General features: G+C 41.5%; 4 protein-coding genes across 7 annotated transcripts in view; 2 read left to right on the top strand and 2 right to left on the bottom strand.

The window, feature by feature from the left end:
- Window positions 1–42,093: 42,093 nt before the first annotated feature.
- On the top strand, window positions 42,094–89,755 carry CDC20B (cell division cycle 20B). Of its 2 annotated transcripts, none has more exons than XM_043547201.1 (12): window positions 42,094–42,395; window positions 42,753–42,824; window positions 63,662–63,887; window positions 65,637–65,767; window positions 69,530–69,629; window positions 75,618–75,737; window positions 77,543–77,643; window positions 78,647–78,741; window positions 81,318–81,546; window positions 83,689–83,814; window positions 84,602–84,719; window positions 88,596–89,755. In XM_043547201.1, exons 1-12 carry the CDS (start codon window positions 42,333–42,335, stop codon window positions 88,694–88,696), a joined length of 1,482 nt encoding a protein of 493 aa, XP_043403136.1. In that variant the 5' UTR covers window positions 42,094–42,332; the 3' UTR covers window positions 88,697–89,755. The 2 variants fall into 2 exon arrangements, with proteins under 2 accessions (XP_043403136.1, XP_037758725.1); XM_037902797.2 differs by having other exon boundaries at window positions 77,543–77,739.
- GPX8 (glutathione peroxidase 8 (putative)) lies at window positions 50,434–56,004 on the bottom strand. Of its 2 annotated transcripts, XM_007053864.4 has the most exons (3): window positions 55,735–55,988; window positions 54,819–55,080; window positions 50,434–50,913 (listed from the first exon to the last, which is right to left on the bottom strand). In XM_007053864.4, exons 1-3 carry the CDS (start codon window positions 55,936–55,938, stop codon window positions 50,750–50,752), a joined length of 630 nt encoding a protein of 209 aa, XP_007053926.1. In that variant the 5' UTR covers window positions 55,939–55,988; the 3' UTR covers window positions 50,434–50,749. The 2 variants fall into 2 exon arrangements, with proteins under 2 accessions (XP_007053926.1, XP_027684151.1); XM_027828350.3 differs by lacking the exon at window positions 54,819–55,080 and having other exon boundaries at window positions 55,735–56,004.
- A 5,270-nt stretch (window positions 89,756–95,025) lies between the features above and the next one.
- GZMA (granzyme A) lies at window positions 95,026–107,380 on the bottom strand. Its single transcript, XM_007053863.4, has 5 exons — window positions 107,218–107,380; window positions 106,275–106,413; window positions 103,248–103,386; window positions 98,363–98,635; window positions 95,026–96,007 (listed from the first exon to the last, which is right to left on the bottom strand). Exons 1-5 carry the CDS (start codon window positions 107,276–107,278, stop codon window positions 95,846–95,848), a joined length of 774 nt encoding a protein of 257 aa, XP_007053925.2. The 5' UTR covers window positions 107,279–107,380; the 3' UTR covers window positions 95,026–95,845.
- Window positions 107,381–137,755: 30,375 nt separating this feature from the next.
- The window catches only part of ESM1 (endothelial cell specific molecule 1), a 10,934-nt gene continuing 4,510 nt past the window's right edge, over window positions 137,756–144,179 (top strand). The window contains exons 1-2 of one of the 2 annotated variants that reach the window (XM_043547200.1): window positions 137,756–138,268; window positions 138,357–138,933. In XM_043547200.1, the coding sequence (XP_043403135.1) occupies window positions 138,723–138,933 (211 nt within the window). In that variant the 5' untranslated portion in view covers window positions 137,756–138,268; window positions 138,357–138,722. Of the gene's footprint in view, window positions 138,269–138,356; window positions 139,024–144,179 lie in introns of both variants that reach the window. The other variant, XM_007053861.4, reaches the window with a different exon arrangement.

Below are 144,179 nucleotides of genomic sequence, written 5' to 3'. Positions count from 1 at the left end.
TCCAGCATCATCACCAGTGCCACTCGTTATGGGGACAAATGGTTATGAAAACCAGTACTGCAGTAAAAGAAAAAAGGTTCTCCTGATTCCAAAGGACCAAGCCCCAGATCCAGGTCAATATACAAGTCAGATCTTACCCACAAATCATGCTGATACCAATCCTTTAGAATCTAAAATCTAAAGGTTTATTCATAAAAGAAAGAAATATAGATGAGAGTTGAAATTGGTTAAATGGAATCAATTACATACTGTAATGGCAAAGTTCTTGGTTCAGGCTTGTAGCAGTGATGGAATAATAACCTCTCACTCAGGGGATATTTTCTAAGACACAAAGGGCAGTTAGGTGCCTAACACACACTGAAAGTCATTGGGAGTTGGCTGCCAAATTCCCATTTGTGCCTTTGAAAAATCATCTTCTCTCCCATGTCTAGTATGTTCTTTATTCTCTTTATCTGCCTAGAGAGTGATACAATTCTGCATGAGGGTGACATTGTCTTGAGAAGGAAACGCAGTGCCATAAACTGTGACAGCAGCTGCTTCTGGCCCAAGTCCCATGATGGGCTAGTCAGCGTCCCAGTTAATGTTTCTACAGAGTTTTGTAAGTCACTTGTAAATGTACCTGTGAAATTAGCATGGATTTTAACACCAAATTATAAGGATTATTTTACAGTATCTCTGTATCATGTGTCAAAAGTGATTTTAACCCAAGGCAGCCTTTATGACTATTATCCGTCCCATCAGCTGTTCCTAGGACAGTTTGGCTAAAATAGTATATAATTTAGTAAAATGGATATTTAAAGGTGTGGTCAATTGACAGTATTTAGTTACATAAATACCGAAGGATTCATACATACTAGTCTATATTTACTGACATTTAACAGCTATGGACCAAATCATGTGTCTAATCTGTTACTTCAGTGAATATATTTGTATTCATATATTATGACTTTTAGTAATAAATATTTTGTCCTCACATACCAGTTTTCATGGAAGGATCTCAAAAAGAGCCATACCAACAGTAAGGCCTGATTGTCCCCTCCCATGGGAAATGGTGCAGAAGAGGAGAAGACAAGCAAATTTCCCTGGAGAGATTTCTTCCGAATTGTTTTGCTGGGGTCAGTGGATCAGGGGGTCAGTCAGTGGATTTGTGGAACAGGCTGCAGAACAGGTGCCTTAACCTGGAAGATCTTTACAGAAGCTCTGTCTTTGTATGAGCTCTGTGCCCCTTACACCCCTTGATTCTTTTGGAGCAGCACTTTGGGGTAGAGAAGGAATTTTTCTCCAGGGCAGATTGGAAGAGGCCCTAGAGGTTTTTCGCCTTCCTCTGTAGCATGGGGCACGGGTCACTTCCTGGAGGATTCTCTGCTCCTTGAAGGCTTTAACCATGATTTGAGGACTTCAATAGCTCAGACATAGGTGAGAGGTTTATTGCAGGAGTGGGTGGGTGAGATTCTGTGGCCTGCGTTGTGCAGGAGGTCAGACTAGATGATCATAATGGTCCCTTCTGACCTTAGTGAGGTCTATGAATAAACTGCAGGTTCAAATCAAGTCTTTGGAGTACATTCACAGCTTGGATGGGTCATTCAGAGGTAAGAAGCAGGATTGAAGACAAGATGGAGGGGTTTCCAGTGCCTTTTATATTCTCTGCCATGTGGAAGGACACCCCTCTGTTCTTACTGTGGAAAATCACAGCAGCAGGGTGGAGTCTGCAGTCACATGGGCAAGTCACATGTCCATGCATGACTCAGTTCTTCTACAGGGAGAGCAGCCATTGTTCACATGCTACCTTGAATGTTCCCAGGAAGACTTCTCATGTGGATTGGAGTCTCCCAAGGTCCATTGTCAGTTAAGTGTTTCTTGACTGGGCACTTAATCTGCAAATTCCTTTCTCAAGAAACTGACCAAATGCTTCACTAATGCTACTTAGAATCAAACACATTGAGATCCAAGTACATAGCCAATATTCATAACTTCAATATACTATCTGTATGTGTGTATCATTTTTGAAATCATAACCTTTTTATAGATACCTCACACGACAACCTTTGTACAGTATTTGCTGCAAATATATAACAATGGTTGCCACAATGATCTATGTGGTCACAGTTTGTGTCAATAATGTCACAGCAAAAAATATCCACCTCCCTTTATGTTTCATATAAGGAGTCTTGAAGTTTAAATCTCCTCAGTGTGATAGATATGCTTGCTTTGATCTGCTTAGCTCTTGGAAGTCCCCAAGACTCTGGGCTGCTGGTCCAATGCTGTCCAGGGCCCCTGTGGACAGCTGTCCACCACTAGGGATTTTTTTCCCCTGAGAACCCCCTGTAACATTTGTGAACCCCCAGGAGTTCACGAACCCCAGTTTGGGAACCACTGGTCTAGGTGAAATTACTATAAGGTGGGTGCACAACTGGTTGAAAGAGTGTATTCAAAGAGTGTTATCAAAGGTTTCCTGTGAAATTGGGAGGATGTATCTAGTGAGGTCCTGCAGGGCTCTGTCCTGGGTCTGGTACTAGTCAATACTTTCATTAATGCCTTGAATAAAAGGGTGGAGAATATGTTTATAAAACTTGCCGATGACCCCAAGCTGGGAAGGGTTGCTAGCACTTTGGAGGACAGGATTAGAATTCAGAATGATCTTGATAAATTGGAGAATTGGTCTGATATCAACAAGATGAAATTCACTAAAGACAAATGCAAAGTCCTGCACTTAGGAAGGAAAAATCAACAGCACAAATACAAAATGGGGCATAATTATGACCACTCAGAATGATGGTAGTGGGATTGAAGACAGAGCCTCCTGGATCCCTCCCACTTGAGCCAGAGGGCTGAAATATGGAGAGTGAAGCAGTATGGCAGAGAAAGATCTGGGGGTTATAATGGATCATAAATTGAATAGGAGCAATCACTGATGCTGTTAAAAAACCCAAATGTAATTCTGGGATGAATTAACAGTAGTGTTGTATGTAAGATGTGAGAGGTAATTGTTCACCCTACTTGGCACTAGGGAAGGCTCAGCTGGAGTACAGTGTCCAACTTTGGGCATCACAATAAGAAAGATGTGGACTGTAATGGGGTATACAAACCCTACACTGGGTTGGAAGGGGTTAAAGGCCTGTACTGGGCCCTGATAGACTCATCCCTCCAGCACTGCAGAACATGTTCCAACTGGAGTCAGGGTTGAAAAGGGAGCAATCCACCTCAGAAGGAAGAAGGCTGGGGAGGAAAACAGACCTACACAGAAGGCTCCTGACAAAGGCATCAGACAAGTCTCCCTGCGGGAATAGGACTATATGCTGAGCCTGGCTGGGACTGATTGTTTGGTTCTCTTTTGTTTTTCCTTTGTACCTTATCCGGGACTGGAAGCTGAGGGAGGAAAGCAGCGGTAGGAAGTGACCCAAGGTGTGTAGCTCAGGGGACCAAATGCTGTTGACCCTTCTAAGGCCTTGGGTCAGAGTGGGTGGGCCTGGGCTCCCCCACTACTGGGTGCATGCTAACCACTAGATCATCCAGCCTGCCAAGGACCCTATTACATTCATGAATTAGCGAGTCTACAGGAGACCCCCCCAAAAATGATAAAACATTTAGAAAACCTGTGAGGAAAGGTTGAAAGAACTGGGCATGTTTAGCTTAGAGACAACAAGGCTGAGGGGCAGACATTATAACAGTCCTCAACCATGTAAAAGGTTTATAAAGAAGGCAGTGATCAATGGTTCTCTGTGTCCACTGAAGATAGGACAATATGTAATTGGCTAGTCTGTACCAAGGGCGATTTAGGGTTAGATGTTATGAAAATCTTTCTAACTATAAGGATAGTTAAGCACTGAAACAGGTTACTCAGGGAGGTTGTGGAATCCCTGCCACTGGAAGTTTTTAAGAACAGACTAGAGATAAAGACCTGTCATGGATGGTCTAAGTATACTTAACCCTGCCTAAGCAGTGCGGGGAGAGAGAGATGACCTAGATTATCTCTTGGGGTCCTTTCCAGTCTTACATTTCAATGATTTTATGTGGAGAGCAATTAGGCAAATGTCTATAATTTTAAGGAGAAAGAAAAGGAGCACTTGTGGCACCTTAGAGACTAACAAATTTATTTGAGCAGAAGCTTTTGTGAACTACAGCTCGCTTCATCAGATACTTATACGTATTCATTTAAAAAGTACTCTGAAATATTGTAAGCTCTGTGTGTACTACTTCCCTCTACTAGATGAAACAAGCATTACACAACTATGAGTCATCGGCCCTGTACTGTTAACAGCTAAACTGTTGCTTCTACTTAAGTGTCTATTTTAAAACTTGTTTACTACGCATTAGCAGATACTTTCCATGGTTCCTTAGTGTTATTCCCTCTAGCTCAGGTGGGAGGGACGCAGGACGCTCTGTCTTTAGTCCCCACTACCATCAGATCATTCTGAATGGTCATAGTGTACAGAAGAGTGATAATTGTAAAGTCCTAGGCAGTCATGGATTTGCCAAGATATTCTATTCATGATCACTTTAAAGTTATGTAAATCATAAACCTTAATTACAATGGTAGGTAAGGCATGCTTAAATTAAGCTTAATCAAAAATATTCCTTACAATTTATTGAACATTATATAGCTGTTTATTTAAAGCAATAAAAATCAGGGTAGAGCCTTAAACTCTTTCTATATAAAAGAGAAATTCAGACAAGATTAACCTGTTTACTGTACCAGAGAACCACCTAGAGTAGATTGTTACACTGTTTTCAGTCAACAATTACAACATAAGTCCTGAAAGCTTATGAATGCATTTGAATGACGTTTCAACAATAGATGTATGTTTAATCAAAGTGCTGAAGCTTAAATTGCAGGTTCTGGAATGCATGAAGTTATTAAATAAAGTTCATGTCTTTTGTATTTACTTTTCTTCCTGGATATAATATAAATACCTATAAAAGTTCAAAGGAAGACTAAATTCAAATAGCAGAATTGCTCTATATTTTTGTTTGACACCATTGTCACAGTTCAGGGCAACTTCCCCTGTATTCTCTGTCTGTGGTCCAGCAAAGGTTTCCGAGGCTCCGGGCTCTTCAACCATCACTTTTTTTAGGTCGAGACCCCATGTCTCTCTCCTTCTTACTGGGATTTTTCCAGGCTGCACAGTTCCTTGTGAATTCTGTAAATTCTGTAAATTCTCAAGCAAGTCAGACTTCCTAAGCAAGCCTGTTTTGTTTTCTCCTCAGAGGCTATAAACAGTATAATTGCTCACAGTTAAGTTACCACACAGCCCTTCCTAAGCAAGCAGTTTTATTTTTAAAGTGAAAGCATTAGAAAAATAAAAATAATAACCCTCACCCCTGACATTATAATAAGCTTACCAGAGATCACCCCCAACTCCAACAAGGGCTCTGGTAGGAGTCAGTCCTTCAGAAGGGTTTTCTGTGGGCACATAACCACTTTTGCTCAGAACAAGAAGCCTTGTGACTCTGTGAGTCACCCCCTTTATACAATTTGTGACTTTGATCTTAGGACCAGGTAAACAGCAGACAAAGGTCCACTTCTCAGGGCAAAGTGTCAAAAGGCTGAGTTCTTGCATAATTGGAGGGGGCACTTTTGCATACACCTCCCCTACAGATTTCTCGAGAAACCCACCTAACATTGTTTGTCCCATAAATTCATTCTTGTCTGGAACATTTTTTCAGATAGTCCTTTGAAGCTCAGAACACTTCCCAGTGTTTATATTGGTCATGTCTCCCCCTATGGAAATTCCATACAATTCCACAGTAATACCATAAACTTTGCATTTTTAATACAATTGACTCCAATGCTATTTAAAATTAATTCAGTAAGGTTTTATGAGGCTATTGCAAGAGATTGCCATATCTGTCACAATAATCAAATAGCTAGCCAAATTTAAAGCAAGGAGATCTTAAAAAGATCAGCTTCATCACTGACATAAGAACATAAGAATGGCCAGACTGGGTCAGACCAAAGGTCCATCCAGCCCAGTATCCTGTCTACCGACAGTGGCCAATGCCAGGTGCCCCAGAGGGAGTGAACCTAACAGGTAATGATCAAGTGATCTCTCTCCTGCCATCCATCTCCACCCTCTGACAAACAGAGGCTAGGGACACCATTCCTTACCCATCCTGGCTAATAGCCATTAATGGACTTAACCTCCATGAATTTATCCAGTTCTCTTTTAAACCCTGTTATAGTCCTAGCCTTCACAACCTCCTCAGGCAAGGAGTTCCACAGGTTGACTGTGTGCTGAGTGAAGAAGAACTTCCTTTCACTTGTTTTAAACCTGCTGCCCATTAATTTCATTTGGTGGCCCCTAGTTCTTATATTATGGGAACAAGTAAATAACTTTTCCTTATTCACTTTCTCCACACCACTCATGTACCTCTATCATATTCTCCCTTAGTCTCCTCTTTTCCAAGCTGAAAAGTCCTAGCCTCTTTAATCTCTCCTCATATGGGACCCGTTCCAAACCCCTAATCATTTTAGTTGCACTTTTCTGAATCTTTTCTAATGCCAATATATCTTTTTGGAGATGAGAGGACCACATCTGTATGAAGTATTCAAGATGTGGGTGTACCATGGATTTATATAAGGGCAATAAGATATTCTCCGTCTTATTCTGTATTCCTTTTTTAATGATTCCTAACATCCCATTTGATTTTTTGACTACCGCTGCACACTGCGTGGACTTCTTCAGAGAACTATCCATGATGACTCCAAGATCTTTCTCCTGCTTAGTTGTAGCTAAATTAGCCCCCATCATATTGTATGTATAATTGGGGTTATGTTTTCCAATGTGCATTACTTTACATTTATCCACATTAAATTTCATTTGCCATTTTGTTGCCCAATCACTTAGTTTTGTGAGATCTTTCTGAAGTTCTTCACAGTCTGCTTTGGTCTTAACTATCTTGAGCAGTTTAGTATCATCTGCAAACTTTGCCACCTTGCTGTTTATCCCTTTCTCCAGATCATTTATGAATAAGTTGAATAGGATTGGTCCTAGGACTGACCCCTGGGGAACACCACTAGTTACCCCTCTCCATTCTGAAAATTTACCATTTATTCCTACCTTTTGTTCCCTGTCTTTTAACCAGTTCTCAATCCATGAAAGGATCTTCCCTCTTATCCCATGACAACTTAATTTATTTAAGAGCCTTTGGTGAGGGACCTTGTCAAAGGCTTTCTGGAAATCTAAGTACACTATGTCCACTGGATCCCCTTTGTCCACATGTTTATTGACCCCTTCAAAGAACTCTAATACATTAGTAAGACATGATCTCCCTTTACAGAAACCATGCTGACTTTTGTGCAACAATTTATGTTCATCTATGTGTCTGACAATTTTATTCTTTACTATTGTTTCAGCTAATTTGCTCGGTACTGATGTTAGACTTACTGGTCTGTAATTGCCAAGATCACTTCTAGAGCCCTTCTTAAATATTCATGTTACATTAGCTATCTTCCAGTCATTGGGTACAGTAGATAATTTAAAGGTCCGGTTACAAACCATAGTTAATAGTTCTGCAATTTCACATTTGAGTTCTTTCAGAACTCTTGGGTGAATGCCATCTGGTCCAGGTGACTTGTTACTGTTAAGTTTCTCAATTAATTCCAAAATCTCCTCTAGTGACACTTCAATCTGTGACAATTCCTCAGATTTGTCACCTACAAAAGATGGCTCAGGTTTGGGAATCTCCCTAACATCCTCAGCCGTGAAGACTGAAGCAAAGAATTCATTTAGTTTCTCTGTGATGATTTTTTTACATGGTGCTGGTGGGAAGAGAGAATAACTCTCATCCTCCATAACCAGCTTCATCCATTGTCAGCATCTGCCATTAGATTGTTAAACTGGCCTGCAGCTTCATGGTCCTGCTAGACTTTATACTGCCCTTGAAAACCCAATAGGCATGGCGGCAAAAAAATCCACTTGAATCTGCAGCTAGTTAGGAGGTTATGCCCAGTCCCATCAAACTCAGATCTGGCCCAGTGTTTGTAACATCTGGGCTCAACTACTGCAGTTCCCTGAAAGCTCCAGCTTGTGCAGAACACAGCAGGTCACCTGGTCAATGGCACAGGGCTCCAGGAACAAATCTTATTAATTTAAGAACATAAAAACACAAGTGGCCATGAGTGGTTCATCTTGCCCAGTATCTTGTCTTCTGACAGTGGTCAGTGCCAGATGCTTCAGAGGGAATGAACAGAACATGGGAATTTCTCTCTGTGCAGGCTTCCCATTGAATGCAGAGTCCATTGCAAGGTCTGTGTCCTGATTTTCAAAGCCCTGCATTGAACTATTCTTACCTATCTGAGAGACTGTTCCTCTCTCTCTCCATGACTACGACCTCTCATGACCAGCTTCATTCCACTGGAACAAAGAACAGTCTACAATTGAGGAGGCTCATGACCTTTAGCAACAGAACCTTCATATGAGGCAAACCCAGACTATGGAATCAGTAGGCAAATGAGAATGATCACTCCCCTCATAGCATTCAGAATAAAATGCAAAACCCACCTCTTCGCCCAAGTTTCCCCGCAACAATACCCTCATAAGAGTTAAAACCCAACAAAAACCCTGCACTCACCTTTTCCATCAGGGAAGAAAGGGATATAATTATTGCCATTCTTACTCTTAGGCAGAGTTCAATTACCATGGTGAGATGTACCAATAAAAGAACTGAGTAATAGATCTTTACTTGCACAAATTGAATCAGGTAATCACAGTAACAGAATCTAAGAGCATAACAGAATATAATAAATTGACTAATTTTCATGCTGAAGAGTGAGACTTTTTAGTTTTAGTACTTTTTCTTGACAGTCATGCCCTGGATATAAGACAGGATGTTATGGCTGTCATGATACCCAACGTGGCTATATCTCACCATCCAATGCAAAGGTCAAAGTAATTATTAGTCTCTCTCTTCTTTAAGAAAGAATATGCAATGCCATCTGAAAGTGAACACATGAGTTATGAGGAGAGGCTGAGGGAACTAGGATTGTTTAGTCTACGGAAGAGAAGAATGAGGTGAGATTTGATAGCTGCTTTTAACTACCTGAAAGGTGGATCCAAAGAAGATGGATCTAGACTATTCTCAGTGATAGCAGATGACAGGACAAGGAGTAATGGTCTCAAATTGCAGTGGGGGAGGTTTAGGTTGGATATTAGGAAAAACTTTTTCACTAGGAGGGTGGTGAAACACTGGAATGCGTTACCTAGGGAGGTGGTGGAATCCCCTTCCTTAGAAGTTTTTAAGGTCAGGCTTGACAAAGCCCTGGCTGGGATGATTTAGTTGGGATTGGTCCTGTTCTGGGCAGGGGGTTGGACTAGATGGCCTCCAGAGGTCCCTTCCAACTCTGTTATTCTATGATTCTATGAAGTGGAGGTGATAGACCACCGGACCAGGGGGATGAGGTGGATGAGGCTTTCTTCCGGCAACTCGCAGAAGCTACTAGATCGCATGCCCTGGTTCTCACGGGTGACTTTAATTTTCCTGATATCTGCTGGGAGAGCAATACAGCGGTGCATAGACAATCCAGGAAGTTTTTGGAAAGCGTAGGGGACAATTTCCTGGTGCAAGTGCTAGAGGAGCCAACTGGGGGGGAGCTTTTCTTGACTTGCTGCTCACAAACCGGGAAGAATTAGTGGGGGAAGCAAAAGTGGATGGGAATCTGGGAGGCAGTGACCATGAGTTGGTTGAGTTCAGGATCCTGACACAGGGAAGTAAGGTAAGCAGCAGGATACGGACCCTGGACTTCAGGAAAGCAGACTTCGACTCCCTCAGGGAATGGATGGGTAGGATCCCCTGGGGGACTAACATGAAGGGGAAAGGAGTCCAGGAGAGCTGGCTGTATTTCAAGTTATCCCTGTTGAGGTTACAGGGACAAACCATCCCGATGAGTCGAAAGAATAGTAAATATGGCAGGCGACCAGCTTGGCTTAACGGTGAAATCCTAGTGGATCTTAAACATAAAAAAGAAGCTTACATGAAGTGGACGGTTGGACATATGACCAGGGAAGAGTATAAAAATATTGCTCGGGCATGTAGGAATGAAATCAGGAGGGCCAAATCGCACCTGGAGCTGCAGCTAGCAAGAGATGTCAAGAGTAACAAGAAGGGTTTCTTCAGGTATGTTGGCAACAAGAAGAAAGCCAAGGAAAGTGTGGGCGCCCCTTACTGAATGAGGGAGGCAACCTAGTGACAGAGGATGTGGAAAAAGCTAATGTACTCAATGCTTTTTTTGCCTCTGTCTTCACGAACAAGGTCAGCTCCCAGACTGCTGCGCTGGGCATCACAGCATGGGGAGTAGATGGCCAGCTCTCTGTGGAGAAAGAGGTGGTTAGGGACTATTTAGAAAAGCTGGATGTGCACAAGTCCATGGGGCCGGACGAGTTGCATCCGAGAGTGCTAAAGGAATTGGCGGCTGTGATTGCAGAGCCATTGGCCATTATCTTTGAAAACTTGTGGCGAACGGGGGAAGTCCCAGATGACTGGAAAAAGGCTAATGTAGTGCCAATCTTTAAAAAAGGGAAGGAGGAGGATTCTGGGAACTAAAGGCCAGTCAGCCTCACCTCAGTCCCTGGAAAAATCATGGAGCAGGTCCTCAAAGAATCAATCCTGAAGCACTTACATGAGAGGAAAGTGGTCAGGAACAGTCAACATGGATTCACCAAGGGAAGGTCATGCCTGACTAATCTAATCGCCTTCTATGATGAGATTACTGGTTCTGTGGATGAAGGGAAAGCAGTGGATGTATTGTTTCTTGACGTTAGCAAAGCTTTTGACACGGTCTCCCACAGTATTCTTGTCAGCAAGTTAAAGAAGTATGGGCTGGATGAATGCACTATAAGGTGGGTAGAAAGTTGGCTAGATTGTCGGGCTCAACGGGTAGTGATCAATGGCTCCATGTCTAGTTGGCAGCCGGTGTCAAGTGGAGTGCCCCAGGGGTCGGTCCTGGGGCCGGTTTTGTTCAATATCTTCATAAATGATCTGGAGGATGGTGTGGATTGCACTCTCAGCAAATTTGCGGATGATACTAAACTAGGAGGAGTGGTAGATACGCTGGAGGGCAGGGATAGGATACAGAGGGACCTAGACAAATTGGAGGATTGGGCCAAAAGAAATCTGATGAGGATTTCTACTCTAGTGCACAAATCTCAATAAGGATAAGTGCAGGGTCCTGCAATTAGAACGGAGGAATCCAATGCACCGCTACAGACTAGGGACCAAATGGCTAGGCAGCAGTTCTGCGGAAAAGGACCCATGGGTGACAGTGGACGAGAAGCTGGATATGAGTCAGCAGTGTGCCCTTGTTGCCAAGAAGGCCAATGGCATTTTAGGATGTATAAGTAGGGGCATAGCGAGCAGATCGAGGGACGTGATCGTTCCCCTCTATTTGACATTGGTGAGGCCTCATCTGGAGTACTGTGTCCAGTTTTGGGCCCCACACTACAAGAAGGATGTGGATAAATTGGAGAGAGTCCAGCGAAGGGCAACAAAAATGATTAGGGGTCTGGGACACATGACTTATGAGGAGAGGCTGAGGGAACTGGGATTGTTTAGTCTGCAGAAGAGAAGAATGAGGGGGGATTTGATAGCTGCTTTCAACTACCTGAGAGGTGGTTCCAGAGAGGATGGTTCTAGACTATTCTCAGTGGTAGAAGAGGACAGGACAAGGAGTAATGGTCTCAAGTTGCAGTGGGGGAGGTTTAGGTTGGATATTAGGAAAAACTTTTTCACTAGGAGGGTGGTGAAACACTGGAATGCGTTACCTAGGGAGGTGGTAGAATCTCCTTCCTTAGAAGTTTTTAAGGTCAGGCTTGACAAAGCCCTGGCTGGGATGATTTAATTGGGGATTGGTCCTGCTTTGAGCAGGGGGTTGGACTAGATGACCTCCTGAGGTCCCTTCCAACCCTGATATTCTATGATTCTATGATTGTCATGGAAATCATTCCACACCCCGCTCCCATTCAGTATGGGGAGTGAATTTTAACAGAGAGCTCCTTAGAGTTGTCTCCAACTCATCTTTGGAAAATATACTAACGACCTTTTACTGGCCTACTGTGAAACATTATCTATAATTCAGACTAAATAATGCTTTCCAAATAAATAAAGTACACTTTGCAATGTATTATTTTAAAAAAAGTCTGTTTGCCTACCAGCCAATTATTATGTTGGTTATGTTTCAAAAGTGCCCAGAGACACTAGTCAAATCTGAGTCCCATTGTACTCAGTGCTATAGATAGTTTAAGTCTGTGCCCTGAAGAGTTTACAATCTAATTTAAGCCAGTATGCAACATATGGATGTAACAATCAAATGACTAGTGAGGAAATTTGGAGAGTTTAACACATTTCAGTGGTTCTCCCAATTATTTGTGCAAATTAGCAAGTTCTACTCTAGTGCACAAATTTTTAACAAACTCCTGTTAGTCAAGAGTGAGAATTATGAAATATTGAATATAACAGTGACTACTGAGGAAATCAAACAATTAGAACATTAATAACTTGGAAATCTTCTGGTGATGGGTTCCTGTCTAAGTTCTATAATATTCTTTTTGCTTTGCTCATATTGGGCTCAGTCTAATGCCCATTTAGCTCAATAGAAAGACTCTCATTGACTACAGTGAGCTGTAGATCAGGTTGTGGGGAGAAGGCAGGGCTCCCTAGATTCTCCAGGTCCCACTGACCATCGTTACCCTCTCTTCTCCCCCAGTTGGCAACCACAAGCAGGGGGCTGACTCCTTTTCTTCTTTTCCCCTTGCAAGAAAAAGGATCTGGCTGGAAGAAAGACCAACCTCTCAGGCAGTCTCTAGTGAGTCAACTCTAAGGGCTCAGTCTCTCAGAGTTTATTGCCCCTTCATGGGGTTTACTTTCTACCTCTCTTCCCGTGCTGTATTGCTTTACTGTCAGTCAGGGTGGCTTCAAGAGCAGTGTGTCTCACAGCTGTCTTCTGAGATGGAAGACCTCTGTTACCAACCATCTCTGGGTGGAGCAGCCTTCTTCCTGTTCATCCCTTTTAAGCTCCTTCCCCTCCTACCCGAATAAGCCTTGCAGGTGCATCTCATTAGCATGGAACAGGCCCAGAGGAGCTAGTTAGCCTCCTCTAAACCAGGGTGAGGGCATGTCCCTTCACACAGGCCCACTGCCAGCTGCTGGGTTAAACTCTCAATGGCTGGTGGCAGAACATCCTCATTGGGGGCCTGGGCTTCTGGTACTCTGACAGGTTTTTCGTGGTATATTGATAAAACAAGTTCCTTACGTTGCTGGAGACAGCTATATTTAATTCTGATCTCACTGTCACAGATATAAATCAGGAGTAATTCCACCTAAGTCCACTGAGTTACACTGATATTAATGAGATCAGAATTAGGCCCACTAGGGCAGATTCTCCACTCTTCCTGAGCGCCACTTGTGTGAAGTGTTTCAAGCAGTTAGTGCAGCTCTCTGAGCCTCAGCCACCTAGCCTTAGTACAAGCTAGAGCTGCACAGGAGCCATTCTAATTTATAGAAGAAAATTGGGTGTAACAAAGCTAAGCTCTTCCATGCCTCCTCTGCTCCCTATTCCACCCACCCCACTCCCATAACATGCACCCCTCCTGCCCTTTCACCCATGCGAGGGGGATAGCTATACAGGAGAAAGCAGAGCCACCTCCGGCAGCGAGTTCTCCACTGGCCATGTCTGGTTGCTTTAAAGCCACTTTATGCCACTTACATGGAGCAAAGTAGCCTGAGTGGACTGGAGAATCTGGCCCAATGTGTTTAATTTATAGTGACATTGCCTACTGGCCAAGTTAGTGCAATCATAAGGCAATGCCAGAAAATGATTGTTGTGTGAGTGAGCTGAACACTGGCAGGGGGCTGTGATAAGAAAAGAAAAGTACCTAAGTATCCAGTGAATTTTTCAGCAGGGAGATGCAAACATGCAGAATGACTGACATAGTTACCTTCAGTGCCATGAGAGCCAGCCTAAAAATAAGATGAATGTGTCATTTCAATACTATTGCACTTATAGATGAGCCTGTTAAAGGACAGCTACTCTGAACCACCTGAAGGTTGGGAAATTTGGATCTGATTCAGCAAATCTCTACTATTGTTTAACATCATTAGCCTGCCTTTCTCGTCCATTCTGTACCAGTGCATGTGCAAGCATGCACACACATGCAGAGGACACACCCACATTCTCTGGCTCTTCAGGATTATTTTAATAACGCAAGCAAAAGCAAATATATGTATATTAGATCTGAGATGTTGTCGCCAACTAGAAGGATTAGCTAAAGAGAGGCTTAGAACTGTTATTAAGTCTTGTAGACTCTTTATACTCTCTGATCATCAGCCCAAGTCTCCACTATTTTGGAGAGTGATAGTCTCCCCTCCCATTTGCTACCACATTAGGAGTCTGATTGTCCTCTTGCTTGTGTCGATTTTACAAGTCTGAAACTCCATTGACTTTGACGAACTCAGGCCCGTCGACAGCAATTCCGGGCGCTAGGGCAGAACAGTCAATGCCCAAGCTGCTTCCGGCTGTACTGCTGGTGCCCAGTGAGCTGCTGGCTGCGCGGCTGGGCGCGCTCTTCCGGCATGGCCAGGGCTTCCACATGCCCGCCCGGCTGCCTTCACCGCCACTGGTACCACCCCGCGGTCACCTAGGAGCCCTGCGGCCCGCCCAAGGTATTTAAAAGGGCCCAGGACTCCCAGCAGCAGTGGCAGCAGCTGGGTGCCGCTGGGCCCTTTTAAATGGCCCAGGCCCCTGAGCAATTTCCCCCTTTGCCCCCGGCCCCCCTCCCTCCCCCCCCCCCCGCCACCCCGTTGGTGGGCCTGGACAGACTTACTCATTTTCTATGCCAACGTCAGTAAGAGGAGAATCAGGCCCTACATCTCACAATGTGCTGTTTCTCCCAGTCTTTCAGTATGGTGTGGCAGGAGTGAGTGAACTGACACAATCTTACAACAGCAAATGCTTTTCTAAATTAGTTCATAATCTAATAAAATCACCATGTTTAAATGAAACACGTCCAAGTCTGCTTTATCTAAAAGCAAACATACCTGTGTAAATAAGGGGCATTTTGCTAACATTCAGTACAGTACAAATTAGCAAGTGGGTCATAATTTCAACATAATGGATATTTGTCAATTATGTTTGCATTACAATAATACACAAGGGCTAGAATTAGGAGTGAATACAACAGCAAATAAAAGCTCTTAAGTAAAACCCAAGGACGGGAGACAAAGCAGCATGCAAAGAAAAATATTGAGGCATCACCACTGATTTTTTAAAAAAATGTGTTCAATTCTCTTCAAAGATAAAACCGTAAAATAAGACAAAGAAGAAACAGTGCAGGAGACAATACCCAGTAACCACAGAAGTATAGCAGGATTACTTGTCATCATGGCAAACCAAATGAAAGCAGAAAAAGTTAGAGACAAATGGGAGGTCCACCAGTATGTCAGGAGAAGAATGCACTTGTATGTATTATAAGAAAGAGAAAGCAATAATCTTTATCCAGGCTATAGGCTTGTTTAGAAGGATTATTGTGCACCACATGCCATTAAAGGGGCATGCCATGTTGCAAGGAGATTGTGGTTAGAAGCGTAAATCCCCTGACCACTTGTGCTGGAAACAGATTCCATGGAACTGTTGGCAAGAGTCGAGGGTTGGAAGGGTTTGATTTTGTTTTGCATTTCTGTAGTCCATTATTATATGAAATTCTAATGGCAAAAGGCATGATAAAAGGAACCATGCTGTAGATACCAAAACATCCACCCTTGCTGAAGGTCAACAGGTAATTTCGTTGCTTAAAGGTATTTGAATTACTATCTGGGATTGCTAACTTTAAATGAATCCTAGAATGTATACATACATGGGAGGATTGGTTTGCTTTTAGACAACATACTGCAACAAAAAATCTACTATGGTCTTGATCTGCAAAAATGTGTAGATGTCAATGGCATTATACCTGGGATTAGTGTGGCCCTATTTCTGTTCAATTCAGACTGGTTTTGGAAGGGATTTCTAGCGTCAAAGCAAGAAATTGATTGGATTAGAGAGAGTTTGTCTGCGAACATCTCTCTCTTAAAGCCAGTCCATATTGTTACATGTTCCTGGGGCAAACTGACTATAGTATGTGGCAACAGGGAAGCAAATTCAGAATTCACTAACTCACACAGGTGGCTTTTTTGAGGCTTGCCAGTTTTTCATGACCAGAATGTTCAAACTTGTAACTTTCCATCTGATTGGTGATGGTAGATCTGGACTGTTTCATTCTTCCCCATTGACAGTTCTGGCTGTAAGTGGAAGCTGCTCCAGTAATTTTTCTTATGGGTCATTTTCCTCCTTGTAGTTACAGTGAAGTTTAATTTTTCCCTCTTCTGGGCCTCTAACTCTTTTGTAGTCCCTCTCACCTGGCCTCTTCCAGTAAGTTTTTTAACTCCCCATCACAGTGGCTTTATCTCACACTTTTTCATTCCATTGCTGTGCCTCTTATGAATCAGACAAACAAAAGCTGTACCTGGTCTCACGTTTACATTGCTATGCGGGCTCACTGATGTCTTTTCCCTATCCAGAAGTTACTCCCTGCACACGCAATATTGTCATTTTCAGCAGAAGTAGAACATATTAACTGTGTAACTTCATTCATAGTTCACAATACTTTCAAAAGGAAGGACTTGGTTTTCATTTTTGCAAAGGTTAAATAAATGTGAAGGTTACTCAGGCCCATCCCTCCCACCCTCTGCACTCCTCTTGTAGAGACCTCGCTCATCACTTATTCCTCTTCTTTCTCCCCAGGCTTCCCCACACTCAGCCTTGATCTCCATTGCTTGTGTATATGGACTATGATTCAAGCCACTTAATTTGGAGCATTTACTCTTATAACCTGATATCTTTAGAACCTTCCAATCTTAAATGCAAATCTGTCTCGCTTTCAGTTTAGGGACAAAGGAGGGTTCACTCCTCTTCTAATTATTGAATTACATTAACCTGCCAGTTCTTTAGTTTTCTATATTTCTCCAGCATTCTCAAGCATGTATTTTTATATTTTGGAAGCAGCAAAGTTTATTCTGAGGACACAGATGGGACCAGTTCACTTTTAAAAGTGATTTTCTGAAATCTAGTTTATTCATATAGCCCATGACTTTCATAAATGGGCACGTTAGTCTAAAAAACAAACAACAAGCAAAAAGAAAAACCAAAAACTCACTACGTAAAATGCCCAAACTAAAGTATTGCTTTAAAATAACTCATTATAGATGGCACATATGGAGAGTGGTAGTGCTGTGTCATGGTTATAGCAGGAAACTAGAAGTCTGTTCACACCTCTGCCACTGACTCACTTTGTGACCGCAACCAAAGCACATGCAGCTACATATTCACGAGTGGCCCCTGATGTTGGGTGCCTCAACTTTCAGGTGCCCAACTTTAGATAAATTGGCCTGCTATTTTTGAAATATATGATATGGATCTAAGTTTTCTTTGTGTTTCTCATTCCTGTCCTTCACATTCTGTCCTTCCTCTGTTTCTGGTTCCTATAAAATCTGATCATAAGAGTAATTAACATAAAAAATGAGTGCTGTTAATTAATATCTAAAACTAAATCCAGCATGAAAAATGCCACTTATTTCACTATGGTGCCTGTTCGTCATGTTGTTATGATCTATAACAGTGGTTCTCAAACTGGAGGTACCGACCCAAAAGGGGGTCACGAGACTATTGTGGGGGCAGAGGTCATAAGAGTGGTGGCTGCTGGCTGGGGGCCCAGCTCTGAAGGCAGCACCGCCACCAGCAGCAGTGCAGAAGTATGGTATGGGGGTGGGGGGGTGTCATCACAGCCTGAAATATTTTCAAAGAGGGTCCCAGCAAAAAAAGTTTGAGAACCCCTGATCTATAAATTGGGAGGACATGACTTTCCCAAATTCACCCCTCCATCGAGAAGAGGAAGAAGAGGAGGAAGGAGCCTTGACTGTAGGATCATTTCTGCCTTTCTCTCACCAGGATTAAAGAAGGTGATAGCTGCTGTGATCGTAAAATATTTTCATAAAATTAACACAGCTACTGTCAGAAACAGACGTGGCGTAAGTGGGACCAGTTCCTTTGAAATCAATGTTCCAGAATCCTCAGTGCTCCATTTAAGCAATCTGTAAAGGCAAACATCCATGAAAATTGAAGTGGAAAGGCATTCATTTCTCACCATATATTCTGTCACATGTAGCAGGATAAGGTACAGCACACATTCCACAGGTAGGCAATCTGTAGGACGAGGGTGGGTGTGCACAAAAGAATAGAAAAGAAAACTCTGGCTGCAATTCAAAAATTGCAGTCCTGTGTACTGTTACTCTAAAACCAGCCCACCAATAGATTTTGGTGCTGAAAGAACCTCAGCAATGTTGCCTGGAGTTACACCAGGGCAGAATCTAGCCTTTATTTTATATTGACATTCCTGGGCCAAATTTTGCCCCCATTTCCTCTTTGTTGTTGTTGAACTTTTACTTCAGGAATAAAATGTAATGGAGAGAACAATCATGTACAATACGTATCATCATACTAGACAACTGCACCATCAGTAGAGCTGTGCAAATAATTTTTTGGCTTGCTGGCCAAACTGGAGAAAAAAAATTGGATTAACCTGAAACAAACATGTTTTGGTTTCCTCAGTGAAAAAAAGAGGGGAAAAGTAGGTTGGACAAAGTGTTACCTTTAGATTTCAGGCATTTTTAACCTTTTATTTTTACTAAAAGCAAAGAAAATTTGGAAAAGCCATTTACAAAACGGCCAGAGGAAGAGATGGTGGTTCATTGAACCTGAGAAATAAAGTGAGAATGACTCTGTAGCCTGGTGGTCTGGGAACACACCTAGGAGGTGAGATACTCACATTCTAATGTCTGCTCCAATGATTAGCTAATTATTTATCCAAAGTGGAATAGCTTCAACAGGAAAGACTGAGAGAGACCCACCCCCGATAACCCAATAACCCATTAGGGCACTTACCTGCAATATGGGAGACCCAGAACTTGTCTACATGGTGACTTCAGGTATGTCTATGCAGCAATTAGACACTCGTGGCTGGCTCATGGCAGATGACTTAGGCTTGTGGGGCTTAGGCCCACAGCTGTTTAACTGCAGTGCAGATGTTTTGGCTTGGGCTGCAGCCCAAGTTCTGGAACCCTCCCACCTTGCAGGGTCCTAGAGCCTGGGCTCCAGCCGGAATTCGGACATCTACACTGCAATTAAACAGCCCCTTACCCCAAGCCCTGTGAGCCTGAGTCACCTGTCAAGGGCCAGCTGTGGGTTTTTAATTGCAGCGTAGACATACGCATAGTGGGCAGCAAACCAGGGTGTAAAAGGACAGTGCACTAGCCTACTGTGCAGTAGATTGCTCTGTGGACCCTGCTACAACATACTAAAAGGTCCATAGTGAGTTTTGATGTATTGGCAAAAAGTGCACTGTACGTCAAAGTGCACTATGGAACTTTTATCATGCAGTAGCGTAGCAGGGTCCACACAGTAACTTAGTGTGCGGCAGGCTAGCGCACTGTCCATTCACACCCCGTCTTGCTGGATATTAAGTCACCATGGACACCAGCCCACCAGGTCAAATCCATGCACCAAATCAGAGTGGGGACTTGAACGAGACTCTCCCACATCCCAGGTGAGTGCTCTGACCACAGGGTGTAACGGGTCGGAGGCGGGAGGGAAGTGAAGACTCTTCCTCCTCCAGTAGTTTTGTGAATGGTTGCTAAGTCCCTTTATGACTCGAGCCTGCAAAAATATTTTTTGGCTGGAGTTACTTGGTGAATTCTCAAATAGTTTCAATCAACCTGAAATGGCATTTTTCAGCAAATAAACTATTTGTCCAAATTTTTTTGCCCAGGAGTTGATCCTGCAAAAGCCTGAGCACCCACTGGAATTTGAGGGTGGGTAGTACTGTATTGAATCAGACTCTAAGGGCCAGATTCCGGGCCCTATTACCATTGCTGCAATGGTGTGGATGTGAAAAGGGCAGTGAGCATGGATCTCCAGATGCTGGAATGATCCGAGAGGCCAGAATCAGCCATATGTTATATAGAGCAGCTCTGGGGCTGCTGTATATCATGCTGGGGACCAGCCTGGGGGACAACAGTTACACAGGGCAATTCACCCTCTCCCAACCTCTCCAGAAATGCATTTACTCTGGGCCATACCCTGCTATCCTAATGCCTTACTCGGGCAAAATACTCATTGATGGCATTGGCATAGCAGACAATGCACATTTTACTTATAGATAGAAATATGATAACCAGATTACCGTATCTGTATGACATAATCCATGGAACTGACCACTCCAAGTCTTTTCTTTTACAGTACAGTGAAAGAAGGAAGATTTCATCACAAATAAGTATGTGTCTATAAAAGTTTTTAAGGTACTGAATTAATTGTGACCTTCAAGAGAAAGCTCAACGTTTCTTGAAACAGCTAGAACCTTTGAATTTTTAAAATAGAAGTCAATGGGAGTTTTGCTTGCATATGTGCAGTGCTTACCTGGGAGAATCTCTTAGTTAACTAATGGGAGTTAGTTCTGTATGTCAAAGCACAAATCTTTTAAAACAGATTCGAGATTTCAAGGCCAGAAGGGACCATTATGATAACATAGTCTGACCACCTACATAAAACAGGCCATAGAAACTTAATCCAATAATTTTTGCATCAAATCATAACTTCTTGTTGAGCAACAGCATAGCTTCTAGAAAGACATCCAGCCCTGATTTAGAGACTTCAAGACTTTGTATCCCCCCTGGCAATTGTGACCTCACAAACCTCAGCATTAGGTCTTTTCATGAAGTCAGGATCAGATTACAAGGAAACAAATTGAAAGTGAAGTGAGGTGAGGAGCCATTAGTGGCCTCTCTCACCAGCTGCTCATGTGATGGATGGGACTGAACTGCAGTAAACCAGACACTACCATACATTCCCTCATGATGCAAAAAAGGGATTTCTAGTTAGGGAAATTCCTATTTTTCAGTAAAATATAGAATTTTTTTTTACTATGCCCATCCTAATACTTCTCCTAGTTCAAGGGATTTCAGTGAAGTTTTCCCCCCACTAATTTTCCTATCTATTTATATCTTTCTAGTATTGGTAGATATAAATGAACTATTTTACCAATGGAAGGTTTTTGGGGGGGCACTTATTGCTGTAAAGGCCCTGATCCTGCAACTGCATATGTGCGAGTGGACTCCATTCGAAGTCAGTGGGAGTTTTGCTTGCATAGATGCAGTGTCTATATGGGAGAACCCTTGGTTAATTAATGAGAGGGAAACATGCATTTGCAGGAGGAGGGCCTTAGAACTAATAACCTTTGGCTATTTGAAAGATATTTTTCTTTGTTAGAAGGAATTAGTTTTCACTGCTGAATATGGTGCTTTGAATATGCAAAGAACTATATGGGTCTCTCAACTGCTCTTGGGGCAGTCTCCCTGAGGTCTCAGATTTTTTCCTAACTGGCCTCCTTCTGTTCACCTCCAATTAGTCCATCAACTTGACCTAAAATGAGTCAATCAGCCCTTAAACGCCAAGGCTTACAGTTGTTCTTTATCTCCTTGCCAGTTTCTTAGGGTATGTCTACACTGCAATAAAACACTGCAATAAAATACCTGTGGCTGGCCCATGTCAGCTGACTTGGGCTAGCAGGGCTCAGGCTGCAGCGCTATAAAATTGCAACGTAGACATTCGAGCTCAGCTTTGGAGCCCAACAAGGGGGGAGAGTAGAACACAGAATGTTGCACATTCCAGATCAGTGTTTCTGGATCAGTTACATACTATTTTACATAGAGAACATAACTACCAACAGAACTGCCTTTTTTGGAAACAATTTCATACTCATAGATTTCTTTTCTGATTGTGTACTATACTAAAGTTTGTGAATTAATGGCAAATAGTTACAAATACAAATAGAAATTGGTGATAAAATGTTTCCTTATACAAATTTCAACCTGCCTTCCCACAGCTCTTTGTACCCTTAGGGCATTTTATATCATTTTGAATGGTGGGAGGTTAACACAGAGCTGTGATGAAAATCTCTAAACCGTGACACATCAGAGCTTGTCTTTTAAATACCCTGATGCAGTTCTTTCTACTTTGGGATACTCCTTCCTATCATTCACATTGCAATTAGTTGGCTTTCCAGGCATGACTGCATATCTGAGGGAGAATTATACTTGGTATATGTGCAATAGATTCTTCTAGAACATTTTAAGCAAAATGTTCAAATATGCACTCAGTTTAGATTATTATGGTCATGTGTTATGTGTACTCAAGTAATGTGCGCAATGCACTGTACAAACACACAGAGCAAGTCCCAGCTACAAAGAGTTTACAATCTAACGACTCTAGCAAAATGTGAAGGGGGAGGGAGACAATCAAAATATATAACGATTTTACATATGTTTTAATTGTACTAATCTCTCTGGCCGTTTGTATATTGCTTGTCTTCTTAGGTCCCGACCCCACAATCCACTTCATGCAGAGCCCCATTTACTTCAGTATGTCTCTGTGTGTGCAGAGATTCACTCATGCAGAGGACATTGCTGGTTTGGGGTCTCAGACTGTAAACTCTTCAGGGCAGAGACCAGGGGTGAAAGTAACATTAAGCACTTACTGGTACCGCGGGGCCTGGCTCCAGGCTCCTGGAAGGGGCAGGGCCTCGGGCGGAGGGGGTGCGGCTGTGGGTCAGCCCGGCGCTCTGGTGGCAATTTAAAGGGCCCAGGGCTTCAGCTGCTGCTGTGGTAGCAGGGGCGGCGGCTGGGAGTCCTGGGCCCTTTCAAATCGCCGGCCCCAAGGCAGCTGCCCCTTTTGCCTCCCCCGCTGCAGTAGTGCTTTAACGTCGGCTGCGTATGGGCCGGTACCGGCGGCCACTTCTTACCGGTCCATACTGGCCCATACCAGCCCACTTTCGCCCCTAGCAGGCATCAAAGGTGCTAATATTTTCCTGTGTGTGTGTAGAGTATTTAGCACATTGTGAGTGAATACAAATAATTTAATATAGTGCTGTGTATGGAATATTATGGAGGGATTATTAGAAGCACTAAAAACTGTAAAATAGAAGTATATCTATTCCATAGTTAAATTTGAGTTATGTGCTATAACTACGCTACTAACTAAATGTGACACCTGATATTTAAATGCTAATCTAATGTATTGTTTCCATTTATAAGATTCACCTGTCATTGACTTGTAAGTGTATTTACAATAAAACACCACCACAATACATCAGCTAACTGATGTTACTTAATGTCACCTAATACTAACCACATAACTCCTTTACCAAACCAAATCAAAAATCCCCACTCACGCCATGCTCCCCGCCAGAAAAATCTTGGGTTGTTAGACAGGCCTTGCAGTTCTGAAAGTCAATAAACTTCAGATTTGTTGGATCTGTGGCTAGCTGAATGCCAGGAATATGATTTATAGAAAATTAAATAAGTACCATTTGATTATTGAAGTTCTCAGACAAGGTTGAAGAATGGTGTATTTGAGATGAAAGCATTGTGCAGTTGTTTAACTTCAGTCTAGCTATTTTACAGGCACTATTTTTAAATTTGTCCCAAACTTTCATAATTAAACCATAGTTTCAGGCCTGATCTTGTAAGCCTCCTGTTTGCAAGACGATATGCAAGTTCTTAAAGTAAAACCCAGATTCACCAAAATCTAGTCCTGTGATTCCAGCTTGAGTGTGCAGGCCTGGTTAGAAAAATTTTACCTGTAAACAGAGCAAATCTGATATAGCGTCCCTGAAACAGTAAACCCTACCATGCAATATTTTTTTACATTGCTGTGGCAGTTAGACCCCTGAACTGGCCAGGGGAGAATTCCCTCTGGTAAAGATTTTGCATGTAACTCTTCCGCCAGACATTGTCAGTAGCAATAAGGCCTGGGTTCCAATGTTTAAGGGGTTACTCTGAAAATTAACAATCACCACTGGCTTGAACCCCAGCCTGGAAACCTATGAAAAAATGAATACCTTCTCTCGGTGTTCTTAACACAGTATTGCCCATTCTCAGGATTTTAGGGCTGGAGCCAGCCTTGTATGGCGTGCCAAGCTCTAGCCCCCTAGGGAATTTGAGCCATGCCTTGGGGAAGACCCCTCTGATTGGCTGCCTGCCTCATTTGCCTGCCTGCTGGAGAAGAGAAACCAGTGAGAGCTGCTACAGGAAGAAATCTCTCGTCATCCCCTTCCCCTCAGCCATTCTCACAGGAGGAGCCAACTAGGGGGGGAGCTTTTCTTGACCTGCTGCTCACAAACCGGGAAGAATTAGTGGGGGAAGCAAAAGTGGATGGGAATCTGGGGGGCAGTGACCATGAGTTGGTTGAGTTCAGGATCCTGATGCAGGGAAGAAAGGTAAGCAGCAGGATACGGACCCTGGACTTCAGGAAAGCAGACTTCGACTCCCTCAGGGAACGGATGGGTAGGATCCCCTGGGGGACTAACATGAAGGGGAAAGGAGTCCAGGAGAGCTGGCTGTATTTCAAGGAATCCCTGTTGAGGTTACAGGGACAAACCATCCCGATGAGTCGAAAGAATAGTAAATATGGCAGGCGACCAGCTTGGCTTAATGGTGAAATCCTAGTGGATCTTAAACATAAAAAAGAAGCTTACATGAAGTGGACGGTTGGACATATGACCAGGGAAGAGTATAAAAATATTGCTCGGGCATGTAGGAATGAAATCAGGAGGGCCAAATCGCACCTGGAGCTGCAGCTAGCAAGAGATGTCAAGAGTAACAAGAAGGGTTTCTTCAGGTGTGTTGGCAACAAGAAGAAAGCCAAGGAAAGTGTGGGCCCCTTACTGAATGAGGGAGGCAACCTAGTGACAGAGGATGTGGAAAAAGCTAATGTACTCAATGCTTTTTTTGCCTCTGTCTTCACGAACAAGGTCAGCTCCCAGACTGCTGCGCTGGGCATCACAGCATGGGGAGTAGATGGCCAGCCCTCAGTGGACAAAGAGGTGGTTAGGGACTATTTAGAAAAGCTGGAGGTGCACAAGTCCACGGGGCCGGACGAGTTGCATCCGAGAGTGCTAAAGAAATTGGCGGCTGTGATTGCAGAGCCATTGGCCATTATCTTTGAAAACTTGTGGCGAACGGGGGAAGTCCCAGATGACTGGAAAAAGGCTAATGTAGTGCCAATCTTTAAAAAAGGGAAGAAGGAGGACCCTGGGAACTACAGGCCAGTCAGCCTCACCTCAGTCCTCGGAAAAATCATGGAGCAGGTCCTCAAAGAATCAATCCTGAAGCACTTACATGAGAGGAAAGTGATCAGGAACAGTCAACATGGATTCACCAAGGGAAGGTCATGCCTGACTAATCTAATCGCCTTCTATGATGAGATTACTGGTTCTGTGGATGAAGGGAAAGCAGTGGATGTATTGTTTCTTGACTTTAGCAAAGCTTTTGACACGGTCTCCCACAGTATTCTTGTCAGCAAGCTAAAGAAGTATGGGCTGAATGAATGCACTATAAGGTGGGTAGAAAGTTGGCTAGATTGTCTGGCTCAACGGGTAGTGATCAATGGCTCCATGTCTAGTTGGCAGCTGGTGTCAAGTGGAGTGCCCCAGGGGTCGGTCCTGGGGCCGGTTTTGTTCAATATCTTCATAAATGATCTGGAGGATGGTGTGGATTGCACTCTCAGCAAATTTGCGGATGATACTAAACTAGGAGGAGTGGTAGATACGCTGGAGGGCAGGGATAGGATACAGAGGGACCTAGACAAATTGGAGGATTGGGCCAAAAGAAATCTGATGAGGTTCAATAAGGATAAGTGCAGGGTCCTGCACTTAGGACGGAAGAACCCAATGCACCGCTGCAGACTAGGGACGAATGGCTAGGCAGCAGTTCTGCGGAAAAGGACCTAGGGGTGACAGTGGACGAGAAGCTGGATATGAGTCAGCAGTGTGCCCTTGTTGCCAAGAAGGCCAATTGCATTTTGGGATGTATAAGTAGGGGCATAGCGAGCAGATCGAGGGACGTGATCGTTCCCCTCTATTTGACATTGGTGAGGCCTCATCTGGAGTACTGTGTCCAGTTTTGGGCCCCACACTACAAGAAGGATGTGGATAAATTGGAGAGAGTCCAGCGAAGGGCAACAAAAATGATTAGGGGTCTGGGACACATGACTTATTAGGAGAGGCTGAGAGAACTGGGATTGTTTAGTCTGCAGAAGACAAGAATGAGGGGGGATTTGATAGCTACTTTCAACTACCTGAGAGGTGGTTCCAGAGAGGATGGTTCTAGACTATTCTCAGTGGTAGAAGAGGACAGGACAAGGAGTAATGGTCTCAAGTTGCAGTGGGAGAGGTTTAGGTTGGATATTAGGAAAAACTTTTTCACCAAGAGGGTGGTGAAACACTGGAATGTGTTACCTAGGGAGGTGGTAGAATCTCCTTCCTTAGAAGTTTTTAAGGTCAGGCTTGACAAAGCCCTGGCTGGGATGATTTAATTGGGGATTGGTCCTGCTTTGAGCAGGGGGTTGGACTAGATGACCTCCTGAGGTCCCTTCCAACCCTGATATTCTATGATTCTATGATGGGAGGGAGAGGAGGTCAGGGATCAGGAAGAGCCCAGCATCTCAGGGCAGCTCTGTTTCTCCTCCTCTCCCCTCTCCTGCCCTTCTATAAGCAATGGGGTTGGTTCCTCTTCTCCTTCCCCTTTCTTTCCCTCCGTGCAGCATCTGGCCTAGGAAGGGGCAGAGAAGGGTGAAGAACCCCTAGAACTGCCCCCTCCCCCCAGCCTGGAAGTGGGAGAGGTGACACTGTTGCACCCTCTCCAGCCTGGAAAGGGTACAACAGTATAATCCTTTAAAAAAGTCTCCTGATTTTTGATGTCTTGAGGTTGGCAATACTGTTATCAGGCAATCCCTTCTAGCTCACAAGCACTGATTATTAAACAAGGAAAGATGTGTGTGAATGTGTGATAAACAAATGTCTCTGACACATCCCTCTTCACCCCATTACACCCCACTCATGGTTTGATGTCAGTGGGTAGTGTAGTCCCAGAGTCCAGGAGTGCACTTTTGAAGGCCTGTGTGATGGGCCTGTGTGTCCACTCTGCACAAGGCCTGAAGGGGTTAAGGTGTCTAGGTGGGCCAATTAACTGCCCAGGCTGCACCTGGAGGAGGAGCCAGGGATCAGGGATTAATTAGATGAGGCTCAACTGGAGAGGGACAGGCGGGGCCTGTATAAAGCCCAGGAGATGAGAACAGAAACAGGTGTAGGGAAGTAGTCTGCAGTCACTCCCTTGGAGAAGGGAGGTGCGTTTGGGGCTATAGAGAAAAGTAGCTTACAGTTACTCCCTGGGAGGAGGGGGTTGTAGTGGGCTGGCAAACCTGGGGGGCTGGGTGAGTCAGAAAGGTAGGAAAGGCTCAGGGGAGAAACAGCAAGGAATAGGATAGGATAGTGCTGACCTTGGCTGCTGAAGAGAGGGCCCCTGAGCTGGAACCTGGACTAGAGGGCAGGTCTGGGTTCCTCTACCAGCCATTGGGGAAGTGGCATGGAACAGGCAGTGGAGAGTAGACTGTCTGGACCATTTGCCCTGAAAGACTTTGATACTCTGGAAGGAGAGGACCATAGTGAACTGACTGGAGGGCCAAGTCATGAAGAGGAAGCTGCAGCTCCTGAAGCAACAGGAGCCACTGGGTGAGAGAGGATGCCAGAGGAGTGTGCAGCACCTGGAAAGAATTAATCTCCAGAGTGGCCAGGAGGAGGTGATGCTGATGGTGAATGCACCTTTGTGACGGCCTGTCTCCAGCCCTTTGGGGAAGTGCTGCCTGCTGTGGTCCTCAGACTCCACCATCTAACTCGGCTATAGTGATTCCAGCTTTATTGGTGCCTCTTTACCAGGACCCTTGCCAGAATTCATGTCTTTTGCTACTGGAAGTAGAAGGGTTTCACCACCAGCGTGTATCTGTTTGCAATTCACATGGCTGAAACATAAGATACTTCTGAGGCTTTTTGAGGAACAGTTGCTTCTTTAGACACAACTCTTTCCCGCCCCCCCCCCCCCCCCCGCTTTTGATTTTTCTAAAAGAAAATACCACAGCTCTTGTTTACAAATTCTGGGTGTTTGGTTTCTAAATGTTTCTCTTGCCTCATGCTTTCCTTTACTAGCACTTGAAAACAAATAACAAGTTGTGGCTGTGGATTTTCTCCAGTGATATGGGTACACAACAATCCAAGCCTAATGTAACTCATCATATTGTCTGCTTTTCTTCCTTTATTTAAATCAATCTTCTTCAACCAAACATTTGCTACTTGCTCAGCACTTGGTAAAAGTAGTCCCACTGTAAAGATAAGCCTTCTCCTGTCTCTCTCGCAGTCCTCGTCCCTTATCTGCTAGAACTGGTGTGGATTTCGTGGCTGGGGCAGAGGCTTCTATTTGCCCTTGGATCCTGGGCAGGGGGTGTGGGGGTAGGGGGGAAGCATTCACCGGGAAGTCTCTGCTCTGAAAGCCCCCCAAAACACTTATGGCTCCCCCCATGAATCCTTCATGGCTCCCCAGGAAGACACACCTCGTGTTTTGGGAATCGTTGCTCTGTAGCATCAGGCCATGCACAAGGCAGATTAGATTACCCTACAAGGTCCCTCTGCGAGTCCTGGCATAAGGGGGCATGTTGGGGGTGAGGCCTGGCATGGGAAAGGCACGTTGGGAGGGAGGCATAGGGCCACAGTACATGGTGTCAGGGCGCCCCTTAGGGTGTCAAACAGGGAGCATGAAGTCTAAAATATTTACTGAACATTTCCCAAAATTTTACCCTATAGAATCAGTGGCGGAGGGAGGAGATTGGGGTAGAAACCCCCAGGGGGCAGAAGGGTTTAGGGCCTGAAGTTTAGTGGGTCAAGGAGGGCAGGGGACAGGCCTTACCATGCCTGCACCACAAAGTTGAATTACTGGGTGGGGCTGGTGCTCTTCTGTACCTCTCCCTGACACTGCACTAGACCAGCTGGGCCCTTCACTCCAGCCAGATGCCTGGGACTCAGGCAGCCTAGCCCTGCCCTGCACTGGGCCCACCAGGGAGACAGTGGCAGAGTTTGGGCTCGTGGGTGGGGCCTGAGCAGGTTGCACCATAGAAAAGGCCTAGCAGTGGCAACACTGCAGGTCACCACTTTGATCTCCCCAGAACCAGCACCCCCAGAACCAGCTCTGAGTCCTTGGCACCCCTCCACCCACACGGGCAGCATGGGGGGAGCTCCGGAGAGGCAGCACTTCCCCAGTCAGCAGCAGTCACAGCTGAACTCTGCTGCTGCTGTGGGCCATGGGCGGTGGGAGGAGACCTGCCGGCTTGGGACCATGCTGCCTCTGAGGCCACAGCACCAGCACTACTGCAATTGTACTGAATGCATCAGCAGCAGGTGTGGAGGCCTTGGCTATTCTCCATCCCTTCCCTCCTTTTTGGCACCCCTTGCATAGTGCCATGATGCCACTCATTGCAGCCTGTCCCCAGCTGCCCATAATTTAGTTAGCAGCTCAGAACTGGGAAGGCTCAGAGATCGCTTAAAGCCATGTTAGGCCTGCCCACCCTCTGGGTTGTATGTTTTGTGGCCTCTAAGGAGCGCAATACAAAGTTGCATCCTAGATATGTGCTTTAAGCTCCCTCCCTTCAGAGGTGTGTAAAGGTATGTTCTGAGGAATAATAATGGCTCAGAGTTCAATTTTTTGGACAATTTATTTTATGGTGTGTAACAATGATGATAATGTTCTGTCCCAGGATGCTCCCCACATTAGAAAACACATCCAGTGAATGGTTGAAACTGCATTTCCTCGTTGCACCTTTTCTGTGGCCATAGTTTTTTACTGTCATAAAATACTGTACCAATGGGTCATACCTTATTTGAAATCACATGAGCGCACATGAACAATTTAGGATAACAAGTACACGCAGGAAAAAACACTCCCCTTCAAAAGTGAAGGATAAACATTAATGTTGTTAATCTGTAATAAGCCATTTTGACCTCTGACTTTCCACACTCCAACTTGACCTTCTTCTTGGCTCAGTCATGAGTGCAAAAGTGGCCATTAAACACCACTTTAGATATACAGATCTTTACTTGGAGTTGATTTTTGGTAGTGATTAAGTGATTTAATCCTATTTGATATGAGAGCTGAATATTAACTATAAACTGGATACTTTTTTTTTAGATTACCTTGCATTTTAAATTTGTACAGGGCCCAATACAATGTGGGCTCTGATCTCAATTAGGCGCCGTGGATGCTACTATAATACAAATAATAATAGGTTTCAGAGTAGTAGCCGTGTTAGTCTGTATTTGTAAAAAGAAAAGGAGTACTTGTGGCACCTTAGAGACTAACACATTTATTTGAGCATAAGCTTTCATCGGACCGATGAAGTGAGCTGTAGCTCATGAAAGCTTATGCTCAAATAAATGTGTTAGTCTCTAAGGTGCCACAAGTACTCCTTTTCTTTTTACAAATAATAATAATTATAATACAGACTACAAAGGGAAAATCCCTTGTACAATTCCCTTCCACTGACAAAAGCAGTCTGGTACCAGAAATCTGATTCACAAATTGATAATTTTTTTGCAGCTGTGGAGGAAGGGAGAGACCTAAAGGTGGAGCTTTATGTACCCACTCACCTCTCTCTCCCAATCAGCACCACCATGTTTGGCAGGAGCTCAGCATAATATTTGTTTGTTGTAACTCACATTCTAGAATGCCCATCCTCTGATGCTGATTATGTACCATAATCTAGTGTGTGCTATCAATAATAATTATTTGTTTAAAGAGAGAGTTTAGGAGTGCTGTACGGATTCCTGCACATGGAGTACATGCAGGCAGTGCTCTCTTAATGCACACAGTCTGATGCTCAGGAACAAATACCATAAGAGTAGTACTAGAATGTGTGGAATATCAGTCATTAACGGCTAAGTTTTCAAAAATTGGTGTCTGCTGCGTCTCCAATGGCTTCTGCATATTTGCAATCAGTGGATACTGATCAAAGCTGTGGACTGGGGTCAAACCTTGGTGGGTTTGAGGCCATGAGCTGGGAGGAATGTGATGCGTGGGCTGTGGGGAACCCCCTGTTTATGTGGGGCCCCATGGGCTGGACCCCCTGAGCTACGGGATGCGGAGGGGAGGAAATTAAACTGTGGAAGGTCCATATATAGTAGTAGGATTTTATGTTTGTATTTTGTATAATTTAGATTGAAGGATAAAGGATAATACTGTAGCATGTATTCAATGTATTGGTGTAAGATTTGATCATATCCTGCCAGCCCTTTTTGAATAGCAGAAAGGAATGGCCTAATGGGCCATTGGTAGAGATGCATCAGCCAGAATCTGTGTCTGAGCTGATTTTCAAGGGAGTAACAGACCTTTTTAGGGTCACCACTTTGTTGTAGGTTTAGCATTTTAAAATAAATAAAAGAATGCAATGATTGTTTTTCTTTTGCATTGCAACTTGATATTGCTGTTCAAATGTTCTGTGCAAATCAATTCTGTTTTGTGAGTGAATGAGGAATGTATGTGTTAGAAGACAAGTGTGAAGGCCATCACTGAACCAGATGTTCTAGTGATCACTCCATATCTGACCTCTTAGTCCTCATCCTCAAAGGAAACCTGCAAAATACCTTCAAAAAGATGAGCCTGAGAACTTGAATTCATAACTTTGCTGGACACTAAAAATCATGAACTTAATAAAGACACTGGATTTATAGCTTATTGCAACAATCTGTAACCCACTAACCCCTCTTTTTCTTCCTGTGACTGCAGAGGTGTTAACTGGCTACTTCATCTTGAATGGTCTCTGGGAATATGTGTTAACTACTTTTGCTAAACATTCTATTCCACCTTGCATTTAGCTTTGACACTCTGAGTACCTTTCCCAGATCTGAAGAAGAGCTTTGTGCAAGCTCAAAAGCTTGTCTCTTTCAGCTACAGAAGCTGATCCAGTAAAAGATATTACCTCACTCACCTGGTCTCCAATATCCTGGGACCAACAGGACTACATGGATGGATTTAGTTGGGGTTTGCCCTGCTCTGAGCAAGGGGTTAGACTAGATGATCTCCTGAGATCTCTTCTAATCCTAATCTTCTATGATTCTATGGCTACAACACTGCAGTGAACACATTAACATTTAAATGCCTTTTGTTGCTGTTGACCATAGCTTTACTTAGTGGTAAAGCTTGGTAAGTTTGAATGGCTCATCTATCTGTTTTATTTGGTATTGCATTAAAAACCGGAATTGGGAAGGGTTTAATAGGGTTTATTATCCAAACTCTGGCCAAAATTCTCCTTTCAGATTCATATGGTAGACTTCAAATTTGATTTTCTGCTTGATGTGTGTAAAAAGAGCAGTGTACCATAGCTAAGATTTGCCATTCTGAGCACAGCAAAACTAGCAACAGGGACCTAAATCCATCAAATCTGCAGATTTCAATTGTTTCTGGCTATATACATTGAGATGTAGGATGATTGGTCCAGAATTTGGCAGGCTGCCCCAAATTATCAATGTACAAGAGAAAGGAGTTTCTGCCTAGCATATGACACTGCAGTTTCAGGTTTATCCTCTCTTCTGTGAGGGTGACTCCTGAGTACCCTGATTTTGTGTGATGTGGGCTATTTAATTTGACTTGTTTTAGTAACTGATGGCAGGGATACTTAGAGCCCTGAATAGATACCCATTCTTAATCTTTGTATAAATCTAGATTATTAATATTAATATCCTGCCTATTGCTGAAGAGGCAATGGAGAGACAGTGTCATATTTTCATGTGTAGTGGTGGCTATTCATTAAGTCAGGAGGTCTGGATTTCAGTATGAAATATTATTGGACAAGGTAACCGGGATATCTCTGGCCATGAACCCAAAGATTTTGTTGTTGTGGTGGAGTCACCAGGTTAATTCCTTTAAACAGAGTGGAGGTCTTACATTGTATATAGTCCACAAAACTGACATATGATCATTTTGATTTTGAAACCTAGGCAAGATTAAGAAGGATTTTTTGATAAAACAACTAACGCTACTGGTTTTGAATAGCTGACTATCAATGTGCACAGGAAAAAAAAAAAAAGAGCAGACAATGAACAATGGGATTAATTGAAAAACCCAGGGAAGGATCATCCACTATTAGAATTTTTGTCATACAGACTGAAAGATCTATAGGGATCTCCCACCCCCCCCCCCCCCCGCACCCAACAGGGGGAAATCAGGCATTGGATCAGGAAACAGATCTTTCTCTTCTAGAAGAGTTTCTAACTCATTGCTGTCTTTGCATTTCTTTTCTGAATGCATCTGATGAAGTGAGCTGTAGCTCACGAAAGCTTATGCTCAAATAAATTTGTTAGTCTCTAAGGTGCCACAAGTACTCCTTTTCTTTGTAATGTGCTGTGTAAACAACTGTACTGTAAATTGCAACTTTTACCTTTCAATAAAGTGGTAAGTTAAAAACCCACTACAATTGTGAGCTAGCAGTGCAGTATATGTAACCTTGAAATCCTCAGACTGTTTGTTTACATACTAAATGATAATTCTCTGGGGCCACGGTTTTAAATAGAGTACTAATTTGTTTTGCTTTTTCATTGTTTAACATTTTACTGTTGTTTTAAACAAATAAGCCACCATTTATGAGCTACAGACTGACAGCTGACGCAAATCCTGTCGCATGCCAAAGTATTTCTTAGTCTACTTACACACACACCTGCGAACTATATTAGTCATTATTGCTAAATTTAACATGGAAAATAAAAGGAGATTGAGCAACGTTAAGGTGTGGTACAAACTGACAAAAGCCTGAAAAAGTTAAGGATGAAACGCCGTCTTTCATGTGCCAGTTTGTGCCTACATAATGTAGTACACATACTTGAGGTTAGCTATTTCCTGCAATGTCTGTAATACCTCCGCATAATGGAGCACATGCAGAACAGAGCTCCTGCTTCAGCTTTGTATTTCCTGGTTTGTATCCATTTGTGTAACAAACGTAATGTTGTTTAACCTCTCAACTGCTGCATGGACATAATGGGACAGTCACCTTCAGTTTTTGTTGCTACAAGAAGGATGCCTGGAATGAAAGGTTGTCCAGTGGATAGACTATTGTACTGGCAATTGAAAGACCTGGGTTTTGTAGCTTTACCAGTGATCTGCTGTATGACGTTAGGCAAGTCATTTTACCTTCCTGGACTCTTTCTTGTTTCCCTTCTGATACCTTATCTGTCTTGCCCATTTAGACTTCTCTTTGGGGTAGGGGTGGTCTTTTACAATGTGTTTGTATGGTACCTATCACTATCGGGCTCTGATAATGGTTGGGGCTTCTAGATAATAATAATAATGTTAGTTCCCAGGGAGAAATGGTAGAAATAAAGGGAAGGTATCCTCTTCTTCCATGGTCCTAAACCAGATACATCAAATTGCATCACATTCCACTCACTGGGAAAACAGAGCACTGTGTACTGTAGATGTGCCCTTTGTATTTATTTATATTACAGGAATCCCCAGAGACTCCAGTCATGATTAGAACTACTTTATTCTCAGCACTGTAGAAGCACAGTAAGAAACAGTATCTGCCCCAAAGAAAGACAGGATGTTAAAGACAGGATGTTAGCAGTGGGTGTAGCACACAACAAAGGGTGTTGTAGTAAGTGGAGGACCCAAACGGTGGTAGGAAAGTATGGCTACATAGAGTAGTTACGTGCGTAATTTGCAAGGTCACAATAGGGTATGGAGGGAGAGTCCCTAATCAATATTTTTATCTGTATGGAATTTAGCATCTTGACTGAATTTACATCACTGTCATCAGCTAATCAAACAAGATTCCTTGAAACCCTGCCACACTTTCTACTCTCTTGAGTAGATATAGGATATTTAGAGACCTGTCATACTTTCCAGAGCCAAAGTGTTTGGGAAGCAGTTGTGTCATATGAACTCCTTAAATTTAGCATATACATATCTATGGAAGAGGATTCTGGTATTCCTATAACAGGTTTCAGAGTAGCAGCCGTGTTTGTCTGTATTCGCAAAAAGAAAAGGAGGACTTGTGGCACCTTAGAGACTAACAAATTTATTTGAGCATAAGCTTTCGTGAGCTACAGCTCACTTCATCAGATGCAACCATTACAGTACAGTTCTTTGGACCATGAATGTTCTTCCATTGTTTTTATTCTCTATGCAGAATTTCACACAATTGCTTTACATGCATTCAAGAAAGCATAAAAGGGAGAATGCTCTAATTCATTCACTGTATGCAGTGTTGGTCCCAGGATATTAAAGAGACAAGGTGGGTGAAGTAATATCTTTTTCTGGACCAGCTTCTGTTGGTGAGAGAAACAAGCTTACCCAGAGCTTACTCAGAGCTTCTTCGGGTCTGGGAAGAAGGGCTCTGTGTAAGCTTGAAAGCTTGACTTTCTCACCAACAGTAGAGGTCCAGTAACCTCACCCACCTTGTCCCTCTAATCCACTCAGACATATCTGAACAGACAAGGGATGGGGGAAGAAATGAGGAGCTCTTCACTGAACTAAGAAATAATAGAGACAATACTGGAAGAAAAATTAGCATCCTTAGGTGTATGAGTCCACAAGAAAAGGTAGGTCAGAGTGGGCACTACATAAGTCTTCCTCCAAGTAACCAGGCAGCTGGGACCCCTTCAGATGGATCCGTTTCTCACAAGAAAAAGCCTCCAGCTAACAAAAGTGAAAGATCTGGGAGTAACATTGACAGATACCCTGTCACACATGTGATCCAAGACTCTGTTGTACATATTACCTCCCCTATGTCTGATAGAAAAATGATTCAGATGGTAAAGGAAGAACAAGGTGAAGTAATCCTGGTCACCCCAAGGTGGCCAAGAAACGTGCATACGACCTTCAGTGACAAGAACGAGGACCAGTCCTTCATCTACACTCCAAACCTCTACATTTTATAGCCTGGACACTAAAAATGAATAAATGGATGAAAATGCCTGGGTTTTTTTTTTTTTTTTTACAGTTACATAGACCTCATTTTCTTCAGGACATCTACTCAGCAAGCTTATCATAATACCTGGACCATATTTTCTTTTTGATGCAAGGGTAGAAACTTGAACTTCTAAAACTCAGACCTTCCAGCAAAACTTAATTGCTGAAAAACAGGAAGACAATTTTGGAAAACTATAGTCAATATATTTTCTTTCAATTTTTTTGTAGCAATTCAGAATCTGAGTGAAAGTTTCACTAAATTTTAAAAAATGCCCACGGTCTTCAGTTATAGTTAAAAGTTACCTGGTTATGTATGAAGTTTTAAAAGTTACTTATTACATTTTGGAAGCACTAATTTGGGCAGCAAGTGGATGGGCTATGGTTACGTGAACATTCTTACTGGGCAACAAGTCTTCAGCTGCCTCTAGTCCTGCAGAGGGGATACAACCTAGAAGTCAGGACTAGTAGTAATGTTACTCAGAGAAAACTTTCAATGTCTCTGTAATTAGATAACAAATTTTCTATTCCACGCACAATTCATGTGAAACTCTAGTGAAATGCTATAGGTCTGATTCTTATTTACGTTCAGGTCACTATTGCCAAAGCAATATAATCTGGCCTTAGTGTAAATAGAAATCGGGCCCAATGGGATTTTTGCTTGAATAAGGCCTGCAGGATTCGGTCCTAAGACTATAAAACTAATTGAGATGGGAAATAATTGCATTTTGTTATATGAAAAACTCTGATGTTTTCATGCTATTGTATCTTAATTATTTAAGTTAAATACAGAAATTAATTTTGCAGAAAAGGTAAGGATTTATGCTTATTTTGAATTAAAAAAGTCTTAAGATAATGGGTTAAAGTTGATTTTTCTCAGTATTTATGACACCTGCATCCTGAATGGATAGATCTTTTCTCTCTAGAATAATTTGACATCCTCGCATTAGACAATGTGGGTGAGATAATATATCAGCACCACCTAGAGCCAGTAGAGGCAAATTGCACTGTTTTCATTTATAAACCCTGTGTTTTAGGGGTTTAGTCTATGCTGCAAAAACTTACTGCACACTGAAAATTGGAAGACCATGTTTTTCGCATGTAGGTAAAATAATTTTTATTTTCCAAATCACTATTTTTTTGTTACATTGAGTCAATGTGATATTTAAGAGGCCTCCTAATTAAAATGGTTTTTATTTTTTCTGTTTAACTCTGAAGAAACTTCAGTTTAAAAATACCATGGATTGATTCCTCAGATGCTCTAAATAAGCACTGAGGACAACAGAAGTTGTCGGCATCTCCCTGATCTTTAGGCCAGTTTTCTGCTAGTTCCATCCCCAGAGAAATTTAAAGCAGCCTCAGGGCTGCTTAAAACTACACCAGCTTGTAGCAGGCCCCATGGGCCATTACAACAGGTGGTGATCATCGGCTCACAACATGAACCAAGAGTGATGCAAAGAGACCAACATGGGATCAAAGATTTGACTCTATCTGTGTAAAGTGAAGCCCACAATCCAACTGATTCTAAACTGCTTTATACGGTTGTTATAAGAGTTGTTCTTTTATTTAACTTTAATAAATCTGCTTTAGTGAGACCCAAAACAAAATGTGTATAATGTATGGCACAAAGGAAAATCTCCCACCTGCCTATTGATTTAGTAGGATTAATACTGAGGGGAGCATGGAACCAGGGAATGAATTAAATGGAAACTTGTCATTGAGACTGTTTACTCCTTGGCTCCATCTGTCACTCTGATATGGCTCCCATAAATACATGCAAAACCCCAACTGCACAGAGTTGTCACAGAGAAGCTGCTACAGGCTCTGGGGAATGTCTCTGTTACCCTCCCCTCTGCAAATTTAGGGTCCTTTCCACTCCTTTCTTACTGTTTCATTCCCCTTTGCACTTCACAACTCCTACTGACACACACAGAGCAGCGAGCAATTGGATGGGGCAGAGAGACAAAAATGCTCTGTGTATTTGTATATGCTGTTCTGCCCAGACGGTGGTTCCCATTCACTCCTAATGCTCTCTCTGGGCTTCTTCTCCTACACTCACAAGTACTTGACAGAATAATATGTAGCAAGTTTCTAACACTTTCCATCTGAAGGTCTCAAACCACTTTACAAAGGTGCACAAGCAGCCACATCCCTATTTTATAGATAAGGAACATGGGGCACAGAGAATTTAAGGTCAAAGGGCTCAAATTTAGGTGCCTAATGTTAGAAAGTTAAATCCAGATTTAGGGCATCTAAATAAATTGCCTACTTTTCAGACGTACTGAGCACTCACAGCTTTCACTGACTTCCAAAGAGAAGGGATGGGAAGGAGGGCGGAGGAAGGAGCAATGGAAATGAGAAAGGGATCTTTTTCTTGGTAAAGAGGCCTGACTGTTTAAGAGTGGTAATGCTGGTGATAGCTGTCAGCCTATCGGAACTTTCTATCTCTTGGGCAATCGGAAGAGGCCTGGAAGAGCTCACCTGACCCACCTGTAATTGTAGGGAAGGTGTGTATGTGGGACAAGCTTCTCTCAGATCCTCAGGCAAAAGGAAGTGCCCCATGGAAAATATGCTGAATAATGCAAAGAAAGGCAGCTTAGTGCCCAATGTCAGCAGGTGCTCAGCCCTTAACTGCTATTCTAAAAACAAAACACTTTTTGTTTCAAAATTCAGTTAAGGTTCCTAAGCGACAACATTGTACTTACCTACCACATTGTTTACAAACCCCCACACACTTAAAACAAGGAAATGAGTATTAAGGCACATAAGTCTTACTGTATTAATCAATAAACACTTTTTTTCTGACCAAGTACAAATAAATCCATATTTCACAACAACCCTAACTCTAAACTTTTTCTGTGTAGTAGGTGTTTTTTGTCTCTTGATTTCAGTATTTAAATATGCTTAAGATAAACTGGTAAATGGATAAATATTTTATCATGCTTTCTCCTTTGCTACCCAACGTGCAGAGGAGATTTACAAAAAGTTCCTCCAAAATCCACTACATTATCTTCCTTCAAATTTCTCCTTAAAAATCACTCCTGATGTCTACAAGTAACAATGACTAGAAAACTGGTATGCTGTGATCACTGCTTAGTATACAAATCATAATAGTTTCACAGTTATACTGTGCTTCCCCCCTCTGCTTTTGTATCCACCTCTTTTTTCTTGTCATATATTTAACTGTAAGCTCCTCTGGGCATATTTTCATTATATGGGTGTATAATGGCTAGCATTACGGGCCCTTGATTGGAGCCTATAGCCACTAGTGTAATACAAATAAATAAGGTTTCAGAGTAGCAGTCGTGTTAGTCTGTATCCGCAAAAAGAAAAGGAGGACTTGTGGCAACTTAGAGACTAACAAATTTATTTGAGCATAAGCTTTCATGTAGCTCACGAAAGCTTATGCTCAAATTTGTTAGTCTCTAAGGTGCCACAAGTCCTCCTTTTCTTTTTACAAATAAATAAGTTAAATTTGTCAACGACAATGGATTTTTGGCAATGTATTTATAATAGGGTTCTTGAGAATGAAGTTTTATATATACAGTAGTTTAATAGGAAGGTGCATAACTATATATCCTTGGGAAATTTTGCTACAACTGTGGACTTGCATTGAGGCAGATGAATGTATATCATTAATGTGTACATGTATGGTTTTTGTTTCTTCTTCTAAAGGGTTTTTATTGCATTTATATTTTGAGATGCTGTTGAATGAATACTATTTATTTTGGATTGGTCTTGATAGATCATAATTCAAATTGACAAACAAAGGCCAATAATATTATTTTTGGAATTTACTCTAAATCAAATTCACTGAAGAGCTCACAAAGGACCAGACTGTGAACCCTTTGCTCACACTGTTGAACACTTAAACATGATTAGTCCCATTACATTCATTTCAAGGCTACTCAGGTAAATAACTGCTCATCAGTGTGAACAAGAGGTTCATACTCTGGTCCAAAATGACAATTCCATATACATAACAGTTAATAATTCTTGCTTGGTTATTGCTTATTCATGGAGCATTCATCCACCATATTGGTGGTTTCACATGCTGTAATGCATGCCAGCATTTACTACTGTCCAATTATTCTGCACTGTAACATTATATGACAATGTTTACTGAAGAATATTATTTTAAGAGGAATTAATATTCAGTTAAACGACTATCTGAAGTGTTGCAAATACGACCGTGTGTGGGTGAAATGCTTACAAAACCTACTGTATTATTTATTTTTAAAGAAATCATTTAAAACAAGGTTAAGTGACTCAGACACTTTGCATTTCACGAATAAATTGTGGGATTATGAAATGACACTTTTGAAATAAATCAGACAGAAAGTATATTGTATTTGTATTGTGTGGTATTCATTTAAGTATTACTCAAAGCAAAAGTGCTAGCAAACTTTCTCCGTCATGACCTTGCTTCCCCAGTGCCTCATAAGAGTTGTGTGTACAGCCACACAGCTATAAAACTAAAGCTGGTTGTGAAACCGGGATTTTTTTCCTGCAAAATAATTTGAAGGAAAAATCCACTTTTAAAAATTTCTCCTCAGAATAGTCCAGTCTTTCCACAGGAAGTTTAGAAAATGTGGGAAAGTGTTTCTACCCCACTTTACCACCCTAGAGGAAGGTGGTAGCGGTTCATCTGCCATATTCAATGCATACTTTGGTCTTGTCCTTAAAACTGGTCACATAGGTGAGTAGTTTCACGCATGTGAATATTCGCAGAAGTTCAAATCAAATCTGTGAGATATTTTTATGTGGTGTGTTTAATGCTTTTGGCCAGCAGTGTTTCTAACACTGCTCTCCCCATACACTATACAAAACATGAATGACATATCCTTTTTTAAAAAAAAAAAATCCAGGAGCTTTTTATTACTGTTTTAGAGATATCACATATAGTGTAAAAAGAACTGGAGGACTTGTGGCACCTTAGAGACTAACATTTATTTGAGCATAAACTTTCGTGAGCTATAGCTCACTTCATCCGAGGCATGCAGTGGATTATGCTCAAATAAATTTGTTAGTCTCTAAGGTGCCACAAATACTCCTTTTCTTTTTGCGGATACAGACTAACTGGGCTGCTACTCTGAAACCTGTCACATATACCCTAGTTCTTGCAAAATGACATCACACTAATGACAACACAGATTATGCTAAAGACAGCACACAGATTTCCAAATAAATCAACATATCAAGGATTAATTAGATGAATAGGACCATTTGTTAGACAGAGAGGGGAGGACTTGTCGATGCCCATTATTTCTGGAGTAAAACAGACACATCCCCTGCCCCCGCCCCACTGCATCCATTTTAGAGACTAAGCAGGCCTGTGATGACGGTTTTGCATCCAACCGGGCCAAGACTCACACTTCCAAAGGGAAAACAGGCGTTTGCTAAAAGGTGGCATAAAATATTTCGCTGGCTCGTCATTTCATTTCATGCACTTCCCCCCCCCCCGTCCCGCCCCCGAAGTTTGGCATAAAGTGAAATGTGGGGAGGAGGGAAGGGAGGAAGAAAAGAGCCCAACGTAACATTTGATGAAAGCCAGCGAGTGGCTTTCGGCTCCTCAGCTCTGTAGCTGCGGGCTCGGGAGATTCAGCTTCCTAGCGCCTGCGGCCGGGATCGCTGCTGCTGCCGAGCGATCCTCTGCCCCGCAACTCCGCCCCAGCTAACGCGCCCCAGGCTGCGGTGGGGCGGCGAGCAGGCTGGGATGGGGGCAGGGCAGCTCCGCCAAGCCCGTTAGAGGGCCTGGCGAGCCAAGCCCCGCTTCTTTGCCCGCCATCGGTGGCAGCAGAGGGACCCCCGCGAGCCTTGGCGCTGCTGCCAGCAGCTCCGCCCCGCTGCAGACAATGAGGAGGCTCGAGCCGCCCAGCCACCGCGGGCCCGGGAGCAGGAGCCTCCAGGGAGGGAGCGGGCAGGCCCCGCCGTTTACCTGCGTTCCGCGCCCCAGCGTTCCCAAGAAGGGAATCCCCCTCAGTCACAGAGCCGGGCGGCCAATCAGCTGCCAGGGCAGGGAATTCCCGCTTTGCCTGCCGCGCGTGCGGTCTGTTTAAATGGCATGTCGGTCCCTCTGGGAGATCTCATCGGGGACAGGCAGGGGGAGAGTGGGGAGGAGGGGAGCGTAGCGGAGAGGAGCTGGGGAGGCAAGGGGTGGACAGGGGATAAGGGGGCTCCTAGAGGGCAGAGTGTAAGGCAGGCAGAAGGCGCAGGAGGGAGTTTAAATAAGAAGGGTGGCTGTTAAGGGCATCTAGTCCATCACTCTGTCCTTGAAGAGAGGCAAAAAGCCAGATTGGCTCAGGACCCTGGTGTCTCAAAAGTGAGTGATATTTATTCGCATGGGTGCACATAAGTTAATATAGCTACATTATAAATAAGTACTTTTTAAGGTAGATAATACTGGCAGGAGCTTATCTTCAGAGATGGAGTGGAAATTAGAAAGATCTGCTTCTAGGAAGGTCAAGACAGATGAAGACATGTTGTGGGTAAATGCCATTCATTTTTCTTTTTATTCTAACTCACCAGTGCTTTGCTGGAGTAGAGTAAAGTGATTATCTTCTCACTGTTACACAGTACAATAATTGTGGAATAAGTCATAAAGATCATACTTTTTCCTAACTCAGGCAGAACTCATGAAGTCAGCTGAGAGTTTTAGCTTAGCAGAGTGTGGAAAAGGGCCCACAGACTTCAATAATTTTGGTACAAGAGGGGAAGGACTGCAGGATTTGATCTTCCACAAACTTCTGGTTTCATGTGACCAGTGATTTAGACTGGGGATAAAAATAGTTGTTGCTCAGATGATACATTTAACAGCATTGTTTGTACTTCTGTATTTTTTTAAGGAGAAAGTAATGAAAACACTTGGGAAAGATCTTAAGCAGATGAGAAAACAAAGTTTACAGAAGTTCACTAAGGTAAGTACATATACAAAAAAAATCTGCTTTGTATATTTTTTAGGGGCAGGGAGGAAGGGACAGAAAAAGTAGAACATCTATATAATAATGAACACAAAAATAACGTTAAGAGATTTTTTCCCTGTGTTATTAGAGTCACTACAAATGAAGCTCATTTAAATGCATAATGTGAAACCATAGACAAATGTACATAAGCTACTTTAGTGGCAAAGTGGCAGTGATATAATGAAAACTTCAGAAGTAGATCCTGGGATTCTTTCTTCATAGGGTTATGGGGACCGATTACTGAATATAAGCTACTTGATCTGGTTGAAGTGGGTGCAGGCATGTCGGGAGATGCCTGTCCATGCAGCGTCACAAGCCAGCTGGCACATACTTGTGTGGTTGCATGGTAAGGAATAGAAGAAACAATGAAGAGTGAAAACATAGTGGATAGATCTAAACTTACAGTTTACCATGTGTTAATCACCAACAATGTGCTTGGCAATGTACAAGATGCAAAATACAGACAGCCCTTACCTCAAAAGCTTACAGTGTAAATCTGGTGAGTCACTTTAGTAGAATCCTAAGTGAGATTCAGATACACTTAGGGATGGAGGCAATGTAAAGGGAGACGCTTAGACTGGAAATTTTAGAGCAGATAAACAGGGTGCATTAAAGACAGAATATAGTACAGAAGTGTAGTAATCACTGACATGCAAGTATATTACTATACTGTTAAGTATCAAGGGATAGCCATGTTAGTCTGTATCCACAAAACCAACAAGGAGTCCGGACGCTCCTTAAAGACTAACAGATTTATTTGGGCATTTACTGTTAACATTCATACAAGCAATACTATTGGGAAGGCACAATGCTAGACTAAACATGTTGAACAATAGCTAAGCTATAGAAAGCTGTCTGTGGGACACAGAAAATGGCCAAGAAGCACTGATGGAGGACAAGGATGTGACAGTTTGGCAGTGCATTGCTAGCTGGCTGTTGAGAACTTGATATATGAACAGTTGCTAGCTGCACTCCACGTTGTTGCATTCAAAAGCATCATGGAAGTCATGGAAATGGCAACCTCTTGTGGACTGTGATGGGAATCAGATCCATATTAACCAACTCATTCATTTGGCTTCTGCCTAGCTGTGGCAACTGGACAAGTAATTGTTCATATAGGTGGTTTTTTTTTTTTGATAATTCAGGAGTATTGCAAGATAGAATTCCTTTTGAGTGGTATAAGAGCCCAGTTTTGAAAAGCAAAGAGAAAGGACCACAATCTGTCCTTATTTACATCCATACAACCTCTTTGGTTCTGCCTTCAGTAACATCCATACAGCTCACTACCCATACGAGTCCTAAGATCCAAATTTATAATAATTAAACACCGTGAAGGTGAATTTTTATCAGCAACATCAATTTTGCTCATTACGGGCCTGATACAAAGGCCCATTGAAGTCAATGGGACTACTCACATGCTTAAAGTTAGCCACATGTTTAATTGCCTTGCTGAATCAGGGCATGAGCTAGAATGATTACCAAAAAAAGGCAGAATTTAGCTTGATTCTGATTTAAATTACTCCAGTGTTAATACAGGGTGATTCCAGTTAAATCCAGCAAAACTGATGTGAATGAAAAGTGAATCTAGTCTAACGCTCTCTGAAGTTTTGGCTGACAGTTTAGGGCCTGATTCAGATCTCACTTTTCACTGCTTTACACTATTGTAACTCAACTGACTTCCTTGGAATTAGTCTGTATTACCAGTAATTTAACTAAGATCAGAATCATGCACTTGATATTTATTGCATGTAAGTATTTACATTTTGGGTTGAAATACATATTGAGTTAATTTTGAAAGAGGTTAGCAACATTGAAATTAGATGGAAAATGGAGTGATTGCTCAAATGGATCTTTAACTTTTCCATCACTCCACTTTGCAAAATTCCTGTTACGAATAAAATTCAGTCACACCATCTTTAAAAAGGAAATATGTTGCCTTGCTCAAACTCCCTGTGTCTGGTAGGCAGTGTACTGTTAGCTGGCTGCTTTGTGTGAATCTAGCAGTCTCTACTACACTGTCACCTGCTGCAGGGACAGCTTCCTGTTATTTTAATGAGATGGACTATGAAGACATCAGGATACCAACTTGTGAGAACATTGGTAGTAACTAAATGTGTGTGCTAGGAAGGCAGTGTATTGTTAGCTGGTTGAAAATCCGACACCAGCTAACTTACACCTGCTATCTTATTGCACATACTGTGATCATCGAACTGCAGCAAAACTTATTTTACATGACAGGTTTCAGAGTAGCAGCCGAGTTAGTCTGTATCCGCAAAAAGAACAGGAGGACTTGTGGCAACTTAGAGACTAACCAATTTATTTGAGCATAAGCTTTCGTGAGCTACAGCTCACTTCATCGGATGCATTCAGTGGAAAATACAGTGGGGAGATTTATATACACCCATTGTTTCACGTTCTCTGTGTATATAAATCTCCCCACTGTATTTTCCACTGAATGCATCCAATGAAGTGAGCTGTAGCTCACGAAAGCTTATGCTCAAATAAATTTGTTCATCTCTAAGGTGCCACAAGTCCTCCTTTTCTTTTTATTTTACATGGTGCATCTTGTAGGCCTTTTTTATTTTCTGCTGTAAAGGGTATAATCAAACAATAGTGAAACCTAATATTTACTGTTATCGCTGTTTCACACACTCCTGTTATCCAAAGTACAAAGAGAAAACTTTTGTTTAGCTCTTATAATGCTTTTAAATTTTGATCAGCACTTAGAGACCAATATGATAGGACGCCTTATAAATACTTAAGTCAGATAGACAGATAGTAGAATTCAAACCATATCAATCCATCACAAATTAACTGACAGCTTTCGTTTTAGCAAGACAAGCAATGACTTTCCTAAATTCTTTCCTTTGAAATGTTCTTGCTGTTTTATATAGAATATGTCAATACATTAATAAAACAACATTAGGCAAAATTTACATTTTTTTCAATGAGCAATTAAAAGCTGATAGAATTTAAAAATTGACAAACCCAAAGGTGTTCAATCAAATGTCCTACCAAATACCCCAAAATTATATTTTAGTGTCATCATGACATTTCCACTATTGTACTGGCGGGAGAGGAAAGGGGAACAGTGTCTTGAAAATGGTTCCCGTTTTCTCCAAGTGCCTTCAAATTTGTCAACATTTTTGTGGTTCTGAAGTACTAAAAATGTATGTAGTGTTTCTAGGGGTTCTCACCAGCTCCACTGAGAGAAGAACTCTAATCTGAATGTTATGATCCTGCATAATGAAGACCAAAGAGATCGACTTTTTTCATGTTGTTAACACACATATATATAATATGCTGGCTACAGTCACTGCATTACTGCTTTGCAGGAAATATCAGCCTCATACTGAATATTGTTTAATTTCTTTCCCTGTCCTTATGTTAACACACTTGATGGGTACAATTCCATTAGGTTCTGAAAACCACTCAATTCCCACTGACTTTCTTGGGTGTAGAAGGTGCTTAGAACTTTGTGGGACTGGTCCCTTTATGCTTGTGTATCATTTCTCTCTTCTCAGTGATTTTTGCAACATCTCCTTTTGTAGCATTACTTGTCAATATTATTAATGTTCTATTAACTCCTCTTCAGGATCACTAATTCAGATGTTCAGGAAAACTGGGGTTATTGTCTTCTGCAGCACACTTATTGGATGCCTCCCTCAGATCAATGCACTGTCATTTACCAGTCACATTGCTAGGCACTTTGTCAGTTTTCTGTTCAAGGGAAATGGTTCATAGCCAGCTAATTTAAATTAAATTAAATTAAATTAAATTAATTTAAATTATTTCAATATTAGCTTAAGGCATCTACAATCCTGGTGTCCAAGTGCTGGTATTCATTTGATGAAATCCATGCCTTGTATTTGTATCTAGGCAGTTCTTCTTTAAAAAAAAAACAGACTATTTCATTATATGAGCTCCCAGATAAGCCAAGTAACACATATACCCCATCATTCTTGCAAACTCTCCAAGTGAAGACCTCCCAGTGAAACAGCATGTGTGTATATGTGGAGGGCTTGCAGCATTAAGGCCCATAATAGAACTAGTTTTGTGTATGTGCTGATTAGGCAGTGTTTGTTAGTTAGCTGTTGTTCACATACCAGCAACTAAATACACTTCCACATTAGCACACAACCTTGCATCAATATTTAGACAAGCAGATTACAAGTGGTTATTGTGAGCCTCTCTCTGTAAAGATTGTGGGCCAGATGCTCAGCAGATCTGGCCCACAACTGTAAATGTGTGTTGGCATAGCTCCATTGACTTTAGTGGCCGCTAAGCCAAATTATACCAGCAGAGTATCTGACCTGTAGATATTGTGGTTTGTTCGACATCAGGAGTTAATATGTTTGGGTCTGATCCTACAAAATTTTACTTATATGAATAATCACATTGACTTCAAAGGGACTACTTGCACATGTGAGTATTGCTTTAAGGTTTAGGTCCCATATGAAAATGTGCATTTCGTACAATAGTATGTAATGTAACTTTATAAGCTGGAAACATTCAGAGAGGATATAAAAAGATTCCTAAGGGAACCAGAGACACAGTTTGGGAATTGTTTGGTTTTGCTTGACACTACTTCTGTTGGTCGTTTTGGGGTCAGAACATCCAACAGAGAGGAGGTGAGATACTCCAGCTCAAGTGAGGTTGGTTGAAATGTATTTGGAAAATTTATATTTCTGGTGGCTCTTTATGAAGGAAAGGAGTCCCAGGTTAAACCATTCCTGCTGTAGATTATGGGGAAGAAGTGAAGATCTGTGGAAATGGGTAATCATTTGATTTCCAAGATATACCCAGACACCAGCGCTTAATTTGTGCCAGGGCTTGCCAGGGCTGAGCCCCGGCACCTCTAGGCTTGGCAGTTCATAGCCCTGGTACCTCTGGGCTTGCTGCATCAATTATGAAAGTAAAAAAAAATTTTGAGCCCTGGCACCTAATTGCTTGAGCCCTGGCACCTCTTTCATTACCAAACACACTTAAAGGACTCAAGACACAAGTTTTCCTTCAGGTTTCCCACTGGAGAGCTCCTTGCTCTCCCCTGGATCTCTTCCTCAGCCAGCTCAGTACAAAGGCCTCTGGCCCTCAGGAAGAAACCATCAGTCTACACTCCTCCCCAGTCACCCTCATACACTGCTGGCTTTTCTCCCTTTTAAGTCGTACACCCTACCCAGGTGTGGTAGGGTGGTACTAATTGAATAGGACTGTCAGGCCCCATGCCTCCTAAGCCAGAAAGGGGCAGACTGCCCTGTCACAATGTCCTTTACTCTCACTACCAGCCTGGATGGAACTACTAGTCAGACTAATGACTTTGAGGTGAATGCCCCAAATGCCTATTGTTCCCACTCCCCAGCACCTTTGTGTAGATTACAAAGGATATGTGGTACAGTTTGCCTCTTACCTAATCTCTGTGAAATTAGTATCCACCCACAAAGCTGTGTGAATAACTGCACATTAATGACTGCTGTTTACTTGTACCTACATTCCACAAACAGTCAGGGCTGGATCAACCTTTTGTGGGCCTGGCGCCAAACATATTTGTGGGCCCCCATGGAGGCAATGGAGCATGGTGCGAGGAGGTCAGTCCCCAGAGCAAGGGGCCAGCCAGGGACAATGAGGCATGGTATGGCAGGGGCGGCCCAGCTCCGCCCAGCCCAGTGCGAGGGCACTGTTTACAAACCAGCAGTTGCCAGACGTCCAGTGGCCCGCCTGGCCCTGTGTTGCCAGCGTGTCCCTTCCCCTCAGGGGGTGGGCCCATGTTGTGCCACACAGCCCCCCCGCCCAACATCCCCCAACTCCCTATGGCCAGAGCCCCCCAGGACCCACTATACCCAGCACCCACCCCAGACCCCTCCACAAGTGCACAGCACCCTGCACAACACCAGCCCTGTCCAGCGCCCACCTGCCCACAACCCCACCACAAGTGCCCAGCACCCCCCACAGAACCCCCACACCCTAGTGCCCCAACAAACACACCTCCCCCCCCCACAGACCCAGAAGAGACCCACTCCCCCACGCCCTGCCTCTCGGCCACACTCACCTGCCCTGCTGGGAGGTGTCTGTCTGTCAGGCTGAGCTGGCAGTGCAGCCAGGGTTGGTCCCGGGGTAGGGAATCGCTCCAGCCCCTTGGGAGTGGCGTGATGAGCCAGGCCAGGGCCTGCCCTGGTCAGGCTCCCTGAGGGCCCACTTGCCTGGAGAGGCCCAGCCAAACCCCCTCTCCCCCCGACTGTTGTCCGCCCCCACCGGCTGAGACCTGAGACTGGCCACGCTTCTGCACCAGTCCCAGGCAGCTTAGCTCTGGGAGACAGGTGGGGCCACACAGGTAGTGGGAAGCAGAGACTTCCCGGAGCTGGGGGTGCACTGGGTCCGGCCGGGGGACAGAGAGAAGTAGGAGTGTGGGGATGGGGACGGAGACGAACCCTCAGTCAGCCGGCAGGCAGGCTGAGAGGAGCAAGTGGTGGGTGGGGGAGCCAGCGGGGTCTCAGGGTGCAGTGCAAGCAGAGCAGGCCGGGGCCCCTTCTGAGCATGGGCCCGGCTCCATGGCGCCATTGTAAACCCGGCACTGTGAACAGTACAAGGGTGAAATTCCTCCCTCCAGCTTGGCCCCATGTGCATCGGCGGATTCGTTTCTAGTGTTTCCAGTGCTGCTCTCCCTCCAGGTTTCTGGCATTGAGAACAACTTCACCTTCCACTTTGGCAGTTTTGGCTATGCCTCTTCCCTCCCCAGCAATGCCTTCTTTTGGCCTGGGGGCTCCCCAATGAAGCCACAGCCTCCAACCAGATTCAGCTTCAAGATCCTCACAGTTTCCCCTCTCCCACACCACAAATGGTGAGAAAGTGTGAATACTTTACTAACTTTGGTTTGAAAATGCCACACATAACCAGCCATCTTTATTCATCATTACACTTCAGCTCTTCCAGATGTGATATTTACTATAGTGTATCCACTCTTAGAATTATTCTAGTAATTTATCCTGCTTTGTCTCAGACTGTAAAATACAGCCACAATGCCTGATGAATCCCAGCTTGTCTGCTGCTTGATTCACAAAGTTTAGCAATCTAAGTTTGCCTAGCTCCAAATAAAATAGGGGCCGATCTTATCATTGCTTTAGTGTTAGATTCTCCAGAATGCTCTCAGTGTGTATGGCTGCACAGTGTCACAGAACATTTTGTGAAACATATCAAAATACACACAATGTAGGCTAGGAACCATTTTGTGATTTTTTTCTTTTTTAATAAACAATCTTCATAGAACTATCTATTTACAATTTTTTTTAAAACTTAGTTTGTAATTTTCACAATTCATCAACCTTCCTCTGTTAATGTAGCAAAGCTGGTATTTTCAGTGGCATTCAGTTTTAACTACTCTGGTGTGATGCTTCTGGATTGATACAATGGCCCTAAAATAATTCAGTCACAGAAGTTTCATGATTGGCAATCAAATATAAAAAAATCCCTAACACTTGTTACAAGTAGCTGGGAAACAAAGCTCTTGGCTTGATAAATTAGTCAACTTCATATTGATACAAACCCTCTGTCTTCTTTTTTAAGCATTTTCATGTTGGTGACATTATTAACCATTGGCAGCAGTGTGAACTTACAGGGCACATTAGCAATTTTATGCCAAACTAAGGGTCTGATCCTGCAAAATGCTGAGTGCCTTGCAATTCTCATTGACTTTATTGGTGCTCAGCATGTGGCAGGATTGGGCCCTATATTAGCGCTTAAATAATTTGTAATTATTCTCAGTACTGCCATTAAAACCAAAGAGAAATTTAAACATTTGATGGTCTAGCTTCTAGCATCATTTAACAGGAATGTATTAAGATTGTGTATACATGCGGTAAAATGGATTCACAGACTGAATGGCCTTTTCAGAGATCTTCTTTCTTTTTCAAGATGATCTGCCTGATCAGGGATGCTACTTCTGGCTTGATGTTTTCTATGGGCTCTTCAGGTCTCCAAAATTTCACAACTTTACCTTCTGGGCTGACAAGATACTTCCAGAAATTCCACCTAGGCTCTTTCTTTGAAGAATCTGCAGAAAAGGCATCAGATACTTTTAGTGGCCTCAAATACTGCTACCCTTGCAATTGCTCAGCCACAGAACAGCTATTCTTTAACATTCATTTGAAAAAAGGAAACTCCCATTCTGTGTTAAGTCTCTTGATCTGGATGTTTGGATGATTCTATTGATCGAGGAGGGTGAAATGAAAGACTTTTCCCCTTCTCTTTGAAGCAGTGTAAGAGCCAAATACTCTCTTCTGCTTCCTGGGGAGCATGACATGGGAGAGTGCTGCCACCTCTGTAGTTAAACCTCTTCTCCCTGCCCTACAGATGTCCCTCAGTAAGGGCTCCATAGTATTTCCAGCTCTATGGGCTAGCAGGGGGCAGGAGATGGGGATGTTGGGGGTGATGGCTGGGTCAATTTCTGCATGATTCTACCCCCTCAGTCTCATGGCGCAAAGCCTCAGAGGTTACTCTGTCCTATGGAATTTCTGGGAGTGGAGGTTTCTGGGGACGACAGGCTGTTAAGAAACACCTGGCAGCATGGCTCCCAAAGGCAGCAGCAGTAGAGTCCCTTGCCTTTGCCATGTCCCTGGAGACCCTCATGGATCCTGCAGGTTTAGTTGGTGGAGCCCCTGGCCCTTTCTTGGGGGAACTCATAGCCTGATGGAAGAATTTAAAGAAAATTGTGAGTTCAGAATTATCACTTCTATAGGGGAAAAAGCCATGTAGTGGAGAATAGGGTCCTACATTAATTCATTAAAAGTAGCTTGGCAGAATTTGATGGTATTTTTTTTTCATTTTGATGGATAATATCAATGTTTGTTTTTAAGTAATTTTTAATTTTTTTTTCAATTTAAATTTTCACAGTTGCACAAAACTATGGGTTTTAGGCATTTTTTCTGATTTTTAGCAATTAACATTTTCACAGTAGCGGGAAATTAGGGGTGTATGAGGCAATGGGGGTGTCAGACAATATTTATTTAATGACAGCAGACGGTTAGATTTAAAAAGTTAAAGCTTTATAACCGTTAAAACATAAACCGTCACATCGCATGTCAAAATATACAGATATACAAAGTAAATATCCTTAAGTCAACTCTAATAAGTTCTTAAGCTGCACTTTTCTTACTTTGCTTATCTGTAAATTTCAATGATCATCAATTGAAATATTTTTCGTCATTTGTGTGTATACTGTGAAGCCGATGTGTACTGACATTTACAGATACAAATCTAATCCTTCCAAACCTAATTAAAAGCCATTGGCCCAAGTCTGCCACTGAACCATATTCATAACTTCCACAGCCTTAATAGGAATTTTCCATGCCAAGGGATGGCGGGATATGTTCTATGTCATGTTGACCCTTTTCTGTTTAATAATTGTATCTTGATTTAATTGTTATATCTAGGATCAAGCTGAATTGCACACAGTGCAAGTCAGAAGAGGAGGTCTTGGGGTGGTATAAACTCACCATTGCCCTCCTCCTGGTTCTGGGCTAGAATACAGAGCTAGACTCCCAGTGTAAATTAGAGCAGCTTGATGACTGCTCTAATTTACAGCAGCTGCAATAGCTCCCATGGTCCAAAACCACTGCTGGGGATCAGTGAGATTTAGCAGTGTCCTGAGCATAACCCCATTGCACTGGCTAATCCCCCCTTTTGCTGTTACATTGGGATGAAGGAGTGAAATGACAGTGCTTAATTTGTGCCAGGGCTTGTCAGGGCAGAGCCCTGGCACCTTTAGGCTTGGCAGTTTATAGCCCTGGTATCTCTGGGCTTGCTGCATCAGTTATGAAAGTAAAAAAATTGCTTCAGCCCTGGCACCTAATTGCTTGAGCCCCAGCACCTGTTTCATTACAAATTAAGCACTTCATAAGAGACTCTGCACCATCTCTATGCCACTGGAGGATCCTCTTTGCACTAGGATGATTGCTCTGGGGCTGGATATACTAGTTGTATGGTCAGAATCAGTGGGTGGTGTAGTGCAAAACTGTCCCAGTGTGGCTGAGAATTTGACCTAGAAAGTATTAAATGTATAAGAGAGTGAAAATATCATCCTCTTTGGGCAGAAGCTGCACAGTAAATTCCTTTGAGTCAGGGGACTGCAGGAAGGGAAAGGATGAATTTCATAAAATACTTTCAAAATATACAAATAGCAAATAAACTGATTTTTTTGTCTATGTCAAACAAGGTATTATGCATTTTAGAACAGAAAGAGTGGATGTGGTATCTCTCTCCCTCCACGGGTATGAATAAGTATTTATTTAATGTAGTGAACGGGGCATAGTCTGCACTAATTTACACCATCTGTAATGTAACTGAAGTCAAACACTCTCCTTGTCTTAATGATCATAATGCACAAGCATATCTGAGGGGATATTAGGATTGAAGGGAGTATAAACTAGTGCAGAATTTGATCCATTGTTTTTAGTTAGGTGAAAAGAAAACATATTTGAAATTCAGACTGGTGAAAAGATTTACAAAATCTGCAGTATCTTGTTGTTTTGCTAGTGATATGGCAAGTGATTTTTGAAACTTATCTTCTTTAAAAGTACTTAACTGGCCCCCATCACCAGAGCAGCTGAGCATCGCATGCTCATGGAACCCGATGAGGCTGGGAAGCATCACTATCTCTGTTTCCTAGATGAGGAACTGAGGGTAAGTGACTTACTCAAAGTCACAGAGGAAAGCTGTGACAGAGCAACAAATTGAACATATCTCTCCCAAGTTACGGGCTAGTTCCCTGACAACTGGACCATCTTTCCTCTATTATACGAATACAGACTAACACGGCTGTTACTCTGAAACCAGAAATTCAATGGTAACCAAAGACCTGATCCAAAGCACATTGAAGTCAGTAGGAGTCTTTCAATTGGCTTAATTGAGCTTTAATTTAAGCCCTAAGTAAATACAGCCTCATTCCTATTTGTGAGAATACAGGGCCCATCCCTACAAACCCCTACTCATATGAGTAAGTTCCAGTGGCTTCTCATGTGAATGAGGCATAGTTGTGTGAGTAGGTTTTGCAGATTGGATCCCAAAAATTTACAAAATGAGTTAATGTAAACCAGTGATTATTTCCCACTGTTCATGCATAACTTGCATCTAAGTCAATAAGATATAAATGGCTGGTAAGAGGGGAATTTGCTGATCTACACATGTTTGTATTAACTGTTGAAATATTAAGAAATATAAGACAATAATGACAGGTTTCAGAGTAACAGCCGTGTTAGTCTGTCTTCGTAAAAAGAAAAGGAGTACTTGTGGCACCTTAGAGACTAACCAATTTATTTGAGCATAAGCTTTCGTGAGCTACAGCTCACTTCATCGGATGCATGAACGGTCCTCCCTCTGGAATCCTTCACTTCAAAAGAATAAAAATCTTTGATTTTAGGTTTTAAGAATTTGAGATGCATCCGATGAAGTGAGCTGTAGTTCACGAAAACTTATGCTCAAATAAATTGGTTAGTCTCTAAGGTGCCACAAGTACTCCTTTTCTTTTTGCGAAGACAATAATGGAGATCCTTCTCTATTAAATTCTCTCATAATGGTTAATATAGTGTTTTGAACAACTTTTCATATAAAATATTTTGTAATGATAATAAAAAATAGACAACAACAGTTAAATCAGGCCACTACATGTTTGCTTTAAAAATAATATTGTAAAGAGCAGGTAACATTTTGGTTAAGAGTAACCTCATATAAATTTGAAAAGATTTGGTTTAATGTTTTAGAAACCTTTGATTAATTCCTAGCAGATGGAAACTGAGATGTCTTCTGTCCCTGTTCCTTCTCCTCCCTCCCCTCCCATTTCTTTACCTTTCTGTTCTTCTGCCATTTTTTCTGTTCTCCCCTTACGTTTTGGGGAAAAAATCAATATAAATGAAAAAATATTGCAATGATATGCAGCATAATATATAATAGGCAAATATTTACCTATCAGAAATTTAAATGCAGGTTCTGTTTCAGATCCTAGAATCTTAATTTTGTGGAAAATAGGGAAAGTTGCTCCATAGTTTCCCTTGGCAAAAGATTCTATTTCCTGGCTTGAGCTAGGCTCCGATTCTCCAAACTGATTGCACGGAAAGGCCAGCACAGTGAAGTGGGATGGACCAAACTCTCTGTGTAATTCCTGCAGCGTGATGTAATTTTTGTCTGTGTGCTGGCAGTAACTGGCCACGTTTACAACCAAAGACGCCTTCAGAGAAATAGAAGGTGGAACATTTAGAAAGAAATTGCAAGTTCCTAAATTACTTCAAGTCTTAAAGATATAACTTCCAATAGCATAATCTCTCCTGCTTGAATACTATCTGTGACCATCGGAGCATAATCTCATTAGATATATTAAGAATATCAGAAGCTGAAATCAGGTATTCTTTAAGATACATTCTTTTAATAAAAATCATTAGACCCTTGAAAAGGATAAAATGTTTTTAAATTACAGTTTAGTTTTAAAAGCACACATGCAAAGTCAGACATTTAAGGTTTGTGCATAATAAACAGTCTCACATTATATATTGTAGATCAGCTTCTAAAATATAATTGCAATATGCTGACATTCTTAGCTACTGTGGTTAAAATATATTTGTTGCATTGTTAGAGCGTTTCAGTTATAACAAATCATATTGAATGACCATTTTACATTATTCATTATCACTAAATTTAATATAGCAAGTTAAAATTCATCTGTACTGCTCGCTTAGCACTAAATACTGAAGGAACAGGGGATTTTAGCAAACATCTTTATCTCCCCATAATGCTACAGTGTTTTTACCATATGTAAATTGAGTATATCTGTTGCTCTCTAAAGATTTAGTAAACAAAGAAATAGTGCTTTGAAGATGCAACTTACTTTGCCTCTGTACTTCTCCAGAGAAACGGTCCTCCCTCTGGAATCCTTCACTTCAAAAGAATAAAAATCTTTGATTTTAGGTTTTAAGAATTTGAGCTGCAACAGGCAGAGCATCACTGTACACAAAACCATCGACAGGAAAACAACAAACACCCTTGCTTTGGGCACTGAACATTTTAAAGGATAAGTTGTGAGAGGCTCCATTTTGGAGAATTTTGAGAGAAGCCTCAGCAGGCCTGGAATGTGAGGAGGAGCTGAAACATGAAACCTGCAGCTACTCTACACAGACCATTGTAGCTGCTCATTTTGTCCCAAACTTCGGAGAAATGTTTCTGGGTTTGAAAGCTGCTGCTGGTTCCCCCAGATGTAAGCCAGTATGAAACACTAGTTTGATAATATGCACAAATGTCTCTCAGTGAGATAGAAATAAATTAAAACTCAGTGCCAATTACATTAAAAAAATAGTTCCGCTTAACTGGCCCACGCAAATAGACTCAGAGAGCATGTTCTCTTGTCACTGACATTAATTTTACACCCATGTAACACCACTGACTTCAAGGGAGGTAGGGCCTGATCCAAAGCCCATTGAAATCAATGGAAACACTTTGGGTCTGTTGTGCAAATGCCTGTGCTCTAAGTTGTCCAAGGTAACAAAAGTTTAACTCAGTTTGTTACATAAAATTGTTCATAAAATTCAGCAAACATGAAAGAGCAAATTAGTCCAGACAAAAATGGTCTATTGACTCCACCCCAGGACTGCGTTAAGACTGTAACTGGAAATAAATGGAGTATAGAACTGGAAATTAATAGATCCAAATTGGTGTGTTGGAAATTAGGCCTAACTGGCAAACAAAATAATAAGGGGATGGGCTATTCTGCCCACCACTTCCTGTTGGGGTCCTTAAAAAGAGACATTGTGGGGGAGGTGGGGAGGATCAAAATGGTAGAGAGGTGAGCTAGAAGTGAGATTTACCATCATGGCTTCCACTTCCATCTACTGAGACCCTAGAATCTAGCACAACACTGTTGGACCTTCACTGTCCTGATCCTGAGAGATGTCCTGGCCAGACTGGGCCAGAAACAGTGATCCAGATGACGTCACTGGCTCTGGCTAAATTCCAGATGCCACTTAGAATGTGAGACTTGGTTTCCTGCTGTCTTACCTTATTTATTCTCTTTCCTGTCTCTCTTCCTTTCCTTCTGTTTTATAAGACTCTGTTTTCACCAGCCAAGACTGCATCTTTTGCAACACTGCTGTGAGACCATGACCAGCTAGGCAGCTAAAAGCAATGTATGGATGCTGGATGCTGGTACAAGTCTGCCAGGTTTTGGAGGGGCTGATAAGACCGTGTGCTGAGCCCACGTTCATTTAGCAATGAGGTTGCAGGTGAAAGTCAGCACTAGAGACAGAAGCTGAATTTTCTATCTTTGCTGTTCTCTTCTCTTCTCTTCCCTTTGGTACATGTTTGACTTATTTTGTCTTCAAGGAAATGAGACTGTACCTTTAACAACACCAGGTCCAGGCCATCTCAACTTCTTTTTGTTTCACCAAAAAAGGCTAGTTATTACCATCATTAATACCATCTAAAAGACTGTCAGACTGAAGGATTTCCAGATAAAACTCTAAAGGGAAATGGAATGAGGGATATAGTTAAAATCCTTAATTAATACATTACATTTCAAATGCTTTAACTGTTTTTTTTTCTTTTCTGTATGTTTAATAAAAAGTTTAAAAGATTTTGAATGATGTGTTTGTCATGGAACTAAGCAGTGTCTATACCCAAGCCCCTGAATCATGATCCACTGTTTAGTGTTGTACAGTGACAAGGTCATATTAACACCTTTTACTCTCTGAGCCCATTTATTCCATTGAATTTGACGCAATAGGTCCCAATGAGCTTTGAGTCCCATTGACTTCAATGAGCTTTGGATCAGGACATTAATCTGGATTTACCATTGAGAGAAAGTCAAGCTTAAACCATTTTTTTGGGGTGGGCGTGGTGTATGGAAAGCTAACACAGAAGATGGGCATAGTTTTGCTACTGTGTATCTGGCTTTTAATTCTGGCTGAGGACTGGAGAGGAAGAAGGGAATGCATCAGAAAGAAGTGAAGTTGCTAGAGGTTTGGAATCCCAGATATAGGCAGGTTAATTCCAGGGGGGCTTCTCAAGAAAAATGTGAAGATGCTCTACAAGTATTTTAATGACACAATTCTGAAACCCTCTGCCTTTATTGTATTTTTTTTAAATAAGTCTTCCTCTGTGTCATTCTGGATCACACCTGTCAATTCCCAGTACCTGAACTGACATTTTTGAAGGCATCACTACATACCTGTGGCAAAAGTTGCACTTACTGGATTTTTTCTCTTTTCTTTTCTCTTATTTTGTTGGTTTTCCTCTTCTTTGGTTTTTTATACTCCTCCATCACTTCTGACCTCATGTCCCCCGACACTGCCTGTCCCCCCTCTTCTTCTTTCTCTCTGTTCTTTCATCTCCTGATTTCCTTTCTTCTTTCCACACTCCCATTTTAGCCTTCTCTATGACGGGTTTGGTCACAGAGACCCCCTTGGGACTGCCACCTGATGAGCTGAAACTACCTCTGAGCCCATTTTCTCTGCCAGTTTGGGCCTCCAGAACCCTGCTTTGTTGAGCCAGACACACCAGTCTGCTCCAACACAGACCCAGGGTCTGAACCACGCGCCCCAAAGCTGCAGACTTAACTGAAAACAGCGTAAGAAGTGCTCCTGTCTCCAGCACCCAGATACCCAGTTCCCAAATAAATCTGTTTTACTCTGTATAAAGCTTATACAGGATAAACTCATAAATTGTCCGCCCTCTAAAACAATGATAGCAAGATATGCACAACTGTTTGCTCCCCCAGCAATTGCTATAATTGCTAACTGGGTTAATTAATAAACAAAAGTGATTTTATTAAGTATAACAAGTAGGATTTAAGTGGTTCCAAGTAATAACAGACAGAACAAAGTAAGTTACCAAGCAAAATAAAACAAAAACATGCAAGTCTAAGCCTAATACATTAAGAAACTGATTACAGATAAATCTCACCCTCAGAGATGTTCCAATAAGCTTCTTTCACAGACAAGACTCCTTTCTAGTCTGGGCCCAATCCTTTCCCCTGGTACAGTCCTTGTTCCAACTCAGGTGGTAGCTAGGGGATTTCTCATGACTGCTGCCCCTTTGTTCTGTTCCACCCCCTTATATAGCTTTGGCACAGGACGGGAATCTTTTGTTTCTCTGGGTCTCCACCCCTCCTTCTAAATGGAAAAGCACCAGGTTTAAGATGGATTCCAGTACCAGGTGACATGGTCACATGTCATGGGAAACCTAAGCCTTCATTCTTCCTGGCCTGACTCACACGAAGGCTTGCAAATAAACAGAGCTATTTACAACCAGTTGTCCTAGTTGATGGGAGCCATCAAGATTCCAAACCACCATTAATGGCCCACACGTTGCATAATTAAAATAGGACCTCAGAGTTATATTTCATATTTCTAGTTTCAGATACAAGAATGATACATTTATACAAATTGGATGACCACACTCAGTAGATTATAAGCTTTGTAATGATATTGTACAAGAGACCTTTTGCATGAAGCATACCCCAGTTACATCATATTCACCCTCATTAGCATATTTTCATAGAATCCTATGGAGTGCAACGTCACATCCTGAGTTTCTTTCGTCTTTCCACGCTCCCATTTTCAGCCTTCTGTAAACTATCATTTGTCTTTCACTTCATTCCAGCTTCCAATTTCCCCTTATTCCCCTCCGCTCCCAATCCTTAAATTCCATTCAAGAATTATTCTTTCTTGGTCATTTCTTGCCTCTCCATCAGTCTATCTCTGACTCACACAAAAAACTTGCTACATCACCTGCTCAATATTCTACATCTATATTGTGAAGGGGTGATCAGAATGGAGTGCTGTGTTTCAAGAGTGAAATCCTGGCCCTATTGAAGCCAATGGGAGTTATGTAAGGATTTCATCCCAAATGAGGGCATACCTTGGATTTAGATAATAGCATAATACTGTTTCCAGTATTTTCTGTCATATTTATACGGCTACACATTTTGTTTGCTGTTTTTGACCAACACTACACAATGAACGTGTTTACATCAAGCTGTCGAGATGACCCGAGGTCTTTTCATGAAAGGTTACAATCTACTTTGCATTTTTCAGCACTGACTTTCTGCCATTGTGCTGCTCATTCACTTAGCTTTCTTAGGCTTTCTTAGTTTAACAGAAAGATTGAGAGCAAACATTAAGTAAAATCAGATATTTGTGTGTGTGACTCCTCTTAGTATGTGGTAAGTGGAGCTTTGGAGTGCTGGCTGGGATCGGGTGTTCCAGCAGCATGTGTGGAGAAGGGTTCAAATGCATCTTTGAAAACAAACAAAAATGCAATCGAAAGGAAACATATAAAAACAATATTGACTTAAGAAAGGTCTGAATTTGTCTTTTAAGTCTGGGAAATCTATGCAGGAGTTTAGCCTTCCTGGGGTTTGGCTTGCATTTGTTACTGTTATTACTGTTATTGCTAAAATTTTTTCTAAAGCTCTCTAAAATGCAGAAAATCGTATCTGAAATTTCAAAAATGTCTGGGGGAAGAGTTCTAGGTTCTCCCATTTAAATATTGTTCCTCCCTATTGTCTTCCCACAGCTTCCCCATTCTTGTTTGCATAGCTGCACGCCTGAGTGCAGCCACTGAGTCTCTCAAAGTTTCCTGCTTCTAATACAGTGCGAGACTTTCTGGAGGAAAGATGATTTAGGGGTTACAGGTGCTAATCCAGAACTTGGGTGACTCAGGTTAAATTCCCTGACCGATCACAGACCACCTGTGTGAATTTGGGCAAGTCACTTAGCTTGTCTGGGCTTCAGTTCTTCATCTGTGAAATGGGGGTAATAGTTTTGGCCTACCTTGCAAGGATATTGTGAGGCTAAATATGTTAATGATTGCGAGATGCTCAGCTACTATATAAGAATCTAAGGGTATGTGTTCACTTACAGTGCTGCAGCGGCGCAGCCTGTATCTATTGATTTTATTTGGGCTAGATTTCCATTTTTTGAAGGGTGCTTGATTGACTTGGAAAAGCTCCGTACCTTGCCATTTCATCATGCTTTTTTTCTTTTTGCTTACTGTTTTCTTTTGTGTTTAGTGCTATACATGTCTTCTCTGACTCTGTAGCTTCCATGCAGAGTTTAAGAATTTTAATTTCCTTATTTCAGGTGCTTTGCAACTAGTATAATTACTTTTAAAAATCTCCCTGCCGAAAGTTAAATATCTGAGTGCTAGATTTTGGTACTATCCCTCCCCACAAGGGTATTGAACTTAGTTATAATGTGGTTGCTATTACTTAGTGGCTCAATGATAGTTATACCTTGAACCAACACCTGTGTGCTATGTAGTACTATGATGAGAGTAGCTGCTCCTCTTCTGTCCTCCAGAACTAGTTGAGCCTGTCAAACTGTCCTGCAATGGGATGAGTAGCAACTTCAGGGCAGCCTGTTAAGAAGCAGGGCACAAACCCCAAGCTAGTTGTGAGTTCCATACTTTGATTTCACAAGCCAATTATCAAATGTAAACTCCTCAAGCACTATAAGACCCTTAACATGTCACAGACAATCTCCTTGGGTACTCTCTATCTTGCATCCAGGCAAGCTTGGCTTTGTGGTAGATGGTCCCTTACACCAAAAATCACAACAATATTCAAATTACTTCCAGTCCCAAAGGACCAGTCACTTATCCCAGGTCAGTTGCATCATAGATCTCACACCAAAGACAATACTTATAGCCAATCCTATAATAATCTATCTAATGGTTTATTAACTAGGGAAACAAAATAAGAGAGTTATTCGCAAGATTAAAGCAGATAAACATACACACATGCAAATGAGTTACAGTCATAAGTTTCAAAAGGTAGTAGCTTCTATAATAAGCAAGCTTTATATGTCCCTTAGAGCTAACCCAGCTAAACACTGGGGATCTCTTGCTTATGCCTAGAAAATCTTGCCCTTAAGAGTCCAAGCAACAGAGAAATACAGTTTCTTCTAGAAAGGGATTTTTATTTCTTTTCCCTCTTCTCTGAGCTGCCACTTCAGCTGATGGAAGGAATTCATTTGAACTTATCCTCTTGATGAGCGGGGAGAGCAACCAATAAAGTCTTTTGTCCTCTGATGTTTCATAATAATTTGTGTGATGTTGCTGGGCCTTCTCTGTTGGGCAGGACATCACACCTTTTGTTTTAGGTCAGCATTTCCCACTAATTAACATCTCACTCTGGTCTGGAGCTTTAGAGTCACAGTCAGAGGCTTACAGTGTAAATGCTCAAATATTACCTTACAATATGGGATACAGATGTTAAAAGTATGGGTGGCAGGTATAAGAGGCTTGGAGAGGCTAAGCCTCCCCACACGGGGCAAGAAATGCTGGATGTGGCGCATCGCTCTTTGGAGGCCAGCCGGTGCCTTTGGAGCACCGCTGGCGGAAGCTCCTGAGAAGTGTGTGGGAGACACTGGTACCTGGACCGTGGACCTGCCCGCGCTCTGCCCCAAGGCCCCACTCCCCCCCGACCTCTTCCCCCATTACACCCCTGTGCCATACCTCTTCCTCCCAAGGCCTCCCCTTGGTCTCCCTCTTTCCCCAAAGCCCCCCATGTCCGCTGCTTGAGCTTCTCTGCCACCACCCCTGAGGCCTCCCCACTTGCCACTCGCTACTCTCCGCTCTCTCCCCGGAAGCCCTCCCCCAGTCTCCTGCTTGCTTCTCTCCGTCCCCTCCCCCAAGAGGCCCCTGCCCACTGCTGGAGAGGAGGGGCAGAGAGGAGAGGGCTGAAGGGCCTCAGGAGAAGAGGCCAAGCTGGGGCAGGGTCTCAGGGTGGAGTGGGTGGGGGATTGGGCCACAGTCCAGGCGCCAGTGGCCCCCTCACTTATAGCGAACTTCTGGCACTCGCGCCCAGCCACCCCAAATGCAAGAGTCACACACCACGTATGGGTTATAATCCATACAGCAATTTACAAGCATTCAATAAAGTCTAAACACTAAGCACATTTTTACAACCTTAATACGTATTTTAACAACAGTAATATACACAGGTGAGGCTGACTAATTCCAGCTATGTATTTGTCAGCATCCAAGTGAAGCATGGGGACCTTGGCATAAGCTGGCACCTCATTTGCCAGTGTCACAGATCCATGAACGTTTCATTCAAGGTGTTAAGAAATTGTGCCCTGAAGTGACCAGTTTATAGAAGTTGAAATGACCCATTATTGCTTTATTAGTTGTACTTACCTCTTTGGTCTCTCTTAGCATTGCACACCCAATGTATTTCTCCTGATCTGGATGTCAGTAGTATGCTTTATATTCTGATGGCTTTGGAATTGTATCCAGTGATGCTGTATTGTCCTTTGGGGAAAATCTTGCTCCTTTAATGTGGATTTGAAGGACCTTGTTAGCAGTGGCACTGATGTGCACCCACATGCCAATAGCCATGGGAGTTCTGAGAGGGGTTGAGGGAGGAGCAGGGACAGTACACTTGGATTTGTGACTACCTGGATCCACTAGCCGTTCCTCTTCATAGAGCAGAGACACAGGCACTGCAGAGGCTGCAGTTGTGTTCCCAGAACAGCTGCGCTGCTACTCTGCAGATCTGCAGGTCATGGGAAGAAAAATTCCTTCCAGGCGGCTCCCAGAGAGATCCCCTGCACAACCTGCAGTTACATGGGCTACATGCTGGGAGGCAGGATTGCCCATATGCATTAACAGTGAAAAGGCTTTTCTACAGATATATAAAATGATATAAGTGCCAACACTATATTAAGTCATTTGGATTGTTTGACAATCCATGGGTTTAATAACCATTAACCTTCCTATCACATAATTATTACAGCTAAATTCTCTACTCTTTTAAATAGATGCCTGATTCAGGAAAGCCCACCTATTCAAGATTTAAAAGTTGCATTGTGAAGAAACTGACATCCAGTGTCCCTGTTGCTAGTAGCCCTATCATCACAAGATGGCAGCAGACACATGCAAGAAATCACATTGAGCAAACTTTCACAGAGTGTCAGCCTATTAATCTCTTTCCAGCTGATGGATCTGAGCTAGTAAGGACTCCTGCGAAGATCTCAACAATCCCAGGTCAGTCTGCAGGTAGAAGAACAGCATGGGGACCGGATCACTCTGGAGATTCACAAGGGCCTCTAAAGTCCCCGGTTAATCTGCATCCGGCCAAAGCTGGTAGTGACCAAAAGTGGTGGGTTCAGTGTCCCACCTGAGATGTATGTGTTGATGTCAGTCCAGTTCCTAGTGGATAACTATTATTATTAGAGAGACAAGGTGAGCAAGGTAATATCTTCTATTGGATCAACTTCTGTTGGAGAGAGAGACAAGCTTTCAAGCCACACAGAGCTCTTCTTCAGGTCTGGGAAAGGTACTCCCAGCATCACTGCAAAATGCAAAGTATTATCATTTGTACATAGCAGCATAAGTGTGCAGGAGCTTTAGAGGGAGAATAAAAGCACAGGGCCTGATTCATCTTAGTGGAATTATACTGCTCTTAAACTGGTGTAAAAGGAGAATTAGGCCCATGACCCCATCCTGTGGAATGTACAACCTAGCATAGATAGGGCATGACATGCTGGTAATGCAGGGGCAGGTGACATCAGGGAAGGCAAAGGGAAAAAAAGAGCCAAATCCTTGTGTCCAGACAAGTTGCTTTCAGCGTAGGACCACTTTGGGCCCCTGGTCCTGGGGGTAGATGGGGGCTGAGTGCTCTAAGGTGCACTGGTTTGTAACAATACCTTCAATGGTTTTACACCAGCTGAGATTGCCTGGAATGCTGATGCTCAGTCTGTAAGCTGGTTTCTTGGTGAGGGAGGTGATACTCCCTCACTGCAAGTTGCAGATTCAGACATCTGTCAGATCATTTCCTGGCCTGGCTTGGACCAGCTCTGGCTGCCCAGAGGTTGTGTGGTGTGTAGAGGGACTTGGGAGGAGACCCAGGCTTGTGTCTGTCCTTGTGTGTGTTGGCAGAGAGGAGTTATGAGGGAGCAGGCAGTAAACTGGCCAGACCTATGGTAGCTTTAACTGAGAACCTGAGGCTGTGTGGGTCAGCTGAGCTCAGTGCTGGCTCATTGAAAGAACAACCATGAAAAGGGTACATGGTTTCCTTGCTTCTTCTGGGGTGCCTGAGATTTGATTTCCATATGTAGCAATATCGAGGACAGATGGGGAAGTCATTCACTCATTGCATGCACACAGTTGGCTGAGTTATGGGACAAAGTGAGATCCATATTTACCTGATTCAGGATCCAAATCATTAGACACCTAATAAAGGTTGCTCCTAAAAATAGAGAGTGGGTTGTCACCCTGTTCCTACCAGCCAAAGACTGTTAGGGACACTTGCAATGTGTGCCACTTTCTTCTATTGAATGGAATGTGACAGTTGCTCAAGAGTGTGATCCTAACTCTAGTCTCTGGCTCACAAAGAAGGTATAAGCCCTTAAACAAAAGGAATTCTCCCTCCTTTAGCTTTAATGGTAGGAGCTTGTCTGTATGATGCAGAAATCCCTGCGTTCCATTTCTGATGGCAGTCGTGAAGTTGTGTGTAGCCATGGAATTCTTGCCAACATTCCTAGGAGACATTTCCTCTGGGGCTGAGTGCAGAGCCCTGCTCCTACCAGCCATGAAGCCTGGAATCAAGCTATCAACATAAAATTTAGATTCTGTTGGTGATAGTGCATTGTTCTACTAACAAAGCATCAAGCCAACCCTCAGGATTAGTGTTACCAAAGAATCTGCTCTATAATGGAAAGGAACAATACAAGCATTGGGCAAACGTACTCGTATTTTTTAAAGGAAATGTATCCATTAAAACCTTTTTTGCAGTATCTTTTCAGGTGCCTATCAAAAATTCTACCAACGAACCTTATGTCATTACTAATGCCACAGCTAAGTGTCATGAGACAACTTACTTACAAGGAAGAAATAAAAGGAGAGCTGAAATTGCAAAGAAGCAGGTAAGTAATGTAACATTGCATATGTGTTGACAGGATTTATATGAAACCCTTTTCTGATATTTGCATTGTTAGCATATTTTGTTACCTTGTCCTCTTCCCAGAATCTCCTGCTTATTTTCTACCTTTTTAACATGTCAAACAGTGACAAGAACAGCAGGCTCCAGAGCAGCCATCTAGATAAGTGTAATTAAAAATTGCTCTGTCACTTGTGGTTAACTTACATTCATGTGTCTCTGCTTCTCCAGACTATAGAGAGACAAGGATAGTGGGGTAATATCTTCATTTAAACTTTTATTGAAAACTCACTTCTCCCACGAAGAATATGGTGCTGATCCATGTCAGTAAAAATTATCACTACATCATGAAACACAAACTACACTTTCTCCCTCTCTTCTATCTTAGTTCTATCTGCTTGGACTCTTAGTACAATCTTATGTTGTTCATTTGCTCAGTCTGTAAGCTGTTTGGGTCAGTGACAGTGTGATGGCTGCCATCTTTACTGATACACTGGGGTTTGAACCGGGGATCTCCAGAGCTAAAAGCATGAGCTAAAGATTCAAGGTTATATAGCTAGGGGCTGGAGCAACTGCCTCTCCCTTTGGCTTGTACAGCACCGTTCACATGGTCAATATTGTCACAGGGTAACTGGCCCTCTGAAGGGGTCAGGAACCCAGCCTACCTGTGACAGGATCTGCTAAGGAGAATGAGTCAATGCAGATCCACCAGTGAGTAATTAATTGCCTAGAGTGGCAGTTAATTGAGCCCTCATGACCCTAATTAGACCCAGGTGTTCCTTAACCAGTTAGGAGGTCCTGGAATACAAGAAGCTCCTGAGAAAAGGGACTTCTCAGGGGAGCTGGTTAGAGAGTTCACCAGGAAAGGAGACCTAATTAGGGTTGCCGCCTCTAAGGAACAAAAAACAGACCATAAAACTGGACAGCTCACAGTGTGTACTGAGCACCCTTACAGATTTCCCAGGACATTTACCTCAAAAAAAAAAAAAAAAAAAAAAGGAACAATCCTGGGGAAACCTGGGGATGGTAAACTGAGACCTACGGAAGGTGCTCCTAGGAGGAAGACATTCAAAAAGGGAAGCACTACAAACATCAAGCCCTAGGAAGATCTTGTCCTGGAGCAAGGACAGCAGCAGGAGGTCCAGACTGCAGAGGAACTATACTCTGCTCTGGAAAAGAGTTGCAGTAGCTTGATCGTTAGGTTGACCCTGAGCCCAGAGAAGGAACCCTTCCCCCAGGTCATGGCAAGACGCCTGACTCCAGAGTGGGTCCTGGGTCAAGAGGACCAAACTGGTGAGGAGATTTGACCGAGGAGATTGATGGACCCAGGTGGGCACAGGTAGATTAAGACGAACTTGGCCCACTGGCTAGGATGTTTGCAGTGAAGACTTGCTTGTGTGTCTGTTTGACCTTTGGTTAAATGAATTAGAGCCCTGAAGGGGCACTGTTCACTAAGTAAAAGCCTTGTTGAACTCACTAAAGTCCGTTAAGGAAAACTGAGGCAGATACATACCCATGGTTTGGCACCAGGCTACCAGAAAGTGCTCCAGGGTTGTGTCCATCTTAATAAATAATACATATGAATAGTAATAAAGAATACTGATGTGCCATTTTCACATAATCTTTTTTGTGACCATACCCACACTTTAAGGATGGAGCATAGTTGTTAACTCTGAATGTCTTTGCTTCTATTGGTTTGTGTCACATCATTAACATTATTTAAACATAAATGATAGGCTCTGGTCTCAGCACACGAGCAGCCAAACTATTGTCAAGTTTTTAGTAAGTGTCACGGCAAAGGAGAGTTAGTGTGGGTGTCTTTTCTATAATACTGAAAGAAGAACAGAAAACAGTGGTCAGCGCTGACTAGAAATATATGGGATGATGCTCTAATAATTTTCTACAGGTATAGTAATGAATAAGGCTAAGATATAGTCAGTGGGTGGAGTGTCTGTCCCCTAGACCTGCTCCAGCAGTGGCTGGCGTGGCTGCCCTGGAGGCCACCTGAGCAGCTGGCCCTGGGGTCAGTCACACTGGATGCTGCAGAAGTCACAGAGGTCGCAGGAAGTCATGAAATCTGTGACTTCCATGACTTCTGTGACAGACACGGAGCCCTAGTAATGAATGACCATTTAAGACGATAAATAGTGCTCATTCTGCCTGATAGAGGAAGGGGGTGGTGCAAATCAAGAATAAAAGTCTCTTGGACATTCCAGTGAATGTGTGGTCCTTTTGTGGTCCAGAAGATTATTTCCCCATGTATATAGTATGTTTTCCATATAAATGTCTGCACTAGTTTCCGAGACATTCAAATCCAAGTAATCTGATTATCTTTTTGCCAAATTGTCTGTATAAATCATTAATAAAATGCCTCTCAAAGAGGGCATGGTTCAGAACAGCCTCTGGGACATGCAAAGAAGAAATATTACTTTTCCAGTGATGTGTCTGTGAGACATTTCTTGTAATTATTAAAGTAGGATTTAGAAGAAGAGCAGCATTTTGCCCATTTGGAGAGATTGGATTTCATAAACATTTTTTAACTAACATGCTGTTAATCTTCAGCGGTGGGTGAACGCATCAACTATATTTCCACCCGTCTGAAAAAAATATTACAGACCAAACTGACATTTCTTTGACCTCATAACAAACCCACAGAGAAACTGTCATAATACTATTCAATGCAATATGAATAAACATTTTGGCCTCTTGTTACCATCACATATTAAGAAGAAATGTGGTGTCAGGGGTAGGTGAAGAGGTTAGGATCAAATAAGAACTGGCCTGAGCCTTTGCCCAAATCTTGACCATAATCTTAAACAGGTCTTTTCTGAAGACTGAAAAAGTTCCAGTAACAGTTTGCTTCCCCCCACACTTACTTTCCATTATCACATGCTTAGCATTTTCTGGTTATATCTGAGACCCAACGCAGGGAGCATCAGAAATCTCATTAAAGACCCTATTTCCATGATATTAACCTCCCTGATTTTCAGCACCAGGAGATTCAGATAGTTTTTGACAAGGTTTGGATAAGCATCTGAACTTTTGGGTGGAAAGTAGATATTCTACGGAGGGAGGATGGTGTTGAGATTAAGGCACATGGTTTGGAGATTAGAGACTGATATTCTACGCATCGCTTTGGTACAGACTCAGTGCCTGACAGCAGCCAAATCACTCAACCTCTTTGAACCTCAGTTCCCTCATGTGTAAAATGGGGATGATAATACAGGGATATTGTAAGGGTTAATTCGTGAGTGTTTGTAAAGTGTGTTGAGTCCCTTAGATCAGTGGTTCTCAGCCACGGGTCCAGGGCCTCAAGCAGGTTTCAGGGAGGCCTCCAAGTAGGGCCAGCATTAGACTCGCTTGGGTCCAGGGCAGAAAGCCAAACCCCACCATGTGGGGCTGAAACCCAGATTCCTGAGACCCGCCATCCGGGGCTGAAGCTGAAGCCTGAGCAATGTAGCTTCATGGGGGACCCCTGTAGCATTGGGCCCCAGGCAATTGCCCTGCTTGCTACCCCCTAATGCCGGCACTGGCTTTTATATGCAGAAAATCAGTTACTGTGGCACAGGTGGGCTGTGGAGTTTTTATAGCATGTTGCGGGGGGGTGGGGGGGTGGGGCTGCTCAGAAAGAAAAAGATTGAGAACCTCTGCCTTAGATGGAAGGGGCTATGGATGCGCACATAATGATGTCATGCATAATACTTCAAAATTCTTCCTCAATAATGTTTTCATTTGAATATATTTGTAGAAATGTCTTACTCAGCTGTTAATGCTCCAAGAGGGTGGATTTGGCATCCCAGAAAATGACAGTATAAAGATCTGTGGAAACACTGAGTGTATTTGGAAAGGTATGCTACTGGGACAGTGAATGCTAGTAGTATATCTTGGCAATAAGGACAATATAAGATGTTACTTGGGCACCAAGAGGATTCTTTGATTATCATATGAGTCTTGTTTATCTACTGTTTATGAAAAATGTTAATTTGTTTTGATGGTCTAGTTATTTCTATGCATCTCAAATTCTCAGCAGTTAGGTCCTGATCCAAACCCTTGTAATCAACTGGAGTCTTTCCATTGACTTCAATGGGCTTTAGATTTGGCCCTTAGTACCAGACTGCACAGATACTAATAGCCATGCCGATCAGCTGAATGCTCCATAGCTACTGGCCTTAATTATGAGTCAAAGCAACAGAAATATCTCTCAAGAGTTCTTTTAGACTAGCTGGATAGAAAGATTTCCTCCTCTCTGTGGTTTCTGCTTCACTAATTTTAATTAGTGAGAGGCTCAAATATCTGATTTTTTTTTCAGGGACCCTCAATATGGAAGCTTAAATATGTGGGATGGAGGGTACCATTTAGGTAGACAGCAGTGGGCAGTTGCTTGGCCCCAGATTTTGGTAATCCTCCTTGGTATTCTGACTGTCTGAGAGAAATTTTCAAACCTGATCACATATGTTGTGACTGCAGGAAAAGAACAAGGAGCCTTGGTCCTCTACAGTTTTACATGTCATTATGGAACTTTAGTAATTGCCCACAGAAATGGCTACTTATGTCTGTAATAACCTGATGTGCCTGCAAAAATGTAAGCATGTGAGCTCCTAACAGATGTGTGTATAGTTTTGAATCCACAATTTAGGCAGCCGCATGTGAATATTTAGCTTGCTGGATCAAATTGTAGAGGGAGGTTAGAGAGTCAGAGGCTCATCCTTCTCAGGTGCTACCCTGAGTTTTCTTATGTTGTTTGTCTGTAGCCAAAATCTTTAGGCATTAAGCCCAATGGTGACTGGGGAGAGATTTTTAAAAGCATAAATGGTAGCTAGGTGCCCAGTTCCCATGGAAAGTCAACGTGAGGTAGGCACTTAGCAACCATGTGTGCCTCTGAGAATCTGCCCCTGAGAATCTGGTTCTGGTCTCAGTTACTCCGGTGTAAATAAGGAGTAACTCCAATGAAGTCAATGGTGTGAGAACAAATCAGGCCCTGGGTGGTTAATAACAGTGTTACTTAGTGGGTGGAACAGGGGACTAAGTGTCAGGAATGCCAGGTTTTATTCCTGTTACACACTTGCCATGTCATCTTGAGTAAGTCACTTAGGGTATAATTTTCAAAGGTGTCTAAATCCCATTTCCAGAAGTGGCATGGGCACTTTGGCTCAGATTTTTAAAGGTATTTAGGAATTGCTCTGCTCAGTTTTGCAAAGCCTAAAACCCAGATGCTAATCCCCCTAGATTAGGCACATAACTCCTACTGGGCCTAAGTGATTGAGATGGCTTAAATCCCATTTTAAAAATGATTTAGGAGCCTAAGTCTCACTGCAAGTCAATGTTAATCTGTTAATACATCTGTAAAATAACACAAAGGGGTGCAATGAGGTTCAGGCAGCTCAATGACGTAAAAAACTCACACATGGAATATATTAGAATGCTGTGGTTTTATCAGCATGCACTTCGGGTGGGTACATTAATCATGAGAAGAGAAACCACAAGTGCGTTATGCTGATCATCCCATCCTTTATAATCGACTGTGCCATACCATAGTCTGTATATGCTACAGAAGAACTGTTTTAGGAATGCTTTAAAGAGCTTTTCAATTTTTATTGTGACTGTCTTATTATATTCCTCCCTCTGTAAAACCAGATGTCTTAATTGTTGCTAGTTCAACTGTAGTGGGCTGAGAGAGAGTCAGACAGGTCCCTAAAAATAACCTAAAATAACTTTTCTGTACCCATATGTCACACCTTTATCGTCAGTTATTTTGGGCCCGTCTAGGGTTAGCAGTGAGTGCTGTGTGTCCCCCTAGGCACGAGGGAATTTCCCTTATCCAGTGACTTTTGCAGGACTACAGGATATCAGACTTCAAAGTCCCAACATGTTTATGCATTGAACAAGTTGTCACTGGCCCAGGGATGATTCTTGCTCACCTTCAGTCTAAGACAAGTGTCACTTTCTGGGAGCAAATCCCATATTTGAGAGAGGAGAAAATGTTTGTCTGGCAGTTTGATTTTTTATTTTAATGGCATATGTTTGAACCTGCTCCGTGATGTTGGAATGCTAGGATAAATCCTGGGGAGAGGAATATGAGATAGAGCAGGGCATCATGAACAGAGTTGTTTATGAAAAAGCAGATTCGTCCGAAGGAGCCTCAAGCGCTCATCACAGACACATTGATTAGGAAATTATCTGTTAAAAGTCTAGGGGTCTTAATTCTCGAAACTCACGTACGCTGCATCTAAACTGTGGAAATTTACAACCTAACCCTGCAATGAGCTCTGCCCAGATGGGCCCCACTGGCGTTCTGCACAGAGCTCCTTGCAGGAGCACTGGCTTAGTCTTAACTTCATATGTAAGTTTAAGAAAACAAAGAAAAGTCTTTAAGATGAATCCTCGAGTATGGCTCCAAACCCTGCATTTCCCACAATCACACTTCACTTACAGATTCCAGTGGAAATATTAAAGGGTTTTCAGAAACACAAATACAGTGAGAATGGCTTAGAGTCAAGTGATTTGAGCCTGACAATCAGCTTTGTGGAATTTTTCATGAAATGTATTAAAAGATTTCATGAAATCTCTCTATAAACATGGAAGGAAAACTGGCAGTTTGGATTTAAATCTTGCCCTGAAGCGACTGAAAAAAACAAGGAAATGTTTGGGTTGCAAAACCCTCCAAATATGCTAAATTCTGCACAGAACAAGTAGAGACATGGCCCCTGCGCTGAAGAATTTACACAAAACACTGAATTAATGCATGAGAGCTAGAAAGTGAAACCAGCTAAAAAGAAAAAATGAACCATTTACCCTGTTTTCCCTGTCCAAGTTGAGAGAAGTACAAAAAGGTAGGGTGAAAAGAATTTTTAGCAGTGAAGGTATTTAGCCACTGAAACAATTTACCTAGGGATGTGTGGATTCTCCATTACTTTTAAAACAAGGCTGGATGACTTTCTAGAAAATCTGCTCTAGCTCAACCAGAAGTTATGGGCTTGATGCAGCAATCACTGGGTGAGTTCTGTGGCCTGCACTATACAGGAGGTCAGATTAGATTATCCTAATGGCCCCTTTTGACCTTCACATCTATGAATCTAGGTAATCCAAGGTGAGTGTTAAATACATTTATCATATGGTTCTGCAATTTATGACAGATATGACTTTCACAGATGGTGTTTGGGGGTGTGTGTATGTATATATGCACTGAGGTTATAGCTTTGTGATAGATTGCAGAGCCATGTGATAATACAGATTTGTTCTTGACAAACTTCAACATTTGCTGATTTGAAAGCTGAACATTAATTATCCTTGTAAATCAATTTCCTTGGAGCATCAATGCCTGGAGCATTCCTTATTCATTCTGAATATCTTTATCTAAAGAATTTGACAAAAATATTGCTTGTAAAGGGGGGTTTCAAAATGGCACAAGGAAGGTGCACAGATGCGAATGCCCATCATGCTGCTGCAAGATAATTTCTGAAGTGTAACAAGAAAATAAAATCTTGTTGCTAATTACATAGCTCTTTTCTACAGGACGTGGGGTCTTTGCATCAAAACGCAGACAGTGACCACAAGGCTGACGGTTCTGCTTGCTCATACTTGTGTTTTTCTGCTGTTTTTTTTCTGTTTCTCACTTCTTCCTCATCACATACCTAAAATGGAGTGATCAAAGACATCAAAGGCAGGCCTGATGTGAAAAGTCTTTTCCTGTGGTTTTGTATTGGGGGGACTCTTTTGATGGGAACTTAAAACCAAATAGCAGCATATATTTAGAGAATGAATTAACCACTTCATTTGGGGATTTTGAGGTGACTGAGCATCTAAGAAGTCTTTGAAAGTTAAAGGCCTTTTAACAGAGAACTAAAGCAGGAGAAAAAGGCAAGGCTAAAATTTTAGGGCTGTCGATTAATTGCAGTTAACTCATGCGATTAACTAAAAAAAATTATTCACAATTTAAAAAATTAATCGTGATTAATCGCAATTTTAATTGCACTGTTAAACAATAGAATACCAATTGAAATTTATTTAATATTTTGGATATTTTTCTACATTTTCATATATATTGTATTCTGTGTTGTAATTGAAATTGAAGTATATATTGTTTTTTATTACAAATATTTGCACTGTAAAAATGATAAAAGAAATAGTAGTTTTCAATTCACCTCATACAAGTACTGTAGTGCAATCTTTTTGTCGTGAAAGAGCAATTGACAAATGTAGATTTTTTTGTTACATATCTGCACTCAAAAACAAAACAATGTAAAACTTCAGAGCCTACAAGTCCACTCAGTCCTACTTCTCATTCAGCCAATGGCTGAGACAAACAAGTTTGTTTACGTTTACAGGCGATAATGCTGCCCTCTTCTTATTAACAATGTCACCAGAAATTGAGAACAGGCATTTGCATGGCACTTCTGTAGCTGGCATTGCAATGTATCTATGTGCCAGATATGTTAGATATTCGTATGCCCCTTCATGCTTTGGCCACCATTCCAGAGGACATGCTTCTATGCTGATGACGCTTGTTTAAAAAAATAATACGTTAATTCAGTTTTTGACTGAACTCCTTGGGGGAGAATTGTATGTCCCCCTGCTCTGTTTTACCCACATTCGGCCATATATTTCATGTTATAGCAGTCTCGGATGATGACCCAGCACATGTTGTTCATTTTAAGAACACTTTCACTGCAGATTTGACAAAACACAAAGAAGGTATCAATGTGAGATTTCTAAAGATAGCTACAGCACTTGATCCAAGGTTTAAGAATCTGAAGTGCCTTCCAAAATCTGAGTGGGATGGGGTGCGGAGCATGCTTTCAGAAGTCTTAAAAGAGCAATACTCAGATGTGGAAACTACAGAAAGTGAACCACCAAAAAAGAAAATCAAACTTCTGCTGGTGGCATCTGACTCAGAGGATTAAAATGAACATGCTTTGGTCCGCACTGCTTTGGATTGTTATCAAGCAGAAGCCGTCATTGGCATGGACGCATGTCCCCTGGAATGGTGGTTGAAGCATGAATGGACTTATGAATCTTTAGCGCATCTGGTACATAAATATCTTGCAATGCTGGCTACAACAGTGCCATGTGAATGCCTGTTCTCACTTTCAGGTGACATTGTACATAAGAAGTGGGCAGCATTATCTCCTGCAAATGTAAACAAACTTGTTTGTCTGAGCTATTGGCTGAACAAGATGTAGGACTGAGTGGACTTGTTGTTTTTTTATTTTTGAATGCAGTTATTTTTTTGTTCCCAATTCTACCTTTGTAAGTTCAACTTTCATGGTAGAGATTGCACTACAGTACTTGTATTAGGTGAATTGAAAAATACTATTTCTTTTGTTTTTTTACAGTGCAAATACTTGTAATAAAAAATAAATATAAATTGAGCACTGCACACTTTGTATTCTGTTTTGTAATTAAAATCAATATATTTGAAAATGTAGAAAACATCCAAAATATTTAAATAAATGGTATTGTATTATTGTTTAATCGTGTGATTAATCACGGTTAATTTTTTTAATTGCTTGACAGCCCTACTAAATTTGTTTCACACTGGCCTTTGATATAATTGAAATGGAATATAACGGGATGCTTTATTCTGGCTCAGGTACACTTCATGAGGGGATGAACAGGGTGGAGGCTTTAATCTACACTTAATATTTACATCTAATATTTTGGGCCTGGCTGGGTGTGTGGCCAGCCCCCACTGTAATTTAGAGCACCCTCAGGGTGCTGTAATTTATGCCTGGGTTGTCTCTGGCCTCATAGGAACCATGAATAAAACAACTATTGTCTGAGGAAAACTAGTGGCATTTTTAATGAGTGAATCACATACTTTGAATCTTTAAACACAGGCTGCCAGATTGGAGTGAATAATGAATTTACTGCTCACAGAGTTTCCACTAATACCGAATCTTTCATACCATTTGTCCCAGAGGTCAGGCTTCATATTACTGGCTTACGCAATGATTACTGTAAGTTTTTTATTCTCTTTCATTACTTGGGCGGTTGAATTTTGTAGCAGAGTGGGAACTTTTGTATCTTATGTCTTAAGATGGGTAGCTGAAGTGTGGCCCTTACACCAGATGTGGTCCATGGAGTTCTACAGTGAGGCCTATGGCTAATCTCATTTTTCTTACAGGAGTGCAGCCTGTGAAAACTATAGGTCCTAATATGTAATTTCAGGCTGCTTGTATGAAAATGGAGCAGACTGCATGCTGGGAATTATAGTCTCCATGGGTAATACCTCTGTAGTTGTAGTAATTATAATAATACCTAGTTCTTATATACTGCTTTTCATCTGTAAATCTCAAAGTATTTACAAAGGGGATAAGTATTATCATCCCCACTTAATAAAGTCAAGTGCAGAATAGGTGTTATTCTTGGGCTCATAGCAATTTACCTATGGGCCAGTCCCTCTACTGGGCAAAACTTGAAATCTGGTTGTATTCTGAGATTTAACGGAGGTAGTTAGCTGTTTATATGATATATACATTTTGGGGCAAATTTTCTCCCAGGCCTTTAGCTGATCTTCAGTAGTGCACATGCAAAATTACACAGGAATGTAAATTTGCTTGCACTCTCCAACTGCAAATACCTGGGCAATCACTTTAAAAATTCTAACAATCATGAACATGCAAGTGTTAGAGCTTCCACTTGCAAAACTATCTTGTCGCTGCATTTTTTTGTGGATTAACATGAAAACATTTGCATATGTGTATTAGACAAGTTCACTTGTATCTGTGAATGTGCACAATTTTGCTGATGCATAAATTGAGTTTGGGATTCTACCCTGGTTATTTACACTTATTTCACTCAAGCTGTCTGCTCTCTGAGAGTGACAGCATCAGCACAGCTCTGTTCCTGCAAATGATTCCTTATTAGTGTTGGTTTATATTCATTTTTGATGGCAGCAATTTGGTTTATAGGCAAAGTAAAGGAATGACAGATTTAATAATTCTAAAGGGTAACAGCTTTGTTATGAAAATATTAAGCAAGATCCCGCCGTACAGTAAGGTCACTCCATGCTGCTGGAGCAATGCAAAATGACCTTAGAGTTGTGCTAAACAGGCAGATGAGAATTCCCCAGTAAGTGGAGGGAATCCTTGGCTGGTATAACCTGCTGTAGAGTATAACATCAGACCTAGAGTGTAGCCAATGCTACATTAGTCCTTCCTGGTATAGGTAATGTTTTGAGGGTCTGGCCAAGGTATGTAGAGATCTGACTTACCAGTGTACAAGTCAATGAAAGTTAAAGCAGCTCCTGACCATCACGGTATCACAAGACGTGGAAATATTGCCTGGAGCCATCTTTGCCTGCCCACTCCTGACCCGAACTCTGGAGCTGAGGATGCAGCTCTTTGTCTGATTCTTGTTTTTATAGTGTGTGCAGGGTAAACTTCAGGATTAGCCCTGATGCCTACAAAATAAGGGAAGGATTATAATCCTTTCAGGTAGGGATTTTTTCTTTCTGTGATTGTACAGTGCCCAGCACAGTGGGGCCTTTGGATACTACTGTAATATATATATTTAATAATAGCCTGCAAGCAAAGGCTTAAGTAGAATCATGTTTGGTGTACTAACTATGAATCTGGGAAAATAACATCTTGTACTCATTCACAAAGGTGGACATGGGAAGGATCCTGGCACTATTAGAGTAACTTGATTCATTTGGTTCTTTCTCTTTAGTGTCCCAATTGAATAATAACCTGACAAAGCTGCATAATTAAAAACTATCCCCTTACAGGCTTATTAGTAATTTTATCTAATTTTCTTCTAGATCTAAACATCCTGGACTGGAACCAGGAAAATCTCATTGCCATTGCTCTAGGATCTGCTGCCCACATTTGGAATGGGGAAACCCACCGAAGCACTGAAAGAGTTAATTTAAATTCCAGTTTAAAATATATTTCTTCTGTAGCCTGGATAAAAGAGGGAACTTGCCTTGCAGTTGGCACCAGTGATGGAGAAGTGCAAGTACTGGATACCTTACTTTTAGATCCTTTTTTCTGTTTAGATAAAGTGGCCACAAGACAATTCACATCACATAGATTCTTTTTATTAATAAAAAGTTATGAGTAGTGAACTATATAAAATTCAGAAAATCTCTGTTGGAGAGAGATTTATAGCATTTCCTTAAGCAGTGCTGCACCTCACTAAATGCCTTGGTATTACCCACCATTACCTAAAGGTAATGGAGCTCCAAGAGCCACGTAAGAACTTGTAGCTGGGTAAATGATTCAGTCACCCAAGGGCCTCTAGAGATTTTGCAGCCAGGAGTTGGAACCTCTCCACACAATTATTTTCTCTAGGGTGCATACTTTTTTTACCATGACTTTCTAATAGATTGCCCTGTGATGTCTGCTTTGATGACATTTGCAATTAGAATCCCGGGCAAAATTCTCCTATCGGGTCCACAGAGCAGATCTTGCCCTCAATATTCTGCTGTCCCTATATGTATAGAACTCCTCGTACAGTACACTCCAGTTATCCAGAGATCTTGGGGGACACCTGGCTGAGACTGTCAGATGAAGGGGATAAACCAGGAGAGCCAGCCCTACGGGCTTGAAAATCAGTAATTGAAAGAGCACATAAGACAACATTTTCAAGTGTGGATTTCTAGATATCGACACCTAAATTAATGGCTGTATTTTCAGAGGTGGTGAGTAGCTGCACTACTTTGGGAGTAGTGATTTAGGAACCCAAGTGTGGAAGTGTTGGCCAGAGAGCCCAAAACTGAAGTCTTTGTGTGAATAATGGTTTTCAGGATTGAGCTCTTGACCATCAGCATCATGTCAAATTAAAACTGAATGATGGAAGAGGCGTGGCGGTAAAAAAAATCTTTTTTTACTTGATTTTAGAATTGTATTTTATGTTTTGTTAGTTATGGGATATTGAAACCAAAAAGAGGTTGAGAAACATGTTTGGCCACCTGTCTGTGGTCGGAGCCATGAGCTGGAATCATTATATACTTAGCAGGTGAGCAGTTCAATATGTTCATAGGATGCTTTGTCCCACAGCTTTTTCCTATGCTGTTTACCTATCTGCCTACCTATCATGGTCTCATGAGGTGAAATTCACCCTTATGCAGAAGGCCAGCACAATGCCTATCCACCTCCTAGGTCCCATTTTGAGGACTCAAGTGACAAATAAATGATTGTTAGACGATTTGCTGGCCCTCCGCACAGGGGTAAATTTAATCCCAATTGCCTAATACTTTGTATCTAAGCTTTGTATTTTGTATTTCAAAATGTATTTGTATTTTGTATTTGTAACTTTGTATTTCAGTACAGGGGTTGAGGTAAATGAAACATATTTTCCTCAGCCATTGTGGATTTACAATCCACTTTACTTTATGTTCCCAATTCATTTTCTCAAAGACTTGTAGGGCTGATGAGAGACCTGCCAAAAATGGTAAGTATATTTGGTGTTATATTCTGTGCTTTGTAAAGCTTCCATTTCAAAGCCATGTGAAATTCTGATAATTTGGGTTAAAAACAGAAACAAAAGCTGTGTTTCATTCATATTTGGTTTACAACCTTGAACCTTACAGTAAAACTCAAAATAAAACTTTTTACTATCTCTGGACAGTGACACATTTCTGGAGAGTTTTGTGGTTTCACTTCGTGTGACAGTTGATTGTAGTACATCTGCTGGATAGCCTACCTACACAATATTCACTAGTTTCAGTTTGCATTTGAACTTTGCCATATGAGACAGATGAAACAGAAACCAATAGGTTACAAATCTATCTGAACAGAAAATGACAGTAAGATTCAACAATGCGCATACGAACAAACACTAACAAATTGATCCGTTTCTGTGGGTTAAAATTCATCTAGGAATGGTCTACTTATCATTTCTTAGCAAATTCTCCATGCCACTGCAGTTCCTCACATATAAGGAAATCTTTGTGCATGATGACATACACCCTGCAAACCATGTGATGAGACTTGACATATGCTACACAGATTTGCCCTGTGGAGCCAGTATCATTCCATAGAATATTAATGAATTAGCGGTCTTCTAATTCCCCTTAAAGTATCCAGAAGAAGGTATCACCCCAAACCCATAATAAACAGAAATCTGCCATTTTGTAGCCGTGTACTTAAGTCACCACTTTAGCTTATCTTGTTGGAATCTATTTAGGCATTTGGGGGCTTCATTAATTTCAAGAATTTAGCATGTCAATATGACACAGACTAATGAAACACTCTCTTTATCTTACAAATCACTCATTCCTTTTTGCATTTATGTTAACAAGAGGCTACAAGTCAAAGTGATACTTGACTTGCATATGAACAACCTAAGAATAAAAGCCTGTCTTGAAAGAAAAGCTCAGCACGAAGGGGCTATGACAATTTACTCTATGGGATAGTTTGCTGTAATTACTATATAGACCAGATCTTCTTGTAGTAATGTCAGGTGCCTGGCTTTACCAAGTAAGGAAAGTTTTTATTAATCTAGATGGTAGTTTTCCCAGTCTGGTCAGAATGAATTTATGAATGACCTGTGGAAGGATCTCTCATTTTGCCACTGATTTGCTGGAGTCCTTTGCTGGGTAGAGAATGGTATCAGCAGCAAGGCATTTTAAAATATTATTAATTTCCCTGATGTTTTTGTGCTGTATAATAACCACGCCACCAAGAACCAGACTGTGACCCTGGCTATGCTCCCAGGGTAGTAAGGGAGCCCCCTTAGTCCCCTGAGGCCATTACTTGCCTTCCTATAGGAGGATATATCAGGGTTCAGGAGAGGGTGCAGCCTTGGATCCATTCCCCAAAATGCCAGTCAGTGCAGCTGAGCCAGCATGGCAGGGAAAGTAAACGGAGCCAGGTTTGTGGTTGGTACAGATTACCTCTCACCCTGCAGGAGCTGGGGAACCTGCGACCTGATGGTGACTCTGTGAGTCAAGGTCTGGTTCCTGATGTGTTCCCCAGGCTATGCAACTGTGTACTGCCCCTTAGCTGGGAGTCGTGGCAAAGTCACAATTGACCTTGCAACATATGGTTTGAGGATTGGCCTGCTAAACCCAGGGTTGTGAGTTCAGTCCTAGAGGGGGCCATTTATGGATCTGGGGCAAAAATTGGGGATTGGTCCTGCTTTAAGCAGGGGGTTGGGCTAGATGACCTCCTGAGGTCCCTTCCAACCCTGATATTCTATGAAGTATTTCACAATACAGAAAAAATGGCTGAGTGCTTTTCTTAGGGATAATGGAAGTGATTGAATTGAATTGTTTATAGGTGGAAATTGGTAACATACACTAGACTATCTCTTCAGGTAAGTGCAATGTGTAATGGAGAACAATTAATCTCCTTGACCTGGGCTGGGCATCCACTTTTCCCTGATCCATTGTATGGCAGCACTACAACTTGAGTTTGCTTTTGACACTGGCTTGTTTTGCCTTTGATTTGTCACCTTGTTACTGTATTTGACATACATGATCCCCTTCCCGTATTGTTGTGTTCTGCTTCTGAAGCCACAGAAGACTTGTGAATTTGCAAACATATCTGAGCTCTATCTTGCTAAATGATGCTGTCTCCTGTCATCTACAGTGGTTCAAGACTAGGATTAATTCATCATCATGATGTTCGGATTGCTCAGCACCATGTAGGGACCCTTTGCCATAACAAGCAGAGCATTTGCAGCCTGAAATGGTCCACAAACAACAAGCTGCTGGCAAGTGGGTCCAGTGAAGGTCTATTGAATATCTGGCCTAATGACCCCGGTGCAACAGTGCATTGCAAGCCATTGAAAGCCATACCCCATGCCTCAGCAGTAAAGGTACAAAGGAAAAATGCTCTATTATTTTATTTCACATATAGTACATTTAACAGAGAGAATAGATATTTTTCTAAACATATTTCCATGCAGTATTATTGCTGATGCAGTAAAACTATGACCTGAATAAAAGGCTGTCAAGATAAAATAGTGTAGCCTTTTATTTTATTTAAAGTGAATTTTGTAATGTGGTATTATACCACCGTGGGTTTCAAGCTTAACAGAGTGAAAGTCACCTCTGCTACTTGCTTTAGATTTAGAGTGTCTAGGAACACATAAAGACTAAAGGTAGTGACCACACAGACATTCAAAAGTACAAGGGCTAGTCACTTTTACAAGTTTTATTAAAGTTACAATTAAAGTTATGATTACCCAAGCATATAGAAATTTTATGCAGACCTATGCACAAGTCACAAATGTAGTTATACTCGCATCCTTAACAATCGTGTTTAGGGTCAAGGGGTTTCTCATGAATTGCTCATCAGCAGAGGGATGGTTCCTGCTGGAGTTTTCCATAGGGAGCTCAATTTTCCCACTCTGGGCACCCTCTTTTTATAATGTAATTCTGACTATACCTCATTAGTGCACGTAGCGCACTCTGCGGTTGGGGCATGTGTTAGAAAAATGTGATTACTGGGTATTTTGTAAGCAAAAATTACTCTTACGTTAATTTCACCCATTGGTACATCTTTTCCCGTAATCTTAGGGCATCGGGTTAACATTTCTTATCTCTATGGCCTAGCATGGCTAAGCTAAAATCTTACAGGCCTCAGCCTGTAGGCCTTGTGTTTCAGCCCTAATTACATAGATACCTAATGCATGATTGTTCCCTTCTAACTACTGATCAATTTTATATTTCTATAATCCTACAACTTACTCTATTTAATATACGATGATTATATATGACATAACTTGTTAGTTAATCCTGGTCACACAATAAATGAACAATAAACTAAAATCATTGGCTACAATAGTACTTCTTCCATTGCTGTACATGGACTTTTAAACTTTAAGGGTTGACCAATAGTCCTGCTTAAGTTCTGCTACCCAGAATGCACTAAAGTTAATTTCAGACACCAGTTCCCCTAATGAATCATTCTAGACCACAAGTAAGTTATTAGCAGTTTTTGCTGGTGCTTTGGTTTCTCAGATGTTTCCCCCCCCACCCTTCCCATTTAGGAGCTATTTTAACTATGATACCAAATAAAAATAAAACGTACAGAAACAAAATCAGTAGCTCAGGATCAGAGGATTAATACAAAAACGTTCTGCCACTTCTAGAAGAGAAGCATTAGAATAAAATTGTAGCTATTCTCCTGGAATTTTTAAAAAACAAGGTGTTTTCCTCCCTCTCATAACCTTGCTTTCCTTCATGGGTGTAACATCTGGTGACAATGGTTATGATGGGATAAGTAATGAAGGGAAGCACTAGATGATTGAAAGTGTGGGGCCTAGATTTTTATGGGCTCCTTAATCTTTAAAATACCTGAATCTGTGGAAGAGTAGAGATAGCAGAAAGCAGCAATGGGAGTTGGGGGAACCCAGGTTTTATGGGCTGTGTATCCCTGAAAATAGTTTGAAACTGCAATGGAACAGCAGCAGTGAAAGGTACTGGCAAGCAGCTGAAAATTGGTGGTATAATTGGTGTGTTTTATTGGCACTCCACCAGGTATAGTTTGCAACTCAGGAGTAGGCAAGAAGCAGTTTGAAGAAGTCCTAGAAGCCTGGAAGCATACAGGTCATAAAGAGTGAGGTGCTGCTGCAGTCCTGTCTGGCCTTAAAATCTATGGATATATGAAACACAACGTATAAGAAACAGCTGGAGCCAAGGGAACCTGAATTTTATGGGCTTACATGGAAGCAGTGAGGCCACAGTGAAGCATTGGCAATGGGGGCCTGAAGCAGTGGCTGGAGCTGAGGGAACCTACATTTGTGGTTTCCCTGGAAGAAGTCTGGGCTGAGTTAGGTGTGTGTGCATTGGGATGGGGGGCAGAAGCACCTCGAGTTCTGACCCAGGTGTGTTCTGAGTGACTGTGCTTCATTTCTCCAATCCATTTTATAGGCAAAATCAGTTACATTCCCCATTTCCCCTCTTCCAGCTAACCACCTTTTAATCCAGCATCTTATCTATTCACTTTCCTTCAGGCTATGAACTGGTGTCCATGGCAGTCAGAAATCCTTGCCACAGGAGGTGGAATGAAGGATGGATTTTTACGTGTCTGGGACATAAGCACTGGGAAAATCATTGAAACCACAGGCACAAAATCGCAGGTGAACGCATAAAATGTCTTCAAACTTAAGCTCTGTGAGCTGCACTCTCCTCGTACAGCTATATTCTTCAGGCAAAACTCCCATTGACTTCAATGGGAGTTCTGTGTACAGAGTGGCTGCAGGGTTCTGTCTGTCTGTCTATGCACTTCTACTACACTCAGTGCTGTGTTATCTCGTTGGGCTCAGGATCAGTTCATTCATGTGCCAGTCATCACCATCCCTGTTTCCTCACAACTTTTAATTTGGTCGGAGAGGAGGTAACAGAGAAGTGGTCTCATAGCAGAGCCATGTGCTATCCATCAATCCTGGTATTGACCAAATGCCTAACGAGGAGAGGAAGATGTGAGAGAAGCAAGTTTCCCAGGAAGCATGAGAGCACTAGAGCGGGGAGAGGCATGAGGAGTCAGAGAACAACAATCAGTCTCTGTAGGTTGAATATGAGGAGACAGTGGTCCAGATTCTCAAGTGGTGTAAATTGTCATGGCCCCATTGATTTCCCTGGAGCTATACTGATTTCCATGAGCTGAGGCTCTGGCTGAGGATTTTGTTTTTAGATCTGGCAGGATGTCGCCCTTTTTAGAAAGGATGATAATGTACCTGCACTCAGTAACAGTCGCTATAGAGGGAAAACAAATAATCCTTCCATGAATATATAACTATTTTTCTGTTGTTGCTCAGGAACTTGTACATTTTGAGCATTTACTAAGAACATTGTCAGTCTAAAAACAGTTGAATGGTACATGTAGATCCTTTAAAAAATTTTAAATGATTTTTTAAACTACACTAGATTTGCTCCCTGTTCTGGTTACCCAAAACCAATGAATTAATGACTGGACAAGGCCTCCCTAAAAATCAGATGAAAATATGGAAGTATCCCACACTTACAAATTCAGCTGATCTCTATGGTAAGTATTTCAGTAAACCAGTTTTTATCTCTCTAGTTGCACTCTCTCTCTCTCTCTCTCTATGTAATCTATGCATTTACACACACACACACATAATTAAATAAAACACGCTAAAAAGCAGCCTTTTCAGTCACACACACATACAGGTGTGATTGAATATACTTTGAGTATTTTATATTGAATATACATAAACTCGGTGTGCTCATGAATGAATATCTATATACAATATATATATATACATACTATATATGTGCATCTAATTATCTATCCATGTGCACACATGCACACACAATGGATGTCTATGTATGTGATTGGAAAGGCTGTGATTTAGCTTATTTAACTTAACAATGAACTACCTCTATAAAAATACTTTTTTGGCAATGGGATTCCTTTACATCAGCATATATTATGCCGGAGGCCATTTAAGACCCAGTCTGAGGGTACCCACCATTTCTCCCTCTTCTGTAGGTCCCACAGTCCAATTTCACTGAGCATGGAGGACTGGATAGAACTCTTGTTTCATCTCTGTCTCTCAAAAATTAGCTGACATGGACACTACAAAGCCTTCCAAGACTTATCCCTTCTTCCTTCTGTGGGGTTGAGTGAACTAATGCAAGACTGCTCCCATCCTGTTCTGGCCTGGAAGACATAGTCCACAAGCTGACTGGGGATATTGAGTCTAGCAGCTCAGAGTGCTACCTGTAGAACACCAGGCCAGCAGCTGCTTCCAAAATAACTTCTGAAATAATTCTTTCCACAGGTCTATTTGCTAATTAGCTTTTTGTTTGTTTTAATGAATGACTTTGACCTAATAGTGCAAAGGAATGTGTGTCAGGTACCATAGTGACAGCTAGAATGAGTGTGTTTTCCTTTCTGCTATGTGAATGGTGTTTCATGAGGCTGTGGTGCAGGAATACGTCCTATTAGAGTCTTTTCTTGCAATTTGTGCTTCTTTTAGCTGTCACTCCCATATGTTAAGTTACAGATCATCACTGGTTTCAGCATAATCTGAAACAATTCAGCACAGGCATCCAAAATTAAATTAAAACACATGTCCAGTTTATGTACAAAAATGCACACATATTTGTATACCTAAATGTGTAAGCATTTACTGCAGTTCCATTTGTGTGTCAAGTATTTGCATGCTCAATGGCAAGTTATCGCTAACATGGTTTTCTATTTTTTGTATAATAAGAGTGTCTGTTCATTTAAAAATACTTTTTCTGGCACATTTTGGGTGCACTTTTGTGCAGTCTTTAATCACTGTTACACACTGGCTGGCTTTCTTACCACTCTATGCCTTTCTACCATGGTACTGATAGTAAATCTGAATCCATTTTCATCCATTAGGGTTGCACTGGGTGAAATTCAATCCTGAGGTGAAATTCATCCCCATGCAGCATCCGCATAAAGCCTGTTGAACACTTAGATCCCTCTTTATTTTGAGGGGTTAAGAGGAACTCTTATGGTGTATACTCCACAGAGTCTCTGTGGGGGTCCAGCCAACCAAGTGGCTGCACAAATACATTCCTATGCGTCTCTTGTGTGCCAGCAACTTGGTCCCAACACCAGCCTATGGGGGACTGGCATCAGTGGTCAGATTGAGGGTAAAATGGGGGAGGGAACTGATGCATACTTATACATATGTTATGGCCACAGTATTCTTGTGCAATTGGCAGAGAAGGCTGAAGAATGACTTGTTATATTTGTGGCACTATCAGTTTAAACTTTTGCTTTACATTCAGTCGGTAAGTACAATCTGAGACTTTTCATGTGTTTGAATAGCATATGTTTAAAAAGCCTGAATGCATATGGAAATTAAACCTGCTTTTGCTTTAACTTTTGATAAAAACTCAGCTCTCATGCTTACATATGAAACACTCAGCACACAAGTGACATTTGCTACAGCAGCACAGTCACCCGGGGTCACTCCATTTCCTCTTGAGTTTTACCTCTTCACAATGGAAACTAATTTTCTTAACTGTGAAGACCAGATAATTATGAACCAGAAGAAGTTTCTACTGAAGGGGACTCTGCCCTGTTATAAGCATATGGAGTTAAGAGAGAAAATTGATTATATATATATATATTATCCGAGAAACCCTTAGTCACACGAGTTTCACAAGAAAGAAAGTAACAGATGAGTCATTGTTGGGTTTCAGTTTTTAGAGGCTGGATGGCGCTGAGCACCTCACTTGATGGGCTGCGCTTCCTCAGCTACCGTTGAATTCATTCGGAGTTGAGGTTGCTCAGTACCCTGCAGGTTCAGAATACAACACCACTGGAATAGAACCATCTTTTTAAAAACATTGAGTCCATTCTTTGGGTATTTCTGGTAAGTCTCTGACTCTTTTCCTTCTGTGTTTATTATAGCCGCCCAGAGGAGACTGTGTTAAGAATTCTTTGCAATGCAGACTCATTCCCACTCACATGCACTCAGCATAGGACTGCCCATCCTGCACTCTTGCTTAATGATCCAGTAAGGAAGCAAAGCCTGAAAACTAATCCATAGTGGAAATAAATTAGTGACAGTAGCACTTTAATATTAAGCCTTGGGCAAAATTCCAGCCTAAGGGCACTACTACAATTAAACACCTGCGACTGGCCTGTGTCAGCTGATTTGGTCTCATGGGCAGCAGCTAAGGAGTTGTTTGATTGTAGTGTGGACGCTGGGGCTTGGGCTGGAGGACTGAGCTCTGGGACCCTCCCTTCTTGTGGGGTTCCAGAACCTGGGCTCCGGCCTGTGTAATTCAACAGCCCCTTAGCCCGAGCCCCATGAGCCTGAGTCAGCTGACACGGGCCAGCCACGGGTTTTCAGCTGCAGTGTAGACATACCCTTAGAGTCTCTGCCAAGTGACATCAGCATCAGTACTGCTCTAATTTGCTCTAAGTCAAAATGGCCACAAGGGGCCATTCCAGCAGCCTGGCAGTACTTGGTCACTCTATCTAAGGGACTCGTATGGCCCTTGTTGCCATCTGAGCATCTCATCTTTTTAATGTATTTATCCATACAACATCCCTGTGAGGTAGGGAAGTGCTGTTATTCCCATATTACAGATGGAGACTGAGGCACAGAGAGATTAAGCAAGTTGCTCAATGTCACACAGGAAGTCTATGGCAGACCAGGGAACTGAACAACTCTCCTTAATCCCAGTATAATACTTGTCCATCTTTCCGCTATGGCTCTGTCTGAATTTTCTCAGCTATGCCTGCATGCTGGGGGAGTCCTTACATAACCAGGTAAGCCAGTTTTGCAGCTTTGTGCTGGTGGAGTGGGGCAAAGTAGCCACAGCAGCCAGCCAGAATCTTGCCCCTAATTTTTTCTATAACCAGGGGTGCACTCAACATACAACTCCAATAAATTATTGTGTAGGAGCTTTTTCAAGAGGGCTTTATAGTGCAAATAACTCAGAAGTTGGAGACACTGTCTCATAATTGCTGGATCAGTGGCAAAGTGTCTGAGAAGCATGTGCAGCCACAGGAGAAAGATCAGTAGTGAGGCACGTTACCAGTCATAGATTAGACACATATTTTGACTGCAGTGGAGAATCAAGAGTTCAGGTTTAAAACTAAGTGGCATAATATTCTCCTTTGAGAGAAAAGCCTTGCGGAGCTTTTGTAAAGTCCTGATAGTTCAAATGTGACCCCAATAAGAGGAAAATTTTGCTTTCAGCTTTTTCTTAGTGTAAAACTGCTGTAAATCTTAGGCTTGCTCAAACCAAACAGCACATCCTATGCAACATGTTGTGCAGCTGTAGTTATAGTAAACCAGGCCTTACCACGGGTGGGCAATTTTCAAAATGGCAAAGACTTCTCATTTTAAAATCATGACATCTCCCTGATCTCTGTTATAAATATTGTGGTTTTGTTTTGTAGGTCATAAAGGAAGAGTCTTGCACGTAGCACTGAGCCCAGATCATAGCAGGATCTTTTCTCTTGCAGCTGATGGAATGGCTTGTGTGTGGAAATACTGCTAATCTGGCGAAAGCAAGGACTTTCAGGAGGATTATTCTAGTTAGTTGTGGCAACTTTTTTCCATTGACTTTTGAAAATGAGCAGTTAAAGGTTTTTGGCAATGAGAGTAATATAACAAATCTGCATTCTTTCCAAATGAAACATGGAATAAAGATAACACCTTTGTTCAAGAGAAAGCACTATTCTAGTTAGTTCATTATCACATGGAACGTGCTTGAGCCCAAACTGCCCATGCTTTAGATGAAAAACATTCTAACTCTGATTAATAATATCACATTTGTTTTCCTTAAACCCATAACACATGCACAGAGAGCCAGCACGAGGACTATGCACCAATTAAGTCTCACTTAATGCCTGTTTTGAGCCATAGGCCTAATGAATAGTTCTATATTGGCCTATTCTCAGGAGTACAGTCCATCAGGGTATGTCTACACAGCCCACAGAAGCAAGCCTCTCAGCCTGGGTTGACAGACTTGGGTTAGCAGGGTTTGTGCTAGCACAATAAAAATAGCTGTGTAAACAGTACTTTGAAGTTGGAGCTCAGATTCTGAAACCTAGGGAGGCTTTTATTAAACCCCACCCCTCTGTATTTCAAAAAGTTTTTAACATCTAAAATAATAAATGCATAATAATCATAATTATATGGTCTTTTTGTAACTTACTAGTCAGTTACTTGTCTATGTCCAGGAAACAGAGGCTGTAAGTCTGTGTGGCTTTTGGCTTAAGCTGTGGTGACTTACGCCTTTTGCGTTAGAGGTCACCAGTTTGATCCCCTGCATTAGCAAAGATTATAGCTATCATAGTTACATAGTTTCATACTTGCTGGGGCAAACTCTCTTTGATTTTTTAGTAAGACTTTGCCTGAATAAGGACTGAATACTGACATAAGCTAAATAAGGACTGCAGGATTTGGCCCAGTGATCAGCAAGCTCTCATTCAAAGCATTTTAAAGCCTTTGCAATCCATGGATGTCTCTGACGTTCTCCTTCCACCATCTGAAAGCAGGAGAAGCAATGGACTTGGAATGGGCTAATGAGAGACAAGAGAGAAGGAAAGGCTTGCCTCTGTTCCCAAAAAGACCCTTGAAACATTTTTTGTGTGTGAAAAGAGCCCTGTAGGAGTAGAAACTCATGGCCCTTTCTGTCTGAAAAATATTAGAATGGTTCCTGTAACTCAGCTGGGGAGGTGGGAGTTGAGATGAGTGATATAAAGTCAGCCCATGGTTTTCAGACAGAAAAATTCAGCTGCGGTGGAATGGGTGACGAAAGGCAGACAATGTTAAGGGGGCTGCAGAGGCATCTGGAAATGAATCTACGATGGTCACATCTTTTATTCTCATCCATAATTTAAAACCACATCTCTGCTGTTTGTAAATCACGTAAGAACTGACTTTAGGGCTGGAGAGCAGACACCACCAGTTGCATTTTCTCAGATGTCACAAGCACATCAAAAGTTGTTCATTTACAAAAAGTGTAATATAGCCCAAAACCTCTGGTTTAGTGGCCACCTATTGTGGTCTTACTTCAAAGCAGGTTGGAAAATAAGAACTCTTTGGTGGTGCACGTAGAAATAACTACAAAAAAGCTGAGGTCTAAGAACAGGAAATTATTAATTCAGAGTTTGTCTTCCAGTATGAACATGGCTATTGCAGCTGATTTTAACAAGCATTTAAAATCTGTGACCAGAATAGTGATTTTCCCCCCCTCTCAGTTGCAGAAAAGCAGAGGGAACAGTAAATTGTGAATTTGTTTATTTTCTCCTACTTATTTCTGGGATTTTTTCCCATTTTTCTGTTGGGGAAGTTTGAACATCATAACCTCACCAGCTAGATTAGGGGAGATATTTGTTTTGAATCTGATCATACTTTGCTTGATAAATTGGAAGGGGATTCTCAGAAAATACAGTGCTGTGAGGCTGATCCTTTCTCCTTCTTACATTGCAGAGGTCCTTAAAATGTGAAATCTTGATTTATTCTAATTTTTCCATTGGCATTACGTTTAATGGTGACGTGGGAACTTGTTTCTCTCCTTGGGCTGTCAGAGTTAGTATTTGTTAAGCTTCTGAGCACACAGCAAAGCCCATCTTTTTTCTCTCTTTGCTAAGACTGTTGAGAATGAAGTAGATTGAGATGGATATATTTATGGGCAGTCCTTTTTCTATGTGTATGTTGTGTTTTTTCATTTCTAGGATCGGTACCTAAAACACTGGATGGGTACCTAGAGACGTATTTAAATAAATAATTAGATTAAATTAAATTAAATTAATGCACTAATGAATGCATCCATCTTAAGTATTCATGTATTAAAAACACAATAAAAAGACTGTGGAATGTTTTTGTTGTTACTGCCTTTTGTGAGATGGGCGTGATGTAATTTAGCACTTCTGCCATAGATGGAACACTGTAGAATGAGTATCAGAACAAAGAACTGCACAAAAATTATGTCTACAAATAGCAGTCTCTTGAACTTTTGAATAATCTGTTCAAGGATTGCATCCTCCTGGATTCTCTAGAATATAACAAGGTTGTTCTCAGAGTGCTGCATAACTGAAGAGATTAGAAAATTTAGATCCATGGAGCTCTTCGATTAGCTTACAGTATAACCTACTGAAATGTTCACAAAAGAACAGACATGGGGCTTGCTTGGTTAAATTCATCACCTTATCTTACATGCATCAGGCCTTCACTGCTCCAGGATGGTCTGCTGTGATGATTCAATGATTAAATGATTATGCCTGTTCATTTCTCACTGGCTACCTCATTAGCCTGTAGTAAGTGGAAATCATTGCATTCTAGATGGCAACATGTCATTAGCTAATCATGGGTTTCAGAGTAGCAGCTGTGTTAGTCTGTATTCGCAAAAAGAAAAGGAGTACTTGTGGCACTTTAGAGACTAACAAATTTATTTGAGCATAAGCTTTCGTGAGCTGTAGCTCAAATAAATTTGTTAGCTAATCATGGTCACTCTTCCCTATCTATCCAATAAACTTTTATTGGCCATTCCCTAGAGGGGGAGATCTGATGGGAATGGGTGCTGTTTTCTTGATCTGAAGATCTTTCCAGTTTAGGTGAGAGGGCATTTCAGTATCCAGGCTCACTAGTGTCTTTGCTGTAAATGCCAACAAGTTTAAACAGTGACAGAGGTATTTAGATTATTTTTACTATGTGAATCCTGAGCCACTAGGAATGATGCTGAGTCCAACTGATCTTACAGAAGCCATCAGACAACATTCAGGTACAATAATTGCTGTTCACCAGAATCAAACTGGGGAAGATTCAAGACATTTCCCTAGAGAAGGAAGGCTTCATATTTTGTGCATGCTTATCACATGTCTTCTAGCCCAGCATATCTCTTAGACCTTTACTATGCCAGACCCCCTCTTTCCTAGTCTCTTGGGTTCTGTTGCGCTAGGAGGACCATGAACTAGGGTGACCAGACAGCAAATGTGAAAAATCGGGACTGGGGTGGGGGGTAATAGGAGCCTATATAAGAAAAAGACCCCAAAATTGGGACTGTCCCTATAAAATCGGGACATCTGGTCACCTTACCATGAACATTATCTGACTGTGAAATGGAGAAAGGATGAATCTTTGGTTTTGAGCAAATTGTTGTTTTTAATTGACAAGTATGGTGTCTCTAACATCCAAAATGAAGGTAAAGAGAAGGAGCAGATTAGAAGAAAAGAAGAATGAGAAAATGCTACAATAAGGCGAAAATAAGAAAATGACAACAAAACAAAGAGTGGACAGAAAGAACAGAGGGTGAATTAAGGGGAGTTTGTGGGGAGAGAGAAACACAAGATAGAAACAGTCCCAAATGGCAAGTGTCTTTGAATATCAACTACATATTTTCCTTTACATTTTTTACTTTAAAAATCTTTATATCTTTTTCTCTCTACTTGGATTTTTAGAATCACTTCCCCACTAACCACCGGCTTTGTGCTGGTAAGAGAAAAAGAAATTGTTCAGACTTTTATTTAATAGAGTACGATTAATTTTATTCCCTCTGTTTAGGCAGAATATTTTGGGTGTAAATTCCAGTCACTGGGCCAAATTCAGCTCTCAGATACATTGGTGTAATCCCATTTGGCCTGGTATTCTTCTATCCTCCCTTATTTACCCACTATGTGTGTATGTGGTTCTTTTTACAGAAAAATAAGTTAAATAAGTAATAGCAGGAAATATGATTCCTAACTGAAAGCAGTGGTTAAGCACTGGAATAAATTGTCTAGGGAGGTTGTGGAATCTCCATCTTTGGGGATTTTTAAGAGCAGGTTGGACAAACACCTGTCAGGGATGGTCTAGATAATACTTAGTCCTGCCTTGAGTGTAGGGGACTGGACTAGATGACCTCTCAAGATCCCTTCCAGTTCTATGATTCTATGCAAAACTATTTTTAGGAGGAAAAATACTAAATACTGCAAGTACTGACTTGGTGCAATAGAAACACTAATGAAATATTGAACAGAGATTTTTGTATTTGGAACTTTTAGTAAGAAACTTAGTTTTGGCCCCAGGAATTTAAAGTTCTCTGTCTTCCCTACCCACATCAAATGCTATTGGTATGACAACACGCTTTTTTTTTTTTTTAACTCCAGCAATATGTCAGCTGATGCTATATGCATGGCTGGTTTTAGTCTCTGTTTTGCTATGTTGTGTATCATCTTCAATGTTTAATGGCTCATAAAGAATGCAACAAAATGACATTTTAATTAAAATCATATGGAATATATCTCCACCCATTAAATATTCTTTTCCCTCTCATAAATCTGTTAGCTATTTCCTCCTGCTGGAGAAAAAACTCTGAAGATATTTATGGAACTGGAAGTGGCTGAGTTTATCAGTATGCACATGACAATACATCATTTTGGATCACAATCCTGTTGCTGGAAATGTTGGAAAAGTGGTCTGATCATTTCATGGCTAAGATATCACTGAAATCTAGCTAACTACTGACACTGTAGTTATGCAATAGGACTTTTATATTTTACTAGCTAGTATTTATTATACTAATATTTTATCTAACCAGAGAAATTGTCTATCATTTCACTTGAGGGTTTTATATAGGTGTGACACTCTGTACCTTAAAGTAGCACCCTGGAACCTCCATATTTACCACTGCCATATAATTATGATATGTTTTGTACAAAGTATGCCTTGTGAGGTATCATGTTAAAAGTCTTGATCATTTGAACATTAATATTATGTTGGATCGTATGTACTGTCATTGTATGTGAAGTTATGAGGTATTGCTATATATGTTACTGAAATATGTTGTGAGGTTGGGAACACCCACAACCAGCCTTTCAGTTGCAACAAAGGTGGGCCCATCAAGAAAACAATCCGCTATCCCCGAAGCTCCTTAGAGAAGGCATGTACTCAGTGGAGACGGCTTGACCAATGGGGACTGACTGACCCCCAACGTCACAGCAAGGATCTTTCTAGCAGCTGGAAGAAGGTATGAAAAGAGAGACAGTGACATCATCAATTGGCCTCTCTCCTCCACCATCTCAACAGTGGGAAGAACATCTGGAAGAAAAAGATTTTGAACTGGGGAAGAGTGGTCCCAGGCTGGAAGAGTGTCTAGTCTATGTATTGAGGAACTGTAAGCTGCTTGTACCATCTGTTAGGGTGAGACATTGCTTGATTCAAATCTTGCTTAGTCTGTTCAAGTTAGAATTTAGACCGAATTTCTATTTTATTTTTAAGGTAAGCAGCTTTGATCTCTTTGCCTGCTACTTATAATAATTTAAAAGCTATCTTTCTGTAGTTAATAAATCTGTTCATATTTTATCTAAAACAGTGTGTTTTGGTTGAAATGCCTGGGGGAATCTAAGATCAGGTTAGCAAAGGTGATGCATGTCCACTTCCACTTTCCTATGAAGAAATGACGAACTAAGTAATGAACTTACACTGGTCAGGCTTCTGACCAGTGCAAGATGGTACAGTTCTGGGGTGCAAGACTGGACAGCTGGGGGGCATTGGTTGAAGCCTCCCTATCTATGGTTCATGAGTGGCTGGGAGACCATTAATGTAACTCAGTTGCGTGTGTCCCTGCCTCTGGATGTCTGTGTAAGTGCAGTGCCTGTCAGAGGCTTGTAACTTGACATCAGCATCACATAGGAGAGGCAGCCCAGGCTGGTGGGTTTGGAGGGCTCAGCAGTCCCACAGTCTAGGTTGCATCCTGCAGACCCTGTCACAATGGAGTTTTCAGCTGAATGTTTAACATAATGTATGTTATAAACAAGTATATACCCTGACTGGTTTGCAAATAGTTTACATGTTCAAAACTGCACATAATATTTTTACCGCAAGAGACAGGGTTTTCCAGATAATTGCATATTTCAAGCCACAAACTTTATTGCCTTTTCTTTATTAAATGCAAAATATTATAATGTAATGAAATGGTTGAAGTTTTGAAATACATAGAAGTTAGGAAATTCAAAATCATTAGATTTCACAGTCAAATAAACTTCCCTACAAAGTATGCAGTCTTTGAAACTCCTCAGGCTGCCAGACCTAACAGCCCCCTTCAGAGGGCCTTCAGAAGATGGGGGGTAAAAATAAATCATGGGCTCTTCAGAGGAAGGAGAGGCATCAACAGTATTTCCAGGATTCTGGGGTTATTCCTAGAATCTCAGTGACTCTCCAGGATTTTTACGGAAATCCAGATATAGATATGTGTAGTTATTCTCAATATGCAATTAGGACCAAATTCTATTAAGTTCAGTGAGAGTCGGATTGGACCTTGAGCTGAAATGCTCATTATCTATACAGAGATCTAGTAAATGTGCTTTGTAAAGGTGAAGTAATACTCCTCTCCTTAGCCGTGAAGCACCTGTGTAGCCCCCCTGTGGCTGAGAATACAGGGCATATACTGTTATAGGAGAATGCTATGCTTATGTTGTGCTGGGGTTAAGGTAATTTCTTTGCTGAAATCACATATATGAAATTTGTGCCCCAAAGTGAATTCTAATGGGAAAGTTACAAGCGATTGAAGGGGCTTATAGTGAAATTACCACTTCAACCATAGTATGTACATGAAGCTACTGCATAATACTCTGATCATACTGACTTCATCATTCAAAAATAAATTTTGTTACAAGTAAATATATATCAGAGCAACAGAAAATCAGTCAGTGATTGACTCAATCTATAAGTCACCCCCTATGGTTTTCTTTATCCAGAGAAGATGCGTCTTCGTAAGACGAGTGTAGACACCAGGGCTTTGAACAGCACCACACTTGTTTCTCTTGCCAAAGGAGGTGATGCCTTTCAATTCACCATTACATATCAAAGGACCACCAGAATCCCCCTAAAGAAGAGGAAGACAAACTTGACATCAGAATTTACAAAGGTTTGAAAACACACCGCTAATTAAACTGGTGCACGTGTGTGTGTGTGTGTAGACAAGGTCTGAGGAAAGTTTTCAGAAATTAATTCTTACTTCTATTGGTCTTTCCTAAGAATATGTGTTCTGTATTTAAAAAATGAAAAAGGTTTGAATCTGATCCATTCATTTGTGAATTAAATAGAGAATAAATCTAATTTAGTAGTAATGAACATGTCCTTTTTTTTATAATCTGAAACAAACTGGAAACTTTGCCCTTTGAATGCAGAAAGTTTCTGGAAATAATTAGTAAATCTAATCGAAAAGTAAAACTTCTATGTCGGTTGGAAAATTAATCATCTAGTAATGTACTTGTCGGGGTGTGTATAAAACAGATAGTACAGTGTGTTAACCCTTTTATTGCTGGATAGAAAGGCTTCTATTACAATGGAGAATTGGACAAAACCTTTGAAATCATCAGTAAGTCAAGCCATAATATACCAGACAAAGTTGCCAAGAGGTGTGATTTCCCCCCATGTCCCCAGTGTATATAAATGGATGGAATATTCTGCAACAGACAAAAGTTAATCCTTTGTCTTTTTCTCCTCTTTCTCCTGATTTAGATTATAAGTAAAGTGGATTTGAAGATCTATATTAGGAATTTTGATAGTGCCCATCAAAGTAGTATCTACTTTCCTGATCCTTCAAGCCCTCATTGGTACTACTCATGTGATTAAAGTTATAAATTTCTAAAGTATATTCAGGATCAGAGACTAAGTGGTTATAAACTAAATCAGTCTTTGTTAAGGCCTGAAAATGCCCTACCTACACTAGGATCAATTTAGTGTATAAATATGATGTAGAATAAATGTTTTTAGACTTTCTCAAATATTTTTAGAACAACAGCTTTGGATCATTCCTGATGACAGACTGTATGAGAGAAAGATGCATGACGTGAAACAAAGGAATGGGAGTGACTTGTTAGTGCATTGTAAGGTATTAGCCATTACTTCTGGATAGGTTGGACAACCTCCTTTTTGAATCTACCAAATGCACTTGGGTGTTCCTTTACTGTATCAGAAATGAAATGATACAAAGCCATGAAATGACTCATGAGAAATATAAGCAGGACTTGGGTCTTGACTCTGCTTCCATTGAAGTCAATGAGAGTTATAGAAATGACTTTAATAACAGCAGAATCAGACGATTGGGGCCTCATCTTGTAAGGTCTTGAGTAACTTTTGTAGAGTGTTTTTTGAGCACCCTCAACTCTTCAGAGGCGGGTACTCACTGCTCCACAGGACTGGCCTAGGAACCTCAGTGCAAACTTGTACTTATTTTCTGTTGGAGTGCAAGTATATTAAGTTCTCAATTATTAAATGTGTCTCTCTGCATAAAATTAGAAGCTATAAGGCTAGTCATGAGCAACTGGGGTGGGGTCTGCAGTAGGTACTCAATTATTACCTGCCAGAGAATGTGAATACTAGTGTTTTTGTAAAAGTCCACTCCTTGATGGATGATTCCACTTATAGCAAAAAACATTATATAATAAATTAATTATGTAAACATTGTGGAAATATGGCTGTTTATGTATAGCTATCACCACCTGATATGGCTGAAATTTGTTTTATCACTTGACTTATGTACATATGAAATACACTAGACCATGTAAAGCCTGTTCCAAAGCTCAGTGGAGTCAATGGGAGTCTTTCCATTGATTTCAGTGGCTTTTAGAATAGGCCCATGTAGCTTAATCTGAATTACTATTGTAGAGACTGGACATTTCCACTGCTCTTTCTCCACTAAAGACCATTTGACTGCAGAAAAGGAAAAATATTTTCCTCTTTTCCCTGCTCAGAAAAGCATAAAAGTCCAGTGGCCCTCAAGATAGTTTACAAATCAGAAGCTTTGATTTTAAGTCTTAGGAAATCAGATCAGCACAGTCCTTTATAACTCTCAGACACACAAAGGGCTTGTCTACATTACCTGCTGGATCGATTCAGTGGGGTCGATTTATCGCATCTAGTCGAGCGCTCTCCCGTTGACTCCGGTACTCCACCAGGGTGAGAGGCACAGGCGGAGTCGACGGGAGAGCGTCAGCCGTCAACTTACTGCAGTGAAGACAAGTAAGACAAGTAAGTAGATCTAAGTACGTTGACTTCAGCTACGTTATTCACGTAGCTGAAGTTGCGTAACTTAGATCGATCCCTCCCCCGAGTGTAGACACTTGTTTTGCAGCTGAACTAAAGACCTGAGCATTCTGATGGGCTCATCATACCCATTGTTCTACATTTTATTTTTAAGAGCCTCTAGATGGGTACAACCAGCATATCTACTTACAACACATGAGTCTTTTCCTCCCTTCTTATCTCCAGCACACACCATGTTCATAGTTATAATGGGTTTATAATTATAGTAATTCTGATCATTGCAGGTTCTTCTGTCGATGATGGTGATGTTGACTTCCCTCAGGATATCAGAAGGTTTACGCTCTCGATTCTTAGTTATTCCCCATCCTGCTACTTGGCAATTTGTTCCTGGTTTGGGATCAGTGTCTGTGTTAGGTAGCTTAATGGTTTTCACAGCTTTATTAATTTTTGCTGTCTGTTTAAGCTATTGGATAATAAGAAGACATGGTTATTGCAGGGGGAGCTGGTAGTAACCCCTGTCTTTAAGTTGCTCAATACTCTCCATTATGATTATGAAATATTTTTGTGACCTTTTCTTGGAGAAGATCTCATACCTTTGGTATTCAGCAGCAGACTACTCTTGAGCTTGGGAAGTGCCTTTCATTTGCCCCATGAAATTTTATTCAGCTTTCCATAAGATACTATGAAAAATCATAATTTCCCTTCTCTGGCTTATGGTTGTCAGAAAATTTTTGGCAACTTGCCAAAATAACTGAACACAGGAACATTCCAAGGTGCTGGGCTTATACCTCTGCCAAAGCAGCAAAACCACTGTATTAGGAACATCTGGGAGTAGGGCTGGTCAAAAATTTCCATTGAAACTGTTTTTTGACAGAAAATTGGGTTTTCATTAAAAAAGTTTTTGTGTGAAATGTGTCTGCTTTCTGCAGAAATTTTTGTTTAACTGAAAAACTAAAAAACGAAATATTGTGGCTAAACCCAGATATATTTCTATTTAGAATGGCTTTGCAGTGCCTCATGGGAACTGTAGGTTGGGAGTTTTATGCTCCAAATCTCTTCTATGGGCTGGCTCTCTGGCTGGCCTAAATTTCCCATGATGCATCATGGCCAAGGACTCCTATGATGCACCTTCTTCCAATACCAAAATGGGAGAAAGTGATACATTATGGAAGATGGAAGTAGAAATTACCACATCTGAGGTGGAAGTCAAACTCAAACATCTTAATTGGACTAAACTGGGGGCCCTGGATAATCTCCATCCAAAAATATCAAAGGAACTGGCACATGAAATTGCAAGCCCAACAGCAAGGATTTTTAATGAATCTGTAAACTTGGGAGCTGTATCCTATGACTGGAGAATTACTAATATAGTACCTGTCTTTAAGAAAGAGAAAAAAATGTGATCTGGGAAACTACAGGCCTGTTAGTTTGACCTCAACTGTATGCAGGGTCTTGGAACAAATTTTGAAAGAGAAAGTCATTAAGGATATAGAAGTAAATGGTAATTGGGATAAAATACAGCATTGTTTTACAAAAGGTAGATCTTGCCAGACCAACCCCATCTCCTTCTTTGAGAAGATAACTGATTTTTTAGACAAAGGAAATGCAGTAGATCTAATCTACCTGAATTCCACTAAGACATTTGATACAGTTCTACATGGGAAATTATTAGTTAAATTGGAGTCTATGGGGCTTAATATGAAAATTGAAAGGTGGATAAGGAACTGGTTAAAGGGGAGACTACAATTGGTCATACTGACAGGTGAACTGTCAGGCTGGAGGGAGGTTACTAGTGGAGTTCCTCAGGTATCGGTCTTGTCACCAGTCCTACTTTACATTTTTATTAATGACCTGGGCACAAAAAGTGGGATTGTGTTAATAAAATTTAGAGATGACAGAAAGTTGGGAGGTATTGCCAATATGGAGGAGTACCAGAATATCATACAAGAAGATCTGGATGACCTTGAAAACTGGAGTAATAGAAATGGGATGAAATTTCAATAGTGCAAAGTGCAAGGCCATGCACTTAGGGACTAACAACAAGAATTTTTGCTATGAAAAAGGCTAGTTCAGTCTTAGGATGCATCAGGCAAGGTATTTCCAGTAGAGACAGGGAGTCTTAGTACCATTATAAAAGGCACTGGTGAGACCTCCTCTGGAATACTATGTGCAATTCTGGTCACCCATGTTTAATTCATGATTAATTCATACTGGAACAGGCGCAGAGAAGGGCTACTACGGATGATCAGAGGAATGGAAAACCTATCTTATGAGAGGAGACTCAAAGAGCTTGGCTTGTTTAGCCTAATGAAAAGAAGGTTCAGGGAAGATATGATTGCTCTCTATAAATACATCAGAGAGATAAATACCAGGGAAGGGGAAGGAGTTATTTAAGTGACATGCTAATGTTGACACAAGAACAAATGGATATAAACTGGCCATCGACAAGTTTGGACTTGAAATTAGATGAAGGTTTCTAACCATCAGAGGAGTGAAGTTCTGGAACAATCTTCCAAGGGGAGTACTGGAGGCAAAAAAGCTAACAGGCATCAAGACTAAGCTTGATAAGCTTATGGAGAGGATGGTATAATGAGGTTGCCTGCAATGGCATGTAGCCAATCTGCGATTGCTAGTAGCCAATATCTCCAGTGGCTGGACACTAGATGGGGAGGGAGCTGCGTTACTACAGAGAATTTTTTTCCAGGTATCTGGCTGGTGGGTCTTGCCCACATACTCAGGGGCTAACTGATCACTATATTTGGAGTTGGGAAGGAATTTTCCCCTGGGTCAGGTTGGCAGAGACCGTGGGGTTTTTTTTTACTTCCTCTGCAGCATGGGACATGGGTCACTTGTGGGTTTAAACTGGTGCAAATGGTGGATTCTCTGTAACTTGAAGTCTTTAAATCATGACTTGAGACTTCAGTAACTCAGCCAGAGGTTAGGGGTCTATTACTGGAGTAGGTAGGCAAGGTTGTGTGGCCTGCAATGTGCGGGAGGCAAGACTAGATGATCATGATGGTTCCTTCTGGCCTTAAAGTCTATGAGCATATCAGAAAGCTATTGGAGAGCTAGCCCCACAGAGGAGAATGGGAGCATAAAGCCCCTGAACTGGAACTCCCTTGAGGGACCACAATGCCATTTTGAATAGCAATATTTTGTTTTTTGGTTGAAAAATTTTGCCAAAAAGTTGAAAATTTTCATAGAAAATTCAGAGTAAAACAAGCAGACAAAAAAATGTCAGAACAGCTGACAGGTGGAGGGGGAAGAAAACTGGGCTGGGCTCAGCTCCCCTTCCATGGCCCTGGCCCTAGCACATGGCCCCAGTGGCTCATTCCCCCACCCAGAGGGGTACACGGAGCTGGAGCTCCCCTATCTCCCAAGAGTGGGACGGAAGAAAGAGAATTAGGCCAGTCCTGGTGACTACTCCATAGACCCAGCCCATGTCCTCAATTGCCCACTGCCTGCTTCTGGAACAGTAGCCTTTCCTTTAGCCAGCTAGGGTTGTTAGTCCTGTAGCTCATGTGGTAGCAATCTACCCTACAGAGCTCAAGATTCAGGGGTTTAAGCCTACTGTTGCATGATAGAGGATCTTTTGTAACTGAATAGAACACAACATATTTTTGCCTTTTTCCTTTAAAAAAAACCTAGGAAACTATACATATCCCCCCAAAAAACTACATTAAAAGAATGTTAGATTGCAAAGTCAAGTGCTTGACATTTAGGAAATGGCAGATTTACAGTTGCTCATGAATTTCATTATCACATAGTCTTTAATTATCATATGATATGCTATTTTTTTTCCACTGGACCCCTGCCTCATTCACTCAAAGGGTGCACTGTCAGGCAACTGTAAATTGAGCTTTTCCTAATTTCCTAAATAACATTCTTTTAATGGATTTTTAAAAATCTAATGAATAGCTTAAGAGAAGTAAAAATATTAAATGGGAATCAGATATTTGACTAACAACACTCCCTATAACAGGGATTGGTAACCTTTGGCCCGCGGCCCGCCAGGGTAAGCCCCCTGGTGGGCTGGGCCAGTTTTTTTACCTGCCGTAGAATCATAGAATCATAGAATATCAGGGTTGGAAGGGACCTCAGGAGGTCATCTACTCCAACTCCCTGCTCAAAGCAGGACCAATCCCCAACTAAATCATCCCAGCCAGGGCTTTCTCAAGCGTGACCTTAAAAATATCTAAGGAAGGAGATTCCACCACCTCCCTAGGTAACGCATTCCAGTGTTTTACCACCCTCCTAGTGAAAAAGTTTTTCCTAATATCCAACCTAAACCTCCCCCACTGCAACTTGAGACCATTACTCCTTGTTCTGTCATCGGCTACCACTGAGAACAGTCTAGATCCATCCTCTTTGGAACCCCCTTTCAGGTAGTTGAAAGCAGCTATCAAATCCCCTCTCATTCTTCTCTTCCGCAGACTAAACAATCCCAGTTCCCTCAGCCTCTCCTCATAAGTGATGTGTTCCAGTCCCCTAATCATTTTTGTTGCCCTCCGCTGGATGTTTTCCAGTTTTTCCACATCCTTCTTGTAGTGTGGGGCCCAAAACTGCCAATGTTGAATAGAGGGGAACGATGGCGGGCCGAGGGTTGTGCTGGCTGCTGCTTCCCGCAGCCCCCATTGGCCTGGAACAGCAAACCATGGCCAGTGGTTTGATCGGCCGAACCTGTGGACGCGGCAGGTAAACAAACGGGCCTGGCCTGCCAGGGAGCTTATCCTGGCGGGCTGTCTGCCAAAGGTTGCCGATCCCTGCCCTATAACGTTAGATTACGTAATACTTTGCACAATAACTAGTTAACATATTCAGATGTCAAGTATAGGCTATTATGTGCACAAAAATATTTTCTACAGGCAGTGCTCCTTATAAGAAGTCAGAAGTCTGCACAGGAAGTTTGGGAAAGTATAAAATGACAAATGAGTGTATGCATAACAAAGTCAGAAATATTATATAACTAAAGATTTAGTTTAGAGTCTTTGTAAGGCAGGTAGCATGCCATCACATTTCCATACAGAATAGAAAGTTGCATATGCTTAAAATTCTGTTTAATAAAAATTCTATACCTGCAGAAGCATAATGTCATTTTCTTTTTCCTGCTCATTAAAGCATGGGTAGCGAATTGATCTTGCAATCTTAAAAATCTGTTGTTCTTTCTCTTTCTTTGAAAGTGAATGAGCTCCAAGAATAACTGTGCCTGTATCACTGAAAAGAACAACATAGTTAATTGTATTAATTATACAAAACTATACATGCGTTCAGTAGTGTTCATTTCTAGTAGGTACTATACTCTCTTGCTGATAAATACACTGCTGTAACTTGTTCTTTAGTGTTCAGTTGCTTAGCTACAAAGTTGATCAATCTCTTTTCGTATGCCAAAGCAACAAATAATAATTAATACAATAATAAGAAACAGCACATTACTATTAATAATTCATAATTATAAATAATTACATGAGCTAAAATCATACAGCTATATCTGTACCTATATGAATTTCACAGGGTCTTGGAGGGGTTTCGGATCTCGGGATACAAACCCGTCCCTACAGTTTTGGTTCTGGGATTGATACAAAAGTGGAAGAGATCTATTTTCTGGTTTCAGTTTGGATGCATCAGAAATTTGATGAGGACAGCTATACTGGGAACAGAAATCTTATAAAAACTGACATTTATGTGATTTCTGCCATTTTGGGCTGAAATCTCATGAGAACAACTAATGGAATCTGGATGCTGTTTGATCTGAAATCAAATCTGAACAGTATCATTGCTTTGACCTTGAACCTGAATCCCAAACCTTTGAAATATTTCCGATCAGGATCTCAACACTGTCTCCTCAGCCCACATCTAATTCAGCTCTATTGCCTCCCCTTAAGTGTCTGGCCTCCTTACAGACTCACCAGACAATGGAGGTGTCGCTTACTGATCTGTGATTGCTAGGGGTTCCTTGAATGGATGCCTAGGATTCTATGCTCTTCTTGGCCAATCAAGGACCAGTTTTATATCAGACCATGCCACTAATTGCTCCAGTGACTCTAAAGTGCACTGTGATTGCATGGGAGGAAGTTGCACATGCATTTAAGTTGAGCTGGGATATAGGATTGGAGGACATTCAACAGCTCTTCCAATCTCAGCAAGATTTGCCCTTCCACCCATTCATGCACTGTGGGCAAGGCTATGGGGAAATGATCCTTTTTTCTCAGGACATTATATTGGTGTTTAATTGCTGGTTGAACTTTATGCTGGCTAGCTATTGCATTTTCTCTTTGTTCAGGTCAAGCCAGAATTGCTCTCTGTTTTCCATATGTTCTTGTACACTAATATTGTAACTGTGGGGCCCCAAGAAGTCTTTACAAGGAGCTAAATATATTCATCTGTTTGGGCTGTGACAGTAGGGATTAATCTCTCTCTCTCTTTCTGAATTGTGAGATCCAAGCTTCATTGGGATTGAAAGACTTGCCAGGAGAGACACTGTGTGGGGTCTGGCTCAGTGGCAGCTCTAACCCTCTTGATGGGGGTAAAAGGTGGGACTTGTGTTTTAAATCTCATATCCACACCTGGGTGGGCCAGATAGATTATTCGGCTAGGTAGCCTGTCAGTCAGGAGAAAGGTTGCTAAATTATTAAGGCCACCCTAGCCAGAGGCGGCAGGTTTATATAATTTTTGGTGGTGCCCAGAACAGGTCCAAGTCCCGCCCGTCCCCACCTGCCTAAGGTTCTGGGAGGGTGTTTGGGTGTGGGAGGGGTGTGGGCTCTGTGGGGGAGTTTGGGTGCTGGGTGCCGGCTCTGGGCTGGGGCAGAGGGTTGGGGTGCGAGAGAGGGTGAGGGGTGTGGCACTTACCTTGAGCAGCTCCCGAAAGCGACCTGCACACCCCTCTGGCAGCGGCTCCTAGGCAGGGGCGCTGGCAGGGTGTCTCCACATGCCGTTGCACGCAGGCACTGTCCCCGCAGCTCCCATTGGCCACAGTTCCCAGCCAATGGGAGCTGTGGAGTCGGTGCTCGGGGTGGGGGCAGCGCACCGAGACACCGCCGCCCCCCCGAGGCCGTAGGACCTTTCCGGCCACTTCTGGGAGTGGGGCAGAGCATGGCCAGGTAGGAAGCCGCCTTAGCCCTGTTGTGCTGCTGGTGGTGGTGGCGGTGGCCGGGGGCCCCTGGGCCCTTTAAATCCCTTGGGGGTGGCGGGCAGGGTTGGGAGATGCTCTGCGGGAGGCACGCAGGGGTAGCAGGTGGGACCGGGGGAGAGACCTGGCCCCGAACATTGGTGAAGCCGGGGCCCCGTGCCCTGAATAATCCTGGAGCATGGGCACCACGGGCCTATATAACTCGCTGCCCTGACTCTAGCTGCAAAGAGTTTGTTCATCCTCACCTTCATTTGTTTATGTTCTTGCTATTTCACAAACTTAATTCATAAAGAAAATAATTTAATTAATAAATATATAAATTAATACATAAATTAAAGAGCTATTTTAGCGTATCCTCAGGTAATGAACTGCATTCATCTTATACAACAAAATGACACAAATTTCATTCCACTTTTGTGGGCAGCTATTTTGTACTGTTTTGAACTTTGCTCAGCAAAATTGTGATTGACTAAGAAAAGAGTCAATAAGTCTTTCCTTGAGTTAACTGCTGCTATTCTATGCCTGTGTCCAAATAGTAGTTAACAAAATATCTCTGCATATAGAGAGAAGGTTAGGGCACCTTATTATGGCTTTTGTTATTCACGAACATGTTGAAATGGAGACCACAATTGATTGGTTGCCAATGTAAATGCTAAAGTGTAATAATAAGATTATAATCCCAATTACACTAGCTATACAAAAATATAAGAGATATTAATTTTCATGCTTCAGAAGATAAGCTACTAATTGCCTGGAGTTGGAAGAAACACACCTCACAGGCATATTATTGCATAATTATCTATTATGACAGGATACCAGAGTAGATGAAACATTAATTTTATTTGTTGTGGCAATTTCTAAAGCATGCTAGATCTACATTATCAGGCATTAGCTTTGGTTCATATTGTGTGTTATTTACTTTGCTGTTAAACTAGTAAGAACATTCTATGAGATAGAAATTTTTAGAAGAACTTACATTTTACAATGGGCTGCCGTTAAAACCCAATTCTCTTTGATCAAAGCTCCTCCACAATATTGTTTCCCTTTGATTAGGGCCATATATGGTCTTGAATGTGGAGTCACTGCATACCCTCCAATGATATCCACACATGAATCTAAAAATAAAAATAAACCAGGCTTGACACAGTTGGGACAGCATATAATGTAAAAAAATCCCATTCATAGAGAAAGGGGTAGCATAATTTTACAATATAATGCATATAAATATATGCACAGACTCACAGTGCTGGATGTAGCTGTATTAGGGGTGGGATTTTTAAAATGGGTCTGTGTTGATCTAAATCTGCTTCCATTGAGTTCAATGGGAATAGAGTTAGGCCAACCCTGATTTTGAAAATCCCACCCTAAAATACTAATGGTCTTGCGGAGCTTTACTTGCTTGAGCTGCAGTTGTTTCCATTGATAGGTTCACCAGCTTTCATTATGCCAAAGAACCCTGGATCTGACACTGTCTAAACATTATGCAGTATATTTATAAGTGTACTCTGAAAAAGTGGATACACAATTTACTACATAAATCAGATAAAGAGTTAAATGAACAATATTTTTTCAAAAAAGGTTGGAAATGAAGAGATTTATGCCAATTGCAGCATCATTTCTGATGGAATTTTCTGACTCCTGGATAGATATACATTTTTTGAGAAGGGAAAACATGCAAGGTTAATATAACTCTTCTAGACTCCAGTTGCCTCCCTCCTTTGCAGGTTGAGTTAAGATTTTCCCTTCATATGTTATTTTTTGATTTGTCATAAGGCTTAACTTTTACAATCAATGGAAAATAAATAAAAATGTATTCTTTCTCTTACTTACTGATAACTTCATTATTTCCATATATCTAGCTACATCTTGCTGTACACACATCATGAATTACAATGACAATGGATAAAAGCAGCACTTACCTCCAGGAATTACCAGGAGAATAATGGTAGCAGAAGCAGACAAAGTGAAGAGAAGCCCCATTATTGCTGCAGTTTGTTCTTGTATAATAAGTGTCTAATATATATTGAAAATGAAAAGGATGTGGTTTTTTTTTTCCACTGAAGGACATCTGACATTCTGTAACTGTGAAACAAGAAAAGAACCACAATATAACTTCTACGATGTCTTGAGGAAGGTGTCATTTCTAGGCACAGCACCTGCATCATGTATTGATGAGGCATGAAGCTAGGAGCCCCTGAATAGGGCTGGCTGGAAAACAAGTTTAGAATTCAACAAATTGGCATTTTCTGACAAAAAATGTTTGGTTAAAAAATTTCTGACCAGCTCTACCTCTGAGGTCGAATCCCAGGCCTAATATTAGCTCACTGTGTGCTCTTGGGAGAGTCACTTAACCTTGCAAGCCACTGAATATCGGTTTCCTCATGTTTAAAATACCTCAGTAATGTGCAGTGTGCTAGTTGGCTTAGACTTGCACATTTCTTGAAAATGTAACATGCTAACTACTATTAACCTGAGACAAGTGTCAGATCTTGTGCAGTATGATCACTCCTGCTGAGACACAGTACAGCTGGTCTTGAATCAGTGTGGACACGAAGACAGAAAAAGAGACTAAAATGCATTAGGAAAGTGAGATGATACAAAGATTAATTAGCCAAGGAAACTGCTAAAAAAGTATTTTATTTCACCTGTATCTTATTTAAAGAAGAATGTGCTTAACCGAGAACAGAGGATGTTTAAAAAACTGTTGAGGAGGGGAGTGACCATTATTCGTTTGCTGCATCTTCATACTAACTAGAATGAGGGAGCGAGATTTTCTTATAGTTCTTTTCTGAAATATTCTGAATGTACAGTGTGCCTAAGATTTTGGGTGATAGGAACAGGAAAAGGCCATCCAGCTTTCGATATGCGGCATTTTTTGGTTGATCTTAATCCTACATTTGGGCTTCTCCACATGCTGGCCCTGTCCCTTTACCAAAAGAAATTGAGATGTCTTTTGAACCCCCTGTGTTTCACTTAATTTCTCTGATACCAATATCTTATTTCATATGTTTATTATCCTTTCTGCCCAAGTTCTCTATTTGCTCCCCGATTCCTTATTTTTGATGTCTCTTAATTTTTTAAGCTGTTTCCTGTGTGATTTGTTGAGTTTGGTGGGATTGTTAGGGGAATTGATTCATGTACAAATATAATACATCTACTGCAATTAAAGAACCCAAAGACCTTGTAATGAATCTGTGGCCACCTGCATTCAGACACCACCTTTGCCAAAGCCATATCCATCTGACATAGAGAATAAAAAGTTAGACACTGTGTTCTCTTCTACTTGTGCAGAAAGTGAATTTGCCATTAGTTTTTTCATTCGCATTAAGACATATATTCTTTGCAGGCCAGCCACTTGACTAGATCCATCAGACCAGAAGCCATGGAACACATGAACAATAGCTGTGTCTTTAGAGTCCTATTTGGCAAAGCACTTATGCACATGCGTAAATTTAAACAGGTGAATAGTCCCATTGAAGAAGATAGTTTTGATGAGGGAAAGATATTTCAGGGCAAATAGTTTGATGTGGTCTCTGCCCTTGCATAGCTGCTGATTGGATGTAACAGAAGTGTGCTTTGGTTTAAAGAGTGCTTTGGGTATTTGCTCAGAAAGTAAAGCTACCCATACAATCTGGAGTTCCACCTAAAGATAGGATATAGTGTCAAAGTTTTGCTGATATTGAATGTACAGATGTGTATATTTTCAAACTTGACCATAGCTAGTAATAATTATCTATTCTTGCTGTCATGGAAAAACATTTCAGTACTGAAACCTCATTCAGCAGAGTTGTGGTTTTCTAAGCCATTATTGAAAATAAGAGCTACATGGTTCTGGAGCAGTTATATTTCAATTGGTATTTTAAGATCACTGTAGGTTTTCTACATTCTTCACACTAGGGTCAGACCGTTTGTTTGTAGTGGTTTAGCAGATGACGTGCCCAAGATCAGTGGAATCACAGGTGGTCTGAAATACGGATTCATACCTCTAGCTGCTGGGCTTGCTTTAACGGTGCGGTGGTTTTGTTACTCTGATGGCTACTGACGCTGGATCTTTCCTACACGATCAGACACTTAGGTCATGAATAAGGCTCTGCCAGCCCTGTCTATCCTGGGCTGCTCTTTGCATGGCTTCTGTGTTGTTAAGTCCCATAAGTTTTCCCTCTCTGACTAGTGTTTGACTGAGGGATTCTTTTGTGTGTTCTCCAGCTGCCCAATGCCACACCTGCCATAGAATCATAGAATTGTAAGACTGGAAGGGACCTCGAGAGATCATCTGCTCTAGTCCCCTGAATAGGTACATCCTCAGGTCCTTCCCCGTGGGTCCCATGGGTATGACTTAACCCTCTTCTGCTGTTCGACCCAGTGGCATTTGTCCTGGTCAGCAAGCTTCTGTTGCTCCAGCTCTGCCTCCAGCTCCTGCCATCCTTCCTGCATGAGCAGCCTTTTCCACTCCAGTCACCATGTCTCTGGATCTGTAGCCATCACTGCTACTTCTGCTGGACACTCTGGAATCATCTCCTCAATCCCCAGCATGCCCTCAGGAGGAGAAGGGAGCTCTCCTGGCCCCCCGTATGAAGGAGGTGTGATGCTGTATGGAACATGTGGGAGACTTTATGATAAATTGCAAGAAATCTGACCAGATATGCCATGTGAGGTACCTGCAAAAATGTTATAAATTGCCAAGTATGATAATCTTGTTTATATGTTTGTATCACCTTTGTATTGTGGGTTATAGATATGTAGGGTATACCTGTATTTCCAAATTTGTGCTGTGTTTCTGGGTAACACCCCCTGACAGATTGGCATCAGCACTGTTCAGTGGGCCATCAGGGGTCATCAACTGTACAATGAACCCACTGAAAGGGTAGGGACTACACCTTATGAGTCAACAAGGCATGTAGGGGCAGGCCGGTGGACAGAGACCTCTAAGGCTTTTCCATGCCATGTGCTGTGAAGCTTGTGTTTAGAACACAGGAATTACAAGGCACATGGCAAAAGGAATACAAAGGGCAGCTGCGTCTTCTCCACTTTGTCTTCAATCCTGCTTCTTACCTCTGCAGTACCTGTTCTACAGTCTGAAGCTCTGAACAAAGGACTGAATGACCCATCCAAGCTGTGGATGTGTTCCACAGGAACTTTCAAGCCAGCAAACTCACCAATACTGCTCATATATGGACTTTGAAGTCTTTGTATGTATGTGATTGCTTTACCATTTAACAACTCTCTTCTTGTTCTTTCTTTCTTTTATAATAAACCTTTAGTTTAGATGCTAAAGGATTGGCTGACAGTGTAGTATTTTGGGTAAGATCCAAACTAATATTGACCTTGTAACATGGCAGAACCTTTGGGGTCAGAAGAACATTTTGTATAGTGAGCAGAGTATTTTTTAAAAAACTTCTCACTGTACAGGACGTATGTGCTGATTAGGAGTCAGAGAGCTGGAATGCAATAAAGGGGGATATATGATTTCTTTATTTAGCTTCTTGATAACCAGTGTGGGGAATCAGAGGCACAGTTTGTGACTGGTTGGGGAGTTACTTCAGTGTTAACAGCCAGGTTTTGGGAGAATCTGCTCTCCCTTTTGCAGACTGCCTTGATCTTGGCATTTTCAGTGAGGGCTGCTCCAGGCACAGCAGGTCAAAGAGGTACCCCATCTTGCCTCAGATCAGCTGCGAGCAGCATGGTTTACCTCCAATCTCTTCAGATCAGCAACAGACAAATCTGGCTCATACAAGGTCAACAACTACTGTTTCTACAGTGGCTCCTAATTCCTGCTCCTTTCTCTCTTTTTGCTATTCTTTTCCCCAAAAGGCCGTGAGAACCCTTTTTCTTTGTGCTTTTTCCTTCTGCAGTATTTCTTTCACTGCTGTTGGCACTTATGGCAAATCACATTATCACAGATTCCAGCAGTGTTACAGTTTCAGGGTAACTTCACCTGCATCCCGCCCCCACTGGTTTTAGTTCCTGGAAGACCTGCAGTAACATAATCATACAGAAACTATCCATAAATGTAATACAGTGGCTCCCAAAGATACTGCAATATCTGTCACAGTCCCAAATATTTTTATCTTCTTTTCTGGATAACACTGGAGACAAGGTGTTATTGACCTCTGGCATTTGTGATACATTCATTCCATTGATTACCTAGTATTTTTCGGACACATTTGCTATTGGAGGTAGTGATATGACTGTGCCAGTATCTTTGCATTTGCAGGTTTCACATCCATGTGCTCAGCTGGGGAAAGCCTTTGAGTTGAAGATTCACAGTCTGTTCTTTAAGTTGTAGGTTTATGATAACCAAATCTTGTTTAAACTGGTGAATGCAGCTGCCATCACCTTGCCATTTGGTAACATTACTTCCTTCTGGACTTCCCCATTTACTTGCATCTTACTGCCGAGGTCTGGGAATTGATTCACCTCTAGTATTCCTTTGCCTTATAAAGTAATGCTTGAATTGGGAGCTGCAGGGGTTCTCATTTGATCAGTGGTTTTCAACCTGTGGTCTGTGGACCCATGTGAACTTCAGACTATAATCCTAAAGGGTCTGCAAAAAGTTGTCATTATCAACCTGTGGTCTGCAGAGCCTTGGGGGTCTGCCAACTATGCCTAAGATTTCCGAAGGGGTCCGCAAATGAAAAAAGGTTGAAAACCATTGCATTAGATTAAACTACTAAATTCCTTAAAAGATGTAGGGGGCATTCATGAAGTGGGCTGATTTTAAATAATAGAGTAGAACAATTGTAGGAGTAATGCAGTGTCACTGGCCCCATCTTTGACCACTTTAAATGAGGAACTACAAGGGTGGGTGGTGCTCAGAAACACTCATCTTAAAATAATTCAGCCAGACCACATCTTCCTGCAATAGGTATTTAAATACATCATAGGTTATACATCACAACTTAGAACCATTGTTCTCACCTGGAAATGGTGTCAATCATGGTGAGATGGCTGTCAGTTTTACTGTTCTCTGAAACAGTTGCTAATCTACCTCTAAGGTGTTAGTAGCCTTCCCAGGATAAATACATACCTTCCTTCTTAACATGGATTATGTATATGTGACATGGTTGTGCTTTTTCTCTTTTATTTCAGAGGGCTGCATTGAGATCATTGGAGACACACTGTATTTCTGCATTCTTGGCCTTTCATGGCTGCTATACAGAAAGGCAACTTAACTGTGTGTGGAGGAGCTCCAGTTAAAAAACCCTGGGTTTTGACAGTAGCACACTGTAGAAAGTATAATTTGAGATGCCTTTTACACTGTGGCAGTTAAGAATTAATAATACATGATATACCATCATGCTAATAAAGAAGGCTTGAGTGCTGCACTTTTTTTAGTAATAAAAAAACAGCATTTTTTGTCAATAAGCAGCTGATCTAGGACATTTAATTTCTGCTGTAAGGTATTTTTTTTTAATTCCAAGATTTCATTACATACAATAGTCACTATGGGTCAGATTCTACCACGCTTACTCATGTTGAGGAGTATCCTTTGCAAAAAGTAGATTCTCTGAAATCGACAAGGGTCTCTGAGGAGTAAGGTACTCCTTAGTGTGAGTGAGAATTGCAGAATCTACCCCAATGCAAAATTAAATTCCCTAGGTAGTGCAATGGGTTGATGGCTGCCATACAAGTCTTTCACCTCTGGAAGCTTAGCTTAGGTCAAAAGGGAAAACATCTGTAGTAGCCATAGCATCGCCTCCAGGCAACTTTGTCCACATTGCAGAATAAGAATGGCCCAATCCTGACATCCTCACTTGCTCCTCTGCCAATTCCCCCACTGGAGTCAACTGGAATTTTACCTCAGTAAAGAATATTGATGTCAAGATCTGGCTTACTGATTACAGTTTGCAGTTATTGCACCTTCCATCTGCAGGTCCCCCGCATCTGAAGGTCTGAAAGTGCTTTGTAAACTCCAGTGAATTAATCCTCAAAACACCCTGGTGAGATAGCAGAGTTTATTATCCCCATTTTACAGACAGGGAAACTGAGGTGACGTGGAAGTTAAAGAATGAGTGGCAGAGCTGGGACTAAGACACAGATCTCGGGACTCTCAGTCCTGTACTTTAGCATCCTTCACCAAAACTGCTTCATAGGTCTGCAGAGTGGGGAATAAAATAGAATAGGTGCCTAATTAGTTAGAACAACTGGCTCAAAGTAGGGGAGGCATCTATTGTCTGTGGCAGGGATTGAAATTTCCACCTTTTTTCTTGGTTCGATTACTCTTTTTTGCGGGGGGAAGAAGCTCCTGTATTTATTTTTCTACTTGTATAGTAAATTTAATAATTAAAATCATTTTAAGTAATTTTAGTGTTGATCCTGACTACCCTGTAGGCTGGAGTCCTCCTCAGATAAAACGTGAGCAGCTGCTGTGCCCCATGCTGTGCCTTCCCTACTCACTTAAGGAGTAAAGTGGAGGGGAAGAGAGCTCCCTTGCTCCTGCTAAAGCAGAAGACCTTTCCATTTCTCTTGCTGAATGCATCTGGCTTGGAGTTTTGTAACTACTGTATGGAATAGTCACATACAGCATGTTTATTTTCAGACAGTTTAATAAAATATGCTGCATTGGGGATTAGATGGTTTAGGGATTTGCTAAAGGATATGGAGCCTTTCACCTCCAGATTACCACATCAGATCTGTCCTCAGTCAGTAGTCATTGAAAGCAGTTCAGATTTGACAGCTCTCCAATGACCTATGTGGAAAGATGGGTGGTGGGGGGATGGTGTGCCTAACCCCACACAAAGCCTGAATAGAGAGAAAGGAGCAATTAACACTGTGACAAGCTGCAACTGAGGGAGAATCAGGGTTGATAAGCTTCTAGCGGATGATGAAGCACAGCTGGGCAAGAGGCAGGCTAAGTTGCTATAAAACCAGAAACTAGATCATAACAAAGGGGCTCTCACCTCTAGCAGTCATTTTTTGGGCTTAGAGTGGGAAAGAAGGAAGTCGGGGAAGCATAGAGGCCCTGGGATCCTGGCCCTGAGGGAAGGGGGTACCTAGAGGAAGATGGAGACAAAGCCTGATAGATGCAAAGTAGGAAGCAGCCCAGGGAAACTGCAACAAGGTTTGGGACAGTGCAAACCTTGGCCACTGGTTGTAGGCCCTGGGCAGGAGGAACTACAGCAATAGGGGAACCCAGATCCACCCATCAGGCACAGTCTGGGCAGTGGAATGTAAGATTGCCTGAGACAAATCACCCAGTGGGACTCTGATACTCTGAAAGGGGAGAACTATAGTGACCTGGCCAGAGAGCCAAGCCATGACAAGGGAGCACCCTGACTCCAGAGAGAAACAACAGGGCAGTGACTGAAGGAGGGGACAGCAGATTGGTGGCAAGCTAATCGTTAGATGAGCCCCAAGGAAGGGTACCGGTGTTGAGTAGAGAACCCTGTGACAGGGAGTTAGTCTAATTTTTACTGAAAAGGGAGGGCTTCATGTCACAAAAACCACCAGCACAATTAGCACTAATAGATATCTTACAGGAGATGCTTAGGACTGAATGGGCATATAACAATTCTGCTACCCCAGAGGTAGTACTTCCAGATCAAAGTTCAAGTAGTATTTATTATTTTTGATAAGGTGAGAACAAAGAAGAAAATAAGGCCGCACAGGGATAGGGTAGGAGCAAAAACTGTATGGAATTGTGATGCAAGTTTCATCACACTACTACTTGCACTGTGTCGGTTTGGTAGACCAATAGAGGATTTCAGGTTCTAGTGCTGTCTAGTTGGCAACTCCCACAAGTGTTAATGAGAAAAAAAAAATGTGTCTTTTAGTGAAGACTTGCTGCTGAAACAAAGAGAGGGTTTTTTTTTGGTTTTTTTTGGCTCTACACAATCTTCACTTTGCCATAAATAAAATATCCTGTATGTAGTGAGGTTGGGGGTCTGGAGGTGTACCCAACAGAATATTTACTGGCAACTTGTTTTTACAGGGCTGAATTAAATGTACAGGGGATGACACAAAAAAAGAAGAACGTGAATGAGTATTTTTTCTGGCTATGAATTACTTGCTCAGAACTCTCGGGGAGATTTTTTGAAGGCAGAAAGCTCCTCTAGGTGCCCAGGTTCCACTGGTTGTCAATGGGAATTAGGCACATAATTCCCCTTTGTGCTTTTTGAAAATCACTTCCCCTCCCCTCTACAATAGTCATATAGACATATATTGAAGCTGGAGAGCTCCTCTCTTTCTTCATTCCCCTCATTAAGGGCCTGATCCCGAACACATTGAAACTAATGGCAAAGACCTATTGACTTCAATAATGCAAGATCAGGTTCCCAGGCCCTGGTTTGGCAAGGTATTTAAGCATCTGCCTAACTTTAAACATGTGTGTAGTTCTAGTGATGTCAATGAGGCTACTCAGGTGCTTAAAATTAGGCACATTTAAGAACCTTGCTGAACTGGGGTCTCAGGTCTGATCCAAAGTGAAGATAACAGAAAGATTCCCATTGACTTCAGTGGGCCCTATATCAATTCCTGAAAGACAGATCCAGCAGTCCTTACACAGGCAATCCTTCCAGCAAAGTCAGTGGAAATTTTGCCTGAGTAAGGACCAGACTCTAAATGTATAGTTACCTGAATGTCAGCCATCAAAGTTTAATTTCATGGACTTGGATCACAGTAGTGAAAAATGTGGGTGACCCAAAATAGGAAAATAAGTTTTCATCTAAAAATTAACCATACCATTGTGCTTATTAAGGACCTTATTCCAAGGGGAAAAGTAGTCCATGCAAAGCAGGGTGAGCCTCAGATAGCATAGACCTAACAATCTAACCCACTACTTGGAACAAAAATATGTGCAATTTGTAGCCCTGTCCTTTATATATAAAATTTCCACTACAGTATATGTGTATATATAGAGAGAGTGAGTTTTGGAAGGAATATAAGCTCCTATGCTTCAGGGTGCAATCCAAACTGTTACTGTTGGGGTCTAGTAAGAAACTTTCCCTGTGGGAAGCTTATTCCATTTCTGTCTACTGAATATTTTTTTGCTGCTGCTTCTTCTGCAGCATTTGGTGCTAGCCACTGTTGGAGACAGGATACTGGGTTAAATGAACTACTGGTCTGATCTAGTATGGCAATTTCTATGTTCCTATATATTTACTAATATATGAATGAATATGGAAATAGCCCCTTTCTCATGTTGCTGTCCAACACACACACCTAATATATATAAAAATGACATAATATTCAAGTGTGTCATATTTTCACATAAAGGACTATTTATATATGGCCATTTCACATGGAAAGGCAGATAAGAATCTACTCAATAAACTTCAAGTATATCTAAGTATCAATCATTTTGCATAAAATAGATGTATTTCTTTATTATGTTAGGGATATATTTAAAGGTACATTAACTTTTAAAAACCTGCCTTCTAAAAAGGAGATTATGATGAAAATGTGACACGGCTTTCCGTTTCCTGAGGGATGTTACTCAGTTCTAGTTGTGACTATCTCTTACTGGATTTTGTTTGAGTTACAGATTAAGGAAGTCAGAAGTTAAAATTGTTCTTGGAGTCCATCAAGCATCCACAGATGAAAAAGAAGTGCAGCTATTTAAGGTAATGTGCTACTTTTCCAATCCCCAATTTAAGTGTTCTTCCAAGGAAAATGACATAATGCTCCTCAAGGTATTCTGCTAATTACTGGTATACTGTTACAATGAGAATTTTGCAGATGATCATTTTGGCGATCCATCTGAATGAAAGAAAACATTATTCTGAAAAAAGAAAAGGAGTACTTGTGGCACCTTAGAGACTAGCCAATTTATTTGAGCATAAGCTTTCGTGAGCTACAGCTCACTTCATCGGATGCATTCGGAATGCTCAAATAAATTGGTTAGTCTCTAAGGTGCCACAAGTACTCCTTTTCTTTTTGCGAATACAGACTAACACGGCTGCTACTCTGAAACCTGTCATTATTCTGAAAGCTTAGCAATGTCACGTAACGCTCCATTTCTGGTTCTGTTCATCCAGAGTGGATGACAGGACCACGGCACCATCAACTGTGATGAGATTTGATGCCCGTTCTCCGCTCTATAGCTCCCTTTAGTTCATCAGCTCAGCAACCTTTCAAAACCCCTGCTATTGCTTAGTCATTTGATAGTATGCCTGAAAGGAAATGCTGAGGTGTTGTGTGCAGATGAATCTGGGCTGTATTTGAGACATCCATCATACAGGACTGAGCAAAAATAAGGGTATCTTTTTTGGATGAGAGAAAGAAGAATCTGTAGGCAAGAACTCTGTAGATGGACAAAGTTGTTCAGGGCTGGGCTGGTGGTTCCAGGGCTAATCCAATGTCCCTGGGAAAGATGGCCTCCTAATCAGAGTAAGCCTAATATCTCCCTTGTGTTCGCCAGGAAGTGTTTTTTGTGAATGACTAAAACGCATGTTTAAAATAAATGAGAACACATGAAGGGAATTCTAGGCCTCTGAAATAATTGTGTAGAATTATAGGAAAAAAATAGCTGGATAGCATTTGAGACTATTTAACCCTCAAATGTTATTAACACAGTAATATGGCAGTGACACTCTGGGGAGACTCAAAGTAAATAAGTGACCAGAACCAGTCATCAACCCAAAAGGAAAACAATTGTGCAATGATTTCAGAGACTGGTTGATTGATGGCAACACATGCAGGTTAGAAACCATGAAAAGAAAGCCACAGACCAGGTGCTTTCTGCTGGAAAAGTACTGTTCCTGGCTTGTGACCTGGAGCTGTCAGCTGCCAAACTCAACTGGTGATAGACTACACTCTAAACAAGCCTGAGGTTTTTGTTTTTTTGCGGGGAGGCATTTTAACTGTCTTTGAGTGTGGCCATCATCAGCTTGAGGAGGAATGAACTACAGTTATTTGTACAGCTGGAGTATTACAAAATAGATCAAAAGAAAAGAATTCTTGGGTGGGATGTTATTGACAAAACTGTGTTCTGCAGTTACTGGGACACCATTAGCATCCTGCCTTTTTATTTTATATAGAAGCAAGGATACCACTATAATTGGAGCCTCCCTAAAATGCTCACATCTATTGTTCTCACTGTAGAGACATATTATGATTAAGTTGGGGTATTTCCAACCCCACAAATATTGTGGTTTGGAAATTTCCATATGAAGCAGCCACACTTTATGGCATATACATTTGGTTTATTGCACTGTCCATTTGAAGCTACCAACCTGGCCAGAGCAGTTTAACTGACAGTTCATTCCTTCAACCCACCATAAAATACATAAATCCCTGTTCAGATGAGATCATGGGATGGTAATTGTGTTTGGAACACTGAATTTCCTTTTGGCAGCATCATCAAATCCCCCAGTTTTCACTACCAACAATCTTAGTGGGGTTATGTCAGTGTTTTCATTACTTTTCCATTTGAAAGTCTGATAGGCTCATGCAGGCCTGTGATGAAGAGTGAGGCTGTCAGATAATGACAGAAAACTTGAATAGTTCAATTCCTTTTGAACTTTCCTGATTTCAGAACCCTGATCAGCAGTCCACTACAACCCTAGGAAATATGTTGTCATTATGGAGAGTCTAGGAACTGATTTTTCCCTATATAAATCTCTTTTGTAGCATCTGATCATTCTGGGCTCTTTCTTTTCACAACTTTTTACTAGGCACATTGCATTGTCATTACGAGTTTTTACATTTATCTATTCCTAAGCAAAAGACCAGATTCTTAACTCATTTACACTGCTGTAGATCTGGAGTAGCTATGTTGACTGCAGTGGAATTCCTCTGGATTTTTGCTGGTGAAATTAAGGTCAGAATCTGTCCTTAAGAAATCTGAAAAGTGTTAATTATTGGAAGGGAAAACATTTTTAAAGAGTCTAAATGCCAGTTAAAAATGACTGGCTATGTTTTCCTTCCTCTTTGTATCACTGTGCATTTTTTCTCTTTTTTTTTCCAGTTGAATGGTAGTGCAAACTGAAATCAGTATATTGCACTTCTGCTAGTACCCAAGTCCAAAGAAGATATCAAAGCTGTAGGAAGTGCCAGGTGACAGGATGGGAAATCACTTCTTCAGGAAGCCATCATGGGGTCGTTAGGAAGCAAATGTTACAATCGTTGACAGGAAAACCTGCAACAGAAACTATAAAAACCAGAAAAAAATAACTAACAGCATGTAGTGTGTTGGAGGGAAAACCAGATTTTCAAAGAGAGATGCTTGTCAGGTGAGAAGTGAATTTACAAGGCAGAGTAGATATATTTTTAACGGCTGATTTCTTTGACTCATATAAGCATGCGCTTCACTGAGAGAGTTTGTGCTGTTAACCACATTTACATCAGCTTTATCACTGCGTGTTATGGTATTACAACCACAGTTAAAACGATATACATATTTTAGGTCTAACCCCTAGGTTGCCTACTGGAATTCTCATCCCTGAGTTAGGAGCTCAGGCATGGGAAGAATTAGGTGTCTCAGGAAGAAATTCTTAGAAGGAATTCACCTGGGAGGGGGAGATCTGGCTTCATGTCCCTGGTCCAAATCAGGCAGATTTGGGGTTCAGACCTGAGAATCTCATATCAAAGATGAATGCCTTAGCCGCCAGGCTAGTGGGTATTGTCAGCTGTCTTTCATGGAGACCTGAGCCTGTAGGAGTGCTCTGAGAATGCTGGCAATGTATGCAGGGGATGGGTGGAGCCCCCCCTTTGGGGAGGCTAGCCCCCAGCTCCTCCCCTTCCGCCCATGACCTCCCCACGGCCAAAGCCCTGAGACCCGCCCCCGTTTCCCCCCCCCCCCCACAGCCAGAACCACAAGCCCCCCTATGCCCGGAGCACACATCCCCCCTCAGCTGCTGAAGCCCCGAGTCCCCCCACCCAGAGGAGCCCCAGGCCCAAGCCCCCAGGCCAGGAGGAGCCCCAGGCTGGCTGAAGCCCTAAACCTCCTTCCCCTCCCCTGCCAGGAGGAGCCCCAGGCTGGCTGAAGCTCCGACCCCACCCCACCTGGAGGAGCCCCAAGCTGGCCGAAGCTGTGGGCACTCTCCCCCCCACCCAGAGGAGTCCCAGGTCAGCCGCAGCTGCCCCTTCCCAGATCCAACCCGCCCAGGGGAAAAGTGTCTGTTAGAAGATGCTTTTGATATGCCCCATGCAGGTTCTGGGGCAGCTGAGGAGGGGCATGTGCCTCCTCTGCTGCCCTGGAACCTGCATGGGGCAGAATACAGCAAAAACTTCACTGCCAGACCCCGTTAACTGGGGGTCCAGCGGCTGCGGCAGCACTGGGGGAGGCAGAGCCTCCCCGCCTGTTATACCGGCCGCCCATGATGCAGAGGAACACACAGTCTGATTATCTCGCTTCTGGGACTTTGGCTGTGCTAGGGATCTGGGCAGCTCATTAATTGTGGGGCACCATCAGGATTTAGGTGGCTTTGCACATGCCTACGATCAGAAATTTAGGCACCTAGGGTCTTAGGTGCTTATGGGTTTAGATTGCTGAGCAGTGGGCTTGAGAATGTCAGTGGCACCCAGTGTTGGACTTAGGCACCTAAAGAGGCAGTTAGGTGCTTGTGATGGGGTGGGCACCCACACCAGCTCTCATAGTTAGGGCCCTATCAAATTCAAGGCCATGAAAAACACGTCATGGACCATGAAATCTGGTCTCCCCCTATGAAATCTGGTCTTTTGTACGCCTTTACCCTATACTAGACAGATTTCACGGGGCGGGGGAGGGAAATCAACGTTTCTCAAATTGGGGGTCTTGACCCAAAAGGGAATTGCAGGTGAGGTCACAGGGTTATCTTAGGGGGGTCACAGTATTGCCACCCTTACTTCTGTGCTGCCTTCAGAGCCGGGCGGCTGGAGAGTGGCAGCTGCTGACTGAGGCTCCTGGCAGCACTGCCATCTGCAGAAGCACAGAAGAAAGGGTAGCAGTACTGCAACCCCCTTACGATAACTTTGCAAACCCTGCACCCCATCCCCACAACTCCTTTTTAGATCAGGATCCCTACAATTATAATACCATGACATTTCAGATTTCAATTGTGGAAATCATGAAATTTATGATTTTTAAATCCTATGACTGTGAAATTGACCAAAATGGACCCTGAATTTGGTAGGGCCCTACTGATTGTGTTAATGAGGGCCTGAGAGGCCAATTAGGCTACCTGGTGTCACCTGCGAGAAGGAGAGTGAAGCCCAGCTGGAGAAGGGCTGGGACAGCACTATAAAGCCAGAAGGCTGAAAGCAGAAAGGAGCTGAGTTTGAGTGCTAGTGTCTGGCTGAAGACAGTGAGGCTGGGCTGTAGGAGCAGGCTGGGCTGCGGCTGGCTCCATCTGAAAAGAGGCTGAACATGGACCCTGACAATGGAGGTATAGGGGATGAAGAGAATGTTGCCTTGGACTATGAAGGAGAAGAAGCTGGGGATGAGGAGTGGCCTCGGATCAGGGAAAAGAAAAAGACTCGATATATCAGAAGGAATGCACAAAAATGAAAAACAATAACAGTATAAAAGTCAACATTTCATAATTGTCAGATCAGTGACAGAAGATTTGAAAAAAGGAGATATTAACCCCCTGAAAATGGTGAAATGGATAAAGTGAAGTGCTGGTGATGTACAAAGAACTAAAAAGAACAGAAGTACTTGTGGCATCTTAGAGACTAACAAATTTATTTGAGCATAAGCTTTCATGGGCTAAAACCCAATTCATCAGATGCATGCAGTGGAATTAGGTTGGATATTAGGAAAAACTTTTTCATTAGGTTGGATATTAGGAAAAACTTTTTCACTAGGAGGGTGGTGAAACACTGGAATGCGTTACCTAGGGAGGTTGTGGAATCTCCTTCCTTAGAAGTTTTTAAGGTCAGGCTTGACAAAGCCCTGGCTGGATGATTTAATTGGGGATCGGTCCTGCTTTGAGCAGGGGGTTGAACTAGATGACCTCCTGAGGTCCCTTCCAACCCTGATATTCTATGATTCTATGACTCTATGAAAATACAGTAGGAAGATATATATATACACAGAGAACATGAAACAATGGGTGTTATCATACACACTATAATGAGAGTGATCAGTTAAGGTGAGCTATTACCAGCAGGAGAGAAAACAAAAAACCTTTTGGAGTGATAATCAAGATGGGCCATTTCCAGCAGTTGACAAGAACATGTAAGGAACGGGGGTAGGGGGTTGGGGGGGGAGGAGGAAATAAAGATGGGGAAATAGTTTTACTTTGTGTAATGACCCATCCATTCCCAGTCTTTATTCAAGCCTAATTTAATGATGTCCAGTTTGCAAATTAATTCCAATTCAGCAGTCTCTCATTGGAGTCTGTTTTTGAAGTTTTTTTGTTGTAATATTGTGACTTTTAGGTCTGTAATCGAGTGACCGGGGAGATTGAAGTGTTCTCCGACTGGTTTTTGAATGTTATAATTCTTGACGTCTGATTTGTGTCCATTTATTCTTTTACACAGAGACTGTCCAGTTTGGCCAATGTACATGGCAGAGGGGCATTGCTGGCACATGATGGCATCAATGCTCAAATAAATTTGTTAGTCTCTAAGGTGCCACAAGTACTCCTGTTCTTTTTGCGGATACAGACTAACATGGCTGCTATTCTGAAAAAAGAACTAAAAGAATGCAGGGTGGAGATCTATTGATCAGAGTGTACACATAAGGAGCAAGCTGGAAAACTTCTGAAAACTGCAACCTCAGGGAAAATGAAAGTTACTTGTCAACTGCCTAAATTCCTGATGGAAGCAAGAGGGGTTATGTATGGAGTGCTGCTAGGATTGTCCGAGGATGATATCAAAAAGAGTATAGGCGAAGATAAAATATTGTTTGTTAAATGACTACTTAATAGGAGAGCGAGAGAAAGCCAGCCATCTATAGCTATACTCATAACATTTAGAGATGGGACACTTCCAGATTGGATTCAAATGGGGTATCAATCTTTCTGTGTTAAACCATATATTTCTTCCCCCTTGTGAGATGTTATAATTTTGAAAGGTTTGGACATGCAGGAACATTGTAAGGGAACAATGAGGTTCAGTACATGTGAAGGAAATCACTCATATTAGAACTGGTGTGGAAGGAACAGAACCTAAATGCAGCAATTGTGGGGGAAAGCACAGTGCAACATATAAAGGACGTGCAGCAACAGAATGAGCTAGAGAAATAAAAAAAAAATTATTCAAAAATATCATATGCGGATGCTATCAAATGGTACCCACTCCAGAAAAGAAAAAAAGAAAAATCCACAAGTCAGAGGAAAGATGCACAGGGCAGCATAACACATCTCTGGTCAGGGAGAAGAATATGAGAGGCTTGGGAGCTGATGTATTGCTTGAAGGTAAAGAGATGTTTATAGCATTCGTTATAGAAGTCATCAACTGCACATTGCAGATGGGAAATAAAACAGGATTAAAATCATAGCAAAAGCAGCAGAAAAATATCTAAAGATAGGCAACCTCTCAATAGACTTCATTCATGGGATTGTAAATGAAGGTAATAATACTACTTAAATAAAACAGTCTTAACTATCCTTAGCTGGAATGCATATAGTTTAATAAGGCAATTAATAAGGACAGGAATTTTAAAAAGCCATTTTTTAAATGGGGGGAAAAAACCTGATATAAAATGTATGCAATAGGGCTGTTGATTAATCGCAGTTAATTCACGCAATTAACTCAAAAAATTCATTGCGATTAAAAAAATTAATCGTGATTAATCACAGTGTTAAACAATAGAATACTAATTGAAATTTATTAAATACTTTTGGATGCAATGGGAAAGGGCTCTAGCAGTGGGGAACTGGCAGAGCGTTTCCTTGCTGCAAGCACCTTTTCCCACTTCTGGAGTCATTTCCTGCAGTGGGAAAAGTCTCCAGCAGCAAGGAGGCAGTGGGGCAGTGTAGATGGGGAGGTATGGCTTGGGTGAGTAGAGAGCCATATCAGATATGTATGCAAGCACCTACCTGTACCCTTCAGTCATGGTTTTATTTGCCTAAGCTGTACCTCGTGGTATGCCCACTGTTTATACCCATGCTAGGGAGACTACACAAATATGTACAGAACATGTCACTGAGAGAAGCGTGCATTGTAGATGTACCCTTTGTTTAAACATGACTGATACATGTGCACTAATACCTGATCTGCATGGGCTCAGTGGTGGATTAGCCACTGGGCCAATGGGGCCTGAGCCCGGGGTCCAGGTCAACTGGGGGGTCCTGGAAAAATGGGTGCCCCTGCTCTGCCCACCTGGTGCTCCAGTCGCGGAGTGGGGTCGGGATGCGGGGGCTTACCCCGCTCTGCCCGCCTGCCCGATACTCTGGTTGGAGAACAGGGTTGGAGAGCGGGGGCTTGCCCTGCTCTACCCGCTCGGCACTCTGTTTGTGGCAGGGGCTTGCCCTGCTCTGCCCGCCTGGCGCTCCAGCCGGGGAGCAGGGGAAGCCCCTGTGCTCTGATCCCATTTCCACAGCAGGAGCACTGGCAGGGGGACCCACTTGCTCTGGCCCAGGGGCCTCGCAAAACCCTAAACTGCCCCTGCATGGGCTAGATAGATGCCTGTGTGCATCCGTGGATTGCATGTGTGCATGCAGAAGTACTTACATCAACTATTTGCATATTTGTGCATGGACAAATTGTACCAATCTACTTCCTGAAAATCAGACCCTGTATATAATTGTATAAAAGTTAAATCTGCAATACAACAAAGATATAATAGAGTATAAATCTAACCATGGTTGTCTATGGAAATTCATGTGGAAGGGCAACCAAATATGTAATAGAGACTAATTTGCAGCGCTAGTCAGAGAGGAGTGCTGGCCATAACATGTGATCTAACAGTAAACAAAATATATTGCCATGTTCATGACTATCCAGACCACATTAGAGCAGAGCTAAAAGTGTCACTACGAGGAAAGCCACATAAAGTCAGTCTTGGTATTAAACGTATTTAAAATAACACCCTGTCCCTTGCAAAGTCAGATAAAATACAGGTAGAAGAACATCCTTCTTGTAAAACTGAGAGGAGCTAATATCAAGTCCATATGGTTACGTCCACTCAAGGCTTCAGTTTCTAACAGCAGATAAACAGTTGTTTAGACTGTTGCGACTCTGGTCTCCTTCAAAATGAGAAATCTAGTTCTGTTTCCTTTAACCTGTCATGTACCAGTGATAAGCGCCAGCTGCTTCTCAGGTTTCTTTTCAGCATTAGCCCCTCTCAGTGCTTAATTTGGGTCAGGGCAGAGCCCCAGCCCCTCTAGGCTTGGCAGTTCAGAGCCCCGGCACCTCTGGGTTTGCTGCATCAGTTATGAATGTAAAAAATACCGCTTGAGCCCCAGCACTTCTTTCATTACAAATTAAACACTGGTCCCTCCCCTCAATTTCCAAACGTCACAGCTTTTGTAATAGACTTGTGTCTCTCACACACTCTCTGCATCTATGTCTGAAATGTCTTTATTGGTTATAGAGGGGAGCCCGAGAGGCACTATTTTTCTGAGTTGCCGGGGGGGTGCTCCACCAATGCTCCACTCCAGGCCCCACCCCACTCTATCCCTTCCCCTCAGCGTGTCCCGCCCTCCCCCACCTCTTTCTTCCCCCGCTCCTCTCCCCCCCATGCCTCCTGCACAACACTGAACAGCTGATCGTAGTGGGCGGGAGCTGATGGGGCGGGCTGCTGGTGGGTGCTGAGCACCCACTATTTTTTTCCATGGATGCTCCAGCCCTGGAGCACCCACGGAGTCGGTGCCTATGGTGAACCCCACACTAGAACACCCTGGAACTTCACGAAGGTCTAATACAGACTTTACAGCTGGGGATAGTCTCTGGTTGGTTTACTTCTTTGTCAGTCACCATAACTATTTCAGGCTCTATCACGGTCTTTAGTTAAAGTGATAGGAACTTAGGAAATATATGCCAAGAAGATTGTCTAATCAGTGGTAACTTGCCATACATTCCCATTTGTGGAGTAGACTGAGATTATATATATATGTGGGCCACTCTGACATTCCATCCAATAGAGGGCATGGGTAACTCATACATTGTGAAAGGATACAGATACTAGTCAGCTACTCAGTTTCCGTAAACTTATTAAGTTAGTTCACTTTTGTGTGTATTGCAATACAAGTTTCCACATTCCACTATCTGGATTAATGCGTGATTAATGTCTTGTATTTATTTTATCTGTAAAACCAAAGTGCATGTTTAATGTGGACTCTTTTTTAAAAACAAACTTTTAATATTAATAGAGCGCTTGGTACGTCTTGTGTCAACAAATATTGTTTCCAGAAAGTGGAGTGGTATGTTTTGATTATGGATCCCATCTGCAACTTGTAGTCAAATTCTTTGTTTAATGTTCCAACTACAGAGCCACCAGTCTGCGTAAAAAAGCTCTCAAAGGGATCTTCCTTTTTGGTAATTTGATCCGACATTAGTAAGAAGTGTTTTCAGAACAGAGTTTAAAATGCAAACACAAGATAATTTTCCTGGATACCTAACAGAGGGAATTAAAGAAACTCAAAGGGCTCTTTCGATTTTTGAACAGATCACAAAACAACGTACCATACACAGACAAATTAAATCAGGTAATTTTATTATGGCCATTATACCTTTTCCTCATGGTTTACCAGTTTCTATCATTTATCTCCATCTTATATAGATTTAGCAGGCAATTCAGATGCCTCAATTTCAGTATGTTTACAACACACCACCACCTTATGTTGCAGATGACCTTGAACTTAGTAATATTTGCTAGCAACCTCTTTTTCTTTCTAATAAATTGCAATTGGTTACTAATAGCTCCTTCATGATGCAAGATATTTTGATATACATAGTTACAGAGCTTGTTAAATCAGCTACTGTGCATTAAAGTGCAGTCACCAATTTTACAGGACATGATGCACCAAGTGACAATCTCAGCGCTGTATCAAGTCCTGCGTACTTGTTAGGACAAAACAAATCAATGGAAAGAGGAACAAAATAATACTTCTTAACTATTGTAATGAAAGTCAAACGGAAACAGTGCTAATCTTCCGCTACTTCAAAAAGAAACTATGAGATTCTTTTAACTGGTTCTGCAACAGGCAATCAGTAGGGTTGATATATACAAACACCACATTCTTTAGTGCTTATTTCTGGGGTTGGCATTATTTCTTTTTTTTTCTCTCTTTGTAAAGAGAGAGTCTTAACAATATAAACTGATCTACTTTTGCTCTGTTAACACATTCTCACAAAAATCTCATTTCAATAATACCAAGGTGCTTTGGTAGCCAGGTGATATTCACCCTATAAATACATAAGACAGGTAAATAGCTAAAAACAGCCACAGCAGAAAAAGTTCAAATTCTTTCCTCCTCATTCTGTTCACTTCAATTAGGTATCACTTCTACCAGTCAGCATCCTATTTGCCTCAGTGAAGTGCTAACTTCAAAGCCATGCTGGAACTTGTGATGTAGAAAAAATGTCTAAAATATGGCATTGCAAACACATGAAGAGTTAGGAATGATAATGTTAAAAAACAGAGTAAAAATAAGTTGAGTATCTTTGACAAGACTTGAGAGTTACTGTCTTCCTTGAATTCTAGTAATGACCAAATAACTGGTCAATTCTATCTGAATGAGTAAATTACATGAAATGATAAAGTTATAAAGGTGAATGGTATTTTTAATCCATGCCAGGCACGTTTCATACAGCTAGGTTGATCAGACATCCTGTTTTGGCTGGGACAGTCCCTTTTTTAAATCCTGTCCTGTCCGTCCTGACTTTTTTGGCAACAGTGGGCATTTATCGCATTTGCTCTTGCCAACTTCATGCACTGATAAGAGCAAACAGGACAGAAGCCCACTTCGGTCAAAAAAGTGGGGTGTGGGGGGAGGGGCGAGCGGCTCGGGCCAACCCTGCCTAGGGAGGGGGCGGGGCTCGGGCTAGCCCCATGTGATGTCCCATTTTCTCTTTGGGAAATATGGTCACCCGACATTTAGCAGTGTGTAGATTTCAGGTTTCTGGGGATCTCTGCATCCATAGCCACACAAACAATACCACAGGACACCATTGCAAATAAGAGGACCACCTGAGTGTCCCTGGGAAAAGAAAAAAAGCAGATTTTTGGCGAGAACAGAAGCTAAAGAGTGGTGAACTAGATGGTTTAGGGGACTTGGGAGATTGAGCCTTTCACCCCTTCATGGTTACTAGGAATCCAGCCAATGTTCGGAGTGGCTAAAAAGTTGTTACCATCTAGCTGCTGTGAGTGGCCTATGTGAAATGAGTTTGATGCTCTCAATCCAGTTCACAGTGGTGGTCTTAGCAGAGGCTGATAAGTGAATGGGCATAAGGACTGAGCAATTTTCCTTTCACTGCTAGCTGAGGGTTAAGACATATTGATGGATCAATGTGGGGGAGCCTGTACTACCACAGTCCATCTGTTCTGTAGATAATAAAAGGCATCAGCCTCTGGTGCTAACAGTCCCGAACCTTTCACTGATGTTCTGTTATGTACAAAATGTTTTATAAACAAAGAAGAATCATGTCAAGAAAGGAATTATATTTATCGAGGCAATGATCCTACCTTCAGCATCATGAAGCTGGAGTGTGAATTTATGATGCCATAGATGGTACTGCTGTATGGTTCATTTTCTATTGTAGCTATTTCTAGGGTATGTATCCACTCTGTACCTCAGTACCAAGCGTAGTATTTGCCTTGTTAAACAAATTTGACTGTGCTTATACAGCTCTTAAAACAATAGAGCTGTAATGCTGGTTCTGGCATCTGATCTGTATCACAATGCAAGTAAACAATAATAGTAATTATATTAGGTAAAAGCATAGGGTTTTTCTCTGAATATAGTATTTTCTCTGAAAAATCTGTCCAAAAAAAAAAAATCTGATATTTAAGTTACTTACCTGGTATGCATCTTTCCACGCATCTCCTGCACACAGCATAGACTTTGTTACTGGAGGATCAAGGTTATAATAATGATTCTCATTGCAGACATGATGATCTATGACAGTGGCTTTGACTTTATGAACGGTATCTGGTGCTACTAAATGTTTTGGGTTACTTGCTCCCCATCCTGTACCATGGCACTTGGTTGCAGCTCCAACATCTGCTGTAGAGTTTGGTTGTAGCAAATGCAGATATTTGTTTAATGCTCTATAAAGCTGAACATTTAAAAACAGAACAAGCCATTAAACAACCCCATATAATAACATTACTAAAGATACTAAGGCCCTATTCAGCCCAAATTGTCCTCTCTAGATCTAGCTTACTGAGTATACCAAGTGCTGCAGCTTTGAACACTGCTTCCTACTACAAACAACTACCTCTACCTCGGTATTGGCAGAATCAAACGTTTCCATTTCTGTGTGAACTTTCTTCCCCCCTTTCAGCTCCCTGAGGACAAAGCTGAGAGCTGGGGTGTGTTTTGCTGTGGCAGGTAGAGTTTAGTCATAAACCTGATATAGAGCCAACATCCATAGCCTTCAGGGGCTTCACACAAAGTGTGAAGTTCTAGGCCGACAAGTTTCAAAGCATAGTACTGTTTCAAATGGAGCAACAGTGGCCATTATGTTATGTACGGCATTCAAATGGATAGTATTCAAAAGAGTAACTACACATTATTTATTTAAACAATCTGAGCGCGTATGTGCAGTACTTTTACTAGCATGTATCATTCAAATCACAGTTCTTCATAAAATCTGGGTATTGTATAAACTGTTTGATCTTAAATACTTGTCTAAAGCTTTCATTCTTTGAGAGAGAGTAAGTGCCTAGATCTGCCTTTGTTTGACCTGCACAAAGAAAGAAAAAAACAAATCAGTGGATGTTGAGATGTATGGTATGTCACAGTCACTCTACCAAACTAGTTACCTGAGCAAATGACTGCAACTTTTAGTCCTTTGGTCAAATGCATATTTTGCTCAGGAATTTTGACTTAACTGTCAGAAGCTTCCTGGCATTTGGTAAAATGATTGAAAATTAGCACCAAGCATTTGATCAATGAATTAAATAGGCAAAAGAATAAATACCTCACATTTTATTACATACTCTTAAATACAGTAGACATAGTACAAATGCAATTTTATCAAAGTCCATAAATATGTTTCACTGTACTTACTCTGCAGCTTTCTGTGTAATTAGCCTGCTACTATGTTAATTCTTATGGACCAAATCCTGAAGTCTTTACTGTTTTTTCTTACTTTCTAGTCAAAACTCCTATTAATTCAATAAGAGTTTTGGCTAAGTAAGGACTCAGGATTTGGCCACATGAAATTAACTGCGTAAAAAACTCATTTAGCCGTTAGGTAAAAAATGATTATACAAACATTATGCATAGTAAATCCAAGAATTACCAAAGTTCTTTGTTAGCCTTAAACCCAATCCTAAAAGCCTTACTGAGAGAAAACTCCAATTAAAACCAATGAGAATTTTGCCTGAATACAGATTGCAAGATCATGCTCAAGATTAGTAACATTGCTTTATCTTATATCTGGAAAAATAATACCCTTATAATTTTCCCCAGAATATATTAATGATATAAAAGATATTGAAATTTGAACTAGAAATTGATTTAGACGTGATTAAGACAAACTTTTTAGATTGTTTATAAACTCACGTTTTCAGGTATGTTTGGTGTTTTATTAAACACAGAACTTACCAGAAGCAATGAGCAGCATTAGTACCCACTGATTTTTAATCAGAACTACTTCACAAACATACTTTTCATTACTTTGAATGGAAACAGTAAAAGGACTTTAATTGACTTTGATTTCTTTACCTCTGATAATTTCAGCAGAAAAACTTTCAAGGATAGATAGGTATCTGTATAAAGCATGTGATAATTGTCTCTTATATTATGCATCATAACACGTTCATGCGTCATAACATGCTGAAGAAATAAGGTGAAATTCTGACCCATTGAAGTCAGTGTCAAAACTGCCATTGACTTCAATGGGCAGGATTTCACCCATAATGTAAGCAGAAACATTACCCCAGAAAAAAAATATCAGGATGTCCATGTGATCTGTGAGGTGGAGGACAAAGAATGTAGAACGGGTCTACTGGCCCCTAGATAGAGACCTTGCTGACTCCTTGGAGGAACTGATAGACTTGCTGCCCAATATGCTATTAGAATCCTTCAAGTGCATTGTTCTTCGAGTCCTTCACCTTCCATGTAGACAATGTCAAGGATACACTAACATCCAATCCCCATTCTTCATAGCAACCAAAGAGTTCATCCAGAGCATGTCCACACCCATACACTTAGGCAGACATAATATTATTATTATGGCAATGTCTTCACTATACTGATCTAATTGCTTGGGAAGCAATTATATACTACAATGATGGGTACTACAAAGACCCATAGATAGATAGATACATAGATAGTACTTACATCCCCATGTAGCATAAACACCAATTTAAAAAATGCAAATGACAGCTGGAAACCTGATAATTTTTCTTATGTAGATAAATTATGACAAGTTGTTTCTTTTCTCTAACCACAAGGGTTATGATTTTGACAATGTATCTTAAAATACGTTTGGAATTACTTTAATCATAACGATACCTAAACCAAACAAGTAGCAAAATTTCAAACCTATGACCACAAACACTAAAGTTAGCATTCTGTTGAGTAAAGCAAGACCTGAGCTCTTAACAGCTTTGTCATAAACTACAGAAAATAACTACACAGTCATATCTAAAGTGTATAAAACACAACTAAAAATAAGGAACAAAATGCTATATTCTTAGGATGTAATATTTTAATCAATCTTTTGTTCTAGTGGGATTTTCAAACCAATGCTTTAGTGCAGAAGAGTACAAGTCACATTCCTATTGAAAGTATGGTTCCATTCTGAGAAGCAGCTGTAAGAATGGCATTGCTGGTTTCCATGTTCATTGTGTCTCAAGGACTTGCAGCAAAATATGTTTGTTTCCAACTTCCAGCCCAACAAATATCAGTCAGGGACCTGAAAATCAAATTGTGTCTCACTTATTGTCAATGATAAAGATTCTTCATTCAGAACTTGGTTTATAATTCTGTTGATGACACATGGGTCAGAATAGAATTCAGATCACTCTCCCATAGCTTGTGCTGGTCAGTAAAGAGTGCAATTTACACATATTAGGCTTGGTTCTCCATTGCACTACATGTTGTGCTGTCATTTATACCAAGTAAAATGAGTGTAAAATGCTAACTCTCTGGTTTGGTGTGTTTTAGTCCAACTTTGCTCTGGAGGAAATGACAACCCAAGATGCAGGGCAACAGAAAATCAGGTCCATTTACATTTTCATTTCCTACATTAGATAATAGCTGTATTAAACAGAGAGAGAGAGAGAGAGAGAGAGATAAAATTATATCCAGATTACAACAGCCATTAGAATTAAATATTGAGTTGGTTGAATGTTCATATCTGAGCATCTAAACAGGATATGCAAATCTTCATTATACCTCTAGGCTAAAATATATTTTCTTTGTCTTCAATTGGTGAGGAGGCTAAAAGTTTGGGGTTGGATCTTTAAAGACTCCACTTTGTTTGGTGTCTGGGCAGCTGTGACTCTGAAAGCAAAGAATTTTTTCTTGGTGAAAGACTTTGGTGGACAGGAAGTGCAGGTTTGATTAGGGAGTGATGGATTACCAAGAGTGAAAAGTCATGAGAGAGGACCGAATACCGAAAGAGCTGTTGAAAAGGGAGTGTAGAGTGGAGGCATAGCGCTAATTTGGACTGTGACTGATCTATCAAGGTAAGTGTTGTATCCAGAATAAGAGATATGGGGCTTTCAAACAGCTGTTAGAAGCAAAAAGGAAAATATATGTCTTTCACAACTCTCAGTCACTAAACATTTTAGACCTAATTTTCAGTTGTGCTGAGGCCCAATTACATTGTTCTGGCAGTATAAATGGACATAAAGTGGTGAAAAGAGGTCTTAGCACAACTGAGAATCTGGTCCCTGTTTTACCTAATATTTTCCAACTACCTGTTCATCATGCGTGATAAAGCTGGCTTTGATCAGCTGGTGGCATAAATGCCTCAGCAAGAGAGTAATAAGGTGCAAATTTTTAATAGTGAATGTAATTAACTATTGAAACAATTTACCAAGTGTTGGGGGGGGGTGAGAGGCGGGGAAGGGAATTCTCCATCATTGGGGATTTTTAAATCAATACCAGATGTTTTTCTAATATATATGTTCTAGTTCCACCACAGCTATTGGATTTGAAGTAGGAATTACTTCAGGGAAGTCCTATGGCCTGCATTATTATGCAGGTCAGACTAGATAATCACAACTGTGCCTTCAGATCTATGAAGCTATGAAGAATTATGCGTAGGTATAATTTTAACATTGTTCTGACTTAGAACACTATCATTTCTTAAAATGACTATAATTGCTAGTCCCTGTCACTAATTGCAAATACATCATCATCAACAGTGATTTATATAGAAACTATAGGGCTATTTCCTTTGCATCAAGTTATTTAGTCTGCCTAAAGAGGAAGTAAATACATCTGCAATTATGTACTCTGCTTCCAACAAGTAGGAAATGTCCCAAACCATCTATATTTATCAAATAAAAATTGAACCACAGCGTTATATGGAACAAAGGGCAATGAGTAATTCATTGAAAAGATACAAGAAAGAAAGAATACAAAAGGGAGTCCTTGTAACTATCACACTTTCCTGATTCTTATCTTTTGCTTCCTATTTTTGACTTCTTATTTTGGACTTTGCAGCTTGGCTTCCTTTTGCAGCTTCCCTTTGAATCTTGCTTGTTTCATAGCATTGTGCTTATGGCTTTTTGTAAAGGAAGCCCGAGGAAGGATTGGCTAGTTCTGGAATGCATGGAAAAATATGTTTAGTTTAGGGACTACCCATCAGAAATTAACCATAATGATTTCCATATCTCTGAACTGATGATAATACTTCATACTTGCACAAAACTTTACATATCCAAAGTACTGAGTAAACACAATGGGCAAAATGCTTAGGCTTTGACTCAGTTTTTACTTGGTCCTTATTGAAGCTAATAGTATAATAGGGTAACACCTAAGTAAGGACAGGATAAAAGGCAGAGTAAGGGTCTTCAGCTTTGGGTTAATGAACACCTAGTACTGTGATGCATTGCTTACATTATTTTATATGGTGAGGAGTCTATTTCCTCTGGTTCATAATGCTCAATAACAATTGGAACCAATCTTGCAAAGTAATAGGTATAACTAAAGCACTCACAAAAATGGCCAAGTACCTGCTCCACCCCCGAAAACCCTGTATTTACTTGAGAAAATGGACAGTTGCAAAGGTATTATCCGTTCGCCTGTATGCACAAGTCCTAAAGTTGCATGTGTGCACACACATACAAATGCAGGATGCTCTGTTCAATACAGAAGGTTGAATGCTGGGTCTTGTAGCCTGTTTTTTTCAGAATAGGGTACCAGTTGTATAGCTTGGCATTGCTGTGATGTCTGCTAGGTGGCATGCATGGCAACATGTACTGTAAACTACTGTCAGTGATGGCTATTTTAATGCATTAGGGGTCTGATCTTGAAAACCCTTCCTCATTTAAATGATATGAGTGCTTCCTCTTAAATCAGGCTAGATTCTCTGCTGCTGTAAACTGGGGCAACTTCTTTGACTTTCACTGCGCCAATTTACAACAGAGAATTTGGCCCGGGGTTTGCAAGATCTAGCCTCTAACAACTGGGTGCAGCTCAATAGGAATGAAACACCTCATGGATTCATCAGGTAAAAGCAACGAAGCAGCCATTAAAACCACAGGGACTGATCACTGCATTTATTCCACTACTTAATCAGTTTGGTAGCTCATAACCAGTGTATTTTTCCCGTCTTTCTCATTATTTCTTATACACTACCTCTGTATTTGCTCATATTGTTTCCCTCCATATATGTGATTCTTGATACATTGTTATAATTTATTTTGGCTCCTGACTACAAGTACAGAATACTGATTCCATTCTATTCCAAATAATATTGGCTTGTTGCTATGGGAGTGTGTGGCTCTCTTTTACAATTTCTTTTTCCTTCCACATCTGTGTGTAATTTTTGATTTATCATCTCTCGGAGACATTCTCCTTGCGGAAACCCAAAAGTGCAAGATATCTTTCGTCCTTTTAGATCCTGTTCAGTGTTTTACACGAGTACGGCCTAAATCTACTTACAAAGAAGGACTTTACCAGCATGCTCTCTAGGAGTGGCAGCAGGGTATGCACAGGCACACATACTTATACCATTCTGCACACTCTTCTACTATTGTTTTCTCCCAGAGATGTCTCTCTTTAAAGGTAACGTAGCCTTGTGGAGAGAGTTAGGAAACAATACTCAGGATTTTGGGGGACGAGTTCTGGCTCCACCTGTGACTTGGACTATTTACACAATGTCTCTGAGTCTCAGTTACCCATCTGTACAGTGGAGCAATACCTACAGTATTCACCTCAGAGGGATATTATGTAGCTTCATACACTGGTGTTTGTAAATCACAGTGACATTCTCTGATGAAAGACGAGATTGTGTAGGTAAAAAGAGAGCATTAGGCGCACAGCAGAACATTAATTCTGTTCAAAGTAACCACAGGGCTCATGACTGCGTGTGGTTAAACTGGTGCTTTATTTCTGGAATGATAACTTGTTCACTGGAGAGTTGTGGGTGTCACATTTGGAATGGGGAGAGAGGTTTGTTTGGGAAGTACTCGTAGGTCTCTCTCTAGAAAATTTTGCTGAGTTCCTAGAAGGCAGGGCAGCCTTCAAAGAAATCCTGCTGCTTTCCTTTGGCAAAACAAGCATTTGCAATATGTCATGATCTCTCCTTTTCTCGAATCAGGGACAGTGTGTCTATTTCCAGTTTGTTTGTTCACCCTAATCTTGCACTTTCCCCCCTCACCTCTCTGGTTGCTAATTGCACTACTCACTTCCCCACTCGAATTCTTCCTTTCCTTTCCTGGGGTGGTTGTGTTGGATTCTGAAGGCCAAATTGTCTGCTGTTATCAATTGGTATCGCTCCATTGCAATCAGTAGAGCTGCGCCAGTTTACACTCTCAAAGATTTTGGCCCAGATGCTTATGAATTTGCTTTTAAATGAGACGTGTACAGTCCTGAATCTACTGGTGAGACAGACCTGAGCTAGTGCATTTAAAGAAACATCAACTGGCACTTGTAAATGGAGCTTCTGTTCTGTGTTATTGTGAAGCTTATAAGAAAGACACGTCACAAGTTCAAACCTTGTGTGCTGCCTGAAACCCCTCACTGCAAGTGTAACAGCTTCTTGGGCATGTGATACATATATTCCCGTTATATCATCTTTAAAATGTATTGCTGTCCGTCTACTTCTTACTGTGTTAAAAATGAACAGCAAAATACGGATATGAAAAGACCAGGAGCAGAATGTTAAAAGACTCAGAGCATCATCAGAATTAGAGATAGGAAAAAATATTATGTTCTCTATCCCCTATTCTTGCCAATGTAAGATTTCTCCTTAAAAGGCTGAATGGAGATTTGGATACACACTTCAAAACCATGTGTATCTTCATAACATAGCTTAACCTTTGGGGTTTTTATAAAATTGTACAGAAAATCTTACAAGAACTAGCTTTCCTAAATGATTCCTAGTACTCCCTGCTTCTGGTTGAGCCAGAAATTGTACCATCTTGACATGTTCATGTGTAGTCCTGTTTGGAAGCTGGAAGAGCAAAGATGCACAAAAGTGAAAAATAATGGAAAGAGAAGTTAACCAAATCTTTCTGAGACTCAGAGTAGTGGGGTGAGTTTTGGGTGAAAGTTTATGTGGGGGGGACTGTTCTTATTTTATCTGAATCAGTTTGCATATCCCTGCTCAGGACTCAGATTCATCCACTCCAAGAGCTGTCCTGCTCTGTAACAAGACCTACTCCCCTTCAATTTTCTCAGTCTCATCTGCCTACTAAGTTGCAACATTCAGCATTTAACGTTTTTTTCTTAACCATTGCAAAGTTACAGAACATCCAAAAATTTGGGCATTGAAAGGTCCTATTCTATGCTATTCTGTTCCGCACTGCACTCACCACTGTAGTATCTGAGTGCCTTAAGCAACGTGACTAACAGCTGTCATGTGTTTGTTCTCTCATCAGCTCTCCTGGGGGGAGAAGTATGTGTACTGGAGTGTTTTGGTTTGGAATTTTTGTTATATATATACCCACACCCACATGTTGCTATATGTTTATGTTAGAGAAGACAAGTTTAACAACATAGAAGGATAGGTGGCCACATACAGAGTTAGGGCTCGGTCCTGTTCCCATTAACTTTGATGGCAGCAGGATTTGGGCCTTAGAGGTTTGTTTAGTGATTATATTGATTTTTAACTCTTCTGGAGATTTTTCCTTTGCATCAAAAGTTTCTCTCCCTCTGCTGACTCATCTGTCTTACTGAGTTGCTGGCCTGTTTGCCATTTCTTGTCATAGCTCTGATAGTTGGAATAAACCTCACGCTGGGGGAGGAGTAAGGACTTTGGGCCTAATTCTCCTATCAGCTACCCTGGTGGGACTCAGGAGTAACGCTGCCTAAGCTGATGAAGTGAGATCAGTGTGAAACCGGAGTAGGTGGGAGGAGAATCAGTTTGGACCTGTGTAGACAGTGATGGTGAGGGACTGAGCTTTTCCCTGTGATCATTAGGTAATTTTAGGAAATTAAATTGATCATTTTCTGAAGTTTCTGGAGAGGGACCTACAAAATACTGACTTCTGTCTGACTCATTTCGTAGGTTTAGCATTGATCTTTGAATGAAAAATATATCTATCTAACTAAATGCTGATGCAACTGGTCTTTAGTTTTTATGAGTATCCGTTCAGTGCAAAGCAACAAAAGTATCACTCACATTTTTTGGCTCTTATGTTAGCTAAAGGGCATAATCACATTTTCTTCTTTGAAGTAGCCATTCACTTACTTATTGAGGAGAAAGCAAGGACTTATTTTTTAAAATGAGCTTCCTTCAGCACTGGTACAGTCGGACATGATTTTTCACCTGGCCTCAGGAACACTATCTGTAGGACAAAGCGGTTCTGTAAGTGATATGTTCAGCCTCAGAACAATTCCTGTCCTGAAAGAAGGTATGTAACCGACTGAATTTTTTTGTTTTTTGTTTTTGGCAGACGTCCTTGAGCATTTGAGACGGATGTGAGAGCGTTTTTAGTCCTCATGCAAAACAACCAACTAAACATAACAGATTACATCAGCTCAGGCTTTTCAATTCCTGGATGGCAGAGGAGTGCTAATCCAACCTTCATCCTGGATTTCACAAACTAAAACAAGGAAGGCTGGCAGGAGGACAGCACGGTCGGACTGAGGAAATTGACGACGGCGAAGCATGTGGGCAACACACTGTATAAAGCTCATAAACTTGTAGGCTGATGTGCAGCTACTACTTTGGATTCCTCATTGCTGCTTCCCTCAGCACAAAACCACAAGGCTGAACGTTAAACCTGCTCTTTGGAACTGAGCGTTTATCACTGTGAGACATGAAGAACTTCCTGTTTTTCACCATCCTCCTGGTACCAGTGCACATCGGAACTGCTTGGAGTGCAAAATATGCAGTTGATTGCCCTGAACCTTGCGACAGTAATGTGTGTAAAAGTACTTTGCGCTGTAAGCGAACAGTGCTTGACGACTGTGGCTGTTGCAGAGTCTGTGCAGCAGCCTTGGGGGAGACTTGCTACCGCACTGTCTCAGGTATGGATGGTGTCAAATGTGGGCCTGGGCTGAAGTGCCAGTTTTACACTGAGGAGGATGACTTTGGTGATGAGTTTGGTATCTGCAAAGGTAAACAATATTCACTTGCATGCATCTACTACCTAAATTTATTGCTGGCATCCTGCTTGCAGAAAGTTAAAATTGAAAAGTGGGATTTTTCATTTCAAACAATAATATTATCCTTTGCAAAGAGGAGAGTGAAAAAATATCCTCTCATATTAAAAGAGCTTCTATTTCTGCTGTTTAAGGGTATTTAAAATGAAAATCTCTCTTCAAATTGGGAGATTTGTGAAGAAATATTTTGGTGGATTGAAACTTGGAAGGCCTGGGTACTAGTTTTGGCACTGCCACTGATTGGTTGTGGAAACGTGGACAAATTTTAAAAGCCCTAGTCCCGCAAGTAGATCGATGCTAGTGGATCTCTGAACCTGCATGGAGCTCCACTGGGCTTTGCACAGACACAGAGGTCCCCCCATGCATTGTAACTTGCAGGATCGGGGCTTAACATCTCCACCAATAAAATGGGAATAATAGTACTACTTTACCTCACAGGGGTGTTGTGAGGATTAATTCATTAGTGTGTATGAGGTACTCAGATACTACAGGTATGAGGGCCCTTAGTTTACACAGTCTAATAGCATGACTATCAGTAAAAGACCTCAGGGGCCAAAGACATCATTGATGTAATTTCACTGGCTTCAATAAGGTTATACCAGGAATGAAATGGCCCTGGGATTTTTAAAATCATCTGAATGATCAATATGCAATAACATTTTTCCAGTGGAACCTGCACATCGATTTCCTTCAGTACAGAGCAGAATGGTATCCCTTCATCAAATACATACACCAGTCACGTTAAATAGGAGATTTTCTTAAATGAGACAAAGTATTAAACTACAGAAAATTATGATGTTCAAATTCGAAATAAAATAAATAAATAACCTAATAGGGCACAAATGCAGTGAGTCAGTGTCTACCAAGAATTCCTTTGCCAGTGAAATTTGTAGATACAGACTCTCTTCTGAAATAACGTCCACAAAACTTAAGAAATCTAGGTGGTTGTTAGATGTCTGTGAATGTGCTGAGAAAGAAATGAGTTAGGGCCAGATCCTGCAAAAACACATGTAAATGGATTCACATATAATACATACATGTAACACACAGGGAAAGTTACTCCCATGCATGCTTGAGGAGGAAGCTCTTCATGTTTAAATGATTCCCAACCCAGTTTTATTTTCATGGACTATAAGTTTATGGTCTAAAGATCCTAGTTTAGGTGCAGTCAACTGTAAAAATGTATGTTACTGAGTTGGTTGATGCTAGTTGATTTTTAGTTTATTGATTGGATTGTAGTGCAAAATACCATCTATAATTTATACAAAAAATACTTAAAATGAGTATATACTTTTGCTTGCTCATGAAAAGTTCTTTGTAATTGTACATTTAAGAATGGGTAAAAAGAAATGCTGAGGAACAGGAGTTCTGAATCTCTGGAGCAGGATGAGGTTATGCCACTGCAAGAATATGTAGGAACTCAGGGTGAAATCTTGGCCCCACTGAAACCAATGAAAATACTCCCATTGACTTCAAAACAGTCAGGATTTCACCCTTACTTTTAAAACAATACTCAGGAGCTCTTTTCCCATAAATTCCTTTATCCGATGTTGTATGAGTCTCATTCCTAATGCACTTTTTTCTCCTTCATCTCATCCTCTGACATAGTACAGTCTCCTTTTAGCCATCTGTGAATTTTAATATAGAAAGTCTAGTGCTGAACAGGTATTGTACCGGTGACTGTCTGGTAGCAGATCATGCTGCTAGCAGATGGGGTGATTTAAATATTTAAAATATATCATGAGATTCAGGATTCCTGGGTTTTGTCCTAAACTGTATCATTGCATCACTTTACAAACTGGTAATCTGAGGCTAAGTCACTTGTCCAAGATTTCAAAGCGTTAACCAATCTTTGTAAAGTTCTTGGAGATCCTTAGATAAAAAGTGTTATGTCAGTACATGGTATCATTATTATGATTATTTTAATACCAAATTAGAATAAACAGTCCAGAGACCTGATGCTTTGCCCTTTTACTAGGTACTGTCATTTTAATATTTTTGTTATTTTTGTCATAGTGAAGGCCTGATCCTGCTCCCATTGAAGTCAATGGGAGTTTTGCAATTGACTTCAGTAGCAGCAAGATCAGGCTTTTATTGTGCATAAAATTCTAACAGTTAACAGAAAAAATTACTCCAATTTCTCAGGCCTTTAAAACCTGGACAAAAAATTGATAAACTCATAGATTATTCCACTATGGACTTGTGTGTGTTTATTATTATATTCTATATAAACTCCTATACCTCCCTCATCATTGCAGTATCTGAGCATCTTCCAGTAGTGCATTAAGCAATATGCCTAACAGCTGTCACATCTGTTTATTCTTTCCTTCATCTTCTCCCTTAGATGAGAATTGTGTGAGCAGTGTTTGCTTTTGGTGGGGTTTTATTGTTGTTTTAACTGTACACTGCTACGTGTGTATCACAGTGCAAGACACCTGCACCTGTATTCCCCCTCAGTGATCCACCGAGGGCACCCACTCTAGGCTCCCGGCTCCTAAGCTGTCACCTCTCTTGGGTAGAGACCCATGTCTCTCTCTTTCCTGACCAGGGTTTGTCCCAGGCTGCAGTTTCCTGCCTACACTGTAATATTTCCAGCAAGCCAGACTGCCTAAACAGGCCAACATCTGCACTTTGCTTTCTCTTTGAAGGCCATGAACAGCTGTAATTGCCAGCACTTATACGTTACTACACAGCTCTTTATAAGAAAACATGTTTATTTTTAAGGTGAAAGCCTTGCAGAGAAGACATATTAAAAACAATCAAAGTTCCTATATCCTTGCCAAAAGCTTACCAGAGGTTACCCATCAGTCTTATGGGGTTTCGGTAGGCTGCAGTCCTTCCAACTCTTCTCTCAAAGAATTGGAGTCCCCCTTTGGACAGAAGGTCCTGTTCCTTTGCTCAATCAGAAATAAGGCCCCGAGTCCATTTAAACTCAGTCATTTCTCCAAAAGTCCTTTCTTTGTCTGTTGGCCTCTGGAGAATCTAGTTTGAACTAGTATATGCGAGCCTCCCTGGAGATGGTACCTCTGTGTGGGGGGATTACAAGATGGCTGATTTGCTTTAATCATCGCCCACTGTTTTTAGTTCCTGGAGGAGCTGTGGTAGCCCTCCCGCAATGCAGCAGCACACAATTATACACAAGCCATTCATTTAAAACCATGGACCCCTAAGATACTTCATGAGGTTGTAATATTTGTCAGATGTCCCCCATCAAGAAGTTACATACCATCTTGACCCACAGTAATACATAAACTCAGTACCATGAGGTCTTTCAGGAATATTGCAGGAAACTGCCATATCTGTCACAGTGTTTATGTTAAAGAAGGCAGGTTGAAGAAGTGCATCTTGCACTTGGAGCAGAAGGTGGCAAGGTTTGTGATGGTCTTTATGTGCTGTGGAAGTTTGTTCCACGGTCTCAGACTGACCCCGGAGAAAGCTCTGTCTCTTATACAGATGAGCCTTTCCCCTACCATAGAAAGTTCCGTTGTGCCTGAGGTCATCCTGGAGCATTAGGCAACCTTTTAGATATGCTGGGCCCAGGCCATTGAGCCCCTTGAAGATAAGAATCGAGACTTGAGTACGCTTGCTTATAAATGGGAGGCTTAATTTAGGGTGGTAGTTGGTTAGAAACAATGTATCCAGGTTTCAGAGTAGCAGCCGTGTTAGTCTGTATCCGCAAAAAGAAAAGGAGGACTTGTGGCACCTTAGAGACTAACCAATTTATTTGAGCATAAGCTTTAGTGAGCTACAGCTCACTTTGCATCCGATGAAGTGAGCTGTAGCTCACGAAAGCTTATGCTCAAAAAAATTTGTTATTCTCTAAGGTCCCACAAGTACTCCTGTTCTTTTTAATGTATCCAGGGTGAGTTTCTTTCTTTTTTAAAAAAACTTTTTAATAAGGCAAACTTACAATAAATCATTAACATACTGCATCATACATTATTTATTACTTGTTCAGGATCAAATTAATGTTAGAAGAATGAGTCTAAAGATTCTGACTTCTTGTCTGGGGAGCCCTCCTCTGAATATGCTAAAAAAGGGTGAGCAAATTTCTAAATACCTGTCCTCTTTTTGTCACTTTCACATTTGGTCCATCACCAGGACAGTCCCTATTTTACTATATGACAATTCCATAAGAGGAGAAGTCACATATTTTCAATAAAGTGCAATACAAAGTGTTGCTGCTAACTATAAAAAATAAATTAATTTGTTGTTCTGTTTAAAATGTCGATCCTTTTCCGGAGCATTAAGCAAGCAGGTCAGGGGATCTCTAGGAAGCTGGCATTTTGTCATAAGATGAATCTCTTCAATAATTTCCTCCCAAAACCTTCTTTCTGGACATAACCACCACATGTGCAAGTATCTTGCTCTTACCCCACAACCCCTCCAACAGAGCATTTCCCTAGTAGCAAAAATATGCTGGATATTAATTGGAGTCAAATGACATCTATGCAGTAATTTACTCATATTGGAGATGTGTATGTCCCCTGTCTGACATAAATCCTTCACCTATCTTTTCATCTGGGTTATTTTCTTAACATCTTTTCCAATCAAAATTTTACATATCTTACAAATTAAACCTTTTGTTCCAGCTTGCTCCTGGGTGAGCTTCTCAAATGTTGTTAAAGGTCTAGATAGAGCCAGCATGTATCCGGATTTCACAATACAATGTTTGACTTTAAATATCAACAATTTAGGATCTTTACATTACTGCATATTTCCTTGTATAATTTCAAATCAGAATCCAGGAGCAGCTGTCCAAACTGAGTCATCTCAGCACCTCCCCACAACAAATACTCCCTTTGATATGTCTTGGGGATAAATTCCTGACTAATGAAAGTAGCTGAAGGAGCGGGCCCACGGTGAATTTCAAACTATTGCATGTTGGAAGGAGGAAAGGAAGATTCCGTCTCTGAATGAGGTGTTGGCACCAGTTGCTCACGGCTGTCTTTCACAAGGCAGGAAGGGCATGGGTCAGATTCACAACAAGTCTTGGACTGAGATTCCTTTACAGTGTCCAGTACTTCTTTAGAAGTGAATGTTCTGCACTCCGGACATGCAAGAGGGTCTTTGTTGGCTGGCATAGGGGGAGCAGATACATGCTGTTTAAG

This window comes from Chelonia mydas, chromosome 5 (genome assembly GCF_015237465.2).
Source record: "Chelonia mydas isolate rCheMyd1 chromosome 5, rCheMyd1.pri.v2, whole genome shotgun sequence".
NCBI lineage: Eukaryota > Metazoa > Chordata > Testudines > Cheloniidae > Chelonia > Chelonia mydas.
The sequence above is the reverse complement of the archived record's forward strand: the minus strand, read 5'-3'. Positions and strand labels throughout refer to the sequence as shown.

Excerpts from the sequence above, each read along its gene's own strand:
- CDC20B (XM_037902797.2), top strand. The coding sequence starts at position 42,333 with ATGGAGTGGAAATTAGAAAGATCTGCTTCTAGGAAGGTCAAGACAGAT. Across the intron at positions 42,825-63,661 it reads GTTTACAGAAGTTCACTAAG|ATGCCTGATTCAGGAAAGCC; the intron begins GTAAGTACATAT and ends TCTTTTAAATAG. Across the intron at positions 83,815-84,601 it reads CCACAGGCACAAAATCGCAG|ATTTGCTCCCTGTTCTGGTT; the intron begins GTGAACGCATAA and ends AAACTACACTAG.
- GPX8 (XM_007053864.4), bottom strand. The coding sequence starts at position 55,938 with ATGGAGCCTCTCACAACTTATCCTTTAAAATGTTCAGTGCCCAAAGCA. Across the intron at positions 55,081-55,734 it reads TGGAGAAGTACAGAGGCAAA|GCGTCTTTGGTTGTAAACGT; the intron begins GTAAGTTGCATC and ends ATTTCTCTGAAG. Across the intron at positions 50,914-54,818 it reads TGCATTTAAATTTCTGATAG|ATTCTTCAAAGAAAGAGCCT; the intron begins GTAAATATTTGC and ends CCTTTTCTGCAG.
- GZMA (XM_007053863.4), bottom strand. The coding sequence starts at position 107,278 with ATGGGGCTTCTCTTCACTTTGTCTGCTTCTGCTACCATTATTCTCCTG. Across the intron at positions 103,387-106,274 it reads ACGGCAGCCCATTGTAAAAT|TGATACAGGCACAGTTATTC; the intron begins GTAAGTTCTTCT and ends TGTTCTTTTCAG. Across the intron at positions 98,636-103,247 it reads ATGACATTATGCTTCTGCAG|CTTAAACAGACAGCAAAAAT; the intron begins GTATAGAATTTT and ends ATTATCCAATAG.